Source organism: Pungitius pungitius, chromosome 10, assembly GCF_949316345.1.
Source record: "Pungitius pungitius chromosome 10, fPunPun2.1, whole genome shotgun sequence".
Lineage (NCBI taxonomy): Eukaryota > Metazoa > Chordata > Actinopteri > Perciformes > Gasterosteidae > Pungitius > Pungitius pungitius.
Window position 1 is genome coordinate 3,174,373 of NC_084909.1, and position 142,678 is coordinate 3,317,050.

At 42.0% G+C, this 142,678-nt stretch overlaps 9 protein-coding genes and 3 long non-coding RNA genes across 15 annotated transcripts; 11 read left to right on the forward strand and 1 right to left on the reverse strand.

The window, feature by feature from the left end:
* The first annotated feature begins 4,638 nt into the window (after nt 1-4,638).
* LOC134132826 (CD209 antigen-like protein E) lies at nt 4,639-11,691 on the forward strand. Its single transcript, XM_062565118.1, has 6 exons — nt 4,639-4,998; nt 5,064-5,165; nt 5,340-5,549; nt 6,098-6,240; nt 10,055-10,155; nt 10,260-11,691. The coding sequence occupies exons 1-6, from the start codon at nt 4,932-4,934 to the stop codon at nt 10,411-10,413; spliced, it is 777 nt and encodes a 258-aa protein (XP_062421102.1). The 5' UTR covers nt 4,639-4,931; the 3' UTR covers nt 10,414-11,691.
* Nucleotides 11,692-22,265: 10,574 nt separating this feature from the next.
* On the forward strand, nt 22,266-23,397 carry LOC134132831 (uncharacterized). Its single transcript, XR_009957016.1, has 3 exons — nt 22,266-22,339; nt 22,962-23,065; nt 23,274-23,397. It is a non-coding gene; the product is annotated as an uncharacterized LOC134132831 (long non-coding RNA).
* An 8,050-nt stretch (nt 23,398-31,447) lies between these two features.
* Nucleotides 31,448-33,103, forward strand: LOC134132833 (uncharacterized). The gene is made up of 3 exons (XR_009957019.1): nt 31,448-31,650; nt 32,258-32,361; nt 32,574-33,103. It is a non-coding gene; the product is annotated as an uncharacterized LOC134132833 (long non-coding RNA).
* Nucleotides 33,104-40,870: 7,767 nt separating this feature from the next.
* Nucleotides 40,871-49,255, reverse strand: LOC119228765 (NACHT, LRR and PYD domains-containing protein 3-like). Of its 3 annotated transcripts, none has more exons than XM_062565144.1 (10): nt 49,042-49,255; nt 48,246-48,371; nt 48,032-48,157; nt 47,570-47,683; nt 47,384-47,472; nt 45,441-47,226; nt 45,179-45,352; nt 44,652-44,825; nt 42,093-42,139; nt 40,871-41,941 (listed from the first exon to the last, which is right to left on the reverse strand). In XM_062565144.1, the coding sequence occupies exons 2-10, from the start codon at nt 48,332-48,334 to the stop codon at nt 41,316-41,318; spliced, it is 3,225 nt and encodes a 1,074-aa protein (XP_062421128.1). In that variant the 5' UTR covers nt 48,335-48,371; nt 49,042-49,255; the 3' UTR covers nt 40,871-41,315. The 3 variants fall into 3 exon arrangements, with proteins under 3 accessions (XP_062421128.1, XP_062421127.1, XP_062421129.1); XM_062565143.1 differs by having other exon boundaries at nt 48,246-48,368; nt 49,042-49,254; XM_062565145.1 differs by lacking the exon at nt 42,093-42,139 and having other exon boundaries at nt 41,805-41,941; nt 48,246-48,368.
* Nucleotides 49,256-68,907: 19,652 nt separating this feature from the next.
* On the forward strand, nt 68,908-71,444 carry LOC134132794 (C-type lectin domain family 4 member M-like). Its single transcript, XM_062564880.1, has 4 exons — nt 68,908-69,109; nt 69,623-69,765; nt 70,619-70,722; nt 71,000-71,444. The coding sequence occupies exons 1-4, from the start codon at nt 68,908-68,910 to the stop codon at nt 71,151-71,153; spliced, it is 603 nt and encodes a 200-aa protein (XP_062420864.1). The 3' UTR covers nt 71,154-71,444.
* A 2,491-nt stretch (nt 71,445-73,935) lies between these two features.
* LOC134132830 (uncharacterized) lies at nt 73,936-76,165 on the forward strand. Its single transcript, XR_009957015.1, has 4 exons — nt 73,936-74,066; nt 75,203-75,345; nt 75,490-75,599; nt 75,841-76,165. It is a non-coding gene; the product is annotated as an uncharacterized LOC134132830 (long non-coding RNA).
* Nucleotides 76,166-81,876: 5,711 nt separating this feature from the next.
* LOC119228768 (CD209 antigen-like protein E) lies at nt 81,877-92,671 on the forward strand. Its single transcript, XM_062565153.1, has 6 exons — nt 81,877-82,070; nt 82,157-82,258; nt 82,430-82,639; nt 91,223-91,365; nt 91,895-92,004; nt 92,206-92,671. Exons 1-6 carry the CDS (start codon nt 82,001-82,003, stop codon nt 92,357-92,359), a joined length of 789 nt encoding a protein of 262 aa, XP_062421137.1. The 5' UTR covers nt 81,877-82,000; the 3' UTR covers nt 92,360-92,671.
* Nucleotides 92,672-95,352: 2,681 nt separating this feature from the next.
* On the forward strand, nt 95,353-98,550 carry LOC119228767 (C-type lectin domain family 4 member E-like). Its single transcript, XM_062564881.1, has 5 exons — nt 95,353-95,365; nt 95,416-95,583; nt 97,097-97,239; nt 97,825-97,934; nt 98,143-98,550. The coding sequence occupies exons 1-5, from the start codon at nt 95,353-95,355 to the stop codon at nt 98,294-98,296; spliced, it is 588 nt and encodes a 195-aa protein (XP_062420865.1). The 3' UTR covers nt 98,297-98,550.
* Nucleotides 98,551-104,164: 5,614 nt separating this feature from the next.
* On the forward strand, nt 104,165-110,787 carry LOC119228770 (CD209 antigen-like protein E). Its single transcript, XM_062565155.1, has 6 exons — nt 104,165-104,277; nt 104,365-104,466; nt 104,628-104,816; nt 108,778-108,920; nt 109,529-109,632; nt 109,845-110,787. The coding sequence occupies exons 1-6, from the start codon at nt 104,208-104,210 to the stop codon at nt 109,996-109,998; spliced, it is 762 nt and encodes a 253-aa protein (XP_062421139.1). The 5' UTR covers nt 104,165-104,207; the 3' UTR covers nt 109,999-110,787.
* Nucleotides 110,788-121,417: 10,630 nt separating this feature from the next.
* LOC119228769 (asialoglycoprotein receptor 2-like) lies at nt 121,418-125,116 on the forward strand. Its single transcript, XM_062565154.1, has 6 exons — nt 121,418-121,528; nt 121,594-121,695; nt 122,385-122,573; nt 123,106-123,248; nt 123,731-123,834; nt 124,031-125,116. The coding sequence occupies exons 1-6, from the start codon at nt 121,456-121,458 to the stop codon at nt 124,185-124,187; spliced, it is 768 nt and encodes a 255-aa protein (XP_062421138.1). The 5' UTR covers nt 121,418-121,455; the 3' UTR covers nt 124,188-125,116.
* Nucleotides 125,117-130,076: 4,960 nt separating this feature from the next.
* Nucleotides 130,077-132,788, forward strand: vtcn1 (V-set domain containing T cell activation inhibitor 1). The gene is made up of 5 exons (XM_037489520.2): nt 130,077-130,205; nt 130,737-130,801; nt 131,309-131,668; nt 131,759-132,007; nt 132,340-132,788. Exons 1-5 carry the CDS (start codon nt 130,174-130,176, stop codon nt 132,453-132,455), a joined length of 822 nt encoding a protein of 273 aa, XP_037345417.1. The 5' UTR covers nt 130,077-130,173; the 3' UTR covers nt 132,456-132,788.
* Nucleotides 132,789-133,211: 423 nt separating this feature from the next.
* Nucleotides 133,212-138,770, forward strand: trim45 (tripartite motif containing 45). 2 transcript variants are annotated; one of them, XM_062565148.1, is made up of 8 exons: nt 133,212-133,760; nt 134,864-135,152; nt 135,302-135,447; nt 135,625-135,944; nt 136,228-136,357; nt 136,452-136,566; nt 136,701-136,890; nt 137,121-138,770. In XM_062565148.1, exons 1-8 carry the CDS (start codon nt 133,324-133,326, stop codon nt 137,273-137,275), a joined length of 1,782 nt encoding a protein of 593 aa, XP_062421132.1. In that variant the 5' UTR covers nt 133,212-133,323; the 3' UTR covers nt 137,276-138,770. The 2 variants fall into 2 exon arrangements, with proteins under 2 accessions (XP_062421132.1, XP_037345415.2); XM_037489518.2 differs by having other exon boundaries at nt 133,213-133,760; nt 136,764-136,890; nt 137,121-138,769.
* The last annotated feature ends 3,908 nt before the right edge of the window (nt 138,771-142,678 follow it).

Consider the following 142,678-nt stretch of genomic DNA (forward strand, 5'->3'; position numbering starts at 1 on the left):
CTTCATGGTTCTAAAAGGTTTGGACGTGTCGCAAAGCATTTCACCTCCTGACCAACAGGTGGAAAAAGGTGTATCGTCGAAGACTTCCTAGAGAGCAGAGGTGTGGACTCGAGTCAGACTCGAGTCATGAATTTGATGACTTGAGACTCGACTCGACAAAACGTACAAAGACTTACAACTCGACTTGGACTTTAACATCGATGACTCGTGACTTGACTTGGACTCGAGCCTTTTGACTCGAGAAGACTTGCTACTTCCCATGAAAACTGGGGGGAAACATTTTCACACGGCCGCGCCGCTCTGTTTATCTGCATCTGTCAAAAATGTGCGCCACCCGTATGCAGAGAGCGCGCGCTGCCTGCACGACATCCAATCACTGCAGTCCATTTGACCGTATCAACGAGACAGCTCGTTCATGGTTACAAAAATCGGGATTTTTGAACCCGGATTCAGACTCCGATGGAAATCCTCGCCAACATTATGTCAACGTCCGTTTTAAAGTAGTGTAATGAGCTGAGTTAAAGTTATTAGTTAATCAGTTATGCAGATGCTGCATGTGTTCACGTTATGCTCTGTTACCAGCTGTAGTTACGCGAGACAACCCGAGTTTTGGGGGGCCGTGTATGCGGAAGTGTTCGTTCGGCGTGGTGACGGCCAACAGTGACCGAAGTTGAGTTGTTTTCTATAAATAAATGCACCGGAGTTGCAAGCCAGTCATCGCCTCCTTATTTACGCTGCAGCATTGGGGTGAGCGTTACAGTACTATAACACAGTCACAGTCGATCCACCATTACCCTTCCCTTCGTAGTCTAGGTCTGTGAGGCAGCGCACCATCACCCAGGGTTCCCCGTCCCCACTATAATAAAAGGACTCGAAATGACTCCAAACTAAAATGGTAAGACTTTGGACTCGACTTGAGACTTGATGGCTTTGACTTTCTACTCGACTTGGGACTTGTCTCGTCTTTGACTCGACTTGACTTGGGACTCGAGGGCAACAACTTGACTTACTTGTAACTTGCATAACAGTGACTTGGTCCCACCTCTGCTAGAGAGTGACTTTGTGTGTGGAAGTCGTTGGTTGGTTTATTTATTCATCAGAGACTTTTTTGCCTCGTGCATCACCACTGCTGCTTTTAAACGAACATAATTGCTCCGTATTTTCCTTCACAACTTTGTTCACCGGAAAACCGACGATTGTGGAGATCTGCGTCCATGAATTGGACGCCATCCGCGCGTCCTTATAGTCCGCCAATGACGGGTTGTATCATATTTACGGATTTCTTCTGACAAAAACTTATTTTAATAATGGCGGGATTATGCTATGAAACAGGAAATGTGTAGCAGACCTATCACAGCCTTGTGGGCTCCGTGATTTCGCGGAGCTGTTGACGCAATTCGAGAAAAATGGGTCGACACACGCAAGCATGCAAGAGGGGTGAAAAGGCAGCAAGGAGCCCTTACGTGTCATGGTTTTGGGCTCTTCCTGCCCCTTCTCGCCCCCCTACTGGTCTTTAGTTACTTATACATTGTTTCCACAACTCACCAGCTGAATCCCATTATCGCCCCCCCCCCCTCTCACACTAATTGTTACACACCTATTACCTATGTTGTTAATTATTTCTGCTATTTCTAGTCCCCCTTTTCCTCTGTTCTCTGTCAGAGTATTTTGCTACCCACGCAGGAGGCACACTCATCGTCCTTTATGCTTAGTCTTGTCCGATTGCGTCTTGTGTTTACTGTCCAGACTCAGCGTCCGGCCCCGCCGAGCAGGAGGAGTCCCAGCTGAACAGCCGCCACCCCGGCCAGCCAGTTTTGTCGGGAACGACGGGCAGAGAACACCTCCTCCCAGCCCTCGACCTCTAGTGCCCCGTTTCACCGAGAGATCTTCTGTTCATTTTTCTAAGGAGACTTCAGTTGCTGTTTTTTGTGCCTGCCTTCGCGGCGATCCCTCAGTCTGCACCTTCCTATTAAAGATCATTATTTTTCTGCATCCCGCTTTTGGGTCCTCTCTCTCTCCGCATAACATTACGTATGCGTGTCCTTGCGTTTCCCCGAAAACGCAGAAGCATAAACTAGGGTTTACGCAACTTCAGGGTCATTTCACGCACAAGCAAAAAGCACTAATCCAATCCAGCCAGTGTCTCAATGGGTCCGCTGATTCCTTTTAGGACGCATTCTTAGACTTCATAGGTCACTAGTAAATGGTTATACTGTACACATGACATCCGTGGTGTAATGCTTAATCCTGGGAGAAGGTTTCCATTCTTTTCTTCTCTTAACAGATTTCTTCCTATTTTCCCGCATTTCGAAGGGTTTTTTAGGGAGTTTTTGTTCTGTGACAGGAGCTTTTTGTGAGCGATCTCTGGATGTACACGTTTATGATATTTGATGTGGTAAATATCAGATGGTAAATGTTTTAGAGTGGGCATCCTAAATTGATGCATAGTATGTGATTATTATGTAATCAAAAGAGTGGAATGTAATGGCAAAAATATATGTAACTCTTCTAAAATACTTCATTTGTATAACCAGTTTATTAATTGCAAGTGCTGAGATAGCAAAGGCCATGGTATAAGAGCTGAAGTGTTCCACACTGATAAATGTCCCCAGCGTCCTAGCTGTAGAGACTAAACAAAGTAGGTCATAGGTGTTGTAACAATAGGAACTATAGTACCACGCTATAACAGGTGTGTAACCAGATTTTTTTTCAAGTGTTGGGAGGGCGAGGCCATGGTCAAAGAACTGATGTAGATGCTAACTGGCTGTAGAGACTCAACAAGGTGGTCAAGGTTTCTGTTGATGCCACCGATAACTGAACTTGTGTATAAGAACTGCCTCGTTCTGTTATGGGGGGGGGAAGGAGGTTCATGACAGTCTGCAGAGCACGTAGCTGTTGTGACCTTTCTTCCCTTGGAAGGAAATAAACGGAGAAAGACATATTTGACTCTGAGCCTTTGTTTCTTACTTTACGATTGTCTGTGCAAAGTCTTCCACCACACTATCTAAAAAAAAATAGTTTAGATGAAGTGGATGTTGTGTATTCCATCTTTATATTGTCTTTATATTAGTTTATACAAATACTTGTCAACATTTACTCTTTATTGGCTATGATTGTAATAATAATACATGTATTGAGATTCTATTACTTTGAAGTAAAATCTCATCAGATTGTTAAAATGAATCCCTGTAAACGGCATCAATAAAATCTATGAAATTGAAACATGAATAATGAGGTTCTGTCCTTTTCATCATGTGCTGCATGATGTAGTGCTGTCACACTACACAACAAATCAAACCCATTCGGTTAGAAGTTTAAATATCTGTGTATTTACTGCCGTTGGGGGAGGAGGACTGCGCTATAACCAGGAACTCAGGAACAACCTGGAATGATGTTCGATGTACTGACTCTCTGCATCAGATCTGTGGACAACTGGTTTAATATTCTAATATAGTCTCAGGGGTTCAAGGATGTTTGCTGTCAGTGTGCAACAATGAAGTTAAGTTGTAGCCTGTTTGTAACACAACTAACACAAGACAAATAAAAAAAGATAAATTTCAGCACTTGACCAATTAAGGAATTGTTGTCCCGATGTTCCTGTTGGTTAGAAGTGCTGCTTTTGAGGTTTGAGGTTTAACAGAATTGGAACCTTTAGTGTTTTTGTAGTGAAACATTTAAAAAAGAGAAGCAGAATTGTGACTTTCTCTTGTTGGTGTAAGTTGATGCTGCAGCTCTGACTCTGTAGGAAATAGAGAATATCCTATCAACAGCAATGGAGGATTTAGATGTTAAATATTAGAGATGAGCGAGTACAGCATTATCTGTATCTGTATCTGTTGAACCATATGAATTATCTGTATCCGTATCCGTACTCGGACTGGGCGGGGCCTAACCCGAAAATGGGCGGGGTCTAACCCGAAAGTAGGAAGGATTTACCCCGTAAATTGTCGGGTTAAGCCTTTCTGCGGTTAAAACAGCATTCCTTCTTAATTCTTATCACTGATGATCATGAGAGAGAGAGGGGAAGTGTGTGTGTGGCTTAATTTGTAATATCAATATTTAGTTATTCAACACAACTAGTCAACGTCAGACACTGAGTGCGTAAAGAGATCCAGCAGACGGTAAAAAAACTGATGAGAGAGAGATACAGAGAGGGAGAGGGAGAGGGAGAGAGAGAGAGAGGGAGAGAGAGAGAGAGAGACAGAGAGAGGGAGAGAGAGGTCAGTGCGTGAAGTAAAAGAAAAAAAACTGGTTAGAACCGACTGAAAAAAAAAACTCCGACAGGCAGAGACGCAACGCGAGTCGCATTCTTAAGCACCACGTCTTAACAAGCCCCACGTTTACCTGAACTCTACTAGTTAAGAACAACAAACCGAAGAAAAAAAAATAAAGGCGAAGAAATCCCTTTAAATTTATCGGGAAAGACCCGCGAACCTGGTGACTGAGGAAGGGAGAGAGGAGTTCTGTGTATGTGTAAGCCGAGCGGGACACAGCAACACAAACAGTGTGTGTGTAGGGGAGGGGCGCTGTGACTACCAGCCAATCACAGAACGCAGACACAGACAGCTACCCAATGAGGACTTTTATTCAATCCGAGCACAGATATTGACTTGTATTACTCGTATAATACTTGTACTCGGCAAAAGTGCTTTATCCGTAATCTCTATTAAATATGATAAATCTTTCAACTCTATGACCAATCAGACAGCTGATAGTGTGAACAGGTGTGTAGTTATATAAAGTGTATTCTTTATTGTATTGATCCCTGTTTACTGATCTGAACTCTGAGAGCGCAGAGAGGAGACTTCATTTCGGCACTTCTGCTTTATTTTATTTATATCTATTAAGTGAAACTTCCTCAAAAGTCCCATTATTCATAAGCAGGAAGCAGCATCACGTTGATCATTTGACAGCTGCTCGTCTTCACAGCGATGGAGGAAATCTACGCAAACGTTGAATACAACAAGTCTCAGGTTTCCATAAGACCTTCAACACCAGGTAAGAATGATCAGTCTGTGCATCTTCTCCTGACCAGTGTGTTGACTGGTCTTCACTGTGTCCAGGTCCCAGGAGCCCAAGGAGCAGACCTCATGGAACTGTTGCTGTCTCTCTGGGGCTGCTCAGTGTCCTCCTGCTGGCTGGACTCGTCGGACTCGGTGTTCACTGTGAGTCTGATCTTCATCCAACCTGAGATATAAAAGAGTTCCTGGTTGTCATGACAACATTTGCTTAGTATCTTTATGTTCTCAGAGAATCGATGATGGGATATTTTTGTAATATAGACAACAACAGTGATGTAGTGTATCATGTATTAATGTCTTCATGTCTTCATGACTCAGTGCATGCATCAGCTGCAGAACTCTCCTCCATCAAAGCCAACCTGACGGAGCGTCTCCAGGTCAGTGGAGACAAGCTGTCCTCAGTGTCTGCAGAGAGAGACCAGCTGAAGGACAACTTCACTGCACTGATGGACAACTTCACTGCACTGATGGACAACTTCACTGCACTGACCCAAGAGAAGGACAGACTTCAGCTCCTGTTGGAACAGAGTGAGTGCTGGTCTGTGTGTTCTGCTGAGTCGTGATTATTTTTATATAAAATATCTTTTCTGTGAACTATACAGTCTGTTACTCCTGTCAAAACTTTATTTAAGCAAACAACGTTTGCATGTCACTCTTTCCTATTGCTGGTTGCATCTAATTCAGAGCTGAAAGTCAAAGTTTTAGTCCCATTGTAATGATTTAAATATTGCAGAGAAGCAGTTTTATGGAATGAAAATCTTAAATCTGAGTTTAAGTTGTTTTTTTAAATATTGCAAGTAAAAGTGGGGTTATACAATATATACAATAATATGATATATTTTGTTAGATAATAATTGCATTATGCTTGAACTGTTGTGTCTTTAGGTTCTTTCTAAATCCAACTAGCTTTAATATTTCAAAGAAAAAGAAAAACACTTGAAAATAAATGTCATTTCTTATTGTCCAACAGTACAAAGATGTAAAACTAAAAAAGTGAACAAAACACAAAATCCCACCACTTTGTCATGTTTTGTGTGTGGTGATTGTCTGATTGTTGCAGTCTTTGTTTTTTACAGAGAAAACGTGTCCTGAAGGGTGGAGGATGTTCACTGGTTCCTGTTATTTTATCTCTTCACGGGATGATTCCTGGACTAATGCCAGAAAAGACTGCAAAGCAAAAGGAGCAGATCTGGTGATCATAGACTCTCCTCAAGAGCAGGTAGAAAACTCTTTTTTTAATTCTCTTTTGATGGAGACAAACTCCAGGTCCCGGTTTTTCAAAAGGTTTAATCCGATAAAATTGATCCGGATTTAGTAATCCTTTTTTTTGTGATCCAAGATCACGTGATCCAGCTTACTTTTGAGCCAGTTTTTCAAAGCAACATCGGATTGGATCAATCTTTTCCGGATAGGAACTTTTCAGGATCACCAAATCTGGATAACCAGTGCTCAAACAGGATAGGAAATCACAATGTAGAACTATAGATATGTAAAGAGCAACAAGTGGAATAGCCAGTGTGGGGTCAGTATGAGTTTATTTTTATTTGAAATGAAAACACACACATTTAAAAAAACCTACCATGGCTGATGACTCCTTTTCTAACAGCAAATACACCGGCGCAGGCACGCTTCAACACTGCTCATTGCAGAGCAAGATGTGCAATTGAGCATTTAAATGGAGTTCTTAAGAGGCGCTTTGCATGCCTTAACTACCTGAGAGCGGAACCACAGCATGCAACATAACCCTTGCCTGTATTGTCCTGCACAACATCGCTACTAAGCGCAATGTCCCTCTCTGTGCTGACAATGATGCACCTGAGCCCCTTGGAGACCCCAACCAACCTCCTGCATTCTGCCAGAACGAGCAAACAGGACGTGCAACAAGGGGCGCAATAGTTAGACACTATTTCTGATTTGGATTTGTTTTGGATTTCAAAAATCAGTGATTGCCATTCTTTGCATGTTTTTGGTTATTCTGTAAAAAACAAAAGTATTTTTGATTGTGATGAAAAGATATATATCAATTAGTGACAGAATAAAATGTATGGTTTTTGGTCAATTTTGACAGCTGTTGGGATTATTTTATGAAGCCAAACTCTTTCTACTTTGCTGTAGGCCTATACTGAAAGGCTGAAGATGTTAAAGCCTACCTAATCACTGTAGCCTGACAGATGAACAAATACAATTAAAACCTTATGAATAAATAGGATATCTTGTAAGATACTGCATGATCCAAATATAGTATTATTTGATACATTTTAAAAGTTTTCATTACATTTTGGGCATGAAATCCACGCTGAATTCACCCAGATTTTTTGGATGATCCAAATCATACAAAAAAGTTCAGAAAAACCCAAAGCAAAGGTTTGATCCAGTTCAAAGCCAAGATTGGATTACATGATCTAAACAGATTATGTAATGCGTATTTTCTTTTGAAAAACCCATTTTTAAGATTTGATCCAATCCGTTATCCAAAATCCTAATGGATTACTTTTGAAAATCCTGGCCCAGAGGGCTATTGCACGAAACCCGGATAAGGGATTAAGTCAAGCTATCCAGGTTATCCTGGAGGAATTTAGCTTGGACTTGGTTGCACGAAAGCAGGTTGAATTAGACCGGGCCAAGTAACCATGGCGATTTATTCTTTGAAGCTAGCCTGCTCCAGACCAGGCTAAGAACCAGGCTAAGATTAATCCTCCAGCCTCATGTGTTAAATCAACTGCCGCTCTGACCCAAAACAAACGGGTTTAACAGTTATTCCGTTGGTTTCTGAATGCGTTCTGATTTATTTTTATTAACATGCGTCACTTGTCACTATTGCTCTCACCAGTTTGGTTTAAAACTCTTGCAGATGTTTAGATCGGTGGTCTGAAACTTTTACCTCACGAACCGTTTTCACAATATTTCGCGGACCGTAAGAAGGTCCGACGGATTATAATACCCCCCTGGTTTGAATACAATCTGATCGACGGCAAAGGGAAGTGAAACAAGCTGCATCAGCAGAGGCCAAGAGACAAGAGGCCAAGAACTTCAGTAACCACGGAAACCTTCAGTGCAATACCCCCTAGCTGTGACATTTAAAGCTAATTTGTCTTTAAACTACATTCTTTCTAGTGACCACCAGGGGGTAACTCCTCTGGTCCCATTGAAGTCTGGGCAAGGCATAGCAAGGCAATTTTATTAGTATGGCACATTTCAACTATAAGGCAACTCAAATTGCTAAAAACATTAAAAACATCCAAACATTAAGCTAGGAGATTTACAGTTAAGTACCATGATCGAAACATACAAGAAAAACAGTCATAAAAGGATAAAAAAGACGTAAAATAACTACAAATATAATGAAATTGTCAGTGTAGTTTAAGAATGTCTTTAAGAATTCCGAAATGCATAAATTGTCAATTAAAGGCAGACATACACGTCTTTAATCTGGATTTAAAGGAGCTGAAGGATTTAGTAGACCTGCAGCTTTGTGGGACTTTGTTCCAGATATGTGGAGCAGAAGAAGTGAACGTTGCTTGTTTAGTTCTGACTCTGGGAACAGAAAGTAGACTCGTCCCAGATGACATTAGGGTTTGTGGTGGGTCATCAGGTATAAGCAGATCAGAAATGTACTTTGGCACTAAAACATTCATTTGGTGCTTTATAAACTAGCACCAGGACTTTAAAGTCAATTCTGTTAGACAGGAAGCCAGTGACCTGAGACCTGGAGTCATGTGATCCTTTCCTGGTCCTATGAGGACTGGAGCTGCAACATTCTGGATCAGCTGGAGCCCTCTAATTGACCTTTTACAGAGACATGTGAACACACTGTTACAGAGTCTACTGAAGATAAACACACGGACAAGCTGTTACAAATCTGATGGAGACATAAGTCCTCTAATGGGGGGGTGCTAGCGGGCTAGCGGTGTCGACGGGGGGGGGGGGGGGGGGTCCTAGCGGTTTACTTTGCGGCACCACTGACTAAATGAGATCTTTGCTTACTTAAGACAACTTTCACTTGTGCAATGTCATCAATAGTATTTTCTACTTTGGAATTGTAGTCGTCTATAAGCTCATTGACAGAGATGCAGGAGCGGGTCATCAGAGGCGGTGCCTGATGATGACGTTGGAGTCTTGGCTCTCCTTAGACGGGGGCATCATCTACGGTGGAGCTGTGTGGTTGTCTCCTGTTTAGATCCTTTGTCTCTTGTCCTTGGCAATGGGAACATACGGGTGATGTAGGTGGGAAAGTCTCTCTTCAGAACGTCATACTCTTGTTTCACAATATTACAGCTTCCTGAATGGACAATGATGCTTTTCACCGTAGGGATGGTTAGCCACAATGTCCACGGTGTTCTCTCATGTTAGAAACCATATCTTGTGTGGTAGAGCAAGCCGTCGCATCACAAATCTCAAGGCGCTGGGTTCTGCCTTTTTGGCGTAAACATTTTAAACATGATCTTATGGTCTCAGTCTCTAGTTTCAAGTCTTTTTCAATGCAGCATGATGTTCATTTAGTGAATGATGGTCCATTTAGAGTCAAACAGACCATAAAGAAGAGAATGCTTTAGGATGGGAATAGATTGACAGGTAATTATAAGTGTAGTCAGATAATTTGAACTTTAGTTTTTATTGGCCTAAAATGTCTTGTTTAGGGATCAGTTGAACTGAGCTCCACCGTCTCTTGTTTCTTCTGTTAAAAAAGAAACAAGATCACCACGGCCGAAAAGAACAAGATAAACAACGTGTGACTCCACAGTGATTCATCCACTTCTTAGATAAAGTCTACTTGAGCCTTTATTATTAACATCAATGATTTCTGGAATATGTATTATGTCCTATATGTCCTATTTTTATTTTTCATTTTGTGAGTATTCATGCCCTTAATTTTCTCTTGATGATAATAATCCATATTTTGAGCTACTGGTCATGTGAACATTTTTCAGTGATTTTTTATCAGACTGTTAATATGAATCACTGTAAACTGAATTATTAATATTCATCAAAATGAAACACAAATACCTACTTTCTATGTTTTTTATCTTGAACAGAAATCCCTCTTACTCTTGGAGACAGACCGTGCTTGGATTGGTTTGAGTGAAACGAGCAAGAACAACTGGAAATGGATTGATGGAACTCCACTGACTGTAGCGTAAGACAACTTGGATAATAGGAATCCACATGTTTAGTTTACTTGAAAAATAATCTAAAGCTGCATTCAATTGTTCATTGATTCACCAGCTCTTCATCTCTTAGGTACTGGGGCGGTCCTCCTGAAGTGGTTCAACCTGATGACTATGGAGGTAAAGAGGACTGTGTTGAAATTATTTTCCGCTGGAACGAAAATAAAAACTGGAACGATAGACAGTGTAGTAACCCTCTGAAATGGATCTGTGAAAAACTGGTTTAATATTTCAAGTTTTAAAGGTTCAATGATCATTACATGTGGCCTCTGCGGTAGAAGAGCCAACTCATTGTAATATTTTTTATATCTTATTATTCTTTATTATTCTCCTTCCATACAAAGGTTTGGAAGTAGGAACCCTAACCACAAATTAGGGACACTTTCGCAGGCTGACGGGGGGGTTCTAGCGGTCGGCGGCCGGGCTTACACAACCTCACATGCTCCGCTCTGGCCACCCGGCACCCGCGCGCACACTGATCTGATGCGTCACAACTTCACAACAACCAGGAGTTTTTCGCGCGTCATTGACTTAGCAGGCTGTGATTGGAAATCGGGACTGGAGCTGTCCCGGCTGGGACAAATCAAAATTGCCTATAATTCGGGATGTCCCGGGTAATACGGGACGGCCCTTTTCTAGAAAAAAAACGTAAAATGATGCCATTTGATTACTTTAATTATTACTCGCCCACAACGAGTTACACGTTAAAAGAGGTAGCTAACATATGTTATTTGGGGATTAAAAACCCGCTTTGCATTTTGAAAGCTGTATATTCAACTAACTAGATATTTTCTAATGTTTCTTCCAATATCATCAATATGCAATATTACGGCAATATTACGGCAAATGAATACTCAACATTTTATATATACATTATCAGGACATTTTTCTATGTGAGTAATTTGTTATATAGGTTTTTTAAGGGAAGTATCTCAACAATTAGAGGTACATGTTGTTTGGTATCATATTAAAGAGGGTTTTGTGCTCTTTAAAGGGATAGTTCACCCAAAAATTGTGTCATCATTTACTCACCCCCAAGTTGTTTCAAACCTGTATGAATTTCTTTATTCTGATAAACAAAAATATATATTTTGAAGAATGTTGGTAATCAGACAGTTGATGCACCCCATTGACTTCCATAGTATTTTTTTTTCCTACTATGGAAGTCAATGGGGTCCATCAACTGTCTGATTACCGACATTACAGTCCATGGCACTTACAGTAGTTCTCAGCTTTGTATGGGTTTTTGGGAACGGAACAGTAGATATGCATATCTACAGGGACCCCAAGGATAGTGTACTGGTTGGTGGTTGTGTCCGACCGATTGTGGTGGGTCGGCCTGAGCAGAAATGCCAGGGCCCTTTTTTTGTCCCAGTCCAGCCCTGGTTGGAGCCCATTTGTAACAAAAAGAAAAGAAAAAGCACATTCTTGTAAAGCATTCATTGGATCGTCATTAGAAAGCAATGTAAGCAACAAATTATCTTCTGTAATAATATGGCCGACATATCCACATTAAAACATTCAATATGAGGAAAAACATTGTCCATCAACAATAAAGTTGAAGCTGTTTTCATTCACATTCAGAGGACTTGTCATTTATTCACATTCACCAATGCACCCAGCTAGTATGAACTGGGAGATTGGGGAGAAGGGACAGAAGCGGGGGAGGAGCGGAGGCCGACCCCTCTCTGTTCATTTACCCCCCCCCCCCCCCACTGGCTGATATAAATGGTCCAGATGATTTGAATGAGGCACTCGGGGCAGTTCTGTATCTCCACACATCAGGCCGACGCCTTTAAACACGATTGTGTTATGTTGAATGATGAAGAACCAGGAGCGAGATGCAGCAGAGAGTCTTTTAATGATCAACAAAGGAAAACAGTCGTCGATAACGAACAAACTCAAAGTCCTCTGGCGTTAGCCGGAAACTTAACAGAAGCAGACAGGAGAAACCTGGAACATAGGGGCATAGGGATTACTCCCGTGAGGACAGTGTTCAGGGATCCCGGGGTGCTCTTTACCAGCCGGGTCCAGTGGAGAGGTGGAAGCAGATGAGCTGCTGGGGGCGCGCGCCGGTCGGGTACTCTGTGGAAAGGCACAGTCACTAACACGCGGACGGTGGAGGTGCAGGACAAGACAGGACGAGACGAGAGTGCTGATGCATGCGTCTACGTTCATGGAATAATCCGACAACAAGACAAGGCTAGAGGGAGGGAATAAGAAGCAGGCAAAATCAGGGGGAAGAGGTTTCAGGTGAGACAATGATGAGGACGAGAGGGGAATCAGCTGTGAGGGATAATGAGGGGAGAGAGAGAGAGCAGGGGCAGGGGGTGTTTGCCTGAGAGTACCACAAGAGGGAGACAGGGGACAAGGAGGGAAGAGGAAGCCAGGGTCATGACAGATTGATTCATTACAGCCTCTCGTACCTTGTTGCTTAATTAAACATGCAAAACAGGATCCGGAGATCAAAATCACAACCACGAGTTCTTTGGACAGAAAGAAGATGAAATAGTCGGGGCGGCTTCTGGGTTCGGACCCGGACCGAAAGCTAAAACACAAACTGATGATTTAACCCGACGGGACACCTTTCACTTGGCGCAGCTTCAACAATCTTTGCGGTAAAAGGCTTAAAGCACAGACCAATAGCATTCCAGTTAAGACGTCCCACGTGATACCACTCAATAGGTGTTACACCCCTACTGGTTTTTACACCTACTGGTTTCCCTACGCGTGTGTGTTTGCGTTTACCCGACAGCAGCAGATGTGTCTGCGTCTGTTTCCTGATTCTCACACATTCACATTGCTGAAAATCTACACAACCACATATGAAAACATGTTTTAGACACAACTTGAGACCGTCCTTTCTGATTCCTGGCCAGTAGAAGGCTTTGCGGGCTCTTCACTTGCATTTTTCCATACCTAGGTGTCCCTCATGCAATCTTTTCATTACATTACATGTTATTTAGCTGACGCTTTTATAGGACTGTCGACATTCACCTCTTGGCCACTCTTCTTTCAGAAGCTTGATGACTCTCTGTAATCTTGCATCTTTGTGTGTTTCTTCAGCAATCTGCTATGATTTCCTGTCAGGTAGTGACTCGTTGATCAGGTTCACGTGGAGCGTGACGTTAGCGGCTGTCGTGCTCACACCCTGTTCTTCGCTCTGTGTGGTTGCTCTGGACAGAGCATCAGCTCCCTGATGTGTAGATCAAGTCGAAATCATAGCGCTGTAGCTTCATTGTCAACCTTTGGATGCGTGGTGACATCTCACTGAGGTGTTTCTCTATGGTTTCAGCCACAAACTTGAGTAGACCATAAACTTATCTACGGAACCGTTGAAATCAATTGACCAGTCCTAAGCACTCTTTTTCAATCTGTGCGTAGCGGCATTGCCTGCTGGTCCTGGTTCTTGACGCATAGGCATAGGTTTCCAGTCTTTTCCATCAGCTCGTAGTAACACAGCTCCTGTGCTTTGCCGTCTCTCAGCAGTCTCTCTCATGAGCCACGTTAGCGGTTGTGATTCTATAGCTTTCTCTAAACATTTTTCATTGTCGTGTAACGGACCATTCTTTCTTGTACCAACAGGTGGAGGATACCAAGGGTCACAGGGTGGATGACCCCATGATGTCCCTTCATGATGGGTGTCCAGAGGAGAACTGGAGGTGTTCAACTGTCACAGCAAAGCATCACGTGGCACACATTTTCACCCCATCCGCCAGAAAGGTGCTATTTAGATACTTAGAAAATGGTGAGAATGTCATGCTCATGCTCGCACATAATCACACCTTCTGCCCCTTCCCCTAGAAAGGTGCCAATTATTTTTTCACTCTGTTGGCCGTTATTAACACAACCCAAACAAGACTAATGAAACGAAACAAATTAAATTCAGAGCCAGCAAAGCAAGTCAAGACTTTTTGTTTGTCTAAAAGAAAAGAAAAAAGATAAATTATTACCAAATATAGTTTCCTCTTGTCAGTGTAAGTTGATGCTGCATCTTTGACCCTCAAGGAAGAAGCCTCCAATCTCAACAGTAGTGGATGATTTATATGGAAATGTAGAATGTGACAATCCTGTCAACTCAAGACCTGGGATCAATCTGAAAGGTGAGAGTATAAACAGATGTGGAGTTATATAAAGTGTTTTCTTTATTGCTTTAATCACTGTTCACTGGTCTGAGAGCAGATTTCATTGCATCTGTTCTGCTTTATTTTATTTATATCTAAAACTTCCTCAAAAGTCAAACTATTCATATGCAGAAAGCAGCATCACGTTGGTTATTTGACAGCTGGTTGTCTTCCCAGCGTTGGAGGAAGTCTACGCTAACACTGAATACCTGAAGTCTCAGGTTTCCATAAGACCTTCAACACCTGCCCCAGGTAAGATTGATCAGTCTGTGCATCTTCTCCTGACCAGTGTGTTGACTGGTCTTCACTGTGTCCAGGTCCCAGGAGCCCAAGGAGCAGACCTCATGGAGCTGTTGCTGTCTCTCTGGGGCTGCTCAGTGTCCTCCTGCTGGCTGGACTCGTCTGTCTCGGTGTCTACTGTGAGTCTGATCTTTATCCAAGTTGAGACAGAGTTCAGGTTGCTGGTTGTCATGACAACATTTGCTCAGTATCTTTTATATTCTCTATGAATAGATGATGGGATGTTTTTGTAATATAGACCCCAACAGTGATGTATTTAATCATATGTGATTGAATTGAATTATGATGATTAAATGACTTCGATGACTGTTCGAAAAAAATGAGGAAGCCTGGCTTCCCTTGGCCTCTGGAAGAAACCACCACTGTGGAATCTGCACACACAAATTAGCAGAGAGCTACCTAGCTTTTCTCAAAATGGCTTGGGGGGGGGTCCTGAACGCCCCCCCCAGAGCAGTCTGCAGATTGACAGTCTTTTATTTCATTGTTTCATGTGTTTTATTGAGCTTTGTCTGGAATTGGCTGCACTCAACTCACTTCAGCCATTAGAAGGAAAAGAGAAACACTAAAAAGCGGTGTTTCTTACCCCTGAAAACATCACTGAGTCACAACACAATCCTTCCGCTATCACTTCTTTTCTTTCTCTTGACCACTTCCCTTTTCTTCTAAGACACAGCTGGAGAGTTACCTCATTCACTCCCTGGTGTGACTTGATGCTACATATCTGACCCTCGAGAGCAAAGCGGGAATCCTCAGTGATGGAGGTTATTTATTCCACTGTTAAATGTGACAAACCTGTGGACTTCACACCGAGGACCAATCAGACAGGTGAGAGTGTGAACAGGTGCATCGTTGTATGTAATATATTGTTTATTACACTGACCAGTGTGTTGACTGGTCTTCACTGTGTCCAGGTCCCAGGAGCCCAAGGAGCAGACCTCATGGAGCTGTTGCTGTCTCTCTGGGGCTGCTCAGTGTCCTCCTGCTGGCTGGACTCGTCTGTCTCGGTTTTCACTGTGAGTCTGATCTTCATCATAGTTGAGATCTGACAGAGTTCAGGTCGCTGGTTGTCATGACAATATTTGCTCAGAATTTTTATTGAAGAGATTATGGGATGTTTTTGTGAAGAGACCACAATCGTGATGTCTTGAATCATGTATTCATATCTTCATGCCTCAGTGCAGGCCAGTGGAGACAAGCTGTCCTCAGTGTCTGCAGAGAGAGACCAGCTGAAGGACAACTTCACTGCACTGAAGGACAACTTCACTGCACTGAAGGACAACTTCACTGCACTGAAGGACAACTTCAATGCACTGACCCAAGAGAAGGACAGACTCCAGTTCCTGTTGAAACAGAGTGAGTGCTGGTCTGTGTGTTCTGCTGAGTCATGTTTCTTTCATATATATATATTGTATTTGCTCTGTGAACCATATGTACAGTCTGTTCGCCCTGTCCAAACTTTATTTAAACACACCAAACAACACGTTTTGGTACACGTCACTCTTTCCTAGTATAAGTTATAATTTAACAGCTTTTATCTCTCTTACGTGTTTCCTCTATAGCCATCTAGCTCTAATGTTTTTCCCTGAATTTTGCTGTATGTTTTGATGGTTTTAATGGTTTTAAGTGACGCAGTAATTTGTCTTGTTGTTGAATATGGAATGCCGTTTTATTCACAATTAAATAAATGAATAAATACATAAATACATAAATACATGAAATTTGCGATTGAAGTACATTGTGAAATAAATAAATAAGGCAATGAATACATAAATATTATAAAGATTTAAATATTTCAAGAGACTTTTATTTCATAATTACACATTGATTTATTTCAAGACTTTTATTTCATAATGCCACTCATCATTGCAGTCTTTTACCTGTTTTTAACAGGTAAATCGTGTCCTGAAGGCTGGAGGAACTTCAGTTGTTCCTGTTATCTTCTCTCTACTCGAGATGATTCCTGGACTAATGCCAGAACAGACTGCAGAGACCAAGGAGCAGATCTGGTGATCATAGACTCTCCTCAAGAACAGGTAGTGGCAAACTCTTTTTTGTTTTATCCTGTTTTATCCTCTTTTGTGATAACTCCAGCTTTGACAATTCTTTAGGGCGGGGCTACACACTGATTGACAGGTCATTGTAATAAATCCAGTCAGACTTTGTTGTCAACTTAAAGTTGAACTTCAGTTTATGAAATTTGAAAGATGAATGTATGAACAATGTATGAAGGAGGCAGAAAACAACAAAATAAAATAGGAAACAAACCCAAACTGTGACACTCTCTTGTTACTTATGTTTAAAGAAAAAACACATCACCCCGGCTAAAAAAACAAGATGGGGAGAGGCCAAATGAAAAAAAAACGTGTGACTCCAGAATGATTACATCCACTTCTTTGAAACAGTCTACTTTACGTTAATTTTTAGGGCTCTTACCATTTATATACCCTCTATTTAAATTATTAACATGTTTTATATTGTTTTTATTCTGGAATATATATATATAGTCTTTATGGAGCAAAATCAAATTCCATGTTTTGAGCTACTACTTTTTGGTAGTAGTAGTGAATCAAATTATTCAGAAGACTCCCTGTAAATTGAGTTAATATTTATCAAAATGAAACATGAAAACCTACCTTACATGCTTTTTATTTTTAACAGAAATTCATCTCAGACATCGTCAAAAGTCATACTTGGATTGGTTTGAGTGACAGAGAGATCGAGGGCACCTGGAAATGGGTTGATGGAACTCCACTGACTGCAGCGTAAGACACGACAACATTTACTAACATTCATTTTAGTAAAACCAAAATGAGACTTAACAAAAACATTTACCTGTCAGCGTTGGTGCATTACACAAAAAATGTAATTCAACTGTTTAAAATATGAGTTTACAAGTTTAGTTTACTTGAAAAAACAAACCTTTGAATTAAATTGTTTGGGAAAATTCACCAGCTCTTCATCTCTTAGGTATTGGGGCGCTAAACCTGGTTCAGTTCAACCTGATGACTCTGGAGGTAACGAGGATTGTGTTGAAATGGTTGTCAGCTGGAACTCAGACAGAAACTGGAACGATAGAGACTGTGCTTCCCCTCTGAAATGGATCTGTGAAAATCTGGTTTAATGTTTCAAGTTTCAAAAGTTTATTAATTATTTATTGTTCATATGCAAGAAGTTGAAGTTGTAGCCCATTTGTAACAAAAGAAAGACAAGTAAATTAAGAGAAAAAGCACATTCCTATAGAGCATTTACTGATTCTGCATTATAAACAATGTAAGCAACAAAAAAAATTAAAAAAGGAGAGTGCATGTGAAGGGTTGGAGGTATGAAGTTGTCTGTATGATGATTTTGTGTAAACTTTAGCATGTGTTTGTTTACCGGTGAGATGAAAAAACGCAAATAAACAAAGCTGAACATTATACTGGATACATATTATAATAAAGCTTTAAGCTGAAATATATTCATTAGAGCAATAAAGTTGAAGCTGTTTTCATTCACATTCAGAGGACTTGTCATTTGTTCACATTCCCCAATGCACCCAGCTAGCATGAACTGGGAGATTGTGGAGAAGGGACAGAAACGGGAGAGGAGCGGAGGACGACCCCTCTCTGTTCATTTACCCCCCCACTGGCTGATATAAACAGTCCAGATGATTTGAATGAGGCACTCGGGGCAGTTCTGTATCTCCACACATCAGGCCGACGCCTTTAAACTGAAACACGATTGATTCATTACAGCCTCTCGTACCTTGTTGCTTAATTAAACATGCAAAACAGGATCCGGAGATCAAAATCACAACCACGAGTTCTTTGGACAGAAAGAAGATGAAATAGTCGGGGCGGCTTCTGGGTTCGGACCCGGACCGAAAGCTAAAACACAAACTGATGATTTAACCCGACGGGACACCTTTCACTTGGCGCAGCTTCAACAATCTTTGCGGTAAAAGGCTTAAAGCACAGACCAATAGCATTCCAGTTAAGACGTCCCACGTGATACCACTCAATAGGTGTTACACCCCTACTGGTTTTTACACCTACTGGTTTCCCTACGCGTGTGTGTTTGCGTTTACCCGACAGCAGCAGATGTGTCTGCGTCTGTTTCCTGATTCTCACACATTCACATTGCTGAAAATCTACACAACCACATATGAAAACATGTTTTAGACACAACTTGAGACCGTCCTTTCTGATTCCTGGCCAGTAGAAGGCTTTGCGGGCTCTTCACTTGCATTTTTCCATACCTAGGTGTCCCTCATGCAATCTTTTCATTACATTACATGTTATTTAGCTGACGCTTTTATAGGACTGTCGACATTCACCTCTTGGCCACTCTTCTTTCAGAAGCTTGATGACTCTCTGTAATCTTGCATCTTTGTGTGTTTCTTCAGCAATCTGCTATGATTTCCTGTCAGGTAGTGACTCGTTGATCAGGTTCACGTGGAGCGTGACGTTAGCGGCTGTCGTGCTCACACCCTGTTCTTCGCTCTGTGTGGTTGCTCTGGACAGAGCATCAGCTCCCTGATGTGTAGATCAAGTCGAAATCATAGCGCTGTAGCTTCATTGTCAACCTTTGGATGCGTGGTGACATCTCACTGAGGTGTTTCTCTATGGTTTCAGCCACAAACTTGAGTAGACCATAAACTTATCTACGGAACCGTTGAAATCAATTGACCAGTCCTAAGCACTCTTTTTCAATCTGTGCGTAGCGGCATTGCCTGTTGGTCCTGGTTCTTGACGCATAGGCATAGGTTTCCAGTCTTTTCCATCAGCTCGTAGTAACACAGCTCCTGTGCTTTGCCGTCTCTCAGCAGTCTCTCTCATGAGCCACGTTAGCGGTTGTGATTCTATAGCTTTCTCTAAACATTTTTCATTGTCGTGTAACGGACCATTCTTTCTTGTACCAACAGGTGGAGGATACCAAGGGTCACAGGGTGGATGACCCCATGATGTCCCTTCATGATGGGTGTCCAGAGGAGAACTGGAGGTGTTCAACTGTCACAGCAAAGCATCACGTGGCACACATTTTCACCCCATCCGCCAGAAAGGTGCTATTTAGATACTTAGAAAATGGTGAGACTGTCATGCTCATGCTCGCACATATTCACACCTTCCGCCCCTTCCCCTAGAAAGGTGCCAATTATTTTTTCACTCTGTTGGCCGTTATTAACACAACCCCCACAAGACTAATGAAACCAAACAAATTAAATTCAGAGCCAGCAAAGCAAGTCGTGACTTTTTGTTTGTCTAAAAGAAAAGAAAAAAGATAAATTATTACCAAATATAGTTTCCTCTTGTCGGTGTAAGTTGATGCTGCATCTTTGACCCTCAAGGAAAAAGCCTCCAATCTCAACAGTAATGGGTGATTTATATGGAAATGTAAAATGTGACAAACCTGTCAACTCAAGACCTGGGATCAACCTGAAAGGTGAGAGTATAAACAGATGTGGAGTTATATAAAGTGTTTTCTTTATTGCTTTAATCACTGTTCAATGGTCTGAGAGCAGATTTCATTGCATCTGTTCTGCTTTATTTTATTTATATCTGTAACTTCCTCAAAAGTCAAACTTCATATGCTGAAAGCAGCATCACGTTGATTATTTGACAGCTGGTTGTCTTCACAGCGTTGGAGGAAGTCTACGCTAACACTGAATACCTGAAGTCTCAGGTTTCCATAAGACCTTCAACACCTGCCCCAGGTAAGAATGATCAGTCTGTGCATCTTCTCCTGACCAGTGTGTTGACTGGTCTTCACTGTGTCCAGGTCCCAGGAGCCCAAGGAGCAGACCTCATGGAGCTGTTGCTGTCTCTCTGGGGCTGCTCAGTGTCCTCCTGCTGGCTGGACTCGTCTGTCTCGGTGTCTACTGTGAGTCTGATCTTCATCCAAGTTGAGATCTGACAGAGTTCAGGTTGCTGGTTGTCATGACAATATTTGCTCAGTATCTTTATTGAAGAGATTATGGGATTTTTTTGTAATATAGACCACAACAGTGATGCATTGAATCATGTCTTAATGACTCAGTGCATGCATCAGTTGCAGAACTCTTCTCCATCAAAGCCAACCTGACGGAGCGTCTCCAGGTCAGTGGAGACAAGCTGTCCTCAGTGTCTGCAGAGAGAGACCAGCTGAAGGACAACTTCACTGCACTGACCCAGGAGAAGGACAGACTTCAACTGCTGTTGAAACAGAGTGAGTGCTGACTCATGATTCTTTATATATATATATATATATCCTCTAATTAATTAGATTATTTTTTTAATTGAGTCCCAGCCCTAATATATATATATATATATATATTTATATATAAGGGCCGGGACTCGAATAATATTACTTAGTTAATTAGATCAATATTTTTAATCGAGTCCCGGCCCTAATATATATATATATATATAATATATATATATTAATTAATTAATCAATTAGATTAATATTTTTAATCGATATGCTATCTGAATTTCTGAAAGTACTATATTTCTAAATATGCTATTGCTACACTTGTCTGCTGGAATTGGTTGAACAAAAATAAAAATTCATTAAAATCCATGTGAAAAAAATTACTTCTAACTGTTCCCAGGTCAAATATTTATGCAATTAAAATGCGATTAATTCTTATTGATTAATTACAAAGCCTCTAATTAATTAGATTAATATTTCTAATCGAGTCCCGGCCCTAATATATACATATATATTGTATCTGCACAGTGAACTATATCTACAGTCTTCTAGCCCGGTCCAAATTTTATTTAATACCAAACACTTTTAAAAATTAATATTCTTTTCACTCTTTCCTTTTGCTGATTGCATATAAATTTAAAGCTGAAAGTTTTTGATGGTTTTAATTGTTTTAAGTGAAGCATTAATTTGCTTTGTTGAAATGTGTCTTGTCTTTCTGCTGCATGTGTGTTACTGTCACGGTTTGGTCTCTTTCCCTGTCTTAGTTTGAAGTTTCATGTTCCTTGTGGTCCTGGGTTAACTTCACTTCCTGCCTTGTCCTGTGATTGCCTGAGTGTTTCCACTTGTGTCCAATCAGCTGCACCTCCCTCGTGTATTTAAGCCCCGTGTGCCTGTTGTCCCTCGTGGCGTCATTACATGTCAGCGTTCAAGTCAAGTCAAGTCAAGTCAAGTCTGCTTCATGCTTCCAGGTCCCTGTTTTTGTCTGTTTTGTTTTCTCCTCCTTCCTCCCCTTTTTTGGTTGGAGCGATTTTGATTTTGTGAGTTTTGACATTAAAGTCTTTTTATTTTTCAACTCCGCGTCTGGGTCCTCCCTCCTTGCCCTCGACCTCGTCCCCCCGTGACAGTTACCACATATCAGCCTAGTACTTTTCCTCCTCAGTATTGCAGATGTGTGTAAGGGTTATACATGAAATACATGAAGTAAAGTAGTAACAAATACAAGACTTTTCAGCTTTTTAAACCCTTTCTTCATTTGCATTTTTGATTGTCCAACAGTACAAAGAGGTAAAACTGTAGGTAAAAATTAAGTGATGTATGTCATAGTGACATAGGGGGTCGAAAAAAGGAGAAGAAAAACACCACTTTGTCATTTTAGGGCGTGGTGATTGTCTCATCATAGCAGTCTTTGTTTTTTACAGGTAAAACGTATCCTGAGCGCTGGAAGATGTTCAGTGGTTCCTCTTATCTTCTCTCTACTCGAGATGATTCCTGGACTAATGCCAGAACAGACTGCAGAGACCAAGGAGCTGATCTGGTGATCATAGACTCACTTGAAGAACAGGTAGCGGCAAACTCTTTTTTGTTTTATTCTGTTTTGCCTTCGGGACTAACTCCAGCTTTGACAATTCTTTAGGGCGGGGCTACACACTGATTGACAGGTCATTGTAATAAATCCAGCCAGACTTTGTTGTCAACTTAAAGTTGAACTTCAGTTTATGAAAGTTGAAAGATGAATGTATGAACGATGTATGAAAGAGGCAGAAAACTACAAAATAAAATAGGAAACAAACCCAAACTGTGACACTCTCTTGTTACTTTTGTTTAAAAAAGAAACAGATCACCCCGGCTAAAAAAACAAGATGGCGAGAGGCCAAATGGGGAAAAAAAACGTGTGACTCCAGAATGATTTCATCCACTTCTTTGAAACAGTCTACTTTACATTAATTTTTTCGGCTCTTACCATTTACATACCCTCTATTTAAATTATTAACATGTTTTATATTTTTTTTATTCTGGAATATATATATAGTCTTTATGGAGCAAAATCAAATTCCATATTTTGAGCTACTACTTGTTGGTAGTAGTAGTGAATCAAATTATTCAGAAGACTCCCTGTAAATTGAGTTAATATTTATCAAAATGAATCGTGAAAAACTACTTTACATGCTTTTTATCTTTAACAGAAATTCATCTCAGACATCGTCAAAAGTCATACTTGGATTGGTTTGAGTGACAGAGAGATCGAGGGCACCTGGAAATGGGTTGATGGAACTCCACTGACTGGAGCGTAAGACACAACATTTACTAACATTCATTTTAGTAAAACCAAAACGAGACTTAACAAAAACATTTACCTGTCAGCGTTGGTGCATTACACAAAAAATGTAATTGAACTAAACATATATGAATACACAAGTTTAGTTAAAAAAAATTTGACGCTGAATTAAAATGTTTTTTAAAATGTTTTGAAGATTCACCAGCTCTTCATCTCTTAGGTATTGGGGCGCTAAACCTGGTTCAGTTCAACCTGATGACGCTGGAGGTAACGAGGATTGTGTTGAAATAGTTGTCAGCTGGAACTCAGACAGAAACTGGAACGATAGAGACTGTGCTTACCCTCTGAAATGGATCTGTGAAAAACTGGTTTAATGTTTCAAGATTCAAAGGTTAAACAATCATTTGTTACTATGCAACCCAGGGAAGACATTTTAGCCCACTTATAACAGAAAGAAAAGAAAACGCACTTATTAAATGTGCATTATAAACAATGTAAGCAACAAAAACAATTCTGATGTAATAATATGGCCGACATCTTCACATTAAAACACTGTGTCCTGCTCTCTGTCCCCATGTCCACCCTTCAAGTATTGCATCAATGAATGTTATTATGATCCTGATAACTGCCTCAAAAGGTGTATGTGGGAGATGAAGAGAAAAGGAGAGTGCATGTGAAGGGTTGGAGGTATGAAGTTGTCTGTATAATGGTTTTGTGTTTGTTAACTAGTGAGATGAATAAACGCAAATAAACAAAGCTGAACATTATACTGGATACATATAAAGCTTTAAGCTGAAATATATTCATTAGAGCAATAAAGTTGAAGCTGTTTTCATTCACATTCAGAGGACTTGTCATTTGTTCACATTCCCCAATGCACCCAGCTAGTATGAACATCTCATGTCCCTCAATAACTACTAGAATACAGTCCACTTAACAAGTAGCATGATGCAGCATGTGTATGTCTATGTAATGAAAATGGCTCTGAGTCTGTTCCTGTTTGGTGAGGGAAGGTCTCCATCAAGTGTTCCATGTGTGTCACTGGTTTGTTGCATTAGGTGAGCTCATCTCTCACTGTCTTTGAATGTTTGTGCACGTGTCTTTTTACTCTCAGAAGTGAGCTCTCACTTGGTGGGCTGCGTCCTCATGAGGACTCCGCCTTCGCAGTGGACCTGCTCTGTGTCCTCCAACGGCCGCATAGGCTGAACCGAGCGGTCTGAAAGGAGACTGTCCGGTCTACAGGGAGACCTCCGGTTTACGTCATTGCTGTGGTTTTAATGTTCAACTGGAGCCACAACACAAAACAAGGTTTCATTCAACTTTGCGGTTTATTTAGCCACACCATGTTATTGAGGAGGTTGCATCGTTTTTCCACAGTGCAATATGAAAAGAAAGAAAGGAGATAACATAATTTGAAATGTCATAATAGGGAAGTCAGTCTCTAAATTTGTAACAAATGGAACCTGGAGGCAGACTTAGACCCAAGAGCAGAGCTCTCAATGTTTATTGAGGACGACAGGCAACGGTCGAATCCAGGGACAAATCAATACGGAAATCCGGGGACAGGCAGTAGTTCGGAGACACAGGTGGCAAAAGACGGATCTGGTCCAAGGGGATAGGCAGGTTCATAGTCGGGAGAGGGCGGAAGGTCAATGCACAGAGACTCACTGGTTCTAAAGGAATTTAGGGGCAGGGAACACCGGGTTCGGCAGAGAAGCCTAGTTGCAATACCTCCCAACTCGCCCGCTGCGTCGGGCTGTTCTTATAAAGTTTCTCTCTCTCTCTTTCGCAGGTGTTCTGAATTCCGGAGGACGCGTCCTTCGGCGCCCCCTTGCGGCCTCCTGCCGTCACGCAGGGGTTGAGACCTCACAAAATCCTAACAAACAAATTATATACAAAATGTATAAAGAAATAAAGCTCTACTTTACATTGGAATCAGACCACACATTCTGTCAGGATACAAAACAGGAAGTTGGCCTCAAACAGCCCTCTATTTATGGTGTGGGAGCAAACAATGGGCCAGGTTCTGATAATGAACTTATTTACACACTTCTGGCTCTTAGAGAGGGGAAATACTTTAAAGTATACCGTATAGCTGTTGTTTGAGTTAATACAATGTTGATAGTTTAATAGTAAAAGGTTGGATGTTGTAGTTGGAAGTGTTTTCCCTTTATTCATAATTACAGTTTAAACAGTCTTATAGTGTTCAATTAAAAGAAATGAATTTGCCTTTCCAAATCTTTTGTTAATGTCGTAAATCGTCGTTTTGTGATTCTTTTTTAAGTATTGCTTTAGGCACCGGTATTGTTTTAATAAGTGTCAGTTTGGCACTGGTTTAAAACGTTTTAAAAAATGAAACCCATCCCCATTTGTGTGCGGGCCACTTGTTGCTTCATGGCTGGGGCCATGGCCTCAAAGGCACCTTTCAGCTCTGCTTCTCCCCCTCTGAAATTAGTCCCACAGACAAAGAGTAGTTTGGGGTCTAAATAGTCTAACACTGACTGCGGTGGCGCTCTGTCTCTGACAGTCTTGACATGGTGACTATGCTGGCCAATGGCTTGTGGACCGCGCAGACACCTGCCTCTGGTTTTCCCTAAAACACGCTGACTGCCTGGGTGGAGCAGTTTCTCATCAAGATGTTGGATAATGAGTTCGGTTATGGGATGTATTAGATCCAATACAATCGAGTGGATGTTATCACGGTTATGGGCAGGGTTGGACGGTATGGCCAAAAATTCATGTCACAGTATTTTGTGCGATTCTGACGGTATCCCTCTAAATCACAGTATTTTGTTTGTTGAGTAAACACATTCATTTAATACTGAAAAGGACACCAGACACCTGAACAGCTGTTCACCAGTTGGCTTGTTAGCGTGTTAGCGTGTTAGCATGTTAGCATGTTAGCTGTTGGTGCTGCTGGTTATTTTTGGCTTCCTTTATTTTAGTTGACAACACCTAAATTTCCTTATACACACACACATACTGTCACAGAGCTACCCACTGTTCTCTGTGACCCCTGGTTACCCCTTCTCACCTGACGTCAGCAGACATGGTGGCGGCCATCTTGACTTCAAGTTAAAGATTCAAAGGGACGTTTCTCAGTGCTTTATACCTGTGCTGTTGCATTGTGGGTGGTGGGAGAAACCAGGTATGGTGGGAAAGGAGGGGGTAAATTCTGTGCAGTTAGTGATGTTTGCTTCCTAATCATTGTTAAAATTACTTGTGGATGTGTATTGTGTTATTGTAAAATCTGTTAACAGAGGGAAATGGGGTAGGCAATCTGGTAAGACCGTGTCTGCATAAGTATCACATGTTCATGGGCGTTATTATACCCATGTAATTAGGTGCTTAGAATTGGTGGGACCCAGGTGTATATAACTCTCACCTAGTGGAGCAATCGGGAGGATGGTGGGCTACGCCTGGTGGGAGTGAGTCAATCTATGCTTACGGAAGCCTGAGCTTGTAGGCCACAATATTATTTTGTACATTAAAAGTGATTCATTGCTCATTTGTCCAGGCTTTTGCACCTGTGAGCACCTGCCCTTTACGGCTTGGGAAGAACTTAAATAAACCTCATTGGCATATAACGTCCTCCGTTTGTGATTGTGGAGAAACTCGGGATGTCCTTCTGACATGCACATTGACATTACTGACGGCCACACTCCACAAACAGTATTTTGTTGTCTAAATGCAAATAAAGCAGATCTTTCAGTAACAGGGATTGCCGTAGCCTACGAGACAGGGCAGTCCTACATCCTTTACTCATAAACGGGACAAACTTCCAAAAAAACTCTTCATGGCTTTAACTTTACATTGTGGCAGGGTGTTATGTGTACAGTAATTACATTACTTAAATGGTGTTTAATTCATATTGCAGTTGTTCATCTAACATACAAATGTAATTAATATCTGATAACACACAGACTACAATTCTAACACTAATCATTATCACACACATTATATCCCGTGAGTTGATCCTTGAGGACTGGGAGGGTCCTAACCCTTAAAACATTGCTGGGTCGAGATAGAAATGCTGCTTAATCACTTCCTTTTGTTCTCTGCCACGAACCCCTGAGAGGAGAGGAGTCGTAGTGGCTCGGGCCAACACACCTGCTGCTCATCACAATCAACAACAGGTTAAAGAGGAGGACCGGACATCTCATCCCCACCGAATTGTTAACTCACATTTGTGCGTCGATAGGATACCTACCTGAATGGATTTCCAGATTTTCACCCGGCCGGTGCCTTGTTTCTTGTTTCCGATTGTGTTTAGTTCCGTACACAGCTTCACCACCACTCCCCGATCCCGACCAGCTGGCCTCCTCACTCCTCACCTGGGATATTAATAAATACCCGTTATTTTTGTCACCATCAGTCTGAGTTTCCGGTCAGCTTTTGGGTCGTTTCCCGAAACCCTGACAGTTCTCTTTACCACTTCTGTTTCTTTTTAGATGCTGCTGAAATTCTTCCTCTAAAAACACAAATAGTTGTGTCTGTTTAAGAGCAGCAACACGCAACTTTTGCATTTCAATGAGAAAAAGGACAGATTGCACTATTTCAAAATCTAAAATTTCCCGATACAAAAAAAAACAAATTGAATTGAATTGACTATTATATTTTCTTCTCTGAGTTCTGCACTCAACTCACTCAAACGATGGGGAAGAAGAATTTGATCACTGAAAGTAGTCGGTTCTTCGGTACAATGAGCAAAAGAACAAGGATTCTGAAAGAGTGTCAACTTGTGTCTGTCTAAGTAGTTTGCTTAATTGCTTGCTTTATTTTTGTCTCATCTGTCTTCTGGTTCAAACAGGACGTCACTTCACTGTCACAAATCTGAGATGCAACCTCTAAGCTGTGTGTGTTTTACGGTTTGGGGGCCAAAAATCATATGTTGAAATATATATGTCGCTATTTTGTGTAGTCGGGTGAACTATTAGAGCCCACCATCATTTTACCAGGACTCAACCGAGGCGCACGCTCTTCCTATCTTTATCTCTCCCTCAGTTCCTGATACACACACACACACACACACACTGTCATCTAAAAACATCTCATTGATTGTTGCAACCACTCTCCCAAAAGCCCAACCTGCTACTTAAAGCAAAGCACGCAATTGGAAAGATGCGAATTCATTCACATCCTCAGTCAGAAGCCATTAAGTTTTACGTCCACGTCAAACACGACTTGTACGCATCGTGTGAGCCACTCACTGCGGACGTAGTTCTCCTCGTTAATTCCAGTTTTGCTATTGGCCTGCTGTCTGATATAATTCGGAGTTGCTGCTGTAAAGGCAGTTTATTAAAGACTTTTTTACTAAATACTCCAAATCTCCATCATTGTGCTTAATAGTAGCTAACTCGCTAGCTTAACACGCTATTATAAGACAAATCTCCCATTATTTAATTCAATGACGTCGCTGATATACTGTGATTTGATTGGTGTGATGCCCTGATCAGTGTCGTCATACAATAGCCTCACCTGATTGGTTAATCTTTCTTTTTTTTCATCAAGGGAAGCCGACGCAGCTTGGCAGGGGCGCTGTTTTACACATCATGAAACGCTCAATAACGAATGAAAGAGAGACGAGGAGGAGACGACAGAGACGCAACACAGACGGATTACATGAACTGTTAAAATAGTGTTTTCATCAAATTACCAACAATTATGATTGAAATGAATTATGATGATTAAATAACTTTGATGACTGGGAAGCCTGGCTTCCCTTGGCTTCTGCAAGAAACCACCACTGTCGAGTCTGCACACACAGATTAAAGGGTCTGAGAACTATTTATATTATTGTGACTCAGTAAATGAATACCTTAGATAATCATTTCAAAGATGTCTTTTGAGTTTTTTTTAAAGATAGCAACCTAGCTTTTCTCAAAATGTCTTGGGGGGGTCCTGAACGCCCCCCAGAGCAGTCTGCAGAGTGACAGTCTTTTATTTCATAATTTCGTGTATTTTATAGGGCTGTCAAATGATTAAAAATTTTAATCAAATTAATCAGAATTTTCAGTGGATTAATCATGATTAATCACACCTGACTCCTAACCATTTTTTCTTTGTGAAATGCATACTAAAGATAAATAACAGGACACAGATACATAATTATTATTATTATCATCATTATTATTTTTTACATTAATACATGTTATTGATATTTGATTTTTTTTTTAAATAATCAAAAAAAAATGCACAGATTATTATCAAATAATCAAAACAATGTTATATGATAAGTTACAGACTAATTTCCCTGCATGGCTCTAGAAGGGTCTCGAGACTCTGCAGTTTATCCCACTCTGCTGTGAGTTTGTGCTGCTGATGGTCAAGGGCTGCGATGACCAGACATGACCAGACATGTCAACCCTCACAAATTTCAAAGCCCCTCGCAAAAATCTCCCGGACCGACCTTTCTCCCGATTTCCACCCAAACAACAATATTGCTGCACCACCCGTCACTGGGCGCGCCGTTTCAGACCGAACAATAATAAAGGTTACACCTTGAAGTCGAGCGCGGCGATTAGAACGACTGGCGCTGCAAAGAAGGGGGGGGCGGGTCTCTGACTTGCTGAACCTGACGGCCTGACATATGCCTGCAGGTGGCAGTAATGTGTTGTAAAGGATGAAGTGCATTCCCTAGAGGAAGAGTCACTTTCCTGACCAGGATCATTTGTCACACTACGCATGCGTGAAATGCGTCAAAAAAAATGACGTAATTAACAACAAACAGCTAATTAACGCCGTTAACGCACTATTTTTGACAGCCCTAGTATTTTATTGAGCTTTGTCTGGGTTTGGCTGCACTCAACTTACTTCAGCCATCAGGAGGAAAAGATAAAGACTAAAAAGAGGTGTTTCTCACCCCAAAAAACATCACTGAGTCATAATAACAACCTTCCGCTATCACTTCTTTCACATCCCCATTTGTTCTAAGACACAGCTGGAGAGTTTCCTCATTCACTCCCTGGTGTGACTTGATGCTACATATCTGACCCTCGAGGGCAAAGCGGGAATCCTCAGTGATGGAGGGTATTTATGCCAATGTTGAATGTGACAAACCTGTGGACTTCACACCGATGACCAATGAGACAGGTGAGAGTGTGAACAGGTGCATCGTTGTATGTAATATATTGATTATTACACTGACCAGTGTGTTGACTGGTCTTTACTGTGTCCAGGTCCCATGAGCCCAGGGAGCAGACCTCACAGAGCTGTTGCTGTCTCTCTGGGGCTGCTCAGTGTCCTCCTGCTGGTTGGACTCGTCTGTCTCGGTGTCCACTGTGAGTCTGATCTTCATCCAACCTGAGATATAAAAGAGTTCAGGTTAATTTGCTCAGTATCTTCATATTCTCTGTGAAAAGATGATGGGATTTTTTTGTAATAGACACCAACAGTGATGATTTATTGAATAATTTATTCATGTCTTCATGACTCATCAGCTGATGCATCAGCTGCAGAACTCTCCTCCATCAAAGCCAACCTGACGGAGCGTCTCCAGGTCAGTGGAGACAAGCTGTCCTCAGTGTCTGCAGAGCGAGACCAGCTGAGGGACAACTTCACTGCACTGAAGGACAACTTTACTGCACTGACCCATGAGAAGGACAGACTTCAGCTCCTGTTGAAAAAGAGTGAGTGCTGGTCTGTGTGTGTTAATTAGTTGTTTGTTGTTAATTACGTCAATTTTTTTAAACACATTTCACGCATGCGCAGTGTGACAAATTATTCAGGTCAGGAAAGTACCTCTTCCTCTAGGGAATGCACTTCATCCTATACAACACATTACTGCCACCTGCAGGCATATGTCAGGTCGTCAGGTTCAGCAAGTCGTTTGCGCCAGTCCCCGCTGAATGTTGTGGACCGGATTAAGGTGTAATTGCAAATAGTGATTAATCATGATTAATCCACTGAAAATTCAGATTAATTTGATTAAAAATTTGAATCATTTGACAGCCTTGATATATGTATTTACTATATATTTGCTCTGTGAACTTTATCTATATCTACAGTCCAAACTTTATTTATTCATGTGCACTCGTAGTGCTGGTTGCATCTATTTTAGAGCTGAAAGTCTTGGTCCAAATGTTATGATTTAAATACGGCTTTTACCTCGTCAAACCAGAGAACCAGTTGTGTGCATCGAAAATCTCACCTCTTAAGTATGTCGTTTTTAAAATACTGCAAGTAAAAGTAGGGATATGACAGATGAAATAGTTCAGAAATTCGTAATGAAATTCATTTGGGATGAAATGAAATATTTGTTAGCAATAATTGTGTCTTAGTTGTGAGAATCAATGAATGTTGGACACAGAGATGCAGAACAGGACGTTAAAATAATGTGATGTGTTTCATAGTGACGCTCCACAGCTAAACGCTCAAAATAGAGAGTCAGCAAAAAAACACAACTTCCTCTTTGTAGGACTCTTGTGTGACACTTCAATGTTTCTTCTTTTCCAGAGAAAACGTGTCCTGAAGGCTGGAGGATGTTCAGTTGTGCTTGTTATCTTCTCTCTACTCGGGATGATTCCTGGACAAATGGCAGAACAGACTGCAGACACCAAGGAGCTGATCTGGTCATCATAGACTCACTTGAAGAACAGGTAGTGCCAAACTCTTTTTTGTTTTATTCTGTTTTGCCTTCGGGCGTAACTCCAGCTTTGACAATTCTTTAGGGCGGGGCTACACACTGATTGACAGGTCATTGTAATAAATCCAGTCAGACTTTGTTGTCAACTTAAAGTTGAACTTCCGTTTATGAAAGTTGAAAGATGAACGTATGAACGATGTATGAAAGAGGCAGAAAACTGCAAAAGTAAAATAGGAAACAAACCCAAACTGTGACACTCTCTTGTTACTTTTGTTTAAAAAGAAACAGATCACCCCGGCTAAAAAAACAAGATGGCGAGAGGCCAAATGAAAAAAAAAAACGTGTGACTCCAGAATAATTTCATCCACTTCTTTGAAACACTCTACTTTACAATAATATTTAGGGCTCTTAACATATACATATCCTATATTTAGATTCTTGATTATTAATATTATTAACATGTTTTATATTTTTTTTATTCTGGAATATCTATAGTCCTTTTGTAGCACAATCAAATTCCATATTTTTACCTACTTTTTGGTAGACTCCCTGTAAATTGATTTAATATTTATTAAAATGAAACGTGAAAAACTACTTTACATGCTTTTTATCTTTAACAGAAATTCATCTCAGGCATCGTCAAAAGTCATACTTGGATTGGTTTGAGTGACAGAGAGATCGAGGGCACCTGGAAATGGGTTGATGGAACTCCACTGACTGCAGCGTAAGACACAACAACATTTACTAATATTCATTTTAGTAAAACCAAAATGAGACCTAACAAAAACATTTACCTGTCAGCGTTGGTGCATTACACAAAAAATTTAATTGAACTAAATATATATGAATACACAAGTTTAGTTGAAAAATAATTTGACGCTGAATTAAATTGTTTTTAAAAATGTTTTGAAGATTCACCAGCTCTTCATCTCTTAGGTATTGGGGCGCTAAACCTGGTCCAGTTCAACCTGATGACTTTGGAGGTAACGAGGATTGTGTTGAAATAGTTGTCAGCTGGAACTCAGACAGAAACTGGAACGATAGAGACTGTGCTTCCCCTCTGAAATGGATCTGTGAAAAATTGGTTTAATATTTCAAGTTTCAAAGGTTAAACAATTATTTGTTACTATGCAACCCAGGGAAGACATTTTAGCTCATTTGTAACATAAAGAAAAGAAAACACACTTATTTAATCTGCATTATAAACAATGTAAGCAAAAAAACAATTATCTGATGTAATAATATGGCCGACATCTTCACATTAAAACACTGTGTCCTGCTCTCTGTCCCCATGTCCACCCGTCAAGTATTACATCCATGAATGTTATTATGATCCCGATAACTGCCTTAAATGGTGTATGTGAGAGATTAAGAGAAAAGGAGAGTGCATGTGAAGGGTTGGAGGTATGAAGTTGTCTGTATAATGGTTTTGTGTAAACTTTAGCATGTGTTTGTTAACTAGTAAGATGAATAAACGCAAAAAAATTTTAGTTGACACCTTTATTTCCTTATACACACACGTACTGTCACAGAGCTACCCACTGTTCTCTGTGACCCCTGGTTACCCCTTCTCACCTGACATCAGCAGACATGGTGGCAGGCATCTTAAGTGCTTTATACCTGTGCTGTTGCATTGTGGGTGGTGGGAGAAACCAGGTATGGTGGGAAAGGAGGGGGTAAATTGTGTGCAGTTAGTGATGTTTGCTTCCTAATCATTGTTAAAATGACATGTGGATGTGTATTGTGTTATTGTAAAATCTGTTAACAGAGGGAAATGGGGTAGGCAATCTGGTAAGACCGTGTCTGCATAAGTATCACATGTTCATGGGCGTTATTATACCCATGTGATTAGGTGCTTAGAATTGGTGGGACCCAGGTGTATATAACTCTCACCTAGTGGAGCAATCGGGCCACAATATTATTTTGTACATCAAAAGTGATTCATTGTTCATTTGTCCAGGCTTTTGCACCTGTGAGCACCTGCCCTTTACGGCTTGGGAAGAACTTAAATAAACCTCATTGGCATATAACGTCCTCCGTTTGTGATTGTGGAGGAACTCGGGATGTCCTTCTGACATGCACATTGACATTACTGACGTCCACACTCCACAAACGGTAACTATTTTGTTGTCTAAGTGCAAACAAAGCAGATCTTTCAGTAACAGGGATTGCCGTAGCCTACGAGACAGGGCAGTCCTACATCCTTTACTCATAAACGGGACAAACTTCCAAAAAAACTCTTCATGGCTTTAACTTTACATTGTGGCAGGGTGTTATGTGTACAGTAATTACATTACTTAAATGGTGTTTAATTCATATTGCAGTTGTTCATCTAACATACAAATGTAATTAATATCTGATAACACACAGACTACAATTCTAACACTAATCATTATCACACACATTATATCCCGTGAGTTGATCCTTGAGGACTGGGAGGGTCCTAACCCTTAAAACATTGCTGGGTCGAGATAGAAATGCTGGGATATGAATAAATACCCGTTATTTTTGTCACCATCAGTCTGAGTTTCCGGTCAGCTTTTGGGTCGTTTCCCGAAACCCTGACAGTTCTCTTTACCACTTCTGTTTCTTTTTAGATGCTGCTGAAATTCTTCCTCTAAAAACACAAATAGTCGTGTCTGTTTAAGAGCAGCAACACGCAACTTTTGCATTCAATGAGAAAAAGGACAGATTGCACTATTTCAAAATCTAAAATTTCCCGATACAAAATAAAAAAATTGAATTGAATTGACTATTATATTTTCTTCTCTGAGTTCTGCACTCAACTCACTCAAACGATGGGGAAGAAGAATTTGACCACTGAAAGGAGTCGGTTCTCATGCCTGAAAATATCACTGGGTCAAGATACAAATCCTGCTTCATCACTTCCTCTCGATCGTTACCACCTCTGTCTTAGATGCTACTGAAGTTTCTTGTCTGAAAACACAATGAGCAAAAGAACAAGGATTCTGAAAGAGTGTCAACTTGTGTCTGTCTAAGTAGTTTGCTTAATTGCTTGCTTTATTTTTGTCTCGTCTGTCTTCTGGTTCAAACAGGACGTCACTTCACTGTCATGAATCTGAGATGCAACCTCTAAGCTGTGTGTGTTTTACGGTTTGGGGGCCAAAAATCATATGTTGAAATATACTGTATATGTCGCTATTTCGTGTAGTCGGGTGAACTATTAGAGCCCACCATCATTTTACCAGGACTCAACCGAGGCGCACGCTCTTCCTATCTTTATCTCTCCCTCAGTTCCTGATACACACACACACACACACTCTGTCATCTTAAACATCTCATTGATTATTGCAACCACTCTCCCAAAAGCCCAACCAGCTACTTAAAGCAAAGCACGCAATTGGAAAGATGCGAATTCATTCACATCCTCAGTCAGAAGCCATTAAGTTTTACGTCCACGTCAAACACGACTTGTACGCATCGTGTGAGCCACTCACTGCGGACGTAGTTCTCCTCGTTAATTCCAGTTTTGATGTTGGCCTGCTGTCTGATCATAATTTGGAGTTGCTGCTGTAAAGGCAGTTTATTAAAAACTTTTTTACTAAATACTCCAAATCTCCACCCTCCTTCATTATGCTTAATAGTAGCTAACTCGCTAGCTTAACACGCTATTATAAGACAAATCTCCCATTATTTAATTCAATGACGTCGCTGATATACTGTGATTTGATTGGTGTGATGCCCTGATCAGTGTCGTCATACAATAGCCTCACCTGATTGGTTAATCTTTCTTTTTTTTTCATCAAGGGAAGCCGACGCAGCTTGGCAGGGGCGCTGTTTTACACATCATGAAACGCTCTATAACGAATGAAAGAGAGACGAGGAGGAGACGACAGAGACGCAACACAGACGGATTACATGAATTGTTAAAATAGTGTTTTCATCAAATTACCAACTATTATGATTGAAATGAATTATGATGATTAAATAACTTTGATGACTGGGAAGCCTGGCTTCCCTTGGCCTCTGCAAGAAACCACCACTGTCGAGTCTGCACACACAGATTAAAGGGTCTGAGAACTATTTATATTATTGTGACTCAGTAAATGAATAGCTTAGATACGCTCCTCACATCTGTGAGATAATCATTTCAAAGATGTCTTTTGAGTCTTTTTTAAAGATAGCAACCTAGCTTTTCTTAAAATGTCTTGGGGGGTTCCTGAACGCCCCCCAGAGCAGTCTGCAGAGTGACAGTCTTTTATTTCATAATTTGGGTTTGGCTGCACTCAACTGACTTCAGCCATCAGGAGGAAAAGATAAAGACTAAAAAGAGGTGTTTCTCACCCCAAAAAACATCACTGAGTCATAATAAAAACCTTCCGCTATCACTTCTTTTATTTCTCTTTATCACTTCCCTTTTTGTTCTAAGACACAGCTGGAGAGTTTCCTCATTCACTCCCTGGTGTGACTTGATGCTACATATCTGACCCTTGAGGGCAAAGCGGGAATCCTCAGTGATGGAGGGTATTTATGCCAATGTTAAATGTGACAAACCTGTGGACTTCACACCGATGACCAATGAGACAGGTGAGAGTGTGAACAGGTGTATCGTTGTATGTAATATATTGATTATTACACTGACCAGTGTGTTGACTGGTCTTCACTGTGTCCAGGTCCCAGGAGCCCAGGGAGCAGACCTCATAGAGCTGTTGCTGTCTCTCTGGGGCTGCTCAGTGTCCTCCTGCTGGTTGGACTCGTCTGTCTCGGTGTCCACTGTGAGTCTGATCTTCATCCAACCTGAGATATAAAAGAGTTCAGGTTCATTTGCTCAGTATCTTTATATTCTCTGTGAAGAGAGGATGGGATGTTTTTGTAATATAGACCACAACAGTGATGATGTATTGAATAATTTATTGATGTCTTCATGTCTTCATGACTCATCAGCTGATGCATCAGCTGCAGAACTCTCCTCCATCAAAGCCAACCTGACGGAGCGTCTCCAGGTCAGTGGAGACAAGCTGTCCTCAGTGTCTGCAGAGCGAGACCAGCTGAGGGACAACTTAACTGCACTGAAGGTCAACTTTACTGCACTGAGCCATGAGAAGGACAGACTTCAGCTGCTGTTGAAACAGAGTGAGTGCTGGTCTGGTTCTGCTGAGTCGTGATTCTTTATATATATATATATATATATATATATATATATATATATATATATATATATATATATATACAGTATATTCAGTCCAAGCTGAATGTTGTGGACCGGATTAAGGTGTAATTGCAAATAGTGATTAATCATGATTAATCCACTGAAAATTCAGATTAATTTGATTAAAATGTTTAATCATTTGACAGCCCTAATATATGTATATACTATATCTGCTCTGTGAACTATATCTACAGTCTGTAAGTCCAAACTTTATTTATTTATGTGCACTCGTAGTGCTGGTTGCATCTATTTTAGAGCTGAAAGTCTTGATCCAAATGTTATGATTTAAATACGGCTTTTACCTCGTCAAACCAGAGAACCAGTTGAGTGCATTGAAAATCTTACCTCTTAAGGATGTCGTTTTTAAAATAAAGAAAAATAGGGATATGAGAGATGAAATAGTTCAGAAATTCGTAATGAAATTCATTTGGGATGAAATGAAATATTTGTTAGCAATAATTGTGTCTTAGTTGTGAGAATCAATGAATGTTGAACACAGAGATGCAGAACAGGACGTTAAAATAAAGTGATGTGTTTCATAGTGACGCTCCACAGTGTTGAGACACTTCAATGTTTCTTCTTTTCCAGAGAAAACGTGTCCTGAAGGCTGGAGGATGTTCAGTTGTGCTTGTTATCTTCTTTCTACACGGGCTGATTCCTGGACTAATGGCAGAAAGGACTGCACAGACCAAGGAGCAGATCTGGTGATTATAGACTCACTTGAAGAACAGGTAGTGGGAAATTATATTTGTTATATTCAGTTTTTCCCCTGGTGACAAACTCTAGCTTTGACAATCAAAGACAATTTGTGACCTAGTGTGTTTTTTGGCCTCTGCTCCAAAATGTCATACCCATAATAAAAAGTGTAATGACTCTGGAATGTCTGGACATGTTAGGATAAAGGGGAACCTCTGTAAGTGTTCTGATGTGCAAAACCCGGTTTATATTTTACTGATGAAGCAATAGATCAATTTAACCCTTCAAATTTGTAGAATTGTAGAAAAAAAGAATCCCTAACAGCCCTTCAAAATCTTTAAAGCAGAGTATTGATAACTACTGTAGGGGATGCTTTTGTTCAGGCCTCATGAATAAATAATAATTACAGAATTTCTATCTTTATCTTGTACAGAAATTCCTGTCAAGCTTCACCACACAATTTACTTGGATTGGTTTGAGTGACAAAGAAATCGAGGGCACGTGGAAATGGGTTGATGGAACTCTGCTGACTGAGAAGTAAGACACACAACAACATTTAAACATCGACACATACAACTATTGCTGTACCTATTATAATTATATTTAGTCTAATTGTTCTAATATTTGTTGTGCACTACACAGAGAATGTCACTTGGTTAGAAAATATTATTCCTCATTATTATTATTTAACTGGAAAGACTTTACGCTTCATTGAATGTCATTTTGGCCGCTTAAGTGAAAGTTCACCATCTGATCCTCCTCCCACAGGTACTGGTCCACTGAGCCTGATAACGGGGGAGGAGATCCCCAGTGGGGGGAGGAGGACTGCGCTCACCTGAAACCTGACCTCAACGCACGATCAAACTGGAACGATCTGTCGTGTGACGCTGCTCTGCAATGGATCTGTGAGAAACTGCCTTAATAATCACATCATTTGTAAAGTGTGATTGTGTTTTGGCAAAAAGCCTTTAATGGTGTCGTTGTATGTTGCATTTAGAGAGAGAAGGAGACCATGTAAGGGCTGAGAGGTCAGGTATCAGGGTCTTATTTTAAGTCTTTGTTGTTGTGATGCATCTGTAGTGTGTGTCTGTATGTGTGTGCGGGTGACTTTGGTATCAAAGAAACAAAGCTGCATGTTATACTGAATAGATTGTTTAGAGCTTGTAGGAAACGCAAACAGGAAAGTAGCAGACCACAGCAAATCAGGCCAACAATCATCAAGAGTTTATTATCCTTAAACCAAAAACTCAAAGTGGCCAAAACAAACTCCAGCAGTAGGCCACAGCGCATCCTGGTGGTTTCATCTGGGACTCTCACTGCCTCCCTGCACGGGCCCCTAGGCCACGTCTTTTTAAAGGAGCCGGCTCTGATCGCGCACCCAATCGGGATGGACCGTCAATGAAGTCTTCGGCTGGGCCGTCTCACAGAAAGACAGTTTAGGTCAGAGACGTACCAGAGCTTACCTGGACCGCATTCATTAGAGCAACACAGGCGCCTTACGACACATTCACTAATGAACCCTGGTATGAACATCTCCTCATGTCCCTCAATAACTGCTATAACACCATCCACTTAACAGGTAGCATGATGCAGCATGTGTACTTCTATGTAATGGAACTTCACCATTCAAGGAAATGTGGTTTGGAGGATTTATTGTGATATTTTTCTATAAATGTTGTCATTAATTACATTCATGAAATTACATGAAATAAAAGTGATTTTATTTGTATATCAACTGTTGACAGGGGAAGGTTGCGACTGTAAAAGGTAGATGATCCCTGTTTATCCCAATAAAGGACCTTTAAGCTTCAATGAGACTAATTTGTCTTCAGTCTCATGGCGTCTTCCCCCTGAGGACTTTGAGGCTCTTGTCCTCTGCAATAAGTGACGGATGTTCAAATGCATCTTGCCCTCAAGAGTCACAAAACTAGGAGAAGAACTGTTGGACTTTTCCTGCCGCTTTGATGAAGTCAATTCACCTTTGACCTGGTCAGAGAATTCTCTATTTTGCGAATGATATCACTATTCACATTGTATTTCACTTTGTAATTGTAGACCTTATACCTTGTTTTGTTATTAAACTTGAGCCAGTTGACTCTTTGATTCGTCGTTTCCGGCTTTCAGAACCCTAACAGCGTCCAGGGGGCACCCTTACCAGATGCCCAAACCTTGATGTTGTCACTAATATAAAATGTAGATAATTTACATTCTGAAGGTTTTGTCACATAAACGACTGGTACAGACCTGAAAAGGTTGAATGTTGTATTATGGGAAATATCAGTCCTCTAATATAACACCTCAGTTATTTGTACAAGAACATGTGGTTTAAAGTAACTCCTCACTTTTCCCTTTAGGCTCTGTATTCCATTCTTTCTTGTACCAACAGGTGGAGGATACCAAGGGTCACATGGTGGATGACCACATGATGTCCCTCCATGATGGGTGTTCAGAGCAGAATTGGAGGGGTTAAAATGACAGCAGTGTAATTTGTCACGCCCACGTGCGCGCACATTCTCACACATTTCCTCCTTCCCCCGGAAAGGTGCTTTTTATCTCCTACCTTTGTGGCCTATTTGTAACACTTGCATTGATCCCTGTGTTCACTGGTCTGAGCAACTGTCAGAGCACAGAGGGCAGACTTCATTGTGCTTTATTTTATGTACATATATGGCTCTGAAATCTCAACCTTCTTTAAAGTAAAATTATTCATAAGCTGAAAGCAGCATCGATGGACGAAGTCTACGCTGAATACAACGGGGCTCAGGTTTCCATAAGACCTTCAACACCTGCCCCAGGTAAGAATGATCAGTCTGTGCATCTTCTCCTGACCAGTGTGTTGACTGGTCTTCACTGTGTCCAGGTCCCAGGAGCCCAAGGAGCAGACCTCATGGAGCTGTCTCTCTGGGGCTGCTCAGTGTCCTCCTGATGGTTGGACTCGTCTTCCTCCGTGTCCACTGTGAGTCTGAGCACTAAGCGTCATTAATGTCTAAGAATCGTCCTCCTCTCGTCCCCCCTGAGTCATGCTCTCTGTCACCATGTCCACCCGTCAAGTATTACATCCATGAATGTTATTATGATCCTGATAACTGCCTTTATGGTGTATGTGAGAGATGAAGAGAAAAAGATAGTGCATGTGAAGGGTTGGAGGTATGAAGTTGTCTGTATGATGGTTTTGTGTAAACTTTAGCATGTGTTTGTTTACCTGTGAGATGAAAATACGCAAATAAACTGTTAAGATGTTAGTTAGTTGCTTCTCTTTCATCCTTTAGAGAAAAAGCATCTCCTTCTAACGCTTTTCTTTCTCAGACAAAAAGTCAGGTTTGGAGGCTTCAGAGGCACTTCATACTCTTAACACACTTACTACAGAGTTTTTTTTTTAATATTCTGTATTGAAGATAAAATTGGTTGAAAAAAATTACACATTCATATTCATATATCACAAACAATCCTTGAAAATAGTAGCGCTATTGCTAATGTGGCACAGACACAAACAAGGACAATTTTTCATACAAATTTATCGTCTTATATTGACGCAGATGACAGACCTTTTTTAAATTTCTTCTTGAACATTGTGACATTTAAAGGTTAAACCCTAAATAGGTCCCAATATCTAAATGAGGATCTATTGATTCATCCCCAGAGGCAACGAGCACAGAAACATTAAAACACACCTCACTGAGCTCCTTCAGACGTTCAACACCGCAAGTCCCAGAGAGCTGTGGACCCCCAGAGTCCAGACCAGCTCAGGTACCCCTCACCTGCTCCACCTGCATCTACATCCACATGAACCTACATCAGCTGTACAGACTGAACTATGTGGTGAGCAGAGAGGAAGGTTCTCCACCAGGGGGAGACACTCCCTCCTGCAGAGAGGAAGGTTCTGCACCAGGAGACTCTCCCTCCTCCAGACAACAAAGAGACACTGAGGAACCAGGAACAGGCCAGAGCAAGAACCCAGGATAAAGAGGTTCAGTGAATGTGGTGCTGAAGGTGTGGAGGTGGATCAGTGTGTCAGAGGAGACTCTGTAGAAGGACAGAGAGCCAGCAGGACTGTCCACATACACTGCTACTCTACCAGAGGAGGAGGAGGAGGAGGTGATGCGTGTTTCTGTCTTATTGTGACAGACAGAGTAACCTTTATAAGAGCATTTCAGACTCCAGGACTGATCATTCATTCCAAACAAACAGTTATCACGGTCTCCATTCCTCCTGATTCCTCTGTAACTCACTGATACATAAACTTTTCCTCTCCACTCGACCTCCCAGTAATAGCGACCAGTCAGACCAGTTCTACACAGCAGCTGAGGCCAGATGTTAAATCTGTCTGGATGATCAGAATATGACTGAACCTCGTTCACACATGTCACCTTCCTGTTGTTGTCAGACAGTTTGAGTTCTCTGTGTACTGTGTTTGTGTCGATTGTGAGTTCACAGGAATCTGATGAGAGAACAAAACACAATACAGCTGCAGTTATTAATCATGTGTTTCATCTAGTGACACTTTGATGATGACATCACAGAGGTGAATGAGTGATGTCACAGTGTGAAGATGGTTGAATCTTCATGAATCAAACTCCAAGCACACTTACACTTCCTCAGACCTGGTGTCAACCATCGGACTCCAGCAGGCTCCACCCTGAAAGGAGGAGGGGGGTCAGAGCACCATGGAGACATGGACATGACATCACTCTCATACACATGCATCAAGTGATTTCTTTGTCCCATTTGTGGTTCAGTGAAAACAAGCTGTAAACACAATGTGTGACATGTGATCATCTTCTAAAGTAGTTCTGTGTAACATGATATCGACCAGGTGCTTCCACATGCAGCAGGTACATCATGATGGTTAATCAGGAGTCTTTGTGTCACCTGATGGATGCAAGTCCACTATTCTCTCTCTTCAGCTCTGTTTTTGGTCACCTCCTGAGGGGAATATCTGTGTCTTTAGCTGCTAAATGCTATATTCCCCAGCTGGTCTCTGACTCAGTGTGTCTGCTGTTTGTTGCTCAGCAGGTTGTGAACTGTCGCTTCATCACAGCTTGTTGGAAGAAAACAGCTGCTGCTTCCGGTAGCGTTACAAGATGGACATGTGGTGGTGAGTCCTCTGACCTCAGTCACCATGCCAACACACTCAGGAGGAATCTGATTGGCTGCTGCAGGTCGTGTGGTTATCCAGAGGCGAGCAGAGGGAAGCAGCTTCCCCCTGATGAGGTTTGTGAGGAGCACATCCACTGAGGCCGACTCTGTGACATCAGTCAGGATCTCATTGTTGTGGAAGTCCAGAGGAAGTCGACACTCATCCAGACCGTCAAAGATTAACACAACCTGGAACTCTTCAAACCTGCAAATTCCTGCTGCTCTGGTTTCACTGAAGAAGTGATGAACAAGTTCCACCAAGCTGTACTTCTTCTCTCTCAGCACATTCAGCTCTCTGAAGGTGAATGGAAATGTGAACTCTATGTCCTGGTTGTGTTTGTCTTCAGCCCAGTCCAGAGTGAACTTCTGTGTTAAGACTGTTTTTCCAATGCCAGCCATTGGTGAGTTTCTCAGAGATGGTTATTCACTATATAGTATCTCCTGTCAATACAAAGCCACACAAATACTACAACAAGGTGAATATGAGATAAGGGAGATTCCAAAAGAATTGAAAGTCTAACAAGAAAATGAATTAAATGAAAGAAAACCAAGTGATTGATGACCGATGTCAGTAATCAGGAAGACGGCGGCGGAGACTCAGGTGTGGGTGACGAAGCTAACGTAGCTAACCAAAGGGTGCTGCTTAAGGGCCTCACAAAACTGTCTGAGACTCTAAGCAATCCAGGGGCTTCAAACAGGATGTGAAACGGGACCTTAGTGAATTCAGAAGTGATAAAAAAACTATAAAAAGTTTAAAGTCAAAGTCATACGTGAGATGCACTCTCAGGCGAGATGGCGACTCTTTGCTGTACTGGCTCCCAGATGGTGGAATGAGCTCTCTGATGACATCAGGACTGCAGAGAGCCTCTACATCTTCCGCCAAAACCTCAAGACACACCTCTTCAGACTCTACCTTGACTAAAACACTAGAAAACCGTAGCACTAACAAATGGTAGCACTTAAATTGTACTTATAATGGCACTTTTCTATAATATTTTTTGAAACTGCTTATTTGATAAAATTTTACTTTTTTGTTACTTGTTCTTCTGAGTTTGTATCTCTGTGTGGAAATGCACTTATTGTAAGTCGCTGTGGATAAAAGCGTCCGCTAAATGACATGTAATGTAATGTAACTGTAATGTACACTCAAGCATCGCTGAGGCACAAACCCGTATTGCAGACCTGGAATCAGAGATTAAAGACTACTACTACCGGTAATGAAACAAACATCCTTGTAAACTTTAAGAGTAAATGGAAACCATTCACGTGTATTTTTTCTTTGTAGATTTTTCGTTTTTCTTTGTGTGTGTCTTGTCTGTGTTGAAAATCAAAAAATAAAGTGTAAAAAAAAGGAAACAGCTGCTGCTGGAAACACTGAGACTGAACCAAACAGGAAATGAGCTGCACAACCAAAGCCAGGAGCTAAACTAAGCTAACCAGCTGTGTAGAGCTGCAGAGATGGAGACTATTCTCTGTGGCTTCATCTCCACCACACGACTCTTCACCATTACAGAGTCCACTGATCCGTGGTCAATATAGAAGTTTTGATTGTTGGATGTTTTGGTCCTGATAAGCAACCTCTTGTGTTCTTATAATAATAACAGTTGTCTCTCTGAAGTAAAGGAGAAAGTAGCCTAAAATCACTACAGCACCACAAACCGTCTGATGGAGGTTGGGGAGAAGGTTGGAAGTACAAAGGGTCTGACTGTGACAATGCTGTAGGTAACAGTCAACAGTCAACACTCGTTTCTACCACCTGTAGTCTGAAGGTGAAGATGTTTCACCATTTCACCTTCCTCCCTGTTTAGGCTCATCCTGGCTACTGTTCCTCACTACTTCTGTCTGTAAACTGTTCTGGGACACAAACAGTTTGATGAGTCTCTACTAGTTTGAGGTCAGCTTGGTCTCTCAGGGTCACATTAACCAGGCTGACTGTGGGACAGAGAAAAGGTTTCCAGTTCTCCCTCCTCAACCAGACTGATGGTCTGTGGCTGCAGAAGACCTCTTCATACCTGAGAGTCTCCAGTCGCCAGTGTGGATCCTCCAGTTCAGCCGAGAGCAGCTTTACTCCTGAGTCTCCTGGATGGTTGTAGCTCAGGTCCAGCTCTCTCAGGTGTGAGGGTTTAGAGCTCAGAGCTGAGGCGAGAGAAGCAAAGCCTTCCTCTGTGATCAGACAGCCTGACAGGCTGCAGACACACAAAACAACACACATGTCACATGATCTGAGGGAGCTGTGAGGGCTGAAAGGTCACTGCAGAGATATTGTCAGCTACTGAAGGGTTATATTAAAATGGTTACCGAATTGTTTTTCAGTCACAACCAAAATACCAACTAATAATCAACAATTTGATAACATTACGGATAACTATGAGTGAGCTCCAAAATGCATATTGTTCAAAATAAACTCATAAACTACATGTTTATGGAAATATTTAGAAGTTAAACATTTGATTTAAATCATGCAACCAGAAAGAATTTCATGTAAGTCAGAAATTTAACACGGATCAAAACACCAAGTGGACATTGATTGACTCCTGACCTGAGAGTCTTCAGGTCACAGTGTGAACTCTCAAGTCCAGGTGACAGAAGCTTCACTCCAGAATCCTGCAGGTTGTTGTTACTCAGATCCAGCTCTCTCAGACTAGAAGACTGGGAGCTGAGAACTGAGGACAGAGCTTCACAGCTTCTCTCTGAGAGGTTACAGCCATCGAGTCTAAAAAGACCACAATGAAGAAAAATTTAACAACAAGTAGATGACAGCATGTTTAAGACATGATGTATGAATCTCTCTATGTACTTACAGAGCTTTGTTGGAGGCTTTGACCACTGGCAGCAGCCTCAGAAGAGCCTCCTCTGAAGCAGAGTATTTCTTAAGGTCAAACATCTCCAGATCTTCTGATGACAGTAAGATGAAGACCAGAGCTGACCACTGAGAAGGAGACAGTTTCTCTGTGGAGAGACTTCCTGATCTAAGGGACAGTTGGATCTCCTGCACTAGAGAACCATCATTCAGTTCATTCAGACAGTGGAACAGATTGATGCTTTTCTCTGGAGACACATTCTCACTGATCTTCTCCTTGATGTACTGGACGGTTCTCTGATTTGAAATAATTCCTGTCTGTGTCAGCAGACCTCGTAGAAGAGTCTGATTGGTCTCCAGGGAAAGACCCAGGAGAAAGCGGAGGAACAAGTCCAGGTGTCCATTAGGACTCTGTAAGGCCTGGTCCACAGCACTCTGGTAGAGACGTTTTGGTTTAGGTTTGTCTCTAAATACTTTCGCCCATTGGGATGTTGTTTGTTCTTCTGAGAGCAGAATGACACCAGAGCTGAAGAAGGTCCGATGGACATGAAGAGCAGCCAGAAACTCCTGAACACTCAGATGGACGAAGCTGAACACCTTGTCCTGGTACAGTTCTCTCTCCTCTCTAAAGATCTGAGTGAACACTCCTGAGTACACTGAGGCTGCTCTGATATCGATGCCACACTCTGTCAGGTCGGATTTATAAAAGATCAGGTTGCCTTTCTGGAGCTGATCAAAGGCCAGTTTTCCCAGAGACTCGATCATCTTCCTGCTCTCTGGACTCCAAGTTGGATCTGTCACAGCTCCTCCATCGTATTTGACCTTCTTCACTTTGGACTGAACCACCAGGAAGTGGATGTACATCTCAGTGAGGGTCTTGGGCAGCTCTCCTTCCTCTCTGGTCTTCAACTCCTCCTCCAGAACTGTAGCAGTGATCCAGCAGAAGACTGGAATGTGGCACATGATATAGAGACTTCGTGAGGTCTTGATGTGAGAGATGATGCTGCTGGCCTGCTTTTTATCTTTGAACCGCTTCTTGAAGTACTTCTCCTTCTCGGGGTCAGTGAACCCTCTGACCTCAGTCACCATGCCAACACACTCAGGAGGAATCTGATTGGCTGCTGCAGGTCGTGTGGTTATCCAGAGGCGAGCAGAGGGAAGCAGCTTCCCCCTGATGAGGTTTGTGAGGAGCACATCCACTGAGGCCGACTCTGTGACATCAGTCAGGATCTCATTGTTGTGGAAGTCCAGAGGAAGTCGACACTCATCCAGACCGTCAAAGATGAACACAACCTGGAACTCTTCAAACCTGCAGATTCCTGCTGCTCTGGTTTCACTGAAGAAGTGATGAACAAGTTCCACCAAGCTGTACTTCTTCTCTCTCAGCACATTCAGCTCTCTGAAGGTGAATGGAAATGTGAACTCTATGTCCTGGTTGTGTTTGTCTTCAGCCCAGTCCAGAGTGAACTTCTGTGTTAAGACTGTTTTTCCAATGCCAGCCACTCCCTTAGTCATCACTGTTCTGATTGGTTCCTCTCCTCCAACTTTCAAGAGGTCTTCTTGTCTGATGGTTGTTTCTGGTGTGGCTGGTTTCCTGGATGTTTCAATCTGTCGGACCTCATGTTTTTCATTGACCTCTGGAGTCCCTCCCTCTGTTATGTAGAGCTCTGTGTAGATCTCATTCAGAAGGGTTGGGTTTCCTGCTTTAGCGATTCCCTCAAACACACACTGGAACTTCTTCTTCAGGTTGGATTTGAGTTCACGCTGACAAACTGGAGCATGAAGTCCTGAATGAAGACAACAAAGAAGATCAATGAGTCACAGAATAGATTTCAACATGTCCTTTTCTCAGAGAATGACTCTAAATATATTCTGTTCATCTCTTGAGACATTAGTGAAGGTCTTATTTATCAGCATGGTAAGTCTTTAGAGAAATCCTCTTACTGCTCTGCAGAGAGTCAGCCAGCTCCAGGTGTGTTTGATGCTGCTCGGCAGACTGATCTGTGGGAACCTCTGAGCTTTCCTGGTCCTCTCTGTGGAGGAACCATGAACCATCGGTCCATATGGTGTTAATTCATATCTGAGGATCAGAACAGTTATTGAAACTGTTTAATCTGTTCAAGAACTTACTCTAGGTCATAAGTATGGTGTCCATCTTTGAAGCTAATCGGAAGAACTTTAGAGTGATTACTCTTCATGGACACACAGCTGGGTTCAGGAGACTTTCCTCTCAGCTGATGTGAACTGAAAGAAACACTGAGAATACATCATCACATCATCATTTAATCATGAAGCATCATTCCACATGATGTCCATCCTCACAGAGACCAAAACAAGGTAAAAGTCCATGAAGCGATATCTGGATGTGGACCACATGACTCCCTGTATTGGTCTAGGTCTACTGGTCCTGCTGGTCCCACTGAGAAGCAACAGCTCAGTCTTTCAGCTCACTGTTTTATTCACTAGTCATGTTTGTTTAGTCCCAACAGGTCTCACCAAGTCCTCCATGGAGCTCTCCCTACCTCACTGGACACTGCTGAAGGGCCCTGGAGCTAGAGACCCAGAACCTCCACCAGAAAGTCCGACCCTCACCTTTCATTAGCAGAGGGACGGCCACCTTTGAAGTCTATTGGATGATCCATAAACCAGTCACTCTTCATGGACACATTGCTGCGTTCAGCTCCAGATCCAGGACCAGGTCCTAGTCTCTTATGGGTCCTATTCACAGGTGTAGAACCAGAGTCAGTGAGTCAAATGCGTTGGGACATGGAGAAGAGTGGAGGACAGTTGGAGATGGTCCTCTCACCTCTGAGCTTTGGTCTGTCTGTCATGTTCCCCACACAGAGGAGCTTCAGAGGGAGGAACTCCCTCCTCTGGGTCCTCAGCCTGATTCATAGCAGAGTCCACACCTTCACACCTTCACAACAACCTGTTGGGAGAGCGCACACATTATTTCTCTTCATCAGGACAAACACACAGAGCTCATTCACCTCAACACTAAAACTGTGTCCGTGTTGTTCTCAACTCTCTGTTAAGGTTTAGACTGCTGGACGAAGAGAAACTCACTTTTACCTTCTTTAAACGACTTTGAATGACTTTATAAGAGTGAAGCTATTGAATAATGTTCACATTAAATACTAAATAATAAGTACATTTCATCAGAATAAATACTGTAGTACAACAATAATGAGACAACTTACATATTAAATAATTTTGGTGGTGCTTCCATTTATAACAGAGAAGGTATTGAATATTTCTGTAATATTGTTTCTACGCATTGTTCTTGGCAGATGGTCCCTGCGCACATGGAGACCAACATGATTCGTCCAGCTCGCTGAACGTCTTTTTGGTAAAGTTCTGGTTAATAAGTGTTGTAGTTGGTTGTCACCAGGGTTACAGAAGGGTGTCGTTTGTGTTTTAATGTTATTTCGTTGACGAACTTTTGAGTGGTGAAGTCTGAATTTGTGAATATTTTGATAACTTTACTAAACTCCGGCCAGAAGAGATCCTGTTTCCCACAAGAGGTTTTTAAAAGCATCTTTGAACAATCACACGTTCACAACCATCGATGATGTCATTCATCCAATCACAGCTCCACTTACTGATCTTGTAGACATGATCTTCCTCAGTGAGCAGCTCTCTTCTGTCCTCAGCAGGTCTGTAGAAAAGGAGCTTGGTGCTTCACTTCAGCTTCCACCAAACGGAGTGAAGAGACCTGAGAGTGTTTTTACTCTTCACTCCACTTGTTGGGGAGGAACAACTTACCCATAAATCAGTGTCACGCTGCGATGTCAATCATTTACCTTCATGACAAACTGCAACTTCCTCATAAAGGACTTGTTGTTACATGCAGGATTCAAAGATACATGGGACCTTGAACCCTCTGGATCAGATATCTGATATGCAAAGGATTGTGGGTAAAAAGCTTGCTTGCTTATAGTAAAATGTGACTGAATGCAAAACACAAACTAATTCATCCAGAACCCCCCCCCCCCTCCGAAGGAGGAAAAACACCAGCATTATGAAAACAAGCTGCAGGAAAGTCAAGAAAAATATAAATTCATATTTTTACTATTTCTTTTGTTTTGTATTATTATTATTATTATTATTATCATCATCATCATCATTTTTCTGTAATTTAATTTTTAGGACCACATCCCTCTTGTCCCCTCCATTTCTTTTCCCTCTGGATTATTGCAAGAAACACAAATTTCCGTGTTTCTGCCTTCACTTTTTTTATTTTGTCATAACTTTAATTTTCTTGGAATCATATGCACACACACAAACATATTATTAAATCCATCTTTAAATGATCAACCTCTCTCCATGGATTACATTAATTAAGCTTCAGGTGAAAGTATCTCCTTCCACACTTATGTACATTATTTATCTTATTAAACACTCACATTCATTCTAAGAAACCACAGAAGAAGAGCTCCAGAACTGGAACCACACGGAAGAGCTTTAACAGTGAAAGCTGCTCCCAGATTCCTACTGGGACTAAGGAGGTCTGTCAAAGGGACACAATGGAGGCAACGTTATGGAAAAACCCCTTTTTATAAGTCACTAATCAAAGAAACTGTTTACCTGTTTAGTAGGAACAGGAAATAAATGTCACCTCTTCCTCAACCGGGCTCCCTTGACCCTGAACAACATGCTTCACCAAATAAGTAATAGTAGCTTTTACAAAAAAATGTTTTGCAAGGTTCACGGTTGTATTTGTTTTCTAGATAATACCTTTGTTGATTTCAGTTGGTATTGATCTGATTAGTATTGTTGGAAGTTAATGAACCCTGTTGTACTTTTAGGAGCAGTTTTCCATGATTTCTTTGTGCATACTGTGTACTGTGATGATGTTTTTTTTTCATTCCAAAGCAACCCAAGGTGACTCCAATCAGTGAAGGTCATCCAGTGAGGTGATGACCAACAATGTGAGGAACGGTTGTGATGGTTCCCTCCTTCTGACAGATGAGAGGCTCCTTGTTTCTTCATATCGACTCAATTTGTGCAGAACTGTTGTTCTGCTTGGTTACCACTATTACTCGTTCTGCCCCCCCCCCCCAAACAATGTTGTTGTTTACGAAAACTATGTCCCTAAGCCCAACAAAGAGATAGAAGATTTTACAACAGTTAATAAGTGCTGTAGAAATGTTTTATCTGAATATAATACCTAACTAGTGGCATGTTTTAATTAGTTTGAAACAGATTCGATGTTATGATGCAGCACAAATATATTGAACTGTGTGAGTTACCTGGGTTCCTGGGACTGATGCTATATTCTTCTGTTGGATTGAGAACATTAAACACATTTCCAAAGTTTTATGCTGCTCAGAGAGCTCACAATCAGAGGTTTTAACTCCAAATAGTCCAGACTGGAGGTGATTGGTCTGTTTCATAATAATAATATTGAGTATCAGGCTGCATTCTGAGTGGATTCATTGACCCGTCACTGGCATCAGAAGGACTTGATTTGGACTTTGTCTCCTGCTGCCTCTCCTCTGGAGGATAAGATAAGATAATCCTTTACTAGTGCCACAGTGAGGACTTTGACCGGATTAAAGCAGTCAAGTGGACGATGCAACAAGAGTTTAAACAATGACAGAAATAAATATGACGTGTTAATGGCCACCATCAGGGGACGCTACAAAGCACCAGCATGTGCCTGCTGGAGTGGACTCGCCCTGTGGGAGACCAGGTCCCTGTCCAGTCCGTGTCTCCATCCCCCAATGCATGCTGGGAACGGCTACAGAAATGGAAAGTTATTATTGTCTGTCCCTCCACTTGAACAGAAGGGTGGACTTAGTGCTTCTAATGACATCAACATGGTTCCAAGTCCCTCCAGATACTCTGTCAGCCTCGTCCATGACATGAAATCAGCCTTTGAACTCTTTATATTAGTCCGTTCACCCAGAAACAGACGCGTGAATGTGGAGAGATGGAAAATTGTATTTAATTTACCATCTAGGTAGTCAACAAACAAACACAAAACTGCTAACACATAAATCTGGGGAACCTTTTAAATATTGATCATTTTCTGGAGTTTTAAATGGACCCAAACGGTAAAAGATGTCTGTACATTTGAAGGTAACAGGAGGGTGAAGCTGAGCATAACATCATTTACTTTTATGACAAACTGCATGTTGTTAAATGCAGGATTCAATAGCAGTATACATGGCACCTTGAACCCTCTGGCTCATGTATCTGCTGTGCAAAGGATTGTGGGTCATACAACAGTCATAAAGAAGCCCAGTAAAATGTGACTGAATGTAGAACACAAAATTATTCCTTTATCAACACCCCAAGGAGGAAAAACACCAGCACTGTGAAAACAGGCTGCAGGAAAGTCAATAAAAATATACATTTATATTGTCATTATGATTTTCATTCTCTTGTTCGTTGGATTTCATAATTGTATATTATTAAATTAGAACATATTACTAAATTCATCTTCAAATGATCACCATCTCTCTACCGATCACATTAATTGAGCTGCAGGTGGAAGTGTCTCCTTCATTATAACAGATTGGTCTCTCTCTCTCTCTCTACACAAGTTCTTATATATATATATATACAGTATATACAGTATATGAGAACTTGTGTCGAGGAGACATCATTAGAAGATCCGATGTATCATGGTGGAATCAGACTGGTGGAGAAACACCAGGACCAGAGCTGGACTCAAGGACCCCGACTCCTCCCAGACTTTGGGCCCCTTGGAGACTCCTTCCCTTCCCGAACGCCTGGGCGGAGACAACCCGAGTTTTGGGGGACTGTCTGGGCGGAGGTGTTAGAACGGCGTGGTCACGGCCAACAGTGACCGAAGTTGAGCTGTTTTTCCATAAATAAATGCACCGGAGTTGCAAGCCAGTCGTCGCCTCCTTATTTACGCTGCAGCACTGGGGTGAGCGTTACAGTACACTATTCACACCGCATTTCACTGTGTAAATGTATTGCTTCTGTTAGTTATTAAATTATTTTTCTTTTCTTTAACTCCAGCCAGTCGACTCTTGACTTCTCTTGTCCTGCCGGGGTGGGGGAGACAGCGGTTCCTTTGTCCAGAGGTTTAGACCCCATGGAAATTGACTTTGCGGTTGGTGCATGACGGAAGACAGTACAATAACGACAACATAGTGCAGCAATAAGATAAAAATAAAATAAAAGTATAATAAAATATATGCTATGGGTTAGTACGCTAAAGCTATGGGTTAGTAAGTAAGAAGAAACAAAGATAAAATTAGAAATAAAAATAAAGATAAAGTGCACCAGCTAAACAAGTTGACAAGTTTGTTGGTACATTAATGTTCATAAGAAACGGGGGGAGGGACTGAGGTCCCAGAGGGGTTCAGGTGAGGGGGGGCAGTCTGGGTCAGGTTCTGTAGGTTGGGGTTTACAGTAAATCAAAACTTCGTCAGCCCGCACTGCATGATGGGATATGCAGGCCTTCATAGAATAGATCGGATGTGTCCTCCGAGCCAACGGATAGGAGGGCTGAGTCGCATCCGAAGTGACGTATGAGGTCTAAGATTGCGTCCTAAAAGGAATCAGCGGACCCATTGAGACACTGGCTGGATTGGATTAGTGCCTTTTGCTTGTGCGTGAAATGACCCTGAAGTTGCGTAAACCCTAGTTTATGCTTCTGCGTTTTCAGGGAAACGCAAGGACACGCAGACGCAAGGGCTCCTTGCTGCCTTTTCACCCCTCTTGCATGCTTGCGTGTGTCGACCCATTTTTCTAGAATTGCGTCAACAGCTCCGCGAGATCACGGAGCCCACAAGGCTGTGATAGGTCTGCTAAAAACATCCTTTACGGAGTCTCACATTTCCTGTTTCATAGCATAATTCCGCCATTATTAAAATAAGTTTTGTCGGAAGAAATCCGTAAATATGATACAACCCGTCATTGGCGGACTATAAGGACGCGCGGATGGTGTCCAATTCATGGACGCAGTTTTCCGGTTGAGGGGTGAACAAAGTTGTGGAGGAAAATACGGGGCAAATATGTCCGTGAAAAAAAGGCGATTAAAAGCAGCAGTGGTGATGCACGAGGCAAAAAAGTCTCTGATGAATAAATAAACAAACCAACGACTTCCACGCACAAAGTCACTCTCTAGTAAGTCTTCGACGATACACCTTTTTCCACCTGTTTGTCTGGAGGTGAAATGCTTTGCGACACGTCCAAACCTTTGAGAACCATAAAGTGAAACGAGTCCGTTCACCCAGAAACAGACGCGTGTTCCAGCCTTAAGTGGCTGCTTGAAGAGAGATAGAAATGCTGCTTCATCACTTCCTTTTGACCACTTCTCTGTTTGTTGGTAGTAAGTAACGCATGTTGGTCACAGAGATGCAGAACAGAACACTAAAATAAAGCCATGTGTGTCGTGGTGACGCTTCGCTGCTAAAGGGTTCAGTTCTGAAAACAGGGCATCTACGAAAACACACAAGCCACAACTTCCTCATATTAAGGTCTCTTGTGTGACCTTAAGATTCTTGTTTCTGCAGAGAAAAGGTGTCTTGAAGGGTGGAGGTTGGTCCTGTTATCTTCTCTCTACACGTGATGATTCCTCCACACTGACTTCATCCACTTCTTTGACACCTTCTACTGTAATAATCACCTCTGGCTAAATCCTAAATACCACCGCACCGCTGTCTTAATTTCATTTTCTAATTTAATTTCATACCTAATACACCCCACTATGTACACTTTTAATCAACTTTCACCGTAGTTTAATTAAATATGTTCTGCTCTGATATTTTATTGTACTGTTTATGTATTGTGCATTTTTCATTTGAATTACTGAATTGCTATTATTACACACAAATCCCCACCTTGGGATTAATAAAGTATATAATTATTTATCTATCTAGAATATTTAGGAGTTTAAATAAAGAGGATGTTGTGTATTCCATCTTTATGTTGTCTTTATATTAGTTTATACAAATACTTGTCTACATTGACGGGAAGGAGGACTGGGCTGAAACCAGGAACTCAGGAACAACCTGGAATGATGTTCGATGTACTGACTCTCTGCATCAGATCTGTGGACAACTGGTTCAATAATCTAATATAGTCTCAAGGGTTCAAGGATGTTTGCTGTCAGTGTGCAACGATGAAGTTAAGTTGTAGCCTGTTTGTAACACAACCAACACGAGACTAAGAAAAAAAGATAAACTTCAGCACTTGACCAATTAAGACATTGTTGTCCCGATGTTCCTGTTGGTTAGAAGTGCTGCTTTGAGGTTTGAGGTTTAACAGATTTAGAACGTTGAGTGTTTTTGTAGTGAAACATTTAAAAAAGAGAAGCAGAATTGTGACTTTCTCTTGTTGGTGTAAGTTGATGCTGCAGCTCTGACTCTGTAGGAAATAGAGAATATCCTATCAACAGTAATGGAGGATTTATATGTTAAATATGATAAATCTGTCAAATCTATGACCAATCAGACAGCTGAGAGTGTGAACAGGTGTGCAGTTATATAAAGTGTATTCTTTATTGTATTGATCCCTGCTTACTGATCTGAACTCTGAGAGAGGAGACTTCATTTCAGCCCTTCTGCTTTATTTTATTTATATCTATTAAGTGAAACTTCCTCAAAAGTCACATTATTCATAAGCTGAAAGCAGCATCACGTTGATCATTTGACAGCTGCTCGTCTTCACAGCGATGGAGGAAATCTACGCTAACGTTGAATACAACAAGCCTCAGGTTTCCATAAGACCTTCAACACTTGCCCCAGGTAAGAATGATCAGTCTGTGCATCTTCTCCTGACCAATGTGTTGACTGGTCTTCACTGTGTCCAGGTCCCAGGAGCCCAAGGAGCAGACCTAATGGAGCTGTTGCTGTCTCTCTGGGGCTGCTAAGTGTCCTCCTGCTGGCTGGACTCGTCGGACTCGGTGTCCACTGTGAGTCTGATCTTCATCCAACCTGAGATATAAAAGAGTTCAAGTTCCTGGTTGTCATGACAACATTTGCTCAGTATCTTTATATTCTCTTTGATAAGGTGATGGGATGTTTTTGTAAAATAGGACCCAAAAGTGATGTATTGAATCATTTATTTATGTATTCATGTCTTCATGTGTTCATGTCTTCATGACTCAGCGCATGCATCAGCTGCAGAACTCTCCTCCATCAAAGCCAACCTGACGGAGCGTCTCCAGGTCAGTGGAGACAAGCTGTCCTCAGTGTCTGCAGAGAGAGACCAGCTGAAGGACAACTTCACTGCACTGAAGGACAACTTCACTGCACTGATGGACAACTTCACTGCACTGACCCGAAAGAAGGACAGACTTCAGCTCCTGTTGGGACAGAGTGAGTGCTGGTCTGTGTGTATTTAAACTATTCATACATATAAATGTTAGGGCCGGGACTTGATTAAAAATATTAATCTAATTAATTAGAGCCTTTGTAATTAATTAATCGAAATTAATCGCACATATTATACATACAAATATTTGACGTGAGAACAGTGAGAAGTCATTTTTTTCCACATGGATTTTTATTTTTGTTCAACCAATTCCAGTGTAGCAATAGCATATTTAGAAATATAGTACTTTCAGAAATTCAGGTAGCCTATAGGTAAGTAGACCTTCTGTAAACTAGGTTTTTTTAAGTAGACCAATACTTTCATTCAGAACATTGGTTATTTTTTCAGACGTGGACTTAGTTACCCTAGTCCTTAAACCAGTCATCTGGTGCAGTGTGGGTTGGGTGTGGGTCCTTGTACTCGGAGTCGGGCTAACGTCCACGCTAGCTGCTAATTGTTTTGCGTTGAGGTGATACTTGAGGCTCAATGTGAATTCCTTGTTGCATAGCTTGCACACAACCACGCTCCTATCGACGCTTCCATCCATGTGTTTATTATAATAATACACACGGTCATATGAATATACTCGTCAGGTTCTTCGTTCATGTTCACTGTGGTTTGTTGTTGTCTGAAGTAATGAACGCTAGTTGGTGCTCCAGTATAATCGGTCGGCCGAAACTCATCCAGTGAGAAACGTTCCGCGGTGCAAAAAAAAGTGTAAAAATGCGTAATTTTTTTTTGTGTAATTAATCGTAATTAAGTCACGGCCCTAATAAATGTATATTGTTTCTTCTCTGTGAAGTATATGTTCAGTCTTTTAGCCCTGTCCAAAATTCATTTTAACATATTAAACAACACGATTCTGTACATTTCACTCTTTGCATCAGCTGCAGAACACTCCTCCATCAAAGCCAACTTGATGGAGCGTCTCCAGGTCAGTGGAGACAAGCTGTCCTCAGTGTCTGCAGAGAGAGACCAGCTGAAGGACAACTTCACTGCACTGATGGACAACTTTACTGCACTGAATGACAACTTCACTGCACTGAAGGACAACTGCAGTGCACTGGAGGACAACTTCACTGCACTGAAGGACAACTTCACTGCACTGAAGGACAACTGCAGTGCACTGAAGGACAACTTCACTGCACTGACCCAAGAGAAGGACAGACTTCAGCTTTTGTTTAAACAGAGTGAGTGCTGGTCTGTGTGTATTTAAATTATTCATACATATATATGTATATTGTATTTGCACTGTGAACAGTCTTTTAGCCCTGTCCAAACTTTATTTAAGCATACCAAACAACACAGTTATGATTTATGTTCTTTTTACTCTTTCCTTTTGCTGATTGCATATAATTTTAAAGCTGAAAGTTTTCGATGTTTTTAATGGTTTTAAGTGAAGCACTAATTTGCCTTGTTGTTGAAATGTGCCTTGTCATTCTGCTGCATGTGTGTTACCACATATCAGCCTAATAATTGTCCTCCGCTGGAGTATTGCAGATGTGTGTAAGGGTTATACATGAAATACATGACGTCAGTTTTGTCAGTTTTTTTAACTCTTTCGTCATTTTTATTTCTGATTGTCCAACAGTATAAAGATGTAAAAATGTAGGTAAAAAATGGAAGTATACCCACCACTTTGTCATGTTCAGTGTGTGGTGATTGTCTGATTGTTGCAGTCTTTGTTTTTTACAGAGAAAACGTGTCCTGAAGGGTGGAAGATGTTCAGTTGTTCCTGTTATTTTCTCTCTACACGGGCTGATTCCTGGACAAATGCAAGAAAGGCCTGCAGAGACCAAGGAGCTGATCTGTTGATTATTGACTCTCCTCAAGAGCAGGTAGAAAACTCTTTTTGTTTTATTCTGTTTTCATGGAGACAAACTCCTGCTTTGACATTCAAAGCCAATTTGTCTTTAAACTGCATTCTCTCTAGTGACCACCAGGGGGTAACTCCTCTGGTCCCATAGTCTGGGCAAAGCATAGCAAGGCAAATTTATTTCTACGTCACATTTAAACTAAAAGGCAACTCAAAGTGCTAAAACCATTAAAAACATCCAAACATTAAGCTAGGAGATTTACGGTTAAGTACCGTGATCGAAAGATACAAGAAAAACAGTCATAAAAGCATAAAAAAGTTAAGAGATTACAAATAGAATGAAATTGTCAGTGCAGTTTACGGATGTCTTTAAGAATTCCCAAATGCAGAAATTGTCAATTCAAGGGAGACATAGACATCTTTAATCTGGATTTAAAGAAACTCTTCCTAATCCATTTAAGACACATCAGTTCTTTGACCATGGCCTCGCCCTCCCAACACTTGAAAACAAATCTGGTTACACACCTATGACCTACTTTGTTTAGTCTCTACAGCTAGGACGCTGGGGACATTTATCAGTGTGGAACACTTCTTATACCATGGCCTTTGTTATCTTAGCACTTGCAATTAATAAACTGGTTATACAAATGAAGTATTTTAGAAGAGTTACATATATTTTTGCCATTACAATACAAATACTGACACATTGTGATAGAACATTTACATCTTTATTGGCTGCAATGATGATAATATTCCATTTTTTGACCTTTTCAGTGAATTTGTTTTAGACTGTTAATATGAATCACTGTAAACTGAATAATTAATATTTACCTAAATGAAACACAAATAACTACTTTCTATGCTTATCTTGAACAGACTTTCCTCACAGGTTTGAAGACAGATCGTGCTTGGATTGGTTTGAGTGAAACGAGCAAGGACACCTGGAAATGGATTGATGGAACTCCACTGACTGTAGCGTAAGACAACTTGGATAATAGGAATCCACATGTTTAGTTTACTTGACATATCATTTTAAGAAGAATTAAGTTTTTTGGCCAAATCCTTTGAACATTCACCAGCTCTTCTCTTAGGTACTGGGGCGGTCCTCCTGAAGTGGTTCAACCTGACAACGCTGGAGGTAAAGAGGACTGTGTTGAAATTCTTTTCCGCTGGAACCAAAATAAAAACTGGAACGATAGACAGTGTAGTAACCCTCTGAAATGGATCTGTGAAAAACTGGTTTAATATTTCAAGTTTCAAAGGTTCAATGATCATTGAAATCATTGTAATCTCTCATACTTATTATTATTCTTTATTATTCTGCTTCCGTACAAAAGTTTAGAAGTAACTCTCCAAAAAAACAAAGACTGTCACTCTGTGAAGTCACAGGTCTGCTGTTAGATACCACCTCTATAGATTAGGCTCACAAATCAGTACTTTTCATACTGTCACGGCTTTGCTTTCCTGTTTCATTTTGTAGTTAAGCGTTCCAAAATGGAATCTCAGTGGCAACTCACCTTGCTCAGAACACGGGAGACTACGGGAGGTGGGGGGCGGGGGGCACAGGCATCTGCGGGTAGCCCAGGCCACACTCTTAAAATTACTGCGGAATTTTCTAGTTCTTTGTCACTATGCAACAAAGGGATGAAGTTGGAGCCCATTTGTAACAAAAAGAAAATAAAAAGCACATTCTTGTAAAACATTTATTGGATCTTCATTACAAACAATGTAAGCAACAAACAATTATCTTCTGTAACAATATGGCCGACATCTTCACATTAAAACATTCAATGTGAGTAAAAACATTGTCCATCAACTGACTGTTTGAGCACCAAGCATCATTGAAGTCTAAGAGTCGTCCTCCTCTCGTCCCCCCTGAGTCCTGCTCTCTGTCCCCATGTCCACCCGTCAAGTATTACATCCATGAATGTTATTATGATCCTGATAACTGCCTTTATGGTGTATGTGGGAGATGAAGAGATAGGAGAGTGCATGTGAAGGGTTGGAGGTATGAAGTTGTCTATATGATGGTTTTGTGTAAACTTTAGCATGTATTTGTTTACTGGTGAGATGAATAAACGCAAATAAACAAAGCTGAACATTATACTGGATACATATTATAATAAAGCAGTAAGCTGAAATATATTCATTAGAACAATAAAGTTGAAGCTGTTTTCATTCACATTCAGAGGACTTGTCATTTGTTCACATTCCCCAATGCACCCAGCTAGTATGAACATCTCCTCATGTCCCTCAATAACTACTAGAATACAGTCCACCTAACAAGTAGCATAATGCAGCATGTGTACTTCTATGTAATGAAAATGGCTTCAGGACTTGTCCATTCTAGGGATGGCTCTCAGTCCGTTCCTGTTTGGTGAGAGAAGGTCTCCATCAAGTGTTCCATGTAAATACCTGCATGCAGGTGTCTTTTTACTCTCTGAATCAAGTGTTGATTGTGGGTCATGGACACTCACCAACCTGTGGCTGGGTCTCATTTGGTGGACTGCGTCCTCATGAGGACTCAGCCTGTGCAATGGACCCGTGTCCTCCAACGGCCGCATAGTCTGAACCGAGCGTCCTCTGAAAGGAGACTCCCGTTGCCTAGCAACCTGCTGGGCATGAAAGTTAAAGCCTCAAAACTCGAAAAACTTCTAGATTCAGATAGAAGGAAACCTTCCTATTCCATTTGATTTAGGAAGATAGGCCATTAAATGAAATCTACATGTAAAAGTTCATGCATCACTAATAACTACGGCCGGATCACACCGAGCAGGTAAAATAATAATATGCGTGATAACTAGTGTTGGATTGTAGATTGTGTCTAATTAGATATTATTCATAGGATATTACAAAGTTGTGACTTAAAAGAAGGACACATTAGCACCTCTTGTTGGTGTAAGTTGATGCTCAAGGAACAAAGGATTCATGTAAATGTAGAATGTCATAAACCTGTCAACTGTTAGGGATTTAAGCAAAAGAGCTGCAGATGTAGAAATTATAATACATGTGATAGTGTTATAATTGTAGTTTTTGTGTTATTTGAAATGACTTATATTGTATTAGTATGTTAGATCAATAACTGCAATATAAATCAACACATGTTATATAAGTCATTCAATTACTGTACACAAGACAGCTAAACAAAGTGCCAAGTTTGTTGGTACATTAATGTTCATAAGAAACGGGGGGAGGGACTGAGGTCCCAGAGAGGTTCAGGTGAGGGGGGACAGTCTGGGTCAGGTTCTGTAGGGTGGGGTTTACAGTAAATCAAAACTTCGTCGGCCCGCACTGCATGATGGGATATGCAGGCCTTCATAGAATAGATCGGATGTGTCCTCCGAGCCAACGGATAGCAAATATGTCCCTTTAAAAGCAGCAGTGGTGATGCACGAGGCAAAAAAGTCTCTGATGAATAAATAAACAAACCAACGACTTCCACGCACAAAGTCACTCTCTAGGAAGTCTTCGACGATACACCTTTTTCCACCTGTTTGTCTGGAGGTGAAATGCTTTGCGACACGTCCAAACCTTTGAGAACCATGAAGTGAAACGAGTCCGTTCACCCAGAAACAGACGCGTGTTCCAGCCTTAAGTGGCTGCTTGAAGAGAGATAGAAATGCTGCTTCATCACTTCCTTTTGACCACTTCTCTGTTAGTTGGTAGTAAGTAACGCATGTTGGTCACAGAGATGCAGAACAGAACACTAAAATAAAGCCATGTGTGTCGTGGTGACACTTCGCTGCTAAAGGGTTCAGTTCTGAAAACAGGGCATCTACGAAAACACACAAGCCACAACTTCCTCATTTTAAGGACTCTTGTGTGACCTTAAGATTCTTGTTTCTGCAGAGAAAAGGTGTCTTGAAGGGTGGAGGTTGGTCCTGTTATCTTCTCTCTACACGTGATGATTCCTCCACACTGACTTCATCCACTTCTTTGACACCTTCTACTGTAATAATCACCTCTGGCTAAATCCTAATTACCACCGCACCGCTGTCTTAATTTCATTTTCTGATTTAATTTCATACCTAATACACCCCACTATGTACACTTTTATTCAACTTTCAACTTAATTTAATTAAATATGTTCTCCTCTGATATTTTATTGTACTGTTTATGTAATGTGCATTTTTCATTTGAATTACTGAATTGCTATTTTTACACACAAATTCCCCTCTTGGGATTAATATAGTATATATTTATCTATCTATCGAGAATATTTAGGAGTTTAAATGAAGAGGATGTTGTGTATTCCATCTTTATATTGTCTTCATTTAAGTTTATACAAATACTTGTCTACATTGACGGGAAGGAGGACTGGGCTGAAACCAGGAACTCAGGAACAACCTGGAATGATGTTCGATGTACTGACTCTCTGCATCGGATCTGTGGACAACTGGTTCAATATTCTAATATAGTCTCAAGGGTTCAAGGATGTTTGCTGTCAGTGTGCAACAATGAAGTTAAGTTGTAGCCTGTTTGTAACACAACCAACACGAGACTAAGAAAACAAAGATAAATTTCAGCACTTGACCAATTAAGGAATTGTTGTCCCGATGTTCCTGTTGGTTAGAGGGAAGTGCTGCTTTTGAGGTTTGAGGTTTAACAGAATTGGAACCTTGAAAAAGCAAAGCAGAATTGTGACTTTCTCTTGTTGGTGTAAGTTGATGCTGCAGCTCTGACTCTGTAGGAAATAGAGAATATCCTATCAACAGTAATGGAGGATTTATATGTTAAATATGATAAATCTGTCAACTCTATGACCAATCAGACAGCTGAGAGTGTGAACAGGTGTGTAGTTATATAAAGTGTATTCTTTATTGTATTGATCCCTGCTTACTGATCTGAACTCTGAGAGCACAGAGAGGAGACTTAATTTCAGCACTTCTGCTTTATTTTATATATATCTATTAAGTGAAACTTCCTCAAAAGTCCCATTATTCATAAGCTGAAAGCAGCATCACGTTGATCATTTGACAGCTGCTCGTCTTCACAGCGATGGAGGAAATCTACGCTAACGTTGAATACAACAAGCCTCAGGTTTCCATAAGACCTTCAACACTTGCCCCAGGTAAGAATGATCAGTCTGTGCATCTTCTCCTGACCAATGTGTTGACTGGTCTTCACTGTGTCCAGGTCCCAGGAGCCCAAGGAGCAGACCTCATGGAGCTGTTGCTGTCTCTCTGGGGCTGCTCAGTGTCCTCCTGCTGGCTGGACTCGTCGGACTCGGTGTTCACTGTGAGTCTGATCTTCATCCAACCTGAGATATAAAAGAGTTCAGGTTCCTGGTTGTCAAGACAACATTTGCTCAGTATCTTTATATTGTCTGTGAAAAGATCATGAGATGTTTTTGTAATATAGACACAAACAGTGATGTAGTGTATAATTAATGTCTTCATGACTCAGTGCATGCATCAGCTGCAGAACTCTCCTCCATCAAAGCCAACCTGACTGAGCGTCTCCGGGTCAGTGGAGACAAGCTGTCCTCAGTGTCTGCAGAGAGAGACCAGCTGAAAGACAACTTCACTGCACTGAAGGACAACTTCACTGCACTGACCCAAGAGAAGGACAGACGTCAGCTCTTGTGCAAACAGAGTGAGTGCTGGTCTGTGTGTATTTAAATTATTTATACATATATGTACATATAAATGTATATTGTATCTGCTCTGTGAACTATATGTTCAATCTTTTAGCCCTGTCCAAACTTTTTTTTAACATACCAAACAACATGATTCTGTACATTTTACTCTTTGCATCAGCTGCAGAACTCTCCTTCATCATCAAAGCCAACCTGACGGAGCGTCTCCGGGTCAGTGGAGACAAGCTGTCCTCAGTGTCTGCAGAGAGAGACCAGCTGAAGGACAACTTCACTGCACTGATGGACAACTTCATTGCACTGATGGACAACTTCATTGCACTGACCCAAGAGAAGGACAGACGTCAGCTCTTGTGCAAACAGAGTGAGTGCTGGTCTGTGTGTTCTGCTGAGTCATGATTCTTTATATATATATAATATCTTCTCTGTGAATTATACAGTCTGTCAGTCCTGTCCAAACTTTATTTAAGCAAACGACGTTTGCATGTCACTCTTTCCTAGTGCTGGTTGCATCTAATTCAGAGCTGAAAGTCAAAGTTTTAGTTCAAATGTTATGATTTAAATATGGCAGAGAAGCAGTTTTGTGGTATGAAAATCTTAATTCTGAGTCTCCCGTTTATCTCACGTTTATTATATAAATTTTAAAAAATGCAATTAAAAGTGTGGATATGGGAGATTAAATAGTTAGTTAGCTGAAATAGAACTCATTTATAATACATACAATAATATGATATATTTTGTTAGATAATAACTGCGTTATGCTTGAACTGTTATGTCTTTGGGTTCCTTCTAAATCCAACTATCTTTAATGTTTTAAAGAACATCAGAATAACACTAGTAAAATAAACGTTTAAAAAACCCTTTCTTTATTTTCATTTATTATTATTATCATTTATCTTGTCCAACAGTTCAAAGATGTAAAACTGTAGGTTAAAATAACGTGAACAAAAACACAAAACCCACCACTTTGTCATGTTTAGTGTGTGGTGATTGTCTGATTGTTGCAGTCTTTGTTTTTTACAGACAAAACGTGTCCTGAAGGGTGGAAGATGTTCAGTTGTTCCTGTTATCTTTTCTCTACACGGGTTGATTCCTGGACTAATGCAAGAACAGACTGCAGAGCAAACGGAGCAGATCTGGTGATCATAGACTCTCCTCAAGAACAGGTAGAAACTACTTTTTGTTTAGATCTAGTGTATCAGAAAATGACTGAGTTTATGGTCTTTAAGTATCTAGTTTCAAGTCTTATTTATTACAGCATGATGTTCATTTAGTAAGTTATGGTCCATTTGGAGTCAAATAGACCATGAAAGAACATTCTGAATATTTAATCTTTATTGGTTGTAATGTTAACAATATTCCATATGTAATACTCTGAAATATCAGTGGTATTTAATTTGTTATTTTCATGGGTGAAAGATAAAAATGCCAGTTCATGGTGTAGTTCAAGTTTACATAAATAGTTGTTTGATGTGGAGATGTTAAAATGTGTAAATAATTTAGGTTTAAGATGGGTGACTTAAAAAAATATAACTTCTTTTATATTTGTAATTTTATTACGTCCGTGCGAGTTCATGATGGCGGTGTTACATTTCCGGGAGGGAAAGAATAGAAAAAAGACGCGACACGTGAAAAACGCCGGGACTGCGTGTGCCATCGGCGTGGAGTGTCGTGAGTGACAGTGTCACACTTCGGCCGGGGCAGGATGCAGTGAGGACTCAGGCGCAGAGTTTTTCAATCAAAAGTGCTCTTTATTCTCAAACTAATAACGTGCTCCAACGACGAGGGACATATAGACAATGACGCGACAAAGGACAACAGGCACACAGGGCTTAAATACACAAGGGAGGTGCAGGTGATTGGACACAGGTGGAGACAATCACGCAATCACAAGACAAGGCAGGAAGTGAAGTTAACCCAGGACCACAAGAGACATGAAACTTCAAACTAAAACAGGAAGCGAGGCCAAACCGTGACAGACAGACTGTGAGCCGTGGTTGACCCGCAAGTCCAGAGTCGGTGTGAGTCGGACTGCGCACCGTTTGTGTTTGGTGAGCACGAGGAAACTTCGGGTTGGCTAGCTGGAGCTAGGCTAACGCTGCGGTCGCCGCTGCCAGAGGACGTACAATAGGAAGGTTCTATGAGCTCCAACTAAAGCGCGCCAACAATAATAGACCAAGAGTTCACTCACACTAAACTTAGACATTTGAGAAAGGGAAACTACACCCTGTTTTTGTTTTTTTTCTATATTCTTGGTTTTTTCTTTTGAGAGAGGTTTGGATGTGTATTTTGCTGTTGCTAATACATTTTCTAACACTGAGATCCTGCGTTGGTTTTATTGGTGATGTTTACAATTTGAAATGTGAATTTTACCACAAGAGTTAAGGCTTCATCTTCCAACATAAGGTGGGTTATAATACACGAGCTGGTTGTAAAAGGGTTACACATATTTTAAGGTAATTCTTATCAGATTGTTTAGATTAATCCCTGTAAACTGCATTAATAATATTTATCAAAATGAAACATGAATACCTACCTTCTATGCTTTTACCTTAAACAGAAATTCCTCTCAAGCATCGCCAAAGATCGTGCTTGGATTGGTTTGAGTGACAAAGAGATGGAGGGCACCTGGAAATGGGTTGATGGAACTCCACTGGCTGGAGCGTAAGACACAACAACATTTACTAACATTCATTTTAGTAAAACCAAAATGAGACTTCCAGCATTGGTGCACTACACAAAAAAATGAATTTAACTAAATGTATATGAATACACAAGTTTAGTTGAAAAATAATTTGAAGCTGAATTCAAATGTTTTTTAAATGTTTTGAGGATTCACCATCTCTCCATCTCTTAGGTATTGGGGCGCTCCACCTGATCCAGTTCAACCTGATGACAATGGAGGTAAAGAGGACTGTGTTGAAATACTTTTAAGGTGGAACTCAGAAAGAAACTGGAATGATAATGTCTGTACTTCCTCTTTTTCATGGATCTGTGAAAAACTGGTTTAAATATTGTTTTAAAAATTCAATGATCATTTATTGTTACAATGAAACAAAGGGATGAAGTTGTAGCCCATTTGTTAATATATATATATATATATATACATACAAATACATGCATATAAATATAAAATATGTAAGCAACAAAAACAATTATCTTCTGTAACAATATGGCCGACATCTTCACATTAAAACATTCAATATGAGGAAAAACATTGTCCATCAACTGACTGTTTGAGCATCAAGCATCAGTGATGTCTAAGAGTCGTCCTCCTCTCGTCCCCCCTGAGTCCTGCTCTCTGTCCCCATGTCCACCCGTCAAGTATTACATCCATGAATGTTATTATGATCCTGATAACTGCCTTAAATGGTGTATGTGGGAGATGAAGAGAAAGGGAGAGTGCATGTGAAGGGTTGGAGCAAGCAAGGTCTTTATTCATCTTCCAATTTTTGAACACGTGCCTCTCTTTTTAAATTACTAACAGTATGAAGTTGTCTGTATGATGGTTTTGTGTGAACTTTAGCATTTGTGTTTGTTTACCGGTGAGATGAATATACACAAATAAACAAAGCTGCACATTATACTGGATACATGTTATAATAAAGCTTTAACCTGAAATATATTCATTAGAGCAATAAAGTGGAAGCTGTTTTCATTCACACTCAGAGGACTTGTCATTTGTTCACATTCACCAATGCACCCAGCTACACCAGCTAAAAAATAAGTTGACAATACTTAAAATAGTTAAGCATCAGCTGCAAAGCTTTTTGAGTATACTCAACTAATGGATAACGTGTTGTGTCAACTCGTTCGCTCAATGTGCTATCTTAAGTTTGTCAAACTTAACATCAAACTTAAACTTATCTCATTGAAAAATGTTGCTGTGTACTAAGGTAGTTCAGAACACTTCCCTGGGAATGGTCCACAATGTTCTTGGTGGGGACCCATCTCCTTGCCTCTGGTCCATATCCCTCCCAGTCGACCAGGAACTGGCGACCCCCAACCCCTAGGGCGAACCACCACCCACTGTTTTACGATATGGACCTCACCACCGTCGATGATCCGGTGGGGTTTGCAGGAGGGAACTAGAGGGGCTGGTCCTTACTGGCTTTACCCTTGAGACGGGGAAGGTGGGATGGACCTTTATAGTCATGAGGAGGTCCAATTGGACCGCAGCAGTGGTAATGACCTTGGACATAGGGAAGGGACCTTCTGTCCCACACAGTAGCGCGGAGCTGGAGATCACCGCTTGTCAGCTGCCCTTTTGTAACAACTGGATGTCCGAGGTAGAGCCGCCCGCTCCCTTCTCCAGGTAAGGTTACATTGACGCACCAGTTCCTCTGCCGATGGGACCAAAACCTTTCCCTCGAGATCTGGAAAACAGGGGAGGTAGGTACCCATAGACACACTGAAAGGGAGAGAGACCTGTGTCAGAAACAAGAAGTGACTCCATACAACGGAGCGCCGTCTCCATCTCCTGGTTGTACCGCTCCGTCTGATGGTTGGATCAGGGGGGATGGAGCCCGGAAGAAAGGCTGTAGCCCCAAGTTGTCCGCAGAATTCCCTCCAGAAGGCGGCCGTGAATTGAGGTCCTCTGTCTAATACCACATCCTATGGCAGACCATGATGGCTAAAGACCTGGGAGAGGAAAATCCATTTTTCTGGACAATCCATCTTATTTCCATCTGATGCTGGTTTACCTTTTTGGCAATACACTCAAGTTGTTAGGGTTTGTGGTGGTGTTCGGACCCCAAAGCAGGAGCAGGTAGTGAAAAAAGGTGAAACAGGGAAGGGGAGGAGGAGAGACGAAAACAACAACAAACAACGACACAAATCCTTAAACTACACAAGTCTTTGAACGCTCTTTGTGTGATCTTTGCATTTCAGTCACCTGACTGTGTGTTGCTGCGCTCATGTAAACATGCTACGCAAAATAGAATAAATGCTTTTGTCAACGTGTACATCTGGGACATACTGTAAATATGTCAACCAAATTGTAAATGTTTGGGGTTTGATCCAGAAGCAAAAGCACAAGGAGGGATAAAGGGAAGGAAGTGAAACGTTCAAATTGGAGAAGTAGAAAGTTGCACAAAATTATCGGAATTATCTGCTTGGATTTCTAGTTAAGTACTTCAAGAAATGCATTCCCTGACGCAATACTGTTTTTTTTCATATATTTAATTGATTTGTGGAATTGGCTGCACTCAACTCAGTCATTGGAAGTAAAAAGAAAGAATAAAAGAATGACAGAAAGAAGGTCCCCTTTATTGATCTGTCTGCGAAATTAGTCTCTGTGTATTAAAACACTTAAAAGAGGTGTTTCTCACCCCTGAAAACATCACTGAGTCACAACATAAACCTTCCCCTATCACTTCTTTTCTTTCTCTTTTCCACTTCCCTTTTTGGTCTAAGACACAGCTGGAGAGTTTCCTCATTCAGTCCCTGGTGTGACTTGATGCTACATATCTGACCCTCGAGGGCAAAGCGGGAATCCTCAGTGATGGAGGGTATTTATGCCAATGTTGAATTTGAAAAACTTGTGGACTTCACACCGAGGACCAATCAGACAGGTGAGAGTGTGAACAGATGCATCGTTGTATGTAATATATTGTTTATTACACTGACCAGTGTGTTGACTGGTCTTCACTGTGTCCAGGTCCCAGGAGCCCAAGGAGCAGACCTCATGGAGCTGTTGCTGTCTCTCTGGGGCTGCTCAGTGTCCTCCTGCTGGTCACAATCGTGATGTCTTGAATCATGTATTCATATCTTCATGCCTCAGTGCATGCCAGTGGAGACAAGCTGTCCTCAGTGTCTGCAGAGAGAGACCAGCTGAAGGACAACTTCACTGCACTGATGGACAACTTCACTGCACTGATGGACAACTTCACTGCACTGAAGGACAACTTCACTGCACTGACCCAAGAGAAGGACAGACTTCAGCTCCTGTTGAAACAGAGTGAGTGCTGGTCTGTGTGTGTTCTGCTGAGTCGTGCTCGAACTGTTTCCTAAAGAAATACCACTGTAAGTAGTTAGTCATTTTATTTAAGAAATAATTGTTCTGATAGTCAAATGTGAAGAATCCTTGATGACCTTCAAATAAGGGAACTGAGGAATTTCATTAAGTTACTTACTGAATTTAAAACCATAAAAAGGAGTTGTTTGAAAAGAAAAGTTCTGAGTCTCCCTTCAACGATGGTTATTAAGTACATTGTTTTTTAAGTTAAGTAAAAATGATGATTGGAAATGAATTAGTTCAATTCAAAAATAGGGATACACTATGACATATATAATGTCAGTGTATGAATAATGAATGTTGGACACAGAGATGCAGAACAGGACGTTAAAATAAAGTGATGTGTTCCATAGTGACGCTCCACAGCTAAACGCTCAAAATAGAGAGTCAGCAAAAAAAACACGACTTCCTCTTTGTAGGACTCATGTGTGACAATAAATGTTTCTTCTTTTCCAGAGAAAACGTGTCCTGAAGGCTGGAGGATGTTCAGTGGTTCCTGTTATCTTCTCTCTACACGGGCTGATTCCTGGACTAATGCCAGAACAGACTGCACAGACCAAAGAGCAGATCTGGTGATCATAGACTCACTTGAAGAACAGGTATTGGGAAATTATTTTTCAGGATAAAGGGGAACCTTTGTTTGTGTTCTGATATGTAAAACCTGGTTTATAGTTGGCTGGCTAAGACATAAATGATTATAACACTTCAAATTGCCTGAAACGGAATAACTAACAGCCCTATGAGCTCTTTAAAACATGAAGATACCAGAATACAAACACATACTGTACATGATAGCCCAGTGTGTGGACAGCACCCAGGGAAACTTGGGCTGTCAACATAAACACGTTAATCTATGCAATTAATGTTGCCAAGATGAATGCGACATAAAAGCGGCCGTTATCTGCAGTCAGTTACATCGGAGTAGCTCAAGGTGGAGAGAGCTTTTTGCAATGGAAGTAAAACAAACACATGACACATCTAGATGATAGACCAGTGTGTGGACAGCACACAGGGAAAGTTTCACGCTGACAGAGTCACAACCGGACAGTGGGCCTGAACCCAAGAGCACGACTACAAAAGGTTCCATATCAACGTTTATTACCAAAAAAAACGAAAAAAAAAAAATGAAAATCACTCTTGAAAGAGGAAAAAACGGCACTAGACCTAAGAACAAAAAAGGGTCTTGAAAGGAAACGCTAGACTAAAGAAGAACTACTTGAGATCAAACATGAACAAAGCCTCCAAATCACATGACCTGACCATGGCGCGTACCTCACCTCTTACAGGTGTAGACCAAATATTCAGATATATCATTTTCTCTCATCAGCTAGAATGACATTGAGATAACATTGAGCGAGTATTATAATTATATTCAGATTGTTAAAATAAATCCCTGTAAACTTCCTTAAAAATCTACAGAAATTGTTTTGCTTTGATTTTCATCTTGAACAGAAATTCCTCTCACTCATGACCACACAATTTAGTTGGATTGGTTTGAGTGACAAAGACATCGAGGGCACGTGGAAATGGGTTGATGGAACTCTGCTGACTGAGACGTAAGACACACAACAACATTTAAACATATACAACTATTGCTGCACCTATTATCATTATTTTTTGTCTAATTCTTCTAATATTTGTTGTGCACTACACAGATAATTAAACTCAATTGTTTGGAATATGTGATTCCTCATTTTTATGAGGAATCACATATTCCTTTTTTTACTGAAAAAGACTTTAAGTTCATCTCCAATTTAAGCTTCATCGAATGTTAATTCAGCCGCATTAGTGAAGAGACATTTGGAGGTTCACCATCTCATCCTCCTCCCACAGGTACTGGTCCATTCAGCCTGATAACGGGGGAGGAGATCCCCGGTGGGGGGAGGAGGACTGCGCTCACCTGAAACCTGGCCACAACGCACAATCAAACTGGAATGATCTGTCGTGTGACGCTGCTCTGCGATGGATCTGTGAGAAACTGCCTTAATAATAAACACATAATTTGTAAAGTGTGATTGTGTTTTGGCAAAAAGCCTTTAATGGTGTCGTTGTATGTTGCATTTAGAGAAAGAAGGAGACCATGTAAGTGCTGAGAGGTCAGGTATCAGGGTCTTATTTAAGTCTTTTTATTATGATGCATCTGTAGTGTGTGTCTGTATGTGTGTGCTGGTGATTTTGGTATCAAAGAAACAAAGCTGCATGTTGTACTGAACCTATATTTTAATAAAAAAGCTTCACGCTGAAATGCATTTATTAGAGCAATAAAGGCGACCTGAGTTTTCATTAATTACGTCACATTCCCCAATGCACCCAGCTAGTATGAACATCTCCTCATGTCCCTCAATAACTACTAGTATACAGTCCACCTAACAAGTAGCATGATGCAGCATGTGTACTTCTATGCAATGAAAATGGCTTCAGGACTTCACCATTATCAACGGGGGCATCTCAATTCCGGGAGGCTGCATCCTTATGGACACATTAGTCGACCGTCGGCTCCTCTGAACGGGTTCGAGGGACGCGGCCCTTCAGGCGCGGATTCAGAGGAGACCTCTGATCTGTCTATCCCAGCATGCAGTGCGAGCCGACGAGGATTTAACTCATTCACAAGGGAGGCGGGTGAGCCGACAGCGGGGGAAAAGAAAAAAAGAAAGAAAAGAAACTTCCTCAGCTTAAGGACTCTTACTTGTTTTACAGAGGAAACGTGTCCTAATGAGTGGAGGTTGATCTTCTCTTTACAGCTCATTGTCAATCAAATCTATCAAAATGAAACATGAACAACAGCGTTCTGTCCATTTTTAGGATGAACAGGATTTCCACTTTACATGTATTGGTCGTACACTCGCTGCATCCGCTATTGTTATTATTTGTAAAACTCTCTGAATAATTTCTCGAATTAGTCTTAAACACCACACAAATAATTACTGGATTAAAAGTTTAAATATCTTTGTATTTAATGCCGTTGGCTGCTTCGGTAAAGTGAAAGAAACCTGTGAACGTTCACCAGCTTGATCCTCTCCTCGGTACTGGGAGAGTGGACCTGGTTTAACATTTCAAGGTTTCAAGGGTTCAAGGATTCAAGGATGTTTGCTCCTCAGTGTGCGTCCATGAAATTAAGTTGTAGCCTATTTGTAACACAACCAACACGAGACTAAGAAAAACAAAGAAGAACTTGACCAATTAGAGAATTGTTGTCACGATGTTCCGGTTGGTTAGAGAGAAGTGGTGCCTTCATGGGCCCACTTACTTTCCTCCACTCTGACTTCCTCTAAATGAACAGAAACAAAGCGTAACATTGTCACATTCTATCAAATACTTGTGTGTCGCGGTAAATGAAATAGGAAGTGATATCTTATCTCTTGGTTTCCCTGTAGTTGTTCTATTCACGCATTCCTCTATTCTCTACAGTGTAGAAGTCATTAAAAGTCAGAAGTCAGCTTCAGAATTCGTGTGTTCCTGTGATCATCGTTCAACGGATGTTGAACTCGAAAAGAGTATGATTTTGTAGTGGAACATTTTAAAAACAGTTTTTAGATGGTGTGACTACTACTGCCTTACTTTATTGCCTTGAATCATGAGAGAGAAAAGACGCAGATGTGTCCTTTAAATGATTGTGGGGTGTAGAAACGAGACTTCAGGGACACATCACACGGTGCTCCCGTCTGCTTTAGGGGGGAAAACGGAGGTCAGATTTATTATGGATTCTTTTTTTTAATCCGTCTATGGTGTATTAAGAGTTAAAATAGCCCAGAGTTAAGCAGATTCCTCTAGCAAACTAAACCTATTACAATATCCAGTATATTCCATGTGTCCATCTACACTAATTGGTTTATCCAAAACGTCCAAAAATGTTTGGTTTTGTCACCATCCAAATCAATGGTAAAGTATTTGGGTGTTTTTCCATGTAGGCCCCTGACTACACTGAGTGGGCGGGTACAAATTCGTCATATCGGACAAAGAGCCACAGCCAAAAGGTGTATTGAGTCCGGCAGTAACTCCAGTCGACACCTGCCACACACACCCATCAAAGAACTCTGAAGCTGTCCCAAAATGTGAACTAGAATTACATGAAGACTGTGCTAGTTATCAAAATGCCCATTTGTCCAAATAACGTATCACCTGTCAACTCAAGCCCATCAGACAGGTGAGGATATGAACAGATGGGTAGTTATATAAAGTGTATTCTTTATTGCATTGATCCCTGTGTCCGCTGCTCTGATTTGTGAGAGCAGAGACAGCAGACTGTATTGCAGCTGTTCTGCTTTAAAACTGAAACTTCCTCAAAAGTCACATTATTCATAAGCTGAAAGCAGCATCACATTGATCATTTGACAGCTGCTCGTCTTCACAGCGATGGACGAAATCTACGTTAATGCTGAATACGACATTTCTCAGGTTTCCATAAGACCTTCAACACCTGCCCCAGGTAAGAATGATCAGTCTGTGCAGCTTCTCCTGACCAGTGTGTTGACTGGTCTTCACTGTGTCCAGGTCCCAGGAGCCCAAGGAGCAGACCTCATGGAGCTGTTGCTGTCTCTCTGGGGCTGCTCAGTGTCCTCCTGCTGGCTGGACTCGTCGGACTCGGTGTTCACTGTGAGTCTGATCTTCATCCAACCTGAGATATAAAAGAGTTCAGGTTCCTGGTTGTCATGACAACATTTGCTCAGTATCTTTATGTTCTCAGAGAATCGATGATGGGATGTTTTTGTAATATAGACCCCAACAGTGATGTATTTAATCATGTCTTCATGTCTTCATGACTCAGTGCATGCCAGTGGAGACGAGCTGTCCTCAGTGTCTGCAGAGAGAGACCAGCTGATGGATACCTTCACTGCACTGATGGACAACTTCACTGCACTGACCCAAGAGAAGGAAAGACGTCAGCTCTTGTGCAAACAGAGTCAGTGCTGGTCTGTGTGTGTTCTGCTGAGTCATGTTTTTTTTATATGTTGGGCTCCCACCATCTTATAAGTAATGAAGAAAACTTAGAAAGAGTATCTTTTAGACAGGAGTAGTTCCTCTGCACAGTCCTCCTCCGTTTGTTTGGCTTCCAATGCAAAAAGCTCTCTGCATCTTCATCTCTGATCTAACGTAACTGACGGCAGCACGTGAAGGTTCCTTTTTGGGGTCAACGCACACAGGAAGTAAACAAACAAGTTAGGTCAACTGCGTTAAATTATTTCATCACAATATTTGCATAGATTAATGCGTTTAATTTAAGCCATTTTCAAAATATTGTAAATAAAAATGGGGATATTGGAGATGAAATTCAGTTCAGAAGTTCAAATAAAAGAATAAGATATATAACAATACAATATAAAACTTCTAATATATCTGTGAAACTGTTAGATGATATTTGTCAAGCCTTTTTTAAATTGTTCTGGTAATGTGAAGAAATGCATGTCGAACAAATATACAGTCATGTGTGCCATAGTGACGCTCCACAGCTCATGAGCTCAGTGTTCAGAAGAGTAACAAAACACCTGTCCTCAGTCTAAGGACTCTAGTGTGGCGTTCATGTCAGGGCCGGATTAAAAGGAGGACTCAGATGCAGAGGGTTGGTGTCTTTATTCGTCTCGTGAATCAAAAAAAAAAAAAACATAAACGGCTATGAGCTATTTAGCGTCTCTGCCAAAAACGTGTAAACTCAAAATCTCTCTTGACCGAGGAAAACAAAAAAGGCTTCGAAAGCACGCCAAACTAATTCTAAGAAAACTCTAACAAAAGGTCACTGTTAACAGAGGAAAAACAAAAAGGGTAATTGTTTCAAGACAAAACGATTTCTGTGGCTGTGGCGAGGCTTAGGTGGACACAAGGTGGCACACTCAGGCACGAGACAAAGGGAGACGCACACTATAAGACACATGAGGGCAATGGGAAACAGGAATCAGGGGAGACGATTCGACTGGTGACATGAGGAAGGGCAAGTGACCTGAAACGAGAGGAAATAAAACCGGAAATGACAAGACCAAAACATGCAGACAAGACCCCAACTTGACCTCACCCTGTGACAGTTCAATGTTTCTTCTTTTCCAGAGAAAACGTGTCCTGAAGGGTGGAGGATGTTCAGTTGTTCCTGTTATCTTCTCTCTACGCGGGATGATTCCTGGACTAATGCCAGAACAGACTGCACAGACCAAGGAGCAGATCTGGTCATCATAGACTCACTTGAAGAACAGGTAGTGTGACGTTTGTGCGCCTCCCTTTGTTCACATAGAAGTTTATGAGAAAAGGACTCCACTTTTACTTCTTATTCCCTCAGTAAACATTGGAAACGCGAGTTCGTGGTCTGTTGGGATTAATCCCTTTTTCATGTTGAACAGGAATTCCTCTCAGGTAACCACACACGTCGTGCTTGGATTGGTTTGAGTGACACAGAGGTCGAGGGCACCTGGAAATGGATTGATGGAACTCTGCTGACTGCGACTTTAGCGTGAGACACAACAAGATTTATTAATATTCAATTTAGTAAAACCGAAATGAGACTCAACAAAAAACATTTTCCTGCCAGCGTTGGTGCACTACACAAATAAATGTAATTCATTTGGTTTGAAAATATGAATCCACACATTTAGTTTATTCATTTTAAGCTGCATTGAGTTGTTTTCTGGCCATGTGGATGAAGTGGCCTTTTTAAAAGTCCTTTGAAGAATCACCAGCTCTTCATCTCTTAGGTACTGGGCCGATTTTCGTGGAGTTCAACCTGATGACTTTGAAGGTAGAGAGGACTGTGTTGAAATTGTTTTCGGCTGGAACTCCGAAAGAAACTGGAATGATAGAGACTGTAGTGCCTCTCTTCCATGGATCTGTGAAAAACTGGTTTAACATTTCAAGTTATAAAGGTTCAATAATCATTTATTGTTACTATGCAACAAAAGGATTTGACATTTTAGCCCATTTTTAACAAAAAGAGAAGACAAAGCAACATGTTGTAAAGCATTCATTGATTCTGCATTATAAACAATGTAAGCAACAAAAACAATTATCTAATGTAATAATATGGCCGACATCTTCAAATTAAAATATTCAATGAGGAAAAACATTGTCCATCATCTGACTCTTTGAGCACCAAGCATCAGTGATGTCTATGAGTCCATTACAACCATGAATGTTATTATGATCATGGTAATTGCCTTAAGTGGAGCTAATTAGCATATTTCCGGGAGCAAGACCACGCGGCCAACACGCCTCTTCCGGTATTTCTATAAATACAGGTCAACCCACTCTTCTTGCTCTCTAGTACGAATTCTGAAAACTCCACCCTCCCTACCCAGCATGTGTACTTCTATGTAATGAAAATGGCTCTCAGTCCGTTCCTGTTTGGTGAGAGAAGGTCTCCATCAAGTGTCCGTTGTGTGTCACTGGTTTGTTGCATTAGGTGAGCTCAGCTCTCACTGTTCCTTTGAATGTTTGTGTCTTTTTACTCTCAGAAGTGAGCTCTCACTTGGTGGGCTGCGTCCTGATGAGGTTAAAAGGTTAATATATTGTTCATAGTTTCAGGTTAAAAAGTTGGATGCTGTATTTTGAAGTGTTTTGTATTCATTCATATTTACAGTGTAATTTAAACAGTCTCAAATTGATCAATTCAAATCGGCTCAGGCAATAATTATGCACCAGAGTGGGAAATAATGAGAGTGTTGAACGACGGTCTTTAGTGATCGATCCTCTGAGGGAAAACTTAAGTGTTTCAGTCAGACCAGAATTCACACCTCACACTCTCACCTGCAGACTCTGATGTTGTCACTAATACAAACTGTAGATCTTTACATTCTGATGGTTTTTGTCACATAAACGACTCATACAGACCCGAAAAGGTTGATTGAAAAATGTTGCATTATGGGAAAAATCAGTCCTAAAATATAACACCTCAGTTATTAGTACAAGAATATGTGGTTTAAAGTAACTCCTCACTTTTCCCTTTAGGCTCTGTATTCCATTCTTTCTTGTACCAACAGGTGGAGGATACCAAGGGTCACATGGTGGATGACCACATGATGTCCCTAGTGTTAGTAACACAACTAATGAAACGAGACAAATTAAATTCAGAGCCAGCATAGCAATTTGTGACTTTTTGTTTGTCTAAAAGAAAAGAAAAAAGATAAATTATTACCAAATATAGTTTCCTCTTGTCGGTGTAAGTTGATGCTGCATCTTTGACCCTCAAGGAAAAAGCCTCCAATCTCAACAGTAATGGATGATTTATATGTAAATGTAGAATGTGACAAACCTGTCAACTCAAACCCTGTAAACAATCAGAAAGGTGAGAGTATAAAGAGATGTGTAGTTATATAAAGTGTTTTCTTTATTGCTTTAATCACCGTTCACTGGTCTGAACTCTGAAAGCAGACTTCATTGCATCTGTTCTGCTTTATTTTATTTATATCTGAAACTTCCTCAAAAGTCAAATCATTTATAAGCTGAAAGCAGCATCACGTTGATCATTTGACAGCTGCTCGTCTTCACAGCGATGGAGGAAGTCTACGCTAACACTGAATACCTGAAGTCTCAGGTTTCCATAAGCATTGTTTCTGACCATGACCATCCCTTTATGGCCACCATGTACCATCCTATGATGGCTACTTCCAGCAGGATAAGTCACCATGTCACAAAGCTTTAATTATTTCAAATTAGTTTCTTGAACATGACAATGAGTTCACTGTACTAAAATGGCCCAGCAGTCACCAGATCTCAACCCCATAGAGCATCTTTGGGATGTGGTGGAACGCGAGCTTCGTGCCCTCGATGTGCATCCAACAAATCTCCATCAACTGCAAGATGCTATCCTATCAATATGGGCCAACATTTCTAAAGACTGCTTTCAGCACCTTTTTGAATCAATGCCACGTAGAATTAAGGCAGTTCTGAAGGCCAAAGGGGGTCAAACACAGTATTAGTACGGTGTTCCTAATAATCCTTTAGGTGAGTGTATATATGTAATATCTTCTCTGTGAACTATACAGTCTGTTAGTCCTGTCCAAACTTTATTTAAGCAAATGTTTGCATGTCACTCTTTCCTAGTGCTGGTTGCCTCTAATTCATGCTTTATTGTAATGTTCTGTTCTGCATCTCTGTGACCAACATGCGTTACTTACTACCAACAAACAGAGAAGTGGTCAAAAGGAAGTGATGAAGCAGCATTTCTATCTCTCTTCAAGCAGCCACTTAAGGCTGGAACACGCGTCTGTTTCTGGGTGAACGGACTCGTTTCACTTTATGGTTCTCAAAGGTTTGGACGTGTCGCAAAGCATTTCACCTCCAGACAAACACGTGGAAAAAGGTGTATCGTCGAAGACTTCCTAGAGAGTGACTTTGTGTGTGGAAGTCGTTGGTTTGTTTATTTATTCATCAGAGACTTTTTTGCCTCGTGCATCACCACTGCTGCTTTTAAACGGACATATTTGCCCCGTATTTTCCTCCACAACTTTGTTCACCCCTCAACCGGCAAACCGACGTTTGCGGAGATCTGCGTCCATGAATTGGACGCCATCCGCGCGTCCTTATAGTCCGCCAATGACGGGTTGTATCATATTTACGGATTTCTTCCGACAAAAACTTATTTTAATAATGGCGGGATTATGCTATGAAACAGGAAATGTGAGACTCCGTAAAGGATGTTTTTAGCAGACCTATCACAGCCTTGTGGGCTCCGTGATCTCGCGGAGCTGTTGACGCAATTCTAGAAAAATGGGTCGACACACGCAAGCATGCAAGAGGGGTGAAAAGGCAGCAAGGAGCCCTTGCGTCTGCGTGTCCTTGCGTTTCCCTGAAAACGCAGAAGCATAAACTAGGGTTTACGCAACTTCAGGGTCATTTCACGCACAAGCAAAAAGCACTAATCCAATCCAGCCAGTGTCTCAATGGGTCCGCTGATTCCTTTTAGGACGCATTCTTAGACCTCATACGTCACTTCGGATGCGACTCAGCCCTCCTATCCGTTGGCTCGGAGGACACATCCGATCTATTCTATGAAGCCCAGCATATGGATTGGATTTATTGCGGTTGAATGTATGGCAGGGCCGGGTCTAGGCAGGGGCAAGAGGGGGCCTGGCCCCCTCAAATAAATGTTGTGCCCCCTCAAACTAAATCAATCAATTAGACATGGTAAAAGGTGCTGGAGCACAATGCCCCCTCAAGATTTGTGGCTGCCCCCTCATAAATGCCTGTCTAGACCCGGCCCTGCTGTATGGTTGAAACCAGGAACTCAGGAACAACCTGGAATGATGTTCGATGTACTGACTCTCTGCATCAGATCTGTGGACAACTGGTTTAATATTCTAATATACACTCACCGGCCACTTTATTAGGTACCCCATGCTAGTAACGGGTTGGACCCCCTTTTGCCTTCAGAACTGCCTCAATTCTTCGTGGCATAGATTCAACAAGGTGCTGGAAGCATTCCTCAGGGAGTTTGGTCCATATTGACATGATGGCATCACACAGTTGCCGCAGATTTGTCGGCTGCACATCCATGATGCGAATCTCCCGTTCCACCACATCCCAAAGATGCTCTATTGGATTGAGATCTGGTGATTGTGGAGGCCATTTGAGTACAGCGAACTCATTGTCATGTTCAAGAAACCAGTCTGAGATGATTCCAGCTTTATGACATGGCGCTTTATCCTGCTGAAAGTAGCCATCAGAGGTTGGGTACATTGTGGTCATAAAGGGATGGACATGGTCAGCAACAATACTCAGGTAGGCTGTGGCGTTGCAACGATGCTCAATTGGTACCAAGGGGCCCAAAGAGTGCCAAGAAAATATTCCCCACACCATGACACCACCACCACCAGCCTGAACCGTTGATACAAGGCAGGATGGATCCATGCTTTCATGTTGTAGACGCCAAATTCTGACCCTACCATCCGAATGTCGCAGCAGAAATCGAGACTCATCAGACCAGGCAACGTTTTTCCAATCTTCTATTGTCCAATTTCGATGAGCTTGTGCAAATTGTAGCCTCAGTTTCCTGTTCTTAGCTGAAAGGAGTGGCACCCGGTGTGGTCTTCTGCTGCTGTAGCCCATCTGCCTCAAAGTTCGACGTACTGTGCGTTCAGAGATGCTCTTATGCCCACCTTGGTCGTAACGGGTGGTTATTTGAGTCACTGTTGCCCTTCTATCAGCTCGAACCAGTCTGGCCATTCTCCTCTGACCTCTGGCATCAACAAGGCATTTCCGCCCACAGAACTGCCGCTCACTGGATGTTTTTTCTTTTTCGGACCATTCTCTGTAAACCCTAGAGATGGTTGTGCGTGAAAATCCCAGTAGATTAGCAGTTTCTGAAATACTCAGACCAGCCCTTCTGGCACCAACAATCATGCCACGTTCAAAGTCACTCAAATCACCTTTCTTCCCCATACTGATGCTCGGTTTGAACTGCAGGAGATTGTCTTGACAATGTCTACATGCCTAAATGCACTGAGTTGCCGCCATGTGATTGGCTGCTTAGAAATTAAGTGTTAACGAGCAGTTGGACAGGTGTACCTAATAAAGTGGCCGGTGAGTGTAGTCTCAAGGGTTCAAGGATGTTTGCTGTCAGTGTGCAACAATGAAGTTAAGTTGTAACCTGTTTGTAACACAACCAACACGAGACTAAGAAACTTCAGAACTTGACCAATTAAGGAATTGTTGTCCCGATGTTCCTGTTGGTTAGAGAGAAGTGCTGCCTTTGAGGTTTGAGATTTAACAGAATTGGAACTTTTACAGCAATGGAGGATTTAGATGTTAAATATGATAAACTCTATGACCAATCAGAAAGCTGAGAGTATGAACAGGTGTGTAGTTCTATAAAGTGTATTCTTTATTGCATTAATCCCTGTTTACTGATCTGAACTCTGAGAGCACAGAGAGGAGACTTCATTTCAGCACTTCTGTTTTATTTTATTTATATCTATTAAGTGAAACTTCCTCATGAGTCACATTATTCATAAGCAGGAAGCAGCATCACGTTGATCATTTGACAGCTGCTCGTCTTCACAGCGATAAAGGAAATCTACGCTAACGTTGAATACGACAAGGTTTCCGTAAGACCTTCAACACCTGCCCCAGGTAAGAATGATCAGTCTGTGCATCTTCTCCTGACCAGTGTGTTGACTGGTCTTCACTGTGTCCAGGTCCCAGGAGCCCAAGGAGCAGACCTCATGGAGCTGTTGCTGTCTCTCTGGGGCTGCTCAGTGTCCTCCTGCTGGCTGGACTCGTCGGACTCGGTGTCCACTGTGAGTCTGATCTTCATCCAACCTGAGATATAAAAGAGTTCAGGTTCCTGGTTGTCATGACAACATTTGCTCAGTATCTTTATGTTCTCAGAGAATCGATGATGGGATGTTTTTGTAATATAGACACCAACAGTGATGTATTTAATGATATATGATTGAATTGAATTATGATGATTAAATGACTTCAATGAAAAATGAGGAAGCCTGGCTTCCCTTGGCCTCTGCAAGAAACCACCACTGTCGAGTCTGCACACACAGATTAGCAGATAGCAACCTAGCTTTTCTCAAAATGTCTTGGGGGATCCTGAACGCCCCCCAGAGCAGTCTGCAAATTGACAGTCTTTTATTTCATTATTTAATATATTTTATTGAGCTTTGTCTGGAATTGGCTGCACTCAACTCACTTCAGCCATCAGGAGGAAAAGATAAACACTTAAAAGAGGTGTTTCTCACCCCCAAAAACATCAGAGTCACAACTTAAACATCACTTCTTTTCTTTCTCTTGACCACTTCCCTTTTTGTTCTAAGACACAGCTGGAGAGTTTCCTCATTTACATTCAGTCCCTGGTGTGACTTGATGCTACATATCTGACCCTCGAGGGCAAAGCGGGAATCCTCAGTGATGGAGGGTATTTATGCCAATGTTGAATGTGACAAACCTGTGGACTTCACACCGAGGACCAATCAGACAGGTGAGAGTGTGAACAGGTGCATCGTTGTATGTAATATATTGATTATTACACTGACCAGTGTGTTGACTGGTCTTCACTGTGTCCAGGTCCCAGGAGGCCAAGCAGCAGACCTCATGGAGCTGTTGCTGTCTCTCTGGGGCTGCTCAGTGTCCTCCTGCTGGTTGGACTCATCTGTCTCGGTGTCCACTGTGAGTCTGATCTTCATCCAAGTTGAAATCAGAGAGTTCAGGTTGCCGGTTGTCATGACAACATTTGCTCAGTATCTTTTATATTTTCTATGAATAGATGATGGGATGTTTTTGTAATATAGACCCCAACAGTGATGTATTTAAGCATTTATTCATATCTTCATGACTCAGTGCATGCAGCAGCTGCAGAGCACTCCTCCATCAAAGCCAACCTGACGGAGCGTCTCCAGGTCAGTGGAGACAAGCTGTCCTCAGTGTCTGCAGAGAGAGACCAGCTGAAGGACAACTTCACTGCACTGATGGACAACTTCACTGCACTGAAGGACAACTTCACTGCACTGACCCAAGAGAAGGACAGACTCAAGCTCCTGTTGGAACAGAGTGAGTACTGGTCTGTCTGTGTTCTGCTGAGTCATGTTTCTTTCACATATACAGTATATATATATATTTATATTGTATTTGCTCTGTGAACTATAGTCTACAGTCTGTTCGCCCTGTCCAAACTTTATTTAAACACACCAATCAACACGTTGTGGTACACGTCACTCTGGTTGCATCTAATTTAGAGCTGAAAGTCAGAGTTTTAGTCCAAATGTTATAATTTAACAGCTTTTATCTCTCTTACGTGTTTCCTCTATAGCCATCTAGCTCTAATGTTTTAAGAATATTTGTTTTCCTGTTTTTTTCATTAATTCAACCCTTATGGTTATCAAAGGATTATATTTTCCCTGGCTTTGGATGCATTTTGCTGTTTATTGCATAAACTGCAATGAAACTTTTAATTTTTAAACTTGTTTGTTGTTTTAATGTCTGCTTTTATGTTTGAATAAATGCTATTATTTGTTTTTCCTTGAATATTGCTGTATGTTTTAAAGTGAAGCAGTAATTTGCCTTGTTGTTGAATATGAAATGCCGTTTTTTTCACAATTAAATAAATGAATAAATACATAAATACATGAAATATGCTGTCACAATATCAGGCTGTCGCAGGTTGCAGGGAGGACTCAAACGCAGAGTTTTCCAGACCAAGTGCTCTTTATTCCCAAAACGAAGACAAGACGTGCTCTAACGACGAGTAACATTAGACAATGACGCGACAAAGGACAACAGGCACACAGGGCTTAAATACACAAGGGAGGTGCAGGTGATTGGACACAGGTGGAAACACTCAGGCAATCACAAGACAAGGCAGGAAGTGAAGTTAACCCAGGACCAAAAGGAACATGAAACTTCAAACTAAAACAAGAAGAGGGACCAAACCGTGAAATATGCTTTTGAAATACATCGTGAAATAAATAAATACTGCAATAAATACATAAATATTAAATAAATGTTAAATAAATTAGACTTTTATTTCATAATGCCACTTTTATTTATTTTAAGAGACTTTTATTTCATAATGCCACTCATCATTGCAGTCTTTGTTTTTTACAGGTAAATCGTGTCCTGAAGGGTGGAGGATGTTCAGTTGTTCTTGTTATCTTTTCTCTACGCGGGATGATTCTTGGACTAATGCCAGAACAGACTGCAGAGACCAAGGAGCAGATCTGGTGATCATAGACTCTCCTCAAGAGCAGGTAGTGGCAAACTCTTTTTTGTTTTATTCTGTTTTCCTTTTGTGACTAACTCCAGCTTTGACAATGCTTTAGGGCGGGGCTACACACTGATTGACAGGTCATTGTAATAAATTATCAATTATTCTATTAACAAGACTTGGTGTAAACCTAGCGTATTAAGTTATCAACTTAAAGTTGAACTTCAGTTTATGAAAGTTGAAAGATGAATGTATGAAATATGTATGAAAGAGGCAGAAAACTGCAAAATAAAATACGAAACAAACCCAAACTGTGACACTCTCTTGTTACTTTTGTTTAAAAAAGAAACAGATCAACCTGGCTAAAAAACAAGATGGCGAGAGGCCAAATGAAAAAACGTGTGTCTCCAGAATGATTTCATCCACTTCTTTGAAACAGTCTACTTTACATTAATAATTAGTGCTCTTAACATTTACATCCCCTCTATTTAGATTATTAATATATGTTTTATATTGTTTTTATTCTGGAATATATATAGTCCTCATGTAGCAAAATCAAATTCCATATTTTGAGCTACTACCTTTTGGTAGTAGTAGTCAATCAAATTATTCAGACTCCCTGTAAATTAAATTAATATTTATCAAAATGAAAAGTGAAAACCTACCTTACAGGCTTTTTATCTTGAACAGAAATTCATCTCAGACATCGTCAAAAGTCATACTTGGATTGGTTTGAGTGACACAGAGATCGAGGGCACCTGGAAATGGGTTGATGGAACTCCACTGACTGCGACTGAAGCGTAAGACACAACATTTACTAACATTCATTTTAGTAAAACCAAAATGAGACTTAACAAAAACATTTACCTGTCAGCGTTGGTGCATTACACAAAAAATGTAATTCAACTGTTAAAAATATGAGTTTACAAGTTTAGTTCACTTGAAAAAACAAACCTTTGAATTAAATTGTTTTGGAAAATTCACCAGCTCTTCTTCTCTTAGGTATTGGGGCGCTAAACCTGATCCAGTTCAACCTGATGACTCTGGAGGTAACGAGGATTGTGTTGAAATGGTTGTCAGCTGGAACTCAGACAGAAACTGGAACGATAGAGACTGTGCTTACCCTCTGAAATGGATCTGTGAAAAACTGGTTTAATGTTTGAAGTTTCAAAAGTTCAATAATTATTTATTGTTCAAATGCAAGAAGTTGAAGTTGTAGCCCATTTGTAACAAAAGAAAGACAAGTAAATTAAGAGAAAAAGCACATTCCTATAGAGCATTTACTGATTCTGCATTATAAACAATGTAAGCAACAAAAACAATTAAAAAAGGAGAGTGCATGTGAAGGGTTGGAGGTATGAAGTTGTCTGTATGATGGTTTTGTGTAAACTTTAGCATGTGTTTGTTTACCGGTGAGATGAATAAACGCAAATAAACAAAGCTGAACATTATACTGGATACATATTATAATAAAGCTTTAAGCTGAAATATATTCATTAAAGCAATAAAGTTGAAGCTGTTTTCATTCACATTCAGAGGACTTGTCATTTGTTCACATTCACCAATGCACCCAGCTAGTATGAACTGGGAGATTGGGGAGAAGGGACAGAAGCGGGGGAGGAGCGGAGGCCGACCCCTCTCTGTTCATTTACCCCCCCCCCCCCCCCCCACTGGCTGATATAAATGGTCCAGATGATTTGAATGAGGCACTCGGGGCAGTTCTGTATCTCCACACATCAGGCCGACGCCTTTAAACGGAAACACGATTGTGTTATGTGGAATGATGGAGAACCAGGAGCGAGATGCAGCAGAGATTCTTTTAATGATCAACAAAGGAAAACAGTCCTCGATAACGAACAAACTCAAAGTCCTCTGGCGTTAGCCAGAAACTTAACAGAAGCAGACAGGAGAAACCTGGAACATAGGGGCATAGGGATTACTCCCGTGAGGACAGTGTTCGGGGATCCCGGGGTGCTCTTTACCAGCCGGGTCCAGTGGAGAGGTGGAAGCAGATGAGCTGGGTACTCTGTGGAAAGGCACAGTCACTAACACGCGGAGGGTGGAGGGTGGAGGGTGGAGGTGCAGGTGCAGGTGCAGGTGCAGGTGCAGGTGCAGGTGCAGGACGAGACGAGAGTGCTGACGCGTGTGTCTACATTCATGGAATAATCCGACAACAAGACAAGGCTAGAGGGAGGGAATAAGAAGCAGGCAAAATCAGGGGGAAGAGGTTTCAGGTGAGACAATGATGAGGACGAGAGGGGAATCAGCTGTGAGGGATAATGAGGGGAGAGAGAGAGAGAGCAGGGGCAGGGGGTGTTTGCCTGAGAGTACCACAAGAGGGAGACAGGGGACAAGGAGGGAAGAGGAAGCCAGGGTCATGACAGATTGATTCATTACAGCCTCTCGTACCTTGTTGCTTAATTAAACATGCAAAACAGGATCCGGAGATCAAAATCACAACCAGCTGTTCTTTGGATAGAAAGAAGATGAAATAGTCGGGGCGGCTTCTGGGTTCGGACCCGGACCGAAAGCTAAAAGACAAACTGATGATTTAACCCGACGGGACACCTTTCACTTGGCGCAGCTTCTTTACGGTAAAAGTCTTAAAGCACAGACCAATAGCATTCCAGTTAAGACGTCCCACGTGATACCACTCAATAGGTGTTACACCCCTACTGGTTTTTACACCTACTGGTTCCCCTACGCGTGTGTGTTTGCGTTTACCCGACAGCAGCAGATGTGTCTGCGTCTGTTTCCTGATTCTCACACATTCACAAACATATTGCTGAAAATACACATCACAACCACATATGAAAACATGTTTTAGACACAACTTGAGACCGTCCTATCTGATTCCTGGCCAGTAGAAGGCTTTGCGGGCTCTTCACTTGCATTTTTCCATACCTAGGTGTCCCTCATGCAATCTTTTCATTACATGTTATTTAGCTGACGCTTTTATAGTACTGTCGACATTCACCTCTTGGCCACTCTTCTTTCAGAAGCTTGATGACTCTCTGTAATCTTGCATCTTTGTGTGTTTCTTCAGCAATCTGCAATGATTTCCTGTCAGACCCCGGTAGTGACTCGTTGATCAGGTTCACGTGGAGCGTGACGTTAGCAGCTGTCATGCTCACACCCTGTTCTTCGCTCTGTGTGGTTGCTCTGGACAGAGCCTCAGCTCCCTGGTGTGTAGATCAAGTCGAAATCATAGCGCTGTAGCTTCATCGTTAACCTTTGGATGCGTGGTGACATCTCACTGAGGTTTTTCTCTATGGTTTCAGCCACAAACTTGGGTAGACCATAAACTTATCTATGGAACTGTTGAAATCAATTGACCAGTCCTAAGCACTCTTTTTCAATCTGTGCGTAGCGGCATTGCCTGCTGGTCATGCTTCTTGACGCATAGGCATAGGTTTACAGTCTTTTCCATCAGCTCGTAGTAACACAGCTCCTATGCTTTGCCGTCTCTCAGCAGTCTCTCTCACGAGCCACGTTAGCTGTTGTGATTCTATAGCTTTCTCTAAACATTTTTCATTGTCGTGTAACGGACCATTCTTTCTTGTACCAACAGGTGGAGGATACCAATGGTCACAGGGTGGATGACCCCATGATGTCCCTTCATGATGGGTGTTCAGAGGAGAACTGGAGGTGTTCAACTGTCACAGCAAAGCATCACGTGGCACAAATTTTCACACTTTCCGCCAGAAAGGTGCTATTTAGATACTTAGAAAATGGTGAGACTGTCATGCTCATGCTCGGACATATTCACACCTTCCGCCCCTTCACCTAAGAAGGTGCCAATTATTTATTGTCGTTGTTGGCCGTTATTAACACAACCCTCACAAGACTAATGAAACAAAACAAATGAAATTCAGAGCCAGCAAAGCAAGTCGTGACTTTTTGTTTGTCTAAAAGAAAAGAAAAAAGATAAATTATTACCAAATATAGTTTCCTCTTGTCGGTGTAAGTTGATGCTGCATCTTTGACCCTCAAGGAAAAAGTCTCCAATCTCAATAGTAATGGATGATTTATATGTAAATGTAGAATGTGACAAACCTGTCAACTCAAGACCTGGGATCAACCTGAAAGGTGAGAGTGTAAAGAGATGTGTAGTTATATAAAGTGTTTTCTTTATTGCTTTAATCACTGTTCACTGGTCTGAACTCTGAGAGCAGACTTCATTGCATCTGTTCTGCTTTATTTTATTTATATCTGAAACTTCCTCAAAAGTCAAATTATTCATAAGCTGAAAGCAGCATCACGTTGATCATTTGACAGCTGGTTGTCTTCACAGCGATGGAGGAAGTCTACGCTAACACTGAATACCTGAAGTCTCAGGTTTCCATAAGACCTTCAACACCTGCCCCAGGTAAGAAAGATCAGTCTGTGCATCTTCTCCTGACCAGTGTGTTGACTGGTCTTCACTGTGTCCAGGTCCCAGGAGCCCAAGGAGCAGACCTCATGGAGCTGTTGCTGTCTCTCTGGGGCTGCTCAGTGTCCTCCTGCTGGCTGGACTCGTCGGACTCGGTGTCCACTGTGAGTCTGATCTTCATCCAACCTGAGATATAAAAGAGTTCAGGTTCCTGGTTGTCATGACAACATTTGCTCAGTATCTTTATGTTCTCAGAGAATCGATGATGGGATGTTTTTGTAATATAGACACCAACAGTGATGTATTTAATGATATATGATTGAATTGAATTATGATGATTAAATGACTTCAATGAAAAATGAGGAAGCCTGGCTTCCCTTGGCCTCTGCAAGAAACCACCACTGTCGAGTCTGCACACACAGATTAGCAGATAGCAACCTAGATTTTCTCAAAATGGCTTGGGGGTCCTGAACGCATTATTTCATGTATTTTATTGAGCTTTGTCTGGAATTGGCTGCACTCAACTCACTTCAGCCATCAGGAGGAAAAGATAAACACTAAAAAGAGGTGTTTCTCACCCCTTGAAAACATCACTGAATCACAACATAAACCATCCCCTATCACTTCTTTTCTTTCTCTTTTCCACTTCCCTTTTTGTTCTAAGACACAGCTGGAGAGTTTCCTCATTTACATTCACTCCCTGGTGTGACTTGATGCTACTTATCTGACCCCGCGGGCAAAGCGGGAATCCTCAGTGATGGAGGTTATTTATGCCACTGTTAAATGTGACAAACCTGTGGACTTCACACCGAGGACCAAACAGACAGGTGAGAGTGTGAACAGGTGCATCGTTGTATGTAATATATTGTTTGTTACACTGACCAGTGTGTTGACTGGTCTTCACTGTGTCCAGGTCCCAGGAGGCCAAGGAGCAGACCTCATGGAGCTGTTGCTGTCTCTCTGGGGCTGCTCAGTGTCCTCCTGCTGGTTGGACTCGTCTGTCTCGGTGTGCACTGTGAGTCTGATCTTCATCCAAGTTGAAATCAGAGAGTTCAGGTTGCCGGTTGTCATGACAACATTTGCTCAGTATCTTTTATATTTTCTATGAATAGATGATGGGATGTTTTTGTAATATAGACCCCAACAGTGATGTATTTAATCATTTATTCATATCTTCATGACTCAGTGCATGCAGCAGCTGCAGAGCACTCCTCCATCAAAGCCAACCTGACGGAGCGTCTCCAGGTCAGTGGAGACAAGCTGTCCTCAGTGTCTGCAGAGAGAGACCAGCTGAAGGACAACTTCACTGCACTGATGGACAACTTCACTGCACTGAAGGACAACTTCACTGCACTGACCCAAGAGAAGGACAGACTTCAGCTCCTGTTTAAACAGAGTGAGTGCTGGTCTGTGTGTTCTGCTGAGTCATATTTCTTTCATATATATATATATATATATATATATATATATATATATATATATATTAGGGCTGTCAAATGATTCAAAATTTTAATAATGATTAATCAGAATTTTCAGTGGATTAATCATGATTAATCACTATTTGCAATTACACCTTAATCCTAACCATTTTTTCGTTCTGAAATGCATACTTAAGATAAATAACAGGACACAGATACATAATTATCATTATTATTATCATCATTATTATTTTTTACATAAATACATGTTATTGATATTTGACTTTTAATTCATTCCAGAAAATAATCAAATCAATGTTATTTGATAAGTTACAGCCTGATTTCCCTGCATGGCTCTAGAAGGGTCTCCAGCCTCTGCAGTTTATCCCACTCTGCTGTGAGTTTGTGCTCCTGATGGTCCAGGGCTGCGATGACCAGACATGACCAGACATGTCAACCCTCCCGCTATTTACGGGAGGCTCCCGAATTTCAAAGCCCCTCCCGAAAATCTCCCGGACCGACCTTTCTCCCGAATTTCTCCCGGTTTCCACCTGAACAACAATACTGCTCCAGCACCCGTCACTTTGCGCGCCGTTTCAGACCGAACAATAATAAAGGTTACACCTTGAAGTCAAGCGCGGCGATTAGAACGCCCCCCTCCCCGTCGATCGCTAGCACCCGCACCCCCCACCCCCCCCGGGCCACAATATTCAGCGTGGACTGGCGCAAACGACTTGCTGAACCTGACGGCCTGACATATGCCTGCAGGGGGCAGTAACGTGTTGTATAGGATGAAGTGCATTCCCTAGAGGAAGAGGTACTTTCCGGACCTGAATAATTTGTCACACTGCGCATGCGTGAAATGTGTTAAAAAAATTTACGTAATTAACAACGAACACCAAATTAACGTCTTTAACGCGCTATTTTTGACAGCCCTAATATATATATGTATATTGTATTTGCTCTGTGAACTATAGTCTACAGTCTGTTCGCCCTGTCCAAACTTTATTTAAAAACACCAAACAACACGTTTTGGTACACGTCACTCTTTCCTAGTGCTGGTTGCATCTAATTTAGAGCTGAAAGTCAGAGTTTTAGTCCAAATGTTATAATTTAACGGCTTTTATCTCTCTTACGTGTTTCCTCTATAGCCATCTAGCTCTAATGTTTTAAGAATATTTGTTTTCCTGTTTTTTTCATTAATTCAACCCTTATGGTTATCAAAGGATAATATTTTCCCTGGCTTTGGATGCATTTTGCTGTTTATTGCATAAACTGCAATGCAACTTTTTTTATTGTTAAACTTGTTTGTTGTGTTAATGTCTGCTTTTATGTTTAAATAAATGCTATTATTTGTTTTTCCTTGAATATTGCTGTAAGTTTTGATGGTTTTAATGGTTTTGAGTGAAGCAGTAATTTGTCTTGTTGTTGAATATGAAATGCCGTTTTATTCACAATTAAATAAATGAATAAATACATAAATACATGAAATTTGCATTTGAAGTACATCGTGAAATGAATAAATAAGGCAATGAATACATAAATATTATAAAGATTTAATTATTTCAAGAGACTTTTATTTCATAATGCCACTTTTATTTCATAATGCCACTCATCATTGCAGTCTTTGTTTATCACAGGTAAAACGTATCCTGAGGGCTGGAAGATGCTCAGTGGTTCCTCTTATCTTTTCTCTACACGGGCTGATTCCTGGACTAATGCCAGAACAGACTGCAGAGAGCAAGGAGCAGATCTGGTGATCATAAACTCTCCTCAAGAGCAGGTAGTGGCAAACTCTTTTTTGTTTTATCCTGTTTTCCCTTCGTGACTAACTCCAGCTTTGACAATGCTTTAGGGCGGGGCTACACACTGATTGACAGGTCATTGTAATAAATTCCAGTCAGACCCTGTTATCAACTTAAAGTTGAACTTCAGTTTATGAAAGTTGAAAGATGAATGTATGAAATATGTATGAAAGAGGCAGAAAACTGCAAAATAAAATAAGAAAAAACGTGTGTCTCCAGAATGATTTCATCCACTTCTTTGAAACAGTCTATTTACATTAATATTTAGGGCTCTTAACATATACAACTCCTATATTTAGAGTCTTGATTATTAACATATGTTTTATATTGTTTTTATTCTGGAATATATATAGTCCTTATGTAGCAAAATCAAATTCCATATTTTGAGCTACTACTTTTTGGTAGTAGTAGTGAATCAAATTATTCAGAAGACTCCCTGTAAATTGAGTTAATATTTATCAAAATGAAAAGTGAAAACCTACCTTACATGCTTTTTATCTTTAACAGAAATTCATCTCAGACATCGTCAAAAGTCATACTTGGATTGGTTTGAGTGACAGAGAGATCGAGGGCACCTGGAAATGGGTTGATGGAACTCCACTGACTGCGACTGAAGCGTAAGACACAACATTTACTAACATTCATTTTAGTAAAACCAAAATGAGACTTAACAAAAACATTTACCTGTCAGCGTTGGTGCATTACACAAAAAATGTAATTCAACTGTTAAAAATAGGAGTTTACAAGTTTAGTTTACTTGAAAAAACAAACCTTTGAATTAAATTGTTTTGAAAATTAACCAGCTCTTCTTCTCTTAGGTATTGGGGCGCTAAACCTGATCCAGTTCAACCTGATAACTATGAAGGTAAAGAGGACTGTGTTGAAATGGTTGTCAGCTGGAACTCAAAAAGAAACTGGAACGATAGAAACTGTGCTTACCCTCTGAAATGGATCTGTGAAAAACTGGTTTAATGTTTCAAGTTTCAAAGGTTCAATAATCATTTATTGTTACTATGCAACCCAGGGAAGACATTTTAGCCCATTTGTAACAGAGGGAAAAGAAAATACACTTATTTAATCTGGATTATAAACAATGTAAGCAACAAAAACAATTATCTGATGTAATAATATGGCCGACATCTTCACGTTAAAACACTGAGTCCTGCTCTCTGTCCCGATGTCCACCCGTCAAGTATTACATCCATGAATGTTATTATGATCCTGATAACTGCCCTAAATGGTGTATGTGGGAGATGAAGAGAAAAGGAGAGTGCATGTGAAGGGTTGGAGGTAAGAAGTTGTCTGTATGATGGTTGTGTGTAAACTTTAGCATGTGTTTGTTAACGGTGAGATGAATAAACGCAAATAAACAAAGCTGCATATTATACTGGATACATATTATAATAAAGCTTTAAGCTGAAATATATTCATTAAAGCAATAAAGTTGAAGCTGTTTTCATTCACATTCAGAGGACTTGTCATTTGTTCACATTCACCAATGCACCCAGCTAGTATGAACTGGGAGATTGGGGAGAAGGGACAGAAGCGGAGGCCGACCCCTCTCTGTTCATTTACCCCCCCCCCCCACTGGCTGATATAAATGGTCCAGATGATTTGAATGAGGCACTCGGGGCAGTTCTGTATCTCCACACATCAGGCCGACGCCTTTAAACTGAAACACGATTGATTCATTACAGCCTCTCGTACCTTGTTGCTTAATTAAACATGCAAAACAGTATCCAGAGATCAAAATCACAACCAGCTGTTCTTTGGACAGAAAGGAGATGAAATAGTCGGGGCGGCTTCTGGGTTCGGACCCGGACCGAAAGCTAAAAGACAAACTGATGATTTAACCCGACGGGACACCTTTCACTTGGCGCAGCTTCTTTACGGTAAAAGTCTTAAAGCACAGACCAATAGCATTCCAGTTAAGACGTCCCACGTGATACCACTCAATAGGTGTTACACCCCTACTGGTTTTTACACCTACTGGTTTCCCTACGTGTGTGTGTTTGCGTACAGCAGCAGATGTGTCTGCGTCTGTTTCCTGATTCTCACACATTCACAAACATATTGCTGAAAATCTAGAAAACGCATCACAAATTCATTGCAGCGTTCACAATTGTATGAGTGAGCACTACATCACAGCCACGTATGAAAACATGTTTTAGACACAACTTGAGACCGTCCTATCTGATTCCTGGCCAGTAGAAGGCTTTGCGGGCTCTTCACTTGCATTTTTCCATACCTAGGTGTCCCTCATGCAATCTTTTCATTACATGTTATTTAGCTGACGCTTTTATAGTACTGTCGACATTCACCTCTTGGCCACTCTTCTTTCAGAAGCTTGATGACTCTCTGTAATCTTGCATCTTTGTGTGTTTCTTCAGCAATCTGCAATGATTTCCTGTCAGACCCCGGTAGTGACTCGTTGATCAGGTTCACGTGGAGCGTGACGTTAGCAGCTGTCGTGCTCACACCCTGTTCTTCGCTCTGTGTGGTTGCTCTGGACAGAGCCTCAGCTCCCTGGTGTGTAGATCAAGTCGAAATCATAGCGCTGTAGCTTCATCGTTAACCTTTGGATGCGTGGTGACATCTCACTGAGGTTTTTCTCTATGGTTTCAGCCACAAACTTGGGTAGACCATAAACTTATCTATGGAACTGTTGAAATCAATTGACCAGTCCTAAGCACTCTTTTTCAATCTGTGCGTAGCGGCATTGCCTGCTGGTCATGCTCTTGACGCATAGGCATAGGTTTACAGTCTTTTCCATCAGCTCGTAGTAACACAGCTCCTATGCTTTGCCGTCTCTCAGCAGTCTCTCTCACGAGCCACGTTAGCTGTTGTGATTCTATAGCTTTCTCTAAACATTTTTCATTGTCGTGTAACGGACCATTCTTTCTTGTACTAACAGGTGGAGGATACCAATGGTCACAGGGTGGATGACCCCATGATGTCCCTTCATGATGGGTGTTCAGAGGAGAACTGGAGGTGTTCAACTGTCACAGCAAAGCATCACGTGGCACAAATTTTCACACCTTCCCCCGGAGAAGTGCTATTTAGATACTTAGAAAATGGTGAGACTGTCATGCTCATGCTCGGACATAATCACACCTTCCGCCCCTTCACCTAAGAAGGTGCCAATTATTTATTTCCGTTGTTGGCCGTTATTAACACAACCCTCACAAGACTAATGAAACAAAACAAATGAAATTCAGAGCCAGCAAAGCAAGTCGTGACTTTTTGTTTGTCTAAAAGAAAAGAAAAAAGATAAATTATTACCAAATAGAGTTTCCTCTTGTCGGTGTAAGTTGATGCTGCATCTTTGACCCTCAAGGAAAAAGTCTCCAATCTCAACAGTAATGGATGATTTATATGGAAATGTAGAATGTGACAAACCTGTCAACTCAAGACCTGGGATCAATCTGAAAGGTGAGAGTATAAACAGATGTGTAGTTATATAAAGTGTTTTCTTTATTGCTTTTATCACTGTTCACTGGTCTGAGAGCAGATTTCATTGCATCTGTTCTGCTTTATTTTATTTATATCTGAAACTTCCTCAAAAGTCAAACTATTCATAAGCAGGAAGCAGCATCACAGTGATTATTTGACAGCTGCTTGTCTTCACAGCAATGGAGGAAGTCTACGCTAACACTGAATACCTGAAGTCTCAGGTTTCCATAAGACCTTCAACACCTGCCCCAGGTAAGAATGATCAGTCTGTGCATCTTCTCCTGACCAGTGTGTTGACTGGTCTTCACTGTGTCCAGGTCCCAGGAGCCCAAGGAGCAGACCTCATGGAGCTGTTGCTGTCTCTCTGGGGCTGCTCAGTGTCCTCCTGCTGGCTGGACTCGTCGGCCTCGGTGTCTACTGTGAGTCTGATCTTTATCCAAGTTGAGATCTGAGAGAGTTCAGATTGCTGGTTGTCATGACAACATTTGCTCAGTATCTTTATTGAAAAGATAATGGGATGTTTTGGTAATATAGACCACAACAGTGATGCATTGAATCATGTCTTCATGACTCAGTGCATGCAACAGCTGCAGAACTCTCCTCCATCAAAGCCAACCTGACGGAGCGTCTCCAGGTCAGTGGAGACAAGCTGTTCTCAGTGTCTGCAGAGAGAGACCAGCTGAAGGACAACTTCACTGCACTGACCCAGGAGAAGGACAGACTTCAGCTGCTGTTGAAACAGAGTGAGTGCTGAGTCATGATTCTTATATATATATATATATATATATATATATATAATATATATACGAATAATATATAATATATATTATATATATTAAAATAAAAATAATAAAATAAATAATAGAAATAAAAAAATTTTAAAAAATAATAAAAAAAATATATATATATATCTTATATATATATTTTTTTATATATATATATATTTTATATATTTATATATATAATATATATATAATATATAATATATATATATATAAAATTATACTATAGGGCCGGGACATTAGCGTGTTAATTAAGTTTAATTAATTAAACAAAAAATAACACATTAAACATTTTGTATGCATTTTTACACCTATTTTTGTATGTATGCATGTATGTATGCATTTTTACACCTATTTTTTGCACCACGGGACGTTTCTCACTGGATGAGTTTCGGCGGACCGATTATACTGGAGCACCAACTAGTGTTCATGACTGACGAGACCGTGTCGGTTGGCCCCGTGAATGGGAAATTTTATTTTAATAAACACACGGATGGAAGCGTCGATAAGAGCGTGGTTGTGTGCAAGCTGTGCAACAAGGAATTCGCATCGAGCCTCAAGTATCACCTCAACGCAAAACAATTAGCAGCTAGCGTGGACGTTAGCCCGACTCTGAGTACAAGGACCCACACTGCACCAGATGACTGGTTTAAGGACCAGGGTAACTAAGTCCACGTCTGAAAAAATAACCAATATTCTGAATGTACTTGAAAGTATTGGTCGACTTAAAAAAACATAGTTTACAAAAGGTCTACTTACCTATAGGCTACCTGAATTTCTGAAAGTACTATATTTCTAAATATGCTATTTCTACATTTGTCTGCTGGAATTGGTTGAAAAAATAAAATTTCATAAAAATCCATCTGAAAAAAATTCACATTCAGATTAATTAATTACAAAGCCTCTAATTAATTAGATTAATATTTCTAATTGAGTCCCGGCCCTAATATATACATATATATTGTATCTGCACAGTGAACTATATCTACAGTCTTTTAGCCCTGTCCAAACTTTAATACCAAAGACATTTAAAAATTAATGTTCTTTTCAGCCTCTTTTTGCTGATTGCATATAATTTTAAAGCTGAAAGTTTTCGATGGTTTTAATGGTTTTAAGTGAAGCATTAATTTGCCTTGTTATTGAAATGTGTCTTGTCTTTCTGCTGCATGTGTGTTACCACATATCATCCTAATACTTTTCCTCCGCTCGAGTATGGCAGATGTGTGTAAGGGTTATACATGAAATACATGAAGTAAAGTAGGCTACTAACAAATACAAGACTTTTCAGCTTTTCAAACCCTTTCTTCATTTGCATTTTTGATTGTCCAACAGTACAAAGAGGTAAAACTGTAGGTAAAAATAAAGTGATGTATGTCATAGTGACAGGGGGTCGAAAAAAGGAGAAGAAAAACACCACTTTGTCATTTTAGGGCGTGGTGATTGTCTCATCATTGCAGTCTTTGTTTTTTTACAGGTAAAACGTATCCTGAGGGCTGGAAGATGCTCAGTGGTTCCTCTTATCTTTTCTCTACACGGGCTGATTCCTGGACTAATGCCAGAACAGACTGCAGAGACCAAGGAGCAGATCTGGTGATCATAGACTCTCCTCAAGAGCAGGTAGTGGCAAACTCTTTTTTGTTTTATTCTGTTTTGCCTTTGTGACTAACTCCAGCTTTGACAATGCTTTAGGGCGGGGCTACACACTGATTGACAGGTCATTGTAATATATCCAGTCAGACTTTGTTGTCAACTTAAAGTTGAACTTCAGTTTATGAAAGTTGAAAGATGAATGTATGAAATATGTATGAAAGAGGCAGAAAACTACAAAATAAAATAGGAAACAAACCCAAACTGTGACACTCTCTTGTTACTTTTGTTTAAAAAAGAAACAGATCAACCTGGCTAAAAAACAAGATGGCGAGAGGCCAAATGAAAAAACGCCTCCAGAATGATTTCATCCACTTCTTTGAAACAGTCTACTTTACATTAATATTTAGGGCTCTTAACATATACATCTCCTATATTTAGATTCTTGATTAACATTATTATTAACATGTTTTATATTGTTTTTATTCTGGAATATATATAGTCCTTATGTAGCACAATCAAATTCCATATTTTGACCTACTCCCTGTAAATTGAATTAATATTTATCAAAATGAAACGTGAAAAACTACTTTACATGCTTTTTATCTTTAACAGAAATTAATCTCAGACATCGTCAAAAGTCATACTTGGATTGGTTTGAGTGACACAGAGATCGAGGGCACCTGGAAATGGGTTAATGGAACTCCACTGACTGCGACTGAAGCGTAAGACACAACATTTACTAACATTCATTTTAGTAAAACCAAAATGAGACTTAACAAAAACATTTACCTGTCAGCGTTGGTGCATTACACAAAAATGTAATTGAACTAAACATATATGAATACACAAGTTTAGTTGAAAAATAATTTGAAGCTGAATTAAAATGTTTTTTAAAATGTTTTGAAGATTCACCAGCTCTTCTTCTCTTAGGTATTGGGGCGCTAAACCTGGTTCAGTTCAACCTGATGACGCTGGAGGTAACGAGGATTGTGTTGAAATGGTTGTCAGCTGGAACTCAAAAAGAAACTGGAACGATAGAGACTGTGCTTTCCCTCTGAAATGGATCTGTGAAAAACTGGTTTAATGTTTCAAGTTTCAAAGGTTCAATAATCATTTATTGTTACTATGCAACCCAGGGAAGACATTTTAGCCCATTTGTAACAGAAAGAAAAGAAAATACACTTATTTAATCTGCATTATAAACAATGTAAGCAACAAAAACAATTATCTGATGTAATATGGCCGACATCTTCACATTAAAACACTGAGTCCTGCTCTCTGTCCCGATGTCCACCCGTCAAGTATTACATCCATGAATGTTATTATGATCCTGATAACTGCCCTAAATGGTGTATGAGAGAGATTAAGAGAAAAGGAGAGTGCATGTGAAGGGTTGGAGGTAAGAAGTTGTCTGTATGATGGTTTTGTGTAAACTTTAGCATGTGTTTGTTTACCAGTGAGCTGAATAAATGCAAATAAACAAAGCTGAACATTATACTGGATACATATTATAAGCTTTAAGCTCAAATATATTCATTAGAGCAATAAAGTTGAAGCTGTTTACATGCACGATGCAGCATGTGTACTTCTATGTAATGAAAATGGCTCTCAGTCCGTTCCTGTTTGGTGAGAGAAGGTCTCCATCAAGTGTTCCATGTGTGTCACTGGTTTGTTGCATTAGGTGAGCTCATCTCTCACTGTCATTGAATGTTTGTGCACGTGTCTTTTTACTCTCAGAAGTGAGCTCTCACTTGGTGGGCTGCGTCCTCATGAGGACTCCGCCTTCGCAGTGGACCTGCTCTGTGTCCTCCAACGGCCGCATAGGCTGAACCGAGCGATCTTTTAAAAGGAGACGGTCCGGTCTACAGGGAGACCTCCTGTTTACGTCATTGCTGTGGTTTTAATGTTCAACTGGAGCCACAACACGAAACAAGGTTTCATTCAACTTTGCTGTTTATTTAGCCACGCCATGTTATTGAGGAAGTTGCATCGTTTTTCCACAGTTCAATATGAAAAGAAAGAAGATAACATCATTTGAAATGTCATAATAGGGAAGTCAGTCTCTAAATCTGTAATGAATGGAACCTGGAGGCAGACTTAGACCCAAGAGCAGAGCTCTCAATGTTTATTGACGACAGGCAACGGTCGAATCCAGGGACAAATCAATACGGGAAATCCGGGCACAGGCAGTAGTTCGGAGACACAGGTGGCAAAAGACTGATCTGGTCCAAGGGGATAGGCAGGTTCATAGTCGGGAGAGGGCGGAAGGTCAATGCACAGAGACTCACTGGTTCTAAGGGAATTCAGGGGCAGCGACCGAAGGGTTCAGCAGAGAAGCGTACTTGCAATACCTCTCTCTCTCTCTCTCATGTGTTCTGAATTCCGGTGATTGGCTCCGGAGGCCGCGTCCTTCGGCGCCCCCTTGCGGCCTCCTGCCGCGACGCAGGAGGGCTCCGGAGGACGCGTCCTTCGGCGCCCCCTTGCGGCCTCCAGCCGTCACGCAGGGGTTGGGACCTCACAAATTCCTAACAAACAAATTATATACAAAATGTATAAAGAAATAAAGTTCTACTTTACATTGGAATCAGACCACACATTGTTTCAGGATTCTAAACAGGAAGTTGGCCTCAAACAGCCCTCTATAGTGTGGGAGCAAACAATGGGCCAGCTTCTGATAATGAACTTATTTACACACTTCTGGCTCTTAGAGAGGGGAAATACTTTAAAGTATACCGTAAGCTGTTGTTTGAGTTAATACAATGTTGATAGTTTAAGAGTAAAAGGTTGGATGTTGTAGTTTGAAGCGTTTTCCATTTATTCATAATTACAGTTTGAACAGTCTTATATTGTTCAATTTAAAGAAATAAATTTGCCTTTCCGAATCGTCGTTTTGTGATTCTTTTTTTAAGTATTGCTTCAGGCACCGGTATTTTTTAATAAGTGTCAGTTTGGCACTGGTTTAAAACGTTTTTAAAAATGAAACCCATCCCTATTTGTGTGCGGGCCAATTGTTGCTTCATGGCTGGGGCCATGGCCTCAAAGGCACCTTTCAGCTCTGCTTCTCCCCCTCTGAAATTAGTCCCACAGACAAAGAGTAGTTTGGGGTCTAAACAGTCTAACACAAGCTGGAGGAAGATCTGCCTCTTTGGGGATGACTGCGGTGGCGCTCTATCTCTGATAGTCTTGACATTGGTGACGATGCTGGCCAATGGCTTGTGGACCGCACAGAATCCAACACCTGCCTCTGGTTTCCCCTAAAACACGCTGAGGGCCTGGGTGGAGCAGTTTCTCATCAAGATGTTTGATAATGAGTTCGGTTATGGGATGTATTGGATCCAATACAATCGAATGGATGTTATCACGGTTAAGGGCAGGGTTGGACGGTGTGGCCAAAAATTCATGTCACAGTATTTTGTGCGATTCTGACGGTATCCCTGTAAATCACGGTATTTTGTTTGTTGAGTAAACGCATTCATTTAATACTGAAAAGGACACCAGCCACCTGAACAGCTGTTCACCAGTTGGCTTGTTAGCATGTTAGCGTGTTAGTGTGTTAGCATGTTAGCTGTTGGTGCTGCTAGTTATTTTTGGTTTTGGCTTCCTTTATTTTAGTTGACAACACCTATATTTCCTTATACACACACATGTACTGTCACAGAGGTACCCTCTGTTCTCTGTGACCCCTGGTTACCCCTTCTCACCTGCCGTCAGCAGACATAGTGGCGGCCATCTTGACTTCAAGTTAAAGATTGAAAGGGACGTTTCTCAGTGCTTTATACCTGTGCTGTTGCATTGTGGGTAGTGGGAGAAACCAAGTATGGTGGGAAAGGAGGGGGTAAATTGTGTGCAGTTAGTGATGTTTGCTTCCTAATCATTGTTAAAATTACTTGTGGATGTGTACTGTGTTATTGTAAAATCTGTTAACAGAGGGAAATGGGGTAGGCAATCTGGTAGACCGTGTCTGCATAAGTATCACATGTTCATGGGCGTCATTATACCCATGTGATTAGGTGCTTAGAATTGGTGGGACCCAGGTGTATATAACTCTCACCTAGTGGAGCAATCGGGAGGTTGGTGGGCTACGCCCGGTGGGAGTGAGTCAATCTATGCTGACGGAAGCCTGAGCTTGTAGGCCAGAATATTATTTTGTACATCAAAAGTGATTTATTGTTCATTTGTCCAGGCTTTTGCACCTGTGAGCACCTGCCCTTTACGGCTTGGGAAGAACTTAAATAAACCTCATTGGCATATAACGTCCTCCGTTTGTGATTGTGGAGAAACTCGGGATGTCCTTCTGACATGCACATTGACATTACTGACGTCCACACTCCACAAACGGTAACTATTATGTTGTCTAAGTGCAAATAAAGCAGATCTTTCAGTAACAGGGATTGCCATAGCATACGAGACAGGGCAGTCCTACATCCTTTACTCATAAACGGGACAAACTCTTCCAAAAAACACTCTTCATGGCTTTGGCTTTAACTTTACATTGTGGCAGGGTGTTATGTGTACAGTAATTACATTACTTAAATGGTGTTTAATTCATATTGTAGTTGTTCATCTAACATACAAATGTAATAACTAATATCTGATAACACACAGACTACAATTCTAACACTAATCATTATCACACACATTATATCCCGTGAGTTGATCCTTGAGGACTGGGAGGGTCCTAACCCTTAAAACATTGCTGGGTCGAGATAGAAATGCTGCTTAATCACTTCCTTTTGTTCTCTGCCACGAACCTCTGAGAGGAGAGGAGTCGCAGTGGCTCGGGCCAACACACCTGCTGCTCATCACAGGTTAAAGAGGAGGACCGGACATCTCATCCCCACCGAATTGTTAACTCACATTTGTGCGTCGATAGGATACCTACCTGAATGGATTTCCAGATTTTCACCCGGCCGGTGCCTTGTTTCTTGTTTCCGATTGTGTTTTGTTCCGTCCACAGCATCACCACCACTCCCCGATCCCGACCAGCTGGCCTCCTCACTCCTCACTCCTCACCTGGGATATGAATAAATACCCGTTATTTTTGTCACCATCAGTCTGAGTTTCCGGTCAGCTTTTGGGTCGTTTCCCGAAACCCTGACAGTTCTCTTTACCACTTCTGTTTCTTTTTAGATGCTGCTGAAATTCTTCCTCTAAAAACACAAATAGTTGTGTCTGTTTAAGAGCAGCAACACGCAACTTTTGCATTTCAATGAGAAAAAGGACAGATTGCACTATTTCAAAATCTAAAATTTCCCGATACAAAATAAAACAAATTGAATTGACTTTTATATTTTCTTCTCTGAGTTCTGCACTCAACTCACTCAAACGATGGGGAAGAAGAATTTGATCACTGAAAGTAGTCGGTTCTCATGCCTGAAAATATCACTGGGTCAAGATAAAAATTCTGCTTCATCACTTCCTCTCTTGTTTGTTACCACCTCTGTCTCAGATGCTACTGAAGTTTCTTGTCTGAAAACACAATGAGCAAAAGAACAAGGATTCTGAAAGAGTGTCAACTTGTGTCTGTCTAAGTAGTTTGCTTAATTGCTTGCTTTATTTTTGTCTCATCTGTCTTCTGGTTCAAACAGGACGTCACTTCACTGTCATGAATCTGAGATGCAACCTCTAAGCTGTGTGTGTTTTACGGTTTGGGGGCCAAAAATCATATGTTGAAATATATATGTCGCTATTTCGTGTAGTCGGGTGAACTATTAGAGGCCACCATCATTTTACCAGGACTCAACCGAGGCGCACGCTCTTGCTATCTTTATCTCTCCCTCAGTTCCTGATACACACACACACACACACACACTCAGTCATCTAAAAACATCTCATTGATTGTTGCAACCACTCTCCCAAAAGCCCAACCAGCTACTTAAAGCAAAGCACGCAATTGGAAAGATGCGAATTCATTCACATCCTCAGTCAGAAGCCATTAAGTTTTACGTCCACGTCAATCACGACTTGTACGCATCGCGTGAGCCACTCACTGCGGACGTAGTTCTCCTCGTTAATTCCAGTTTTGCTGTTGGCCTGCTGTCTGATCATAATTTGGAGTTGCTGCTGTAAATGCAGTTTATTAAAAACTTTTTTACTAAATACTCCAAATCTCCACCCTCCTTCATTATGCTTAATAGTAGCTAACTCGCTAGCTTAACACGCTATTATAAGACAAATCTCCCATTATTTAATTCAATGACGTCGCTGATATACTGTGATTTGATTGGTGTGATGCCCTGATCAGTGTCGTCACACAATAGCCTCACCTGATGATGGTTAATCTTTCTTTTTTTTTCATCAAGGGAAGCCGACGCAGCTTGGCAGGGGCGCTGTTTTACACATCATGAAACGCTCAATAACGAATGAAAGAGAGACGAGGAGGAGACGACAGAGACGCAACACAGACGGATTACATGAACTGTTAAAATAGTGTTTTCATCAAATTACCAACTATTATGATTGAAATGAATTATGATGATTAAATAACTTTGATGACTGGGAAGCCTGGCTTCCCTTGGCCTCTGCAAGAAACCACTACTGATTAAAGGGTCTGAGAACTATTTATATTATTGTGACTCAGTAAATGAATACCTTAGATAATCATTTCAAAGATGTCTTTTGAGTCTTTTTTAAAGATAGCAACCTAGCTTTTCTCAAAATGTCTTGGGGGGGTCCTGAACGCCCCCCAGAGCAGTCTGCAGAGTGACAGTCTTTTATTTCATAATTTCGTGTATTTTATTGAGCTTTGTCTGGGTTTGGCTGCACTCAACTTACTTCAGCCATCAGGAGGAAAAGATAAAGACTAAAAAGAGGTGTTTCTCACCCCAAAAAACATCACTGAGTCACAACACAATCCTTCCGCTATCACTTCCTTTCTTTGTCTTTACCACTTCCCTTTTCTTCTAAGACACAGCTGGAGAGTTTCCTCATTCACTCCCTGGTGTGACTTGATGGTACATATCTGACCCTCGAGGGCAAAGCGGGAATCCTCAGTGATGGAGGGTATTTATGCCAATGTTGAATGTGACAAACCTGTGGACTTCACACCGATGACCAATGAGACAGGTGAGAGTGTGAACAGGTGCATCGTTGTATTTTAATATATTGATTATTACACTGACCAGTGTGTTGACTGGTCTTCACTGTGTCCAGGTCCCAGGAGCCCAGGGAGCAGACCTCATAGAGCTGTTGCTGTCTCTCTGGGGCTGCTCAGTGTCCTCCTGCTGGTTGGACTCGTCTGTCTCGGTGTCCACTGTGAGTCTGATCTTCATCCAACCTGAGATATAAAAGAGTTCAGGTTCATTTGCTCAGTATCTTTATATTCTCTGTGAAAAGATGATGGGATTTTTTTGTAATATAGACACCAACAGTGATGATGTATTGAATAATTTATTCATGTCTTCATGACTCATCAGCTGATGCATCAGCTGCAGAACTCTCCTCCATCAAAGCCAACCTGACGGAGCGTCTCCAGGTCAGTGGAGACAAGCTGTCCTCAGTGTCTGCAGAGCGAGACCAGCTGAGGGACAACTTCACTGCACTGAAGGACAACTTTACTGCACTGACCCATGAGAAGGACAGACTTCAGCTCCTGTTGAAAAAGAGTGAGTGCTGGTCTGTGTGTGTTCTGCTGAGTCATGTTTCTTTCATATATATATATATATATATATATATGGCTACTATATACTATATATATACTATATATAGGGCTGTCAAAAATAGTGCGTTAACGTTAATTAGTTGTTTGTTGTTAATTACGTCAATTTTTTTTAACACATTTCACGCATGCGCAGTGTGACAAATTATTCAGGTCAGGAAAGTACCTCTTCCTCTAGGGAATGCACTTCATCCTATACAACACGTAACTGCCACCTGCAGGCATATGTCAGGCCGTCAAGTTCAGCAAGTCGTTTGTGCCAGTCCCCGCTGAATGTTGTGGACCGGATTAAGGTGTAATTGCAAATAGTGATTAATCATGATTAATCCACTGAAAATTCAGATTAATTTGATTAAAAATTTGAATCATTTGACAGCCCTAATATATGTATTTACTATATATTTGCTCTGTGAACTATATCTATATCTACAGTCCAAACTTTATTTATTCATGTGCACTCGTAGTGCTGGTTGCATCTATTTTAGAGCTGAAAGTCTTGGTCCAAATGTTATGATTTAAATACGGCTTTTACCTCGTCAAACCAGAGAACCAGTTGTGTGCATCGAAAATCTCACCTCTTAAGTATGTCGTTTTTAAAATACTGCAAGTAAAAGTAGGGATATGACAGATGAAATAGTTCAGAAATTCGTAATCAAATTCATTTGGGATGAAATGAAATATTTGTTAGCAATAATTGTGTCTTAGTTGTGAGAATCAATGAATGTTGGACACAGAGATGCAGAACAGGACGTTAAAATAAAGTATGAGGGGCCGTTTAGGACTTAACTACTGAGACACTCTCACACACACTACTGAGACACTCTCACACACACTACTGAGACACTCTCACACACACTATTGAGACACTCTCATACACACTATTGAGACACTCTCACACACACTACTGAGACACTCTCATACACACTACTGAGACACTCTCATACACACTATTGAGACACTCTCACACACACTATTGAGACACTCTCATACACACTACTGAGACACTCTCACACACACTACTGAGACACTCTCACACACACTATTGAGACACTCTCACACACACTATTGAGACACTCTCACACACACTATTGAGACACTCTCACACACACTACTGAGACACTCTCACACACACTACTGAGACACTCTCACACACACTATTGAGACACTCTCATACACACTATTGAGACACTCTCACACACACTACTGAGACACTCTCACACACACTATTGAGACACTCTCATACACACTACTGAGACACTCTCACACACACTACTGAGACACTCTCACACACACTATTGAGACACTCTCATACACACTATTGAGACACTCTCACACACACTACTGAGACACTCTCACACACACTACTGAGACACTCTCACACACACTATTGAGACACTCTCATACACACTATTGAGACACTCTCACACACACTACTGAGACACTCTCACACACACTATTGAGACACTCTCATACACACTACTGAGACACTCTCACACACACTACTGAGACACTCTCACACACACTATTGAGACACTCTCACACACACTATTGAGACACTCTCATACACACTATTGAGACACTCTCACACACACTACTGAGACACTCTCACACACACTATTGAGACACTCTCACACACACTATTGAGACACTCTCATACACACTATTGAGACACTCTCACACACACTACTGAGACACTCTCATACACACTACTGAGACACTCTCATACACACTATTGAGACACTCTCACACACACTACTAAAACACTCTGACACACACTATTCAGACACTCTCACACACACTACTGAGACACTCGCACACACACTACTGAGACACTCTCATACACACTATTGAGACACTCTCACACACACTACTGAGACACTCTCATACACACTATTGAGACACTCAGAAAGCATCTCACTATACAACATTAGAGCATCTCACTATACAATGTGAGAGAATCTCAGTATACAGTGTGAGAGAATCTCAGTATACAGTGTGAGAGAATCTCAGTTACACCGGAAGGCATCTCAGTTACACCGGAAGGCGGAAGCAAAGAGCGCTGATTTTGAACAGCGCAATGCGCCAATCATACGCCCTTCCTTCATATGCCTTGAAGTCCGAGCTTGCCCGTCCAAGTTTATAAATACTACCATATTCAAGGGACGGAATGTCATTTTAGGACGTTTTCAGGCGAGAAATTAGGTGTTTAAGCAACATTTCTGCGGTCGGTTTGTTAACATTCAGCCATCGTAAAAAATTCCATGGAGGATGTCGGAGACGTGAGGCGTAGTTAACGGGACCATCTGATGCCCCCAGCACCGGGCTGTCAGCCTCATCTCACGCCGCAGACAGCAGCCTGTTCTCGGCCAGACTTCCGTGAAATGCTCCGCTTCAATCCACTTTTCCGTAGCGGTTATATATACGATAGTAATACTAGGATGAGTGTTCATAACCTCTAATCTGAGACTGGTGTTTGTTTAATGGCTAATTTGCGAGCAGAGTTTAAATTTATAACCTTAATAAACTATACGTAAACTATACTGTATCCATAGTGTGCGCGCTTATTGTACTGTCTATCATTGTGGAATAAAACTAATCGTGTCTTTATTAAAGGTCTTGTGGGGAGACCGTCATGGAAACCGGCAGCAGGGCATCAGCTTCAAAGCGAAGGATAATAATCGATTAAATAATACATTAAAATCCAAATATCAATTAATGATTATTTCTATTGTAAGATCCACTCGTGTCTCCGCTACGGAAAAGTAGATACAATGTAGGGTGACCATATCCATAACACCATAAAAAAGGACAATATTTCGTGAGGCTCTAAATCGGGGGTGTCAAAGTCGTTTCAGGTTAGCGGGGGTGGCACGGACGTTACGGCCAGAGAGGGGGGGGGGGGGCGACAGTTTTCCCAGCGCAACTCCAAAAAAAGGAGGACAAATACGCGTCAGGGCATTGCAAATCAGGACGGTCCAACATCCCCCTAATACAAGTAGTCAATTTCACAGAAGTCTGGCCGAGAAAAGACTACTGTCTGCGGCGTGAGATGAGGCTGACCGCCCGGTGCTGGGGGCATCAGATGGTCCCGTTAACTACGCCTCATGTCTCCGACATCCTCCATGGAATTTTTTACGATGGCTGAATGTTAACAAACCGACTGCAGAAATGTTGCTTAAACACCTAATTTCTCGCCTGAAAACGTTCTAAAATGACATTCCGTCCCTTGATTATGGTAGTATTTATAAATTTGGACGGGCGACCGCAGACTTCAAGGCATATGAAGGAAGGGCGTATGATTGGCGCATTGCGCTGTTCAAAATCAGCGCTCTTTGCTTCCGCCTTCCGGTGTAACTGAGATGTCTTCCGGTGTAACTGAGATTCTCTCACACTGTATACTGAGATTCTCTCACACTGTATACTGAGATTCTCTCACATTGTATAGTGAGATGCTCTCATGTTGTATAGTGAGATGCTGTCTGAGTGTCTCAATAGTGTGTATGAGAGTGTCTCAATAGTGTGTGTGAGAGTGTCTCAGTAGTGTGTGTGAGAATGTTTCAGTAGTGTGTGTGAGAGTGTCTCAGTAGTGTGTGTGAGTGTGTCTCAGTAGTGTGTGTGAGTGTTGAGTGTCTCAGTAGAGTGTGTGAGAGTGTCTCAGTAGTGTGTGTGAGAGTGTCTCAGTAGTGTGTGTGAGAGTGTTGAGTGTCTCAGTAGTGTGTGTGATAGTGTCTCAGTAGTGTGTGTGAGAGTGTCTCAGTAGTTAAGTCCTAAACGGCCCCTCATAATAAAGTGATGTGTTTCATAGTGACGCTCCACAGCTAAACGCTCAAAATAGAGAGTCAGCAAAAAAACACGACTTCCTCTTTGTAGGACTCTTGTGTGACACTTCAATGTTTCTTCTTTTGCAGAGAAAACGTGTCCTGAAGGCTGGAGGATGTTCAGTTGTGCTTGTTATCTTTTCTCTACACGGGAGGATTCCTGGACTAATGGCAGAAAGGACTGCACAGACCAAGGAGCTGATCTGGTGATTATAGACTCACTTGAAGAACAGGTAGTGCCAAACTCTTTTTTGTTTTATCCTGTTTTATCCTCTTTTGTGACTAACTCCAGCTTTGACAATTCTTTAGGGTGGGGCTACACACTGATTGACAGGTCATTGTAATAAATCCAGTCAGACTTTGTTGTCAACTTAAAGTTGAACTTCCGTTTATGAAAGTTGAAAGATGAATGTATGAACGATGTATGAAAGAGGCAGAAAACTACAAAATAAAATAGGAAACAAACCCAAACTGTGACACTCTCTTGTTACTTTTGTTTAAAAAAGAAACAGATCACCCCGGCTAAAAAAACAAGATGGCGAGAGGCCAAACGAAAAAAGAAAAAAAAAACGTGTGACTCCAGAATAATTTCATCCACTTCTTTGAAACACTCTACTTTAAATTAATATTTAGGGCTCTTAACATATACATATCCTATATTTAGATTCTTGATTATTAACATTATTAACATGTTTCATATTCTGGAATATCTATAGTCCTTATGTAGCACAATCAAATTCCATATTTTTACCTACTTTTTGGTAGACTCCCTATAAATTGAATTAATATTTATCAAAATGAAACGTGAAAAACTACTTTACATGCTTTTTATCTTTAACAGAAATTCATCTCAGACATCGTCAAAAGTCATACTTGGATTGGTTTGAGTGACAGAGAGATCGAGGGCACCTGGAAATGGGTTGATGGAACTCCACTGACTGGAGCGTAAGACACAACAACATTTACTAATATTCATTTTAGTAAAACCAAAATGAGACCTAAAAAAAACATTTACCTGTCAGCATTGGTGCATTACACAAAAAATTTAATTGAACTAAATATATATGAATACACAAGTTTAGTTGAAAAATAATTTGACGCTGAATTAAAATGTTTTTTAAAATGTTTTGAAGATTCACCAGCTCTTCATCTCTTAGGTATTGGGGCGCTAAACCTGGTCCAGTTCAACCTGATGACTTTGGAGGTAACGAGGATTGTGTTGAAATAGTTGTCAGCTGGAACTCAGACAGAAACTGGAACGATAGAGACTGTGCTTACCCTCTGAAATGGATCTGTGAAAAACTGGTTTAATGTTTCAAGATTCAAAGGTTAAACAATCATTTGTTACTATGCAACCCAGGGAAGACATTTTAGCCCATTTATAACAGAAAGAAAAGAAAACGCACTTATTAAATGTGCATTATAAACAATGTAAGCAACAAAAACAATTATCTGATGTAATAATATGGCCGACATCTTCACATTAAAACACTGAGTCCTGCTCTCTGTCCCCATGTCCACCCGTCAAGTATTACATCCATGAATCTTATTATGATCCTGATAACTGCCTTAAATGGTGTATGTGAGAGATTAAGAGAAAAAGAGAGTGCATGTGAAGGGTTGGAGGTATGAAGTTGTCTGTATAATGGTTTTGTGTAAACTTTAGCATGTGTTTGTTAACTAGTGAGATGAATAAACGCAAATAAACAAAGCTGAACATTATACTGGATACATATAATAAAGCTTTAAGCTGAAATATATTCATTAGCGTGTTAGCATGTTAGCTGTTGGTGTTGCTGGTTATTTTTGGCTTCCTTTATTTTAGTTGACAACACCTATATTTCCTTATACACACACGTACTGTCACAGAGCTACCCACTGTTCTCTGTGACCCCTGGTTACCCCTTCTCACCTGACATCAGCAGACATGGTGGCAGGCATCTTAAGTGCTTTATACCTGTGCTGTTGCATTGTGGGTGGTGGGAGAAACCAGGTATGGTGGGAAAGGAGGGGGTAAATTGTGTGCAGTTAGTGATGTTTGCTTCCTAATCATTGTTAAAATTACATGTGGATGTGTATTGTGTTATTGTAAAATCTGTTAACAGAGGGAAATGGGGTAGGCAATCTGGTAAGACCGTGTCTGCATAAGTATCACATGTTCATGGGCGTTATTATACCCATGTGATTAGGTGCTTAGAATTGGTGGGACCCAGGTGTATATAACTCTCACCTAGTGGAGCAATCGGGAGGTTGGTGGGCTACGCCTGGTGGGAGTGAGTCAATCTATGCTGACGGAAGCCTGAGCTTGTAGGCCACAATATTATTTTGTACATCAAAAGTGATTCGTTGTTCATTTGTCCAGGCTTTTGCACCTGTGAGCACCTGCCCTTTACGGCTTGGGAAGAACTTAAATAAACCTCATTGGCATATAACGTCCTCCGTTTGTGATTGTGGAGAAACTCGGGATGTCCTTCTGACATGCACATTGACATTACTGACGGCCACACTCCACAAACGGTAACTATTTTGTTGTCTAAGTGCAAATAAAGCAGATCTTTCAGTAACAGGGATTGCCGTAGCCTACGAGACAGGGCAGTCCTACATCCTTTACTCATAAACGGGACAAACTTCCAAAAAAACTCTTCATGGCTTTAACTTTACATTGTGGCAGGGTGTTATGTGTACAGTATTTACATTACTTAAATGGTGTTTAATTCATATTGCAGTTGTTTATCTAACATACAAATGTAATAACTAATATCTGATAACACACAGACTACAATTCTAACACATCATTATCACACACATTATATCCCGTGAGTTGATCCTTGAGGACTGGGAGGGTCCTAACCCTTAAAACATTGCTGGGTCGAGATAGAAATGCTGCTTAATCACTTCCTTTTGTTCTCTGCCACGAACCTCTGAGAGGAGAGGAGTCGTAGTGGCTCGGGCCAACACACCTGCTGCTCATCACAATCAACAACAGGTTAAAGAGGAGGACCGGACATCTCATCCCCACCGAATTGTTAACTCACATTTGTGCGTCGATAGGATACCTACCTGAATGGATTTCCAGATTTTCACCCGGCCGGTGCCTTGTTTCTTGTTTCCGATTGTGTTTTGTTCCGTCCACAGCATCACCACCACTCCCCGATCCCGACCAGCTGGCCTCCTCACTCCTCACTCCTCACCTGGGATATGAATAAATACCCGTTATTTTTGTCACCATCAGTCTGAGTTTCCGGTCAGCTTTTGGGTCGTTTCCCGAAACCCTGACAGTTCTCTTTACCACTTCTGTTTCTTTTTAGATGCTGCTGAAATTCTTCCTCTAAAAACACAAATAGTTGTGTCTGTTTAAGAGCAGCAACACGCAACTTTTGCATTCAATGAGAAAAAGGACAAATTGCACTCAAATCAAATCTAAAATTTCCCAATACAAAATAAAACAAATTGAATTGAATTGACTATTATATTTTCTTCTCTGAGTTCTGCACTCAACTCACTCAAACGATGGGGAAGAAGAATTTGATCACTGAAAGGAGTCGGTTCTCATGCCTGAAAATATCACTGGGTCAAGATACAAATCCTGCTTCATCACTTCCTCTCGATCGTTACCACCTCTGTCTTAGATGCTACTGAAGTTTCTTGTCTGAAAACACAATGAGCAAAAGAACAAGGATTCTGAAAGAGTGTCAACTTGTGTCTGTCTAAGTAATTTGCTTTATTGCTTGCTTTATTTTTGTCTCATCTGTCTTCTGGTTCAAACAGGACGTCACTTCACTGTCACGAATCTGAGATGCAACCTCTAAGCTGTGTATGTTTTACGGTTTGGGGGCCAAAAATCATATGTTGAAATATACAGTATATTCTGTCCTCTGTATCTCTTGAGACATTAGTGAAGGTCTCATTCATCAGCATGGTCTTTATAGAAATTATCTTACTGCTCTGCAGACGCTCAGCCAGCTCCTCTTGCTTCATTCTCCTCAGGAAGTGCACTGAGATCTTCACAAATGCCTCTCTGCTACTCCTCTGCTCTTCATCCAGCACCTCCTCTTTCTCTAAGCCTTCTGGGTAATCTGAACTCACAACCTTCTGAATCTTATGCAGCTCGTTTTTAACGAAAGTGATGATGTTCTCTTCCAGCAGCTGGAACAGAACAGTCTATGAATTACACAAACTAAAATATGGAGCCCACCATCGGGTCCATGTCGGACAGACGGACAATCCACTGGTCTACAAAGTTCAGCATGATGGTGAACTGAGAGATGTTAAAGTAGTTGTTCATGTACACACCATGAAGATGGAGTCCAGTTGTGTTTGATGCTGCTGGGAAGGCTGACCTGTGGGAACCTCTGAGCTCTCCTTGTCCTCTCTGTGGAGGAACATGAACCATCAGCTCACATGTTGTATGTACCATCAACACCAATACAACATTATTTAAAGATATTGGCTCCTGTAATGATTGATGATGACAGAACAGTTCATTAGTTGAGTGACAGTCAGCCATCAGTTTCATCTGTTTTTAGTTCTTACTGTGGGTCATACAAAGAACGTCTGCAGACCTCTGCATCTGATACAAAGTCTTATGAAACCAGTTACATATAGATAATGAGTTATGTTATGATTGTCATGGAAACAACTCATTGGTCGTTGGACCTTTTCATAGAGTCTCCAAACCGCTCCATGGAGTCCAGAGACCACGTCAGCTGGTTCACAGAGCACTGAGTTTGTTCTAATCACATGTTCAGTCCCAGTCATCTGTCTCCCGAAATCTGCAGCTATGATGTACCTTCTGCTGATCCTGATGTGGAGGAACTAGCTCACATTGTAAACATCTGTTTACAGTAAATGATTCACACCTTTTACTTGATAACCATTGTTTAGGCCCCTGCTTCAAAAATTGCATACCCACAATAAGGACGTCTTATTCTATACTTTTTCTATTTGGATATATTTTGTCAGGAAAATGGGGAACCACTGTAGTTGTGATCTGGTGAGTAAATATCAGTTTATGTGTTACTAGTTAAGAAATAAATAAAATACAAATCTAAAAATTCTTGGAAAAACATACATACATCTAAGTCAGTGTTTGGACAGTATTGAAAGTTTTTCTTTCATAGAGTGACAATAGAGTGAAGCAAAAGGCTTTAGTACTGTTCTCGCGGATTGAGGTGAAATCCTTGGATGAACTCTGGTCGCTAAGCCACTCAAAAGCCAAAATGCATTGAGTGTAAAATGACACATAGAGCAAATATGACACTCTTCTATGAAATTTTCCCCCAGAAACCTCTAACTTGGACATTTTTTCAATAGACGCACAGGGTGGCTTTTCTGTATATTTCAGTCTAAAAACACTGGATTAAATTCATGTTATTGTTTAAAACGGCAGGAGTAAGGAACATTTATGATTTATATGATTCAGGTTCTTGGTTTCCAATCAATTTCAAAAAGGCTTGTCTGAGAAAAAACAAATATCGCCGAAATCAATCAAAGACATTTCTGTGAGTGTGAGGCATTGTTTTATTTGTTAGTGATGAGTGTCTTATGAAATGTATGTGGCAGAACCATCGAGTTTCAATGAAGTTAGTCCCCTTTGGAGTTCCAACTAATACAGACCAGTTAGATGAAGATAAGGAGTTCTGTCATGAACATATATCACATATCGTCATGAGAACAACACTTGAAACAATGCACAACTATTTCTGTAATTTATAACTGACGATCGGAACAGTTCTTTATCTGTTTCATCTGTCCAATAACTTACTCTGGGTCATCAGGACAGTGTCCATCTTTGAAGCTAATCGGAAGACCTTTAGAGTGATTACTCTTCATGGACACACAGCTGGGTTCAGGAGACTTTCCTCTCAGCTGATGTGAACTGAAAGAAACACTGAGAATACATCATCACATCATCATTTAATCATGAAGCATCATTCCACATGATGTCCATCCTCACAGAGACCAAAACAAGGTAAAAGTCCATGAAGTGATATCTGGATGTGGACCACATGACTCCCTGTAGTGGTCTAGGTCTACTGGTCCTGCTGGTCTTTCAGTTCACTGTTTAGTCATCAGTCAGTTTTGTTTTGTCCCAACAGGTCTCACCAAGCCCTCCATGGAGCTCTCCCTCCCCCACTGGACACAGCTGAAAAGCGTTGGAGATGGTCCTCTCACCTTTGAGCTTTGGTCTGGCTGTCATGTTCCCCACACAGAGGAGCTTCAGAGGGAGGGACTCCCTCCTCTGGGTGCTCAGCCTGATTCATAGCAGAGTCCACACCTTCACACCTTCACAACAACCTGCTGGGAGAAACTTTGTGCAGCGACACTTTACCCGACAAAAGGGCTTTAGAAGCCGCCATACCTCTGGTAGAATGGGCCCGGACAACCAAAGGTGCGGGCTGACCACCCACTTGTCCATCCTCTGCTTAGACACCGGGCCCCCAATATTGGGTGGTCCGAAATACAAGAACAACTGTTCGGAAAGTCTACACAGGCCGGTCCTGCGGACGTAGAAGTCTAGGGCCTCAACTGGGCAGAGGAGGTTGAGCTTCGCTTGGTCCGACGTCAGAAACGGAGGAGGACAGAACGCCTGCAGCACAATAGGCCCGACCATGGTGGACGGAGCCTTAGGAATATAGCCGGGGCAAAGAAGAAAGAACGCCTTCACCACGCCGGGTGCAAACTCCAAGCACGAGGGGTCACCGAGAGGGCTTGCATATCTCCAATTCTTTAGAGGCAAGCAAAACATGGGCGGAAACATGGGTGTCTACAGGAATGTAAAGACCCATGTTTCCCCATGTGACACACAAGCTTTTGCATGTTTTCACACGCACTCACGCCACACATCCAAAGACGAGGAAACCGTGAGAGACGGCAGCCTGTAGCTGTGTTTGTTGGCTTGACAACTTTCCTAACAGTCAAACATCAGCAAGTGCAACACAAGACAAAGCAGACGTCCTCTTTTTCAGTCAATGCGTCGCTGCTGGCCCCGCCCACTCAGTCAATGCGTGCAGGCAGCCGGACAGGAAGTGGAACACTGAGTGCGCTCTGGTTGCTGCTTTTTCAATGAAGTACCGGTACTAAAAATATTCAAAACCGTACCATTTTCAGTAAGGGTACCGCGGTACCTTTCTAGTACCGGTACACCGTCCAACCCTAGACAGTTTATTGTATTGCTTTGAATATCACCTTTACGAGACTCTGGGTTGGAATAGAGATCTTTTGGCATTTGAAGTTGCTGTACCTAATCAGGCCACAGAGTTCCAAGATGCTGAAAAGCTACTTATTATAAATCATATTATGCAATCACTTTTAAAAACAATTTGTATGTTTTGACAAAATTTAACCTTGATGATGTAATTGCACTTAAAAATGAAATGAAATGAATAACCATACTGTAAGTTTTGGAAGGTGTGTGGTGACTTGATACTGATGAAATGATTTGTTACGACCTGTGAATACATTTTTTTTTGATCCAACACCAATATTTGCAATAGATACGATTATGAATTGATATTTTAGCAGTTGTTACTGGGCAGTCTTGAAACCAGTCTTTAACAGCAATTAATCCCTTTAAAATGCTCCATTGCTGTCTCTAACAGTAATTCAGCTTGATGTAAATTAAAAAGAACTAACTTTAAGATATACTAAGTTAGAAAAGAAAGGAAATAAATTATTCTCAAAATAAGATCAATAAGATTTTTTGTCTGGATATAAGATTATATGTCTTGGTTAGAACAGGAGTTTTTGCAGTAACAGCCCTCACAGACCCCAGATCAGACTGAGCTCCTCTTCTTCATCACAATATCATCATTCAGACTAACAGCAGCTTCTCTCTGCCTGCTCACACAGGCGCAATCTTGTTTACCAGCTTTAATCAATCACACGTTCACAACCATCCAATATATGTCATTCCACCAATCAAAGATCCACTTACTGATCTTGTAGACATGATCTTCCTCAGTGTGCAGCTCTCTTCTGTCCTCAGCAGGTCCGTGTAGAAAAGGAGCTCCGTGCTTCACTTCATCTTCCATCAGAAGAAGTGAAGTGAAACTTGTTGGAGCTTGTTGTCCTTCATCAGAGAGGGTGTGTCCACAAAGTATGCAGTCCGACTGGTTGACTTGACTTGACTTGGTATGTGCTGTGTTCACAGGGTCAAAGGTCATCGTGAACAGAATCCTCCTCACTGCTCAAACAAGTGTCTTTCAGATCTAAACCAGCATCTGTGAAACAATCCTTTCACCCTGTAAAGAGTTGCCATGACAACAGACTGGAAGGTGTAGTTGGGACCAGATGGTTTAGAGGACCTGTGCCCGCCCCTCTTTGTCACGTGGTCTTCTTCTACATGTAGACTAGTAGGGAACACGTGATGAAGCAGAAACCTTTCATTAACAAATGTTAATGAAGAGTTTATATTCAATAAAACATTCACGGAGACAACAGAGTCTGACCTGATCCGGTTGAACCTGCTGGGCAGGAACAACTTACCCACGTATCAGTGTGAAGCTCCGTGCCAAACTATTTACTTTCATGACAAACTGCAGATCACAAATATGTTGTTGCTTGCAGGATTCAACTGGGGCTTCGTACTACTTCCTCATCACATGGCAGCTTGAACCCTCTGGCTCAGTCGGTGCGGAACGGATTTTTCATTGCAGGAAATAAGATACGTGGCAAACACTAGTTTCTGCGTTTCTGTCTTTTTATATTATGTTATTGTAACGCACCACAGGAGACCAGAGTGAAACCCAAGCGCAGAGCGCAGTTTTATTAAGGAGGTAAAGACGTCAGGCGTGGTAGTGTCCGGTGAACAGGCAGGGGTCGAAAAGCCAGGCAATCAGGGAACAGGCTAAGGCACCGTCAGGGAGCAGGCGAGGTCGGGGCTGGGATTCAGGCGAGGGGTCGAGAGCCGGGAGCGCAGAGGTAGGCAGAGGCACCGTCAGGGAGCAGGCGAGGTCGGAGCTGGGATTCAGGCGAGGGGTCGAGAGCCGGGAGCGCAGAGGTAGGCAGAGGTACCGTCGGGGGTCAGGCAGGCGTGAACGAGGTCTGGGACAAAGCAGAGGTCAAATAGCAGGTAGGCAGAAACAGGATATCAATAGAACGCTCGGACTGTGATGGCAACATGCACAAGACTTCGCACCGGCCTCTGAGGCTTCGGCAGCTTAAATGCCCAGGCTCTCCTGATTAGAGACGAGCCACAGGTGCGTAGATGGGAGTGGCTGTGCCGGCTCAGTGGGCTGACCCTGAGTGGCACAAACCACTGTAACGTGCAGCAGAGGGGTGACTGAGATCCCGAGGTTCGGACCTTAATATTCTGGAGACGGGGAACGTCTGTTTGTGACAGTTATTCTTCATAATTTTTTTTTAATAAAATGCACGCACGCACACACACATACACGCACACACACACACCCGCTTTGTTCTGTCATCCCCTGTAATTGTCTGCCGTGTCCCTGATGGTTTTAACCTGTGTCCAATCACCTGCACCTTCCCCGTGTATTGAAGCCATGTGTGTGTCTTATCCTGTGTCTTGGTATGTCGGTGAGGTCCTGTTCCGTGTTTGCTCCCTAGGCATTTTGGGTTTTTGATCATTAAATAATTTATTTAAATATCTTTATTATTTGTGATTCTGCGTTTGGATCATGTGTCTGCTGAAGTTCAGTTTGAATCCCCATCCCCCAATGCATGCTGGGACGGGCTACAGGCTCCAGCCACTCTAAACAGTACAGGTGATGGATGGAATCTCTTCTGGAGTCCCAACATGAATCCCAATCTGATCAAAACGCCTCCAAAACTACAAAGTGGGCGCAAACCTCTACTGACTCTGTTTTTAACATTGGGAATGAAACAAAGCTCATTTTCGTTTTTTAAAGGAGGACGCCACCGTCAGCAGGCCTGTTACATCTGACAGAGTTTATCACGTCGAGGCAATGAGCTGCAGACCCAGACAGCAGGAGCTGTGATGGCACTGCTTCTCTCAAACTGATGAAGATGTCATGATGTCTGGGGAGAGTGTCATGAACCGGGTATCTTCCTCATTTTCCTTTCCACCTCTGGTCATTTACACACACACACACACGCACGCACACACACACTCACAAGCACACACCCTCCTTTGACCTACACACACACACACTTCATTACACACACTCATTCATTCTCATTCTCTCATCTTATCATCTTCTCTTCCCCTCACCTGTTCCTGCTTTCTCTAATTAGACTCCCTGTTTCTAGTCTTCCTCTCCCCTTTGTTCTCCACCAGAGTCTTGCACTTTACGTACCTGAGTTTGTGTGGAATCATAATGGCCTGGTGTCTAAACCTCTGCTTTACGTCCGGTACGCTCCCCATCGGCCTGGACCTCGCTCGCCGCTCTCACCGGGATTCAAGCGCCCGTGTGTTTCTGTTCCCGGTTAAGAGGCTTTGTGTTTGTGAGGCGGCCCTGTGGCAGCCCTGAGTTGTGTTTTTGCCTTCCTCAGTTGATTCAAAGAGACACTTCCTTCCATAAGTTCACAGTTTCAAAAAATGAACTAGTTCAGTTCTTTTTTTCCATACGTTGCTGCGAGCTATTATTTTTCAAAATCATTGCCACAGCCCAGAACCACAGACAGCAATGATTCAGTTCCGTATCAGTTTTAACACTGAAGCTATGCATCAGATTTAATCTTCATATCCAATTTTGAATCCTTATTCAACCAGGGTTCACATTAGCATTGAGGGGACAGCATTTCCCCTTTGTTGCTTTAATGTTGCTGTCCATTCACTCCACACTAGCAGCAGCTGCAGCGTTCACCCCTACAGTACATTCTCAAACACATGCTGCTTGAATGGTCTTTTTAAAATAAGGAATAAAACACGACAGTTATTATTAAGGTGCAAATGTTTGCAAAGAAAGGTCAGATTCCTCCCATCCTCACCGACCTTGTCAGTAACTTCATAAAACTCAAAACAATTATTATACGCCCCCTCTTTGCTACACGCAGCCGTCGCCTCCATGCATTTCTTTTTTTTTGATGACGCATGCGCGGTGCGACACTGGAGGCTGGTGTTGCCAGATTAGGTGTTTTTTCCGCTACTTATTAAGGCGCGTTTACGGTGTGTTTTCTATAGAAATCTGGCACCCCATTGAACAATGTTAACCTGAAAGAACGTGCCGTTCACAGACACCAGAATGAAGGAGTTCACAGTAACGTTCATCGGGCAGTAATACACTACGTTCAGTTCACGTTCACCCAAAATATGATTGAGTTCATGAACTATCGATCAATGAACGCGTCACATTTTTCCACCTGTTTTTCTGGAGGTGAAATGCTTTGCAAAACGTCCAAATCTTTTAGAACCACGAAGTAAAACGAGTCCGTTCACCCAGAAACAGACGCGTGTTCCAGCCTTAAGTGGCTGCTTGAAGAGAGATAGAAATGCTGCTTCATCACTTCCTTTTGACCACTTCTCTGTTTGTTGGTAGTAAGTAACGCATGTTGGTCACAGAGATGCAGAACAGAACACTAAAATAAAGCCATGTGTGTCATGGTGACGCTTCACTGCTAAAGGGTGCAGTTCTGAAAACAGGGCGTCTACGAAAACACACAAGCCACAACTTCCTCATTTTAAGGAATCTTGTGTGACCTTAAGATTCTTGTTTCTGCAGGGAAAAGGTGTCTTGAAGGGTTAGGGTTGGTCTTTTTATCTTCTCTCTACACGTGATGATTCCTCCACACTGACCTCATCCACTTCTTTGACACCTTCTACTGTAATAATCACCTCTGGCTAAATCCTAATAACCACCGCACCGCTGTCTCAATTTCATTTTCTAATTTAATTTTGTATCTAATACACCCCACTATGTACACTTTATTCAACTTTCAACTTAATTTAATTAAATATGTTCTGCTCTGCTAGTTTATTGTACTGTTTATGTAATGTACATATTTCATTTGAATTACTGAATTGCTATTTTTACACACAAATTCCCCTCTTGGGATTAATAAAGTATATATTTATCTATCTATCGAGAATATTTAGGAGTTTAAATGAAAAGGATGTTGTGTATTCCATCTTTATATTGTCTTCATATTTGTTTATACAAAGAAGGAGGACTGGGCTGAAACCAGGAACTCAGGAACAACCTGGAATGATGTTCGATGTACTGACTCTCTGCATCAGATCTGTGGACAACTGGTTCAATAATCTAATATAGTCTCAAGGGTTCAAGGATGTTTGCTGTCAGTGTGCAACAATGAAGTTAAGTTGTAGCCTGTTTGTAACACAACCAACACAAGACAAAAAAAAAAGATAAACTTCAGCACTTGACCAAATTACGAAATTGTTGTCCCGATGTTCCTGTTGGTTAGAAGTGCTGCTTTGAGGTTTGAGGTTTAACAAAATTGGAACCTTAAAAAAGCGAAGCAGAATTGTGACTTTCTCTTGTTGGTGTAAGTTGATGCTGCAGCTCTGACTCTGTAGGAAATAGAGAATATCCTAACAACAGCAATGGAGGATTTAGATGTTAAATATGATAAATCTGTCAACTCTATGACCAATCAGACAGCTGAGAGTGTGAACAGGTGTGTAGTTATTTAAAGTGTATTCTTTATTGTATTGATCCCTGCTTACTGATCTGAACTCTGAGAGCACAGAGAGGAGACTTCATTTCAGCACTTCTGCTTTATTTTATTTATATCTATTAAGTGAAACTCCCTCATGAGTCACATTATTCATAAGCAGGAAGCAGCATCACGTTGATCATTTGACAGCTGCTCGTCTTCACAGCGATGGAGGAAATCTACGCTAACGTTGAATACGACAAGCCTCAGGTTTCCATAAGACCTTCAACACCTGCCCCAGGTAAGATTGATCAGTCTGTGCATCTTCTCCTGACCAGTGTGTTGACTGGTCTTCACTGTGTCCAGGTCCCAGGAGCCCAAGGAGCAGACCTCATGGAGCTGTTGCTGTCTCTCTGGGGCTGCTCAGTGTCCTCCTGCTGGCTGGACTCGTCGGACTCGGTGTCTACTGTGAGTCTGATCTTCATCCAACCTGAGATATAAAAGAGTTCAGGTTCCTGGTTGTCATGACAACATTTGCTCAGTATCTTTATATTCTCTGGGAAAAGATGATGGGATGTTTTTGCATTATATACCCCAACAGTGATGAATTGAATCATGTATTCATGCGTTCATGACTCAACACCAGGGGTGAAAGTAGTTTTTATTTCCTGGTGCTACTATGATACAGGTTTATTCATCCAAAAATTTCACTTAGCCTAATTATTTATTTATTTGTTTATTTACTGTATTATAGTCTACTTATCAATCATTCTTATCACTCTAGTATCACTCTTTAACCCACAAGATAGTGATAAGTGATAATTCATCACTTATCACTTTCTATTATCCTCCTGTTCCTTTCTCTTCTTCCTTTTCTGGCTTCCTGAAGCATAATTCCGCTTCATGATGACTGCCGACCGATGAGGTTTTGTTTTTTGCTCATGAGAGGGGCCCCTTGAGGGGGATCCCCATAATCATGTCATTGCACTTTACTGCATTGACTATCAAAGGGGCGCTCACACAATTTGTCGTTGCATTTTATTCTTAACCAGTCGTTGTCTTGGGGCCCCAAGAAGTTGCTTGTTTTGCTTGCCTTGTTGGTCTTGTGCGTGTGTCGTAATGTATTACCGGTACGTCTTACTTTCACCACTGCTCAGCGCATGCATCAGCTGCAGAACTCTCCTCCATCAAAGCCAACCTGACGGAGCGTCTCCAGGTCAGTGGAGACAAGCTGTCCTCAGTGTCTGCAGAGAGAGACCAGCTGAAGGACAACTTCACTGCACTGATGGACAACTTCACTGCACTGACCCATGAGAAGGACAGACTTCAGCTGCTGTTGAAACAGAGTGAGTGCTGTCTGTGTGTGTTCTGCTGAGTCATTATTTGATATATATATTATATCTGCTCTGTGAACTACATCTACAGTCTGTAAGTCCAAACTTTTTTTATTTATGTGCACTCGTAGTGCTGGTTTCATCTATTTTAGAGCTAAAAGTCTTGGTCCAAATGTTATGATTTAAATACGGCTTTTACCTCGTCGAACCAGAGAACCAGTTGTGTGCAATGACACAATCAACAACTCTTAAATATGTCGTTTTTAAAATACTGCAAGTAAAAGTAGGGATATGAGAGATGAAATAGTTCAGATATTGGTAATGAAATTCATTTGGGATGAAATATAACATGAAATGAAATATTTGTTGCAATAATTGTGTCTTAGTTGTGAGAATCGATGAACTTTGGACACAGAGATGCAGAACAGGACGTTAAAATAAAGGGATGTGTTTAATAGTGACGCTCCACAGCTAAACGCTCAAAATAACACAACTTCCTCTTTGTAGGACTCTTATGTGACGATAATTGTTTCTTCTTTTCCAGGGAATATGTGTCCTGAAAGATGGAGGAGGTTCAGATCTTCCTGTTATCTTCTCTCTCCACGTGATGATTCCTGGGAAAATGGCAGAAAGAACTGCAGAGACCAAGGAGCAGATCTGGTGATCATAGACTCACTTGAAGAACAGGTAGTGGGACATTTTTTTTGTTATAGTCAGTTTTTTCCCCTGGTGACAAACTCTAGCTTTGAAAATCAAAGACAATTTGTGACACTAGTGTGTTTTTTGGCCTCTGCTCCAAAATGTCATACCCATAATAAAAAGTGTAATGACTCTGGAATGTCTGGACATGTTAGGATAAAGGGGAACCTCTGTAAGTGTTCTGATGTGCAAAACCCAGTTTATATTTTACTGGTGAAGAAATCAATCAATCCATTTCAATTTAACCCTTCAAATGTGTAAAATTGCCTAAAAAGGAATCACTAACAGCCCTTAAAGCTCTTTAAAGCATGGAGATACCAGAAAAAAATGTGCATGATATCCCAGTGTGGCAACAGTCCATATGAAAAGTTTCACATTGACAGAGTATTGATAACTACTGTACGGGAGGCTTTTGTTCAGGACTGATGAAAAAATAATAATTACAGAATTTCTATCTATATCTTGTACAGAAATTCCTGTCAAGCTTCACCACACGATTTAGTTGGATTGGTTTGAGTGACAAAGAAATCGAGGGCACGTGGAAATGGGTTGATGGAACTCTGCTGACTGAGAAGTGAGACACACAATAACATTTTAGTCTAATTCTTCTCATATTTGTTGTGCACTACACAGAGAATTAAAGTCACTTGATTAGAAAATATCATTATTATTTTACTGGAAAGACTTAAAGCTTCATTGAATGTCATTTTGGCCGCTTAAGTGAAGAGAAAATTCCAGTGAAAGTTCACCATCTGATCCTCCTCCCACAGGTACTGGTCCACTGAGCCTGATAACGGGGGAGGACATCCCCAGATTGGGGAGGAGGACTGCGCTCACCTGAAACCTCGCCTGAACGCACCATCAAACTGGAATGATCTGTCATGTGACGCTGCTCTGCAATGGATCTGTGAGAAACTGGCTGAATAATTTAAACACATCATCTGTAAAATGTGATTGTGTTTTGGCAAAAAGCCTTTAATGGTGTCGTTGTATGTTGCATTTAGAGAGAGAAGGAGACCATGTAAGTGCTGAGAGGTCAGGTATCAGGGTCTTATTTTAAGTCTTTATTGTTATGATGCATCTGTAGTGTGTGTGTGTGTGTGCTGGTGATTTTGGTATCAAAGAAACAAAGCTGCATGTTGTACTGAATAGATTTTTTACAGCTTGTAGGAAACGCAAACAGGAAAGTAGCAGACCACAGCGAATCAGGCCAACAATCACCAAGAGTTTATTATCCTTCAACCAAATCCCCCAAAACTCCAAGTGGCCAAAAAAAACTTCAGCAGTAGGCCACAGCGCATCCTGGTGGTTCCCTCTGGGACTCTCACTGCCTCCCTGCACGGGCCCCTGGGCCACGTCTTTTTAAAGGAGCCGGCTCTGATCGCACACCCAATCGGGATGGACCGTCAATGAAGTCTTCTGCTGGGCCGTCTCACAGAAAGACAAGTTTACACAAGACACCCACAAAGGTCAGAGACGTACCAGAGCTTCACCTGGACCGCATTCATTAGAGCAACACAGGCGCCTTACGACACATTCACCAATGAACCCTGGTATGAACATCTCCTCATGTCCCTCAATAACTGCTATAACACCATTCACTTAACAGGTAGCATGATGCAGCATGTGTACTTCTATGTAATGGAACTTCACCATTCAAGGAAATGTGGTTTGGAGGATTTATTGTGATATTTTTCTAAAAATGTTGTCATTAATGTGAAATTACATGAAATAAAAGTGATTTTATTTGCATATGAACTGTTGACAGGGGAAGGTTGCGACTGTAAAAGCTACATGATCCCTGTTTTTCCCAATAAAGGACCTTTAAGCTTCAATGAGACTAATTTGTCTTCAGTCTCATGGCGTCTTCCCCCTGAGGACTTTGAGGCTCTTGTCCTCTGCAATAAGTGACGGATGTTCAAATGCGTCTTACCCTCAAGAGTCACAAAAGGCTTTCTTTGTCATGAGGTCCTTTAAAGGTCTGAGGTTAAAACAGACTAAGAGCTCGGTTAGGATTCATTCATTAATATGAAAAGATTACTTCTATTTAGTTCTATTTGGGTTTTTCCCTGACACGTTTCAAAGCCTTCTCTTCTAAAAATAATTTAGCAATAACTAATATAGTTTTTTGAACCCTCTAAAAGCATCACATTTAAAATCTTCTGCTAAAAATGAGAAATGTTTCCAACAAAAATTACAACCTTTCAAATACCCGAAGGGAAAAGACCAAGCGCATGACCACGCTCTCCTCCATCAAAGCATCACAGCTTGAAATCTCTTTATTCTTCCTTTGGCTTTGCTCTCTGCTGATTTGCTGCTGACTGGTTTGTCTTTGTGAGCAGACGTCAGCAGGACTTTGCAGATTAACGACGTTAGACAAGGGCAGAAAACCCTTGTTTTAAAGGGACCTCATGTCTCATATACAGATGTTAGATATCAGACTTTACCAAAGGGTTTGTAATTCTGTGGGGAGATCATCCTCGTTTCTCCATCAAATAACCGTCACTGTTTGACTTCATAAAATAATAAAAACAAACGTAGAAACGTTTTTTTCAACGTTTTAAATGAATTGTGTCTAAACGTGTAAAAGGCTGGTTTCTGGGATGGAACCCAACACGTGAGTAGGTTCACTGTCTCCTCAAAACCACACGTATGAGCAACATTCTAAACACACTTCACGCCTCCGCGCTGGCTTCATGATCCCTCACGTATATGTCATTCAGAATCACAGATACAGTCCAATGTGTCCAACTGTGGAGACGCACCACAAGACAATCGGCACAAGACACGACCTCAACCAAAGCGATTTCAAGCGTCCTCTCTGGTCCTTGTGACCGTCCCGTATAAAGGGGTTGGGGGTGAGGGGGGGGGGGTTCATCTGTAGACTCCAGTTCATCAGCTCCCGTCAACGCTGCTCTCCAGGAGGAAGGAACCATGAGGACTCTGCTGATGACCTCCGCTCTGCTGGTCGGACTGATGGGCTCTCTGTCGGCCGTCCCCGTCCCCGTCCCCGTCCCCGTGCCCTACCGAGGATTTTGCGGGTCCCTCTGGTAGGTACAGCTTCCTCATCTGCTCCAGAAGGGCTTTTTCTTTGGGCACGACTGCGAGTGAGAGGCATCTGTTTTTAGTTTAGAGCGCCATACTGAGAGCTCGACCTCGACTGTTGTTTCCTGCACTGGACTCTGGATCTCTGCGTCCTCATATGGTGTAAAAGTGTAAAAACCTCTGAAGTTGTAGGGACTAAATGTCCTTCTCCTTTTACATCACAGACGCCATCAAAAGTCCTCTACTGCTGCTCTTTGTTTAGAAAGTGTATGCACCAGAAATACAGCTACATGATAAGCATGTCTTAATATTACTGATAACTAGCACACTGTAAAAAAAATGTAAAAAGAAGGTCAAAGGACTGGCTTCCAAACAAAAACCATAAAATGAAGGGATAAAAACCTTATTCAAATGAAGTGCGAAAACCATTAATTTACAGGAAATTTTCTTAACATTTTTACAGAGAAACACATGTATTTTATGGATTTTTCCTAAATACTCTAGAATAATTACAGTATTTCTTCTGTAAAAAAATAATTTGTCATTATTAGCATAATAATTTAATTTACAGTTAGACTGTTAATTTACAGATAATATATTTATTTTTACAGATTTTTGTACATAATTTTAATAACAGAAAATCTACTGTAAAAAGTTTAAGTGTTCTTCGTCCTTTTTTTGTTTTAGTGAATGTGTCCAACCTCCTTTCTCCTGCAGGCTCTTTGCGTTGCCTTGTGCACAAATCAGCACCAGGCTGGTGGAAACGATCAAATCCTTCAGCCTCCCCGGGGGGTGTGCAGAGTGCGGGTACACGGTGAGACGCCGTCCTAGACGCCCAGTAAATGTTTGGTACTGATGCTCGGTGGTCACGTTCACGCTGCGTGTTTCCTCCAGCTGGTGTACGCCAGCCCTCTGAACATCAGAGCCAACCACACGTCACCTGATGGCCTCCAGGCGGAGAACGTGACCTTCACGCTGAGTCCCACCACGGTGCCCAATGGCTGCCGTGTGTCTGTGAGTACTTCATCTCGTAGAGTATCATCTAATAAAGTATCAGCTTATAGAGTATCGTCACATAGAGTATCAGCTTATAAATATAATTCAAGAGGCAAAAGAATGAATGTGAAAACGTGAATCTGTCCGTTTCTTTCAAAGCTGTAGGTTTAAAAAAAAGGTTTTTTTATGATTTTGGTGATGTGGTGAGTATTCAACGCATTCGCTATTGCCTTTGATGTTTTAATGCCATTTATTTAATTTTAATATAGGATATTGGCATGAATTGCTCTCGTTCTTTTACTTCAATATCTGATAAGCATAAAATGGCTTCAGAGTCTGTGGATTTACAATCATTCTTTTTGTTGTTCTTGCTCATTTTGGCAACTGATGCGGCCAAAGAAAATTGGAATAGTTAGTCTGCAACCAGGGAAATATTTGGTTTAAACGAGCCCAGAACTATTACTCATTGCAGCAGTTATAATTCAGTTTGGGCTCATGGAAACAATGACATATGCCGCATGAACGCTATCATTAAAAATATTTATATATATATATAATTTGTTTCACCAGAGTCAGTCGGTTTCTCTCAGTTTTTCCAGCCGCCTGGATGGCGGCCTCAACTACTGCATCCTCTACAGCCTGCTGACAGGTCAGTGTAGCAGACCCTGACCCAGACCTGATCCTGACCCTGACCCAGACCCAGACCTGATCTTGACCCATTCTGTGTCTGTGAATGCTTGTTCCGGTTCTAGGGAGCGGACTCAAGTTCACGCCGGGCTTCATGGAGCTCACCAACGAGTGGGCGTGCCTCGGCTACTCGCTCGCCACCTGTCGGGCCAAACGAGCTGGATCAGGACCGGGCGTCTGGATGAAGTGATGAACGTGTTTATTTACTGTCATTCAAGCGGTTGTGACTCATTAAAGCATCTGATATTAAATCGCTTTAAAACGGTAATGTTTGTTCTCTTCTTGATCCTCGGACCTTCCCCCCCTTAAAAGCTCCTGGCATTAAAACTGTATGTTTTATTAAAAGTTCTTTGACTCTCTTCACCTGACGTGTCTTCGACATGTTGGTCATGTGACTAAACTCCTGAAACAGCAGTTTCCCACCAAACCGTACAGCCTCATCCGTCTCTGGATTCTGGAGGCTCTACACAGATGTTTGTTTAATATAATTCAGACTCATAAATACAACACTTATTCATTAAAACATGGAGGAAAAAGATTTATTTAATGGCTGTATTTGCTGATTGATGAAGGAAAACAAGGTATAAAAAAAAATGATGTCACTAATCATGCTGAACATAAACCTGCTTCATAAAAGAGCAAAATCTCAAAGTTTTTAGTTCAATTTCATTGAAACTGTCACTAATGATTGCTAATCTAATTATAAAACAAACCATACAACTATTATAATTAAATGAGAAGAATGATATTCAAGAATCTGTCCAAAATTCATTTCATGATTTGAACTGCACATTGAAATATAAAAGATGACCACATGGTGGCGCTAGAGGAAAAACAGCATAACCTGCAGTAACATCTGCAGCCAAATATGCAACAGGTCCAAACATGTAGGATCAGTTGTGTTGTTTTCCAGACTGAAACACAAATACACGATTCAAATACGGTTCAAAGACATCCGGGAAAGGTCGCACTTAAGTGTACATTTAAGAAAAAAACAGGATTTAGTTCCTCAATTTGTGTGAAATCATAAGAACACGTTGATACTTAAGGACAGAAAGGTAATCCACTCACTTTATATATCATATTTCCCCAGTTTTTCGGTTGGAAAAGCTCCTTCAAGCTCTCTGATGGATGATGGTTGCGTGAGAAGAGGCCGTAGCATCGCTGCATGAGGTAGTTTTGAGATGAAGTATTTGTGAATTGGGGATTGAGGGCTTGATGGAGGTGGTTCCCCAAACCCAACTTGCAGGTTTCCGTGGTTACTGAGGTTCTCGGCCTCTCGTTCACTCGGCTGTTCCTGCTGATGCAGCTTGTTTCACTTCCCTTCGCCGTTAATCAGATTGTATTCAAACCTGGAGTTGAGTTTAAATAAATAATTGCATAAACCCGCAAAAGTTGTATTTTACTCATTATGTCACATGTTATTTTTATTATTGTTGAGCTGCAGATACAGGATCTAACCTGGCAGGAACTATGTTGTTTTTACACATTTTATGTAATTTCCTCTAACGATCCAATTGTAATTTATTTTTTAAGAGAAATATCCAAAATCAAAAATTATTTAATACACATCTCTGTAAAGAACAGAATACCAATAATGCAATTTTTTTAATGTGGTTATTTGTTTCTTTTCTAAATTGTCTGTTTCAACCCTATATTTTAACATCTATTATGTTATTTCTGGTTTTATTTCATTTAAACTGTCACTATCATAATATTGCTGTTTCGTTTCCATAGCGACACATTGAAATAAACTCCACCTTGAGTAAAGTTTAACCCACTTGTCATTCTTTCACCACTGTACACATCATGACCATCTTCTCAAGATAATATAATAAGCCGAACCATTTCATAGTAACACTAAAGGTACATTTCTACATTGTATTTTCCTTAAATGTGATTTTGTGAAACAAACAGCTGATTTGGAGCCAATTGATCTTGTGTATTAGTAGCGTGAGCCTTTCTAATAAGACAAATGTTCTCCTGCGACGACACGTTAACGACCAACAAGCACACGCCTTAAAGGTAATATTTACCCATGGCGTGGGGCTTGAGCTGCTGGGGGGGGGGGCAGCACGCAGTCGCTCTGTGTGAACGGACTGCGACAGTGCAGAGGAGTTCGGGAGGAATGGCGGGACTTGACCTTTGACTTCGGCCACAGGATCGACTCTTCTGGAGGGCGGCCATGGCGACCATCGGGCAGATCATCTTCTGCAGGTTTGTCCTCCGCTTGGACCCGGCAATGAGCTCGTCATCGCAGCCGGTACCGGTGCTGCTGTGGTCAAGTGGTACTTTTAGGGGCATTTGTTCAATATTAACTTACATTTGACCTCTACATAACATTCCAGAGGTTTGTAGGTTTGTAGTACTTTTAACTTCCCTATTTTTTGACAGCTATCGACATGGTTCCTTTTCAGATTGAAAACAAAATGTGTAGTTAATTATTAAACCACATGAGCCTTTATTTCAGATGTTCCACAAAAAGTTTAAATAATGTACAAACCATTTTATTATGTGATCCTTACCAAACTTTACACAACAAACTCATAATAATGTCATACTTAACGATATCTTCTGGAGGTTTTTCGGCAGAGCTGCTGGTTCTCGGAGTCAGTTTAAGTGTTGAAAAGATCTGCAGGTTGATATCAGCTGCTCGTCTGTCCCTCACTCTTCCCTGTGTGTGTGTGTGTGTGTGTGTGTGTGTGTGTGTGTGTGTGTGTGTGTGTGTGTGTGTGTGTGTCTCTGCAGCATGATTACTCTCATCGTCTTATTCGGGACAGTCATCATTCTCATCTTGGCCTTGTCCCTCTCAGGTGAGACCTGAGGGTATACGTGATCTGTGTTAAGCACACAAAGCGCGTGTGTGTGTGTGTGTGTGTGTGTGTGTGCAGCCTAATGTGTGCTGTTCCAATGTAGTTCAGTTTATTGACATGTTTCCAGTGAGATATTGATGACCTCACACAGAAACTTTAGAGTTTTAAACATTACTGCTGCTCTAAAACTGTTAATCACAAAACATCAAATAATGATCCTGTTTCAAATTGTATCTTTTAAAAACAAATATTCAGTCATGAAGAAGAACAGAGTATCAATAAGAGTAGCTGCTAATAAAGCCCCCCTTAAGGCCCCCGTAGTTTGCTTTAAAAAGGAGGGGCCAGTGGAGTCGGTTGTAATCTGCCATCTCACCACTAGATGCCACCAAATCTCCCATTAAAATAATCTCATAATTGCGCCAAAAGTGGGACTAGATTTAGGCGCCGCCCACGTCTAGGCCGGCGGTGCGTCCTGCCGACTTGGATGACCGGGTCCTGCTCCCACAGGACAGTTGTCCGACGTGACGAGCAGCAACATGGCGCCCGTCGCCAACCTCGGCGACGACGCGCTCCTCAGCTGCTACGTGGACGCGAGCAGCCCCCCGGCCAAGTTCAGAGATGTGTCAGTGACCTGGGAGAAGGCGGGGCTAACGGGGCCCGTCTACCGGTACCGGGACGGAGCCCCGTCTCTCGCCGACCAGGACCCGCAGTTCATCGGCAGGGCCCAGCTCTTCCCCGGCGCCCTGGCGACGGGGAACGCCTCGCTGCTGCTGAGGGCCGTGAGGCGGAGCGACGGGGGGGAGTACACCTGCAGGATCAGCTCCTCCGGGGGCGGGGGGACCCTCGCGATCAAGCTGAAGACCGCAGGTGGGAGGACTCGTCTTTCCAGTTTGCCCCTTGAATCCCACATTCAGCTTCGTGGAAAAAAATGGAACATCCATGCTTTTATTCTCTCAGCCTTTTCGGCGCCCGCCTTTAAAATCGCCGCCGGCGTCCTGGCTGCTGAGGCGCCGAGGTGGTTCCCCAAACCCAACGTGACCTGGCAGGACGCTGGCGGCGGCGTGCTGAGCGGGAACACCACGTTGGACGACCTTGGGTTGGGGGTGTTCCGCGTCGTCAGCACGCTGGCTGTCAACGCCAGCGACACCTACAGCTGCAGGATTGAGAACGAGCTGGTGACCTCCGTCTCTGAAGCCACCGTCGCAGGTAGTCGACGTCCTCTTTAGGTCAACCTGCGGGTCCTCGGGCTGCATTCTCTCTCGTGTCCACCAGAGGGCGACTCCTCTGGTCTGCTTTGTGTCTCTAGGGGGGTTATTTCAAGTCTCTCTATATCTCCTCCCACTGGTTTTGCTCTGTTCAGTGTCTCTGAAAAGGGACAGAAAATGGTTTAAAGGGTCCTCTAATTTGACTGACATCCAGCAAATATGCAAAATATGAATCCATTCAGGTTTTTCTAATACAGTCCAACAAGTGATTAAATACAAATGCTTAAATGAAGCATGAATAAAATGACGTTAGATGCGTCTCTCGTCCTGCAGGTCCAGATGTCTCAGAGAGGACATACTTCACCTTCAGCGCAGCGTCCTCCCTGCTGGCAGCAGCACGCCTGAGCCTCACGACCAGCGTCCTCTGCATCTACCACCTCACCCGATAACACACACACACACACACACACACACACACTCCACTTCACTACAGAGGGTGTAACAGATTCTTTTCTTACATTTTCTTCGATATGTGCATCGTTTCTACATCTGTTTTGTTATGTTCATTTTATTTCTACTCTCTACTGTAAAAAGGATGAATTGCAGTCTACGTGGGAGAATATGACAAATACAGTAATATGAGAAATAATTAAAACAGTGTGTTAAATTAAAGCGTGTACAATGATCCTATGATATACACTACTGTTTATGTATTGTTGAGCAAATTAATAAATCAGTGGTTATGAACTCGATGGATTTGTCACAAAGTGTGTGATGTTAAAGGGGAAATTAAAGATAAAAAATTGCATATTCATAACAATTGATATGTAAATATATAATTCACATTGATTAACAATAAGATGCATGTGGAAGTGTTTCTTTTCTTTTTTTCTTTTTTATTATTGTATTAACACCTGCAGTGATAACAGCTTAATTTTATGCAAACAATACTAAAATGAGCGGTGTTTACATTTAAATGTGTCCCTCGTGTTGAAGACACGTCCTTCTGTCCTGCCAGTAGATGGGGACACTCGGACCAGAGAAGAGTCCTGAGGTCTCTGGATTGAGAGGTCTCCTAATGGTCTGGCTGTGGTTGAGGTTTCGGATGTCCCAGGAATCCCTGAACGCGGCACACTCCTCCCGAGGAGAAGTGGGAATTTCCGGGAGAGCTTTGGGGGCGCTTGGGGGTGGGGGCGCTTGGGGGGTTGTGTGTCGGTGGTCGGTGTGGAAGCTGCCCGTTTGGCTCCACGCGTCGCGCAGGCGGAAGTGTTAAGTCTCTGTCCGTCTCTCGGAACCAGAAGTTTCCGCAAAGAGAACATGTCTCAGCCCGAGCGGGGAGGGGACGCGGAGGAGTCGAAGTTCGGCTCGGAGCGGCGAGCCGGATCCCCGGTGAACCCGAGGGCGGTGTGCAACGTGTGCACGCGCCTCTTCCGGGACCCCAAGATCCTCCCCTGCCTGCACACCTTCTGCGCGGACTGCGTGGGTCGCCTCGAGCCCTTCGCGGTGTCCCCGCGCGGGAGTCGGCCCGCCGGCACCGTCACGGTGCTCTGCCCCGACTGCGACTCCGAGGTGGACCTCCCTGCGTCGGGACCGGGGGGGCTGAGCACCGACCACCTGGCGCTGCACGACGTCTTCCTGGAGACCCTGGCGACGGACGGCCCGCTGGGATGCGACCTGTGCGGCGAGGGGGGCGCCGAGAGCCGCTGCGACGTCTGCTGCGTCATCCTGTGCGCGTTCTGCTGCCAGGCGCACAGGTACGGCCCCTTCTACTTTATTTCTATTTCTACTGTCAGGGGCACAGGTACAGCCCATTCTACTCTATTTCTATTTCTACTGCCAGGGGCACAGGTACAGCCCGTTCTACTCTATTTCTATTTCTACTGTCAGGGGCACAGGTACAGCCCATTCTACTCTATTTCTATTTCTACTGTCAGGGGCACAGGTACAGCCTATTCTACTCTATTTCTATTTCTACTGCCAGGGGCACAAGTACAGCCCATTCTACTCAATTTCTATTTCTACTGCCAGGGGCACAGGTACAGCCCCTTCTACTCTATTTCTATTTCTACTGCCAGGGGCACAGGTACAGCCCATTCTACTCAATTTCTATTTCTACTGCCAGGGGCACAGGTACAGCCCATTCTACTCTATTTCTATTTCTACTGTCAGGGGCACAGGTACGGCCTATTCTACTCTATTTCTATTTCTACTGCCAGGGGCACAGGTACAGCCCATTCTACTCTATTTCTATTTCTACTGTCAGGGGCACAGGTACAGCCCGTTCTACTCTATTTCTATTTCTACTGTCAGGGGCACAGGTACAGCCCATTCTACTCTATTTCTATTTCTACTGCCAGGGGCACAGGTACAGCCCATTCTACTCAATTTCTATTTCTACTGCCAGGGGCACAGGTACAGCCCATTCTACTCTATTTCTATTTCTACTGTCAGGGGCACAGGTACAGCCCACTCTACTCTCTCTATTTCTATTTCTACTGTCAGGGGCACAGGTGCAGCCCATTCTACTCTCTCTACTCTATTTCTATGTCAGGGGCACAGGTACAGCCCACTCTACTCTATTTCTATGTCAGGGGCACAGGTAATGTCTATTCAATAATCTAGTAGAATACTAACTAGTTAATCTCTTTTTGTACATAAATCCCACGTGTCCCACTAACAGACTAACTGGGTTCTGCTCTTCTTCCTCTTCTGCTTCCTCCCGTCACGCTCAGAGGTGAGTTCCATTACTCTGGAGCTGCACGTTGTGTCCTCGTCTCTCTCCTCGCAGCAACCTGATCTCCATCTCGGGTCGTTTTCACCTTTCTTCATGTGTGTTTAACCGCGTTCTCTCGGGCAGGCGCCAGAAGCGCACGGCGTCCCACCCCGTTCCGCGCCTGGAGGAGCTGAAGTCCCGCGGCGGCCTGCGGCGCCCCGTCCTCTGCCCGCTGCACCCCGACGAGGAGCCCCGCCTCTTCTGTCCGCCCTGCGACCTGCCCGTCTGCCCGCAGTGCGCCGCCGCGCTGCACCGCGACCACGGCTGCCGGCGCGCCCCCGACGTCATCGGGCTCCACGGGGGCCGCATCCGGGAGGTGGTGGCGGCGCGCCTGCGACCCCGCATGGAGCGCCTGAAGGAGTCACTGCAGAAGGTGCAGCGGTTCTTGTGTGTGGTTTTTTTTTTGCGACATGAGTCCAAAGAGACCCAACACGTCTTCTGGGAGACGTAACCAACATTGTCACAACGACTCAAACGCCATGACAACCAGGATGTTCTTGCCTTTCGTGTCCGCTCCAACAGGTGGAGATCTCCCAGGAGGCTTTGCAGGCCCACGCGGACGCAGCGGCCAATGAGGTGAGGGTGTTCGCTCGGGCTTACGTCAGCGTGGTGGAGGACCACTGCCTGTCCCTGCAGCACCGCCTGGAGGAGCTCCACGTCCAGCGCCGGTACTGCACCACCCGCCTGCTACACCCGTATGGGAAGCTAGAGGCTCATGGGAAATCTAGCGAGACGCTTGTCCCAAAGAAAGCTCCTAAAACCTGAACAATGTTACACTTGGTTTGTCATCTATTAACTCCTCCTCATTATTATTTTGAAAATTGTGTTGTTACTCCGTCCGCCAGCAACCAGCTCCACCTGCAGAAGGCGCAGCTGCAGCAGGCGCTGCTGGACGTGGGCGGCGCCGTGGACTTCGCCGAGAGGCTGCTGAGCCGCGGCTCGGACGTCGAGGTCCTCAGCGCCAAGGGGGTGACCCTCAGGAGGCTCGCCGGCCTGGCGGAGACGGGCTACGACCCGGACCCGGCGACCGTCGCCCCCGACAACGGCGGCGGCGGCATCAGCTTCGTGGCCGGCGAGCCGGCGGGGGAGGAGCAGGGCTTCCCGCTGGTCGGGGCGGTCCACTCCAAGGCGGTGGACCTCGCCAGGTGCTCGGTGGAAGGAGAAGGTAGACCCGCCCCCAGACATCTAGTCTCTGTTTAGACCATCCTGCAGGCCGACAGGGAGGGAGAGGGAGGGAGGGGGGGGAGGAGGTCATCGGGTGGGGGAGGGGTCTCTGGAGCAGACTGTCGTTAACATTCCTGAGCGGCCCGAAAGGAATGCGGAGGACCAACGAGCGTCAGATGTGTCTGTTTCCTTCACACTGAGTAGAAAGGTCTGAAAGGTGAAGCCGCAAAGCTTTGACTTAACCCCCACTCCCCCTCCTCCCCCCCCCCCTCCCCCCGTCACAGGGCTGCAGAGGGGCGTGGAGGGCGAGCAGGGCCACTTCACCCTGGTGTGCAGGGACTCGTCGGGGCAGCAGGTGCAGCGAGGTGGAGAGGTCGTCCTGGTCAGCATGGTCCACAAGGAGAAGAAGGACTGGTGAGTTCACACAGACCCTTGAGCCAGGCAGCAACGGCTCTTTGTCCATGGGGGGGGGGTTTGGATGTCTCTGAGGACTCCTCCGTCCTTTCAGCGCGTTGGAGGTGACGGTGTCCGACGGCGGAGACGGGTCCTACGGCGTCTCGTACGCAGCCGAGGAGCCGGGGACGTACTCGGTGGGGGTCTGGGTCAAAGGTCAACACGTCAAGGTACGACACTCAGAACACAGAGGTTTGAAATAAATCTAATGAATAAATACAATAAAAGGACAATAAATCGTGAATGTAAAATAACCCTTTTTACCATTTACCTACCTGAATGTCACTCGGTCACCTATTTCCAGCTGGGATATTTGAGAAGTAAAGACCGAGACAGACCAGCTGACAGTCCCCGTCCCGTCCTGCAGGGCTCCCCCTTCCCTCTGCAGGTCAGGAGGAAGCTGAGGCGTCACGGCGGGACGTTCCACTGCTGCTCCTTCTGCTCCAGCGGAGGGTCCAAAGAGGCTCGCTGTGGCTGCACGGGGTCCATGCCAGGTACTGCGCTGTCCCCGCGGGGACAAAGAGGACAGACAAGAGGCTTCTTCCTCCCATAATTATTAGAATGGACGTCATGTCCGTCTCCGTCCACGCCAACGCGTCCACAAAGAGGTGGAGGAGGAAAACGCACAATAGATCAGTAGATGACTCCCTCTCAGAGCCTGAGGATTTGTCCTCCTGTTCACACCTGTCCTCCCTTCTGTCTGTCCCCTCTTGTCCCTCTGCAGGGGGGTTCAAAGGCTGCGGTCACGGTCACAGAGGACACCCCGGGAGGCCTCACTGGTCGTGCTGCGGCAGCACGGCGGAGCTGTCCGAGTGTTTGCCCCCCAGCGTCGTGGCTGCCGTCTCTCCCCGAGGACACCTGCGGACCGTCGAGCTCTGAGGAGGCGAGGGGACGAGGGGGCGAGGAGGCGAGACCTGTCCAGGGGGGGCTTGATTAGAGATAAAAAAACTACACATCAAATGTTATTTCTACAAACTGCAAAGTTACACCGATGTTACTTCTCTTTGACGGCGTGTACTGACAGTAGTACGTCCTGCTACACCTGTCTACCTCCTTCTACACCCTCCTTTGTCCGGCTACACCCTCCTACGTCCTTCTACGTCCAGCTACACGCTCCTACGTCCTGCTACACCTGTCTACCTCCTTCTACACCCTCCTTTGTCCTGCTACACCCTCCTACGTCCTTCTACGTCCAGCTACACCCTCCTACGTCCTGTTACACCTGTCTACCTCCTTCTACACCCTCCTACGTCCTGCTACACCCTCCTACGTCCTTCTACACCCTCCTACGTCCTTCTACACCCTCCTACGTTCTGCTACACCTGTCTACCTCCTTCTACACCCTTCTATGTCCTGCTACACGTGTTTACCTCCTTCTACACCCTCCTACGTCCTGCTACCCCCTCCTACGTCCTTCTACACCCTCCTACCTCCTTCTACATCTTTCTACACCTCAGAGAGACGGTGTTCATGTTTCTTATTATCTTTGAATCAGTCATTTTCACAAAGGAGCTGAACTCAGTGTTTAATGTCTTCAATGTAAAAGTATTTTAGAATCAGCGAGCTGTGGAATTGTGTTACTTTTGCATTTTTATACAGAGGAGATTTTTTGTAATTATGTAATATGAAAACAATTATTCTTAATCCAGAGAAGTGCATGGACATCATGATAACAAAATGTTTCATCATTATTTCTTACTCACTAATGTATTCATGACTTCTGTTGGCCATCATAATGTTTCTGTCTCGCCTCTCACAATGTAAATTCCAAATGATACGTAAGTACCCACCAAACCATATGCCATATTTAACATAGAAATACGATGTGTAGCTGATGTGATTATATATCATCTGAGCCACACAATGTGTTCCTTCTGCATTCTGAACATGCAGCTGCCTTCAGCGTGTGGTTTTATGCTGCTGATGGAGCGTGAAAGAGAACCACGACCTCCCCTTGTGGTTTGTGGAATATTAAAGATGGACCAGCTGCTGTAGTTCACTTACATTCATCTCAGGAGAACTTTTAACTGAGACGTTACAGTAAAATAAACACCTTTAACACACTTTACCTGCACCTTTCCTTTACTAAAGTCCAAAAGGACTATTGGCACGTTTTCGTTCAGCAAAGATGTCTTAATGATTTGAGGTGCATGAGACACTCTGACATTTGACCTTTGACCCTTTATAGAGCGTGACACGCCCTCGGCACGCCACCTGGTGGCAGCAGAGAGCTGCGCCTTTTCCCCTTTATTCACCGGTCGCCTCCTCCTCCAGCTGTGACGTGAACTTTTCCCTCCTGGTTCCTGTTGATCACCGTCATTCATTGATATCGTCAGTTTGATGCGTTGGAATCTGTTCCACTAAAAAGAAAGAATTGCGGAGGAAGTTCCAGTGTTTCATCAGCGGTGGCACTGCTCCATCGAACACACACACAAAGACACACACACACACACACAGTTTGGTCACACGAGAGATGATGGAGTGGTTCTGTGTTGATCTGCTGTCTATGAGAGGGGATCGTAAAGTGAGCTTTTAATGGCACTGAGACGCAGGGAGAGACGACGTGAAGAAGCAGCATAGTTTTTTAAATCCATACATTGTTTTGAGGTTTACAAAATGTCTAATCTTACTACTACCAGCGCAATGACATCATCTGATATTCTCACGCCGAGGTTGTATTTTAGTGGGTGAAATGACCACGGATGTCACACGTCTTCGCTCCTCGGCCTTTGACCTGAAAGACTGAAATGTGAGTGTAAAAAAAGCTCATCTTCTCTTTATAAAGTCTGCAGCGGTGCGCGTGGAGGGACGTGCACCCTGTCCGAGGGAGACTCTTTATCTCTGAGCTGCAACCACTTCCATCATCGTCAAGAACTCACACACACACACACACGCACAGACACACACACACACACATACAGACTTGAAGGTCACCTGAAATGCACTCGGGGAAAAGTGTCTCAAAGAATATGGACACACAGAATCCCCTGCTGGAGATTCCCTCTGTGCTGAGTTAATAATTCATCTTCATGTGTAATAATGAGCGTGGTGTCAACGATTCATTGAAGTCACAGAATCCAGGTTCCAGAGTGAGTTAAGTAACAAAAAGCCTCCTATTTGTGCTGATCAGTGCAGCACAGATGAGGATCTTTACATAAGTAAGGGTTCTATTTGTATTGTATGTTCATACACATGTGTTTAATTCAACTCTTTCACATAGATACTGTACATATAATTACTACTACTATTTATTGATTTTGTATTATGTTGGCTTATTTGGTAGGGACAGTGCACATTAATAAAATGTTCCACTTAGTTCACTAAGAGGCTATTTTTTAAATCCGTGGTCCTTGAAATGGCATTACAAATATATGTATATATTAAAAATATAACATTGAAATGAAAAAGTTATAAATATATTCACGGGGGATTGACACATTAGCAAATACCATGACGACGTGCAACGCAGAGCAGATGCAAAAACATCCACTAAAACATCTGCACTGTTTCAGTAAAAAACCAACGCTGTTTTGGACCCATTTGGATGTCAACAGTGTTCATGGAGTTGTATTATACGTTTTCAGCTGTTGGGGGTATTGCTGCCATGTGAATAAATCACAGTGTCTTCTGCATCTATTTGGATGTTGGCGACAGGACGTGCTGATGAACAATTACTGACATATTGAGAAAAAAGCAGCGTGCCCAAGATGGAACCCTGTGGGACACCTATGGAGAAACTGAGGGGAGCCGATTAATCGTTTTGGGGTTTTTTTTTGTACGAGGACATCCTGGGATCTATTTAGCAAAAGATTCAACACGTAAATGTCTTTAAATCAACAGTGCGCGTGTCTCGGGATCGATCCTGCAGTGTGTTTGTGCGTTGTGCAGGTCATTGGGGGAGCTCTTCTGTGTAACCTGATTACAGACAGAGAGGCCACAGTCGGGACAGTAACAGACTTACTGGGCTCTAAATGGAGCCTAACCAGCTCTCTGCAGTCGGTAAAAGCCAATGAAGAGCCGCTGCTGTCTTTGATTTCACAGACGCTCAGAAGAACGTTGACCATTTAAACAGAGGAGGTCGGAGGAGACACACAGCTACTGGGTCATAAAGTGCAAACCCATAAACCTTCACCTCGAACAGACGTTCTGAACGTAACGTTGCAATTTGAAATAAATGTAAATGTCAAATACAAGTATAAAAAAGACACTTATTGTTATTTGTGTTCACTGTTAGCGATGATGACGTTTTATACTTTTTAACCTAAATGCATGGAGGATCGTGTGTTGATAGAACACAAGCTACACTACATCTAGTTATGTTAATGAGGTAAAGAATTGATATATATGAGTCACACTTTCAATATTAACAGTCATAAAACTGCATTTTATTGAATAAAACAAATCTTCAAATAAAAAAGGGGAAAAAGTGCTATATTTCAAGCTTAGTGTTGTAGAACAATAAAGTGGCTGAGAAAGGATTTGTGTTTGTGTCTTTGTGGTAATCTTTGATGTCCTGGTTGTTTTAGAGTTCATACTATTATTGATGGTTTCAAATCATTCATTTCCTTTGTTTACCGAGGAGAAAAAACTCAAATACAACATTTACTTTCAGGAATCTTGTCGCAGAGTTTACAAAGCGACTATTTACAGACATTTAAATTAAAACATTTAAGCGTATATCAGCGGCCTCGGACCAGACTTCAGAACAGCGAATTTCCCCCGAGACTCCTTAACTCATCATGGCGCCTCCACGTGTGATTTGCTGAGGCAGCGAAGACGAGCCTGTTTGTTATTCCACATTGAACCCGAGATAAGCAGCCGGGGTGAGACGTGTGAACCAGACGAGCCGCGTGGGTAGAATATTGCTAAGTTTGATTTATCACCACGTCTGTCTGCTGCAGAAGAACCCGGACTCCTCACTGACACCCAGGGGACCGCTGAATGAATATCTGTATGCAAAGAATGCAAAATAAACCCACGACTCACTTAAAACCATCTCTGCAGAAGTGAACAGAAAGTCCCTGGGTGTAATTTGTCATCGCACCCTTAGCAGCCGGTGAGGCCATGCATCACTGACAGATAGCGATAACCTTATCGCACGCTGCCCCCCCCCTTTCTCCTTTAAGACGCCGGGAAGGTGACATCATGGCGGAGGATGTGCCCTCCAATGGACGTGGATCCTGTCACGGCGCACCGGTTGAACAAGCGGCTTCTGGTGGACGTTCCCCAGATGAAATACGGCACCTTGTGACCCACAAGTGGAGAGTGGGTCTTCTGTGGGGGGGGGGGGGAGAAGAAGACGATCAACGATGCATAGGATGCCCCCCCCTTCCCTCGCTGCCAGGCACCCTCCTTCTCTGCTGTCACTCTCTCTGTGTCTGCTCAGCTCTTTCTTGCGTCCACACGGGCGTGACCCCCCCCCCCCCCCCCCCCGAGCGGGGAGGGTGGCTCATGGAGACGATTCCTCACTTTGATTGCGACCCCGCATTGCACCGCTGCTAATTCACTCACCGAGGGGCGGGGGGGGGGGGGGGCGTCCTGTAAATCACACATCCCGCTGGTCCTGTAGTTGGCGCTGTGCGGAGGTTGGGGGGGGGGGGGTGGGGACTGACAGCTCAAGGACCAGCTGATGGACTCTCGCACACTCAGCAAAAAAAGAACAACAAACACCCAGTTTAACTTTGTGCAGAGATGGATCTCCTGTCGGAGAGAGGAGCCCACTTTGGTGTCACAGGGGACTCACTCCCTGCTCTTCCTTATCACGGAGCCCCCCCCCCCAACCCCCCTAACCAGTCTCACTGGTTCATTCCTAAACCAGTGCAACCAACGAGGACAACAAGAACCATCCAATCAGAGGGATGAAGCGTTTTTGTAGCCAAGCCAAAGGTTAGCGTCGCTAACAGTGACCAATGGGAATCTCCCCGTGGAGTTAAGTTCCTCACATGATTTACACGGTCAGAAGAAAGATTGTGGTCCAACAAAAAGGTTTCGTGATAAGTGGAACCTCAACATTTCCTTTTAGTTTCCCAGGGGAGACTCCTGTGTGAAAGTCCTAGTGGGCTAGTTGGACCTTCCGGCTCTTTATAGTTGTTGCTATTCCATTTAGCGCAGCTCATGCAAGGCTGGCCTACCCCAACATGATGGGGGTTCGGAGTCACGATGCATTCACGGCTGACTGAAAACTCAACATCCTTGTTTCCAGGGACAGGACGCAATATCTTTCTGGATGATCTAGTCCCGAATCGGCCCCCTAAGAAAGAGATCATCACAGCGGCGCAGCGA

Excerpts from the sequence above, each read along its gene's own strand:
- LOC134132826 (XM_062565118.1), top strand. The coding sequence starts at position 4,932 with ATGGAGGAAATCTACGCAAACGTTGAATACAACAAGTCTCAGGTTTCC. Across the intron at positions 4,999-5,063 it reads CATAAGACCTTCAACACCAG|GTCCCAGGAGCCCAAGGAGC; the intron begins GTAAGAATGATC and ends CACTGTGTCCAG. Across the intron at positions 6,241-10,054 it reads TAGACTCTCCTCAAGAGCAG|AAATCCCTCTTACTCTTGGA; the intron begins GTAGAAAACTCT and ends TATCTTGAACAG.
- LOC119228765 (XM_062565144.1), bottom strand. The coding sequence starts at position 48,334 with ATGAATCAGGCTGAGGACCCAGAGGAGGGAGTTCCTCCCTCTGAAGCT. Across the intron at positions 47,473-47,569 it reads CACCATACTTATGACCTAGA|AGAGGACCAGGAAAGCTCAG; the intron begins GTAAGTTCTTGA and ends GTTCCTCCACAG. Across the intron at positions 41,942-42,092 it reads GACACCAGGTCTGAGGAAGT|ATTCCTGTGAACTCACAATC; the intron begins GTAAGTGTGCTT and ends TTCTCTCATCAG.
- LOC134132794 (XM_062564880.1), top strand. The coding sequence starts at position 68,908 with ATGTATTCATATCTTCATGCCTCAGTGCATGCCAGTGGAGACAAGCTG. Across the intron at positions 69,766-70,618 it reads TAGACTCACTTGAAGAACAG|AAATTCCTCTCACTCATGAC; the intron begins GTATTGGGAAAT and ends CATCTTGAACAG. Across the intron at positions 70,723-70,999 it reads GGAACTCTGCTGACTGAGAC|GTACTGGTCCATTCAGCCTG; the intron begins GTAAGACACACA and ends CTCCTCCCACAG.
- LOC119228768 (XM_062565153.1), top strand. The coding sequence starts at position 82,001 with ATGGAGGGTATTTATGCCAATGTTGAATGTGACAAACCTGTGGACTTC. Across the intron at positions 82,071-82,156 it reads ACCGAGGACCAATCAGACAG|GTCCCAGGAGGCCAAGCAGC; the intron begins GTGAGAGTGTGA and ends CACTGTGTCCAG. Across the intron at positions 82,259-82,429 it reads CATCTGTCTCGGTGTCCACT|TGCATGCAGCAGCTGCAGAG; the intron begins GTGAGTCTGATC and ends TTCATGACTCAG.
- LOC119228767 (XM_062564881.1), top strand. Across the intron at positions 95,584-97,096 it reads TCAGCTGCTGTTGAAACAGA|GTAAAACGTATCCTGAGGGC; the intron begins GTGAGTGCTGAG and ends GTTTTTTTACAG. Across the intron at positions 97,240-97,824 it reads TAGACTCTCCTCAAGAGCAG|AAATTAATCTCAGACATCGT; the intron begins GTAGTGGCAAAC and ends TATCTTTAACAG.
- LOC119228770 (XM_062565155.1), top strand. The coding sequence starts at position 104,208 with ATGGAGGGTATTTATGCCAATGTTGAATGTGACAAACCTGTGGACTTC. Across the intron at positions 104,278-104,364 it reads ACCGATGACCAATGAGACAG|GTCCCAGGAGCCCAGGGAGC; the intron begins GTGAGAGTGTGA and ends CACTGTGTCCAG. Across the intron at positions 104,467-104,627 it reads CGTCTGTCTCGGTGTCCACT|CTGATGCATCAGCTGCAGAA; the intron begins GTGAGTCTGATC and ends ATGACTCATCAG.
- LOC119228769 (XM_062565154.1), top strand. The coding sequence starts at position 121,456 with ATGGAGGAAATCTACGCTAACGTTGAATACGACAAGCCTCAGGTTTCC. Across the intron at positions 122,574-123,105 it reads TCAGCTGCTGTTGAAACAGA|GGAATATGTGTCCTGAAAGA; the intron begins GTGAGTGCTGTC and ends CTTCTTTTCCAG. Across the intron at positions 123,249-123,730 it reads TAGACTCACTTGAAGAACAG|AAATTCCTGTCAAGCTTCAC; the intron begins GTAGTGGGACAT and ends TATCTTGTACAG.
- vtcn1 (XM_037489520.2), top strand. The coding sequence starts at position 130,174 with ATGGCGACCATCGGGCAGATCATCTTCTGCAG. Across the intron at positions 130,802-131,308 it reads CTTGGCCTTGTCCCTCTCAG|GACAGTTGTCCGACGTGACG; the intron begins GTGAGACCTGAG and ends CTGCTCCCACAG. Across the intron at positions 132,008-132,339 it reads CTCTGAAGCCACCGTCGCAG|GTCCAGATGTCTCAGAGAGG; the intron begins GTAGTCGACGTC and ends CTCGTCCTGCAG.
- trim45 (XM_062565148.1), top strand. The coding sequence starts at position 133,324 with ATGTCTCAGCCCGAGCGGGGAGGGGACGCGGAGGAGTCGAAGTTCGGC. Across the intron at positions 135,448-135,624 it reads GAGCTCCACGTCCAGCGCCG|CAACCAGCTCCACCTGCAGA; the intron begins GTACTGCACCAC and ends TCCGTCCGCCAG. Across the intron at positions 136,567-136,700 it reads TCAAAGGTCAACACGTCAAG|CTGGGATATTTGAGAAGTAA; the intron begins GTACGACACTCA and ends ACCTATTTCCAG.